Source organism: Poecilia mexicana, unplaced genomic scaffold (genome assembly GCF_051168715.1).
Source record: "Poecilia mexicana isolate PSO_F unplaced genomic scaffold, ASM5116871v1 scaffold_11, whole genome shotgun sequence".
NCBI lineage: Eukaryota > Metazoa > Chordata > Actinopteri > Cyprinodontiformes > Poeciliidae > Poecilia > Poecilia mexicana.
The window spans coordinates 17869571-18010815 of NW_028263380.1; the positions used below are offsets into that span (position 1 = coordinate 17869571).

Sequence of the window (141245 nt, forward strand, 5' to 3'; positions counted from 1 at the left end):
GCTAATTAGAGGTTTTTATGAGGCAACCTTAATGTTTTAGTTTTGACCTAATACAGGTTGTTCTTGCTCGAGAATAAACAGGGCCACATTTATTATTCAAAATGTTCTTTCATTTCTACATAAACAGATGTATGACTTAAAAATAAATACCTTTTGCAATGCAAAAACACAAACTCTTACCAAGTATTTTTGTCTAGTTTCTAGGGCAAATATCTTGAACACTTGAAATAAGACAAAACTAACTTATAAGTAACTTTTCAGCAATATATAGTAGCTTGTTTGAAGTAAATAATTCTATAGTATTGATAAATAAAGTACTAGTTCTACTTGCAGATTATTTCACCTGTTATGTAGGAAAATAGCCTTGTTATAAGTGAAATAAGCTGCTAGTGGAACTAGTGCTTTTTTTTTTTTTAAATCAATATTAAGGAATTTTTAAATACAAGTACATACAGTATTCTTTGAATCACACTTTTTAAAATCTCTTGAACTTATAGTTTTGCCCCATATGATCCAAAACAAAATGCAAAACAAATCCAAACACGTCAGAAATCTATAACTTGTGAATATTGTTTTTATAAAATATAAAATTTCTGCTCTAATATTTTTCCTACACTCAGTCCAGTACATTTGGAGTAAAACTAATTCAAACACAAACCATTTTTTAGAAAAATGTTCCCCAAAACAGACACAAGTCAGTGAATGCAACTAAACAAAACTGTTGATCCCTCCATACAGGGCCGGTCCAAGCCTTTTTGGGGTCCCAAGCAGATTTTCATTTGGGGTCCACCACACCAACATATCAACAACAGATGTTTTATCACTCCAAAGCTACTCTCTGTGTCTAACATGGCTACTGTCGTTAGCATTGTTTGGAATTACACCATACCAGTGTTGCTATGGCTATTGATTTTATCCTTACAGGAGCGGCAAACAAAAATCCTCAAAATATCTGGATTTTGAAATTCAGAGTGGTATTAAGTGTGATATTATTTTAACTAATTGAAAGTAACATCATCTGAAGAACACTACATTTACAGTAAACAAGTTAACGAGTTTGATATTTTATATTTCCCTAAGAGTGGCAGCAGACAACAGGAAGAAGAAATTAGCATATAATTTGTGTAATAATAATAATTGAGGGGTAGGACAGAAGCAACAGCGCCCTCTAAAGGCACAGTATGGGATTTTAGCTGAATTTGGCGTAACAGATAGGGAGGGACTCTTCAGGCGGCACGGATTACCCCTCATACCCGGACGTCACTTTAAATAGCCTGCCTGCCTCTCTTTCATCATCTTGTACAACGAACCATAAAAATCCACTATGTCACTTGAACTCTGTGTCTGATCCGTAACAGCAACCCGCAGTTATCAAGAACCAGGTTGGGGACAAACAAAACAAAAGAAAAACAACTCTGAATTTATCTCCCCCCCCACACATTTATATCGACACGGGAGAAGATTTTGAGAAAGAAAGTGCGACATTTTTTTTTTTTTTTTTGTCACAAGGAGAAAACTAAACGGATTCAGTTGCAGGACGATGTGTAACTTGGAGCTACTTTAATGGCGAAATACCCATGAAATCCTCCCGGCTACGACACACAGGACGAGGAGGAGCAGAAGAAGCAGAAGCCGTGATTCCACCCCCGCCCGATGAGCACATTTTCAGCCCGCATTACCTGTCTGCACACGGCGAAGAGACGAGAGGTAAGTGCGGGGCTACGCAGCACCGTTACATGCTGGAGCATCTGTTCGACAAAATGTGCTCTACTCGGCAGTTTAAAGCTTTAAATCACAGTACACTTAATTTAGAGTGCTAATTTTAGAGTGAAACGCGAGCGTGTAGGTCCTGGAGGGTTTATAGGAAGTTTTAAACTTCGCTGACACCCTCCACCATCTTCTGGAAGTTAACCGCTGGAAAACGTTTGCACGTCAAAGTTTAGCTAGCAGGCCTCGTTTTAGCGGGGTTGTGTTGACGAAAACGGAGGGGAAAGACTGCGAGAACGTTAAAGGCAGATGATTAAAGTTCATCTCGATTCGTTAAAACACGTGAAATCGCTCTGTAATGAAGTTGGAGTCGGGTGCTAACTTTCAGCCCGATTCCTTCTGCATGTTGTACAACTTCTAAAACATTAGCTAGAAGTGTTGCAACGCCTCGTTGTGTGTTTTTGTGCACTCATTGATCAGGAGGATGTGCACAGAGCCTCTTTTGTGTCGAGTTTGCGGCTTATTTTAAGTGTTGGGTAACTTTTTGAAAGCTCCATCCGAGAGTCAGGTAGTCTGTTCCGCTATATATCCCGGATGCGCCCCGCCTGTTGCCGCTCCCTTCCCTGGTTCACGTTAGCAACACTAGAAAAAAAAAAAAATTCGACACAGATACTTTTTTTAGACTGTTTATGTTTGTTTTATTTTATTTTATTAAAGCCCTTTGGGAAAAGTTTTTTTTTAACTTACAATGAGCAGGATCAAGTTACATTTTAAAAAAAATAAATAAGTAAATTTAAACTTTGACTGTGCCCATATAAACAACCTCTGTCCAGTTTTTGTATTTTTGGGTGAAACCTTAATTTTACATTTTTAAAGTTTTAAAAATGTTGTAAACATCGACTCATCAACTACTTTTGTTAGTGTTTTCATGGCCAGATTTACATGGATGTTGGCCCCTGGGATGGACCCGGTTTTGGTGCCCTATGCATTACACAAAAATATTTTTTACTAATGCAAAGTACAGTACATTAATACACAGTCCTTTATATCTTGAAGTAGGAACTGATGCATAGTAGGTTTAAAATATAGTTCCCAAGGAAATAAACTATAATATCATAATTTTCAAATACTTGAATATTGGTTATAGCCATAAAAATCCCCAAATATTAATGCAACTCCACTAATGTTGGGTTGGGATTTTTATATGAAATACAGTGCATGAAAACACACGTGTTTAAAAAGAAAAGCCATTTCTTAAGTCTTTCTCAGACTATTACAATATTTTCATGGCCTGGTCTTCCATATGTCAATATGTCAAGAATCACAACCATCTAAGACCAAATAAATTATTGCATGCATGCCAATTGAGGTATAATATCCTGCCAAATATTGCATCTTAGCAGTTCTTTGTGGTTACAAAATGTATGCAATTTATTTTTAAAAAAATCTAAAATATTTTAATATATATAGCAAATATTTAATTGTAACATAGAGGCAGGTGTGAACCCATTAACTTTTGGCATTGCTGCCAGTTTGTTATGTCGGTTTTTAATATTTTTTTCTCCATTAATAATTAACAGCTTGATTTCAAAACTGCATTTTGTGTTTACTTGTGTTGCTTTTGGTTAATATTTAAACTGGTTTGATCCTCTGAAACACTGAAGTCTGACAAACATGCAAAAAATAAAAAGAGGAAATCAGGAAGTAGACAAACACTTTCACAACACTGTAAGGTCTGGTGCGCCCATCTGCTCTGAGATGTTAATTCAGAGATGATGTGTGTTAGTTCAGGCTCTGTAAATCCAGATTTGTCTCGTCGTGGAGAGTTTTAAATACATTTCTGTGAGACATTTTAAAAAGCATTTATTTTCACCTAAAAAAAAAATAAAAAGGCTAGTGCCTTTTTATTTTTTTTCTACTATCACATAAGATCCCATGAATATATATAAATATTTGGTGTAACGTGACGAAATGTGGAGAGGTTCTAGAGGTGGGAACACGTTTTCATTGCCGTTTATTTTGTAGGAATTAACTTCTGTAAAAAGAAACTAATTCAGCCGAATGTAGCTATTCTTGCACAACAACGAGTAAGGACTAAAGACACACCAGTAGAAACTGGAAGTTTTCACACACTACATAAAGAGACTCATGCATTTTTCTTACACTGTTTAACGTGGAATCAGAATAAAATTTTCCCGTTTTAGGTCAATTAGGATTGCCCTTTTTTTTTTTTTTCTTTTATTTGCTAAATGCCAGAATAATTTTGTAATTTGGTTCAAATCCCCCAAACTCCAAAGGATAAAGCGACCACCGGGAAAACGAAAGGTATGCCAAGCGTGCTTATTGTTGGAGATGAAGCAGTAAATGGAATCGGCCACGTTTGCAATGCCAAGAAAACGAGAGAGATTTCTTTTCCTGGTGACACTGTGTCTGATTTAACTCACAAAGTGCTCTCCCTAACCACTGATCAGCCAAATATTGAGACTTTAGTTGTGCACGTTGGAGCCAACGATCTGGCAAAGCAAAAATTGGAGATTCTGAAAAAGGACTTTAATAATCTTCTGAACACTATGGGGAACATTAAAAATGAAGTTATTTCCCAGCGGTCCAATTCCATCACCTCAATGGGGAGATGAAAAACATTCCAGGCTGCTCATGATAAACAAATGGCTGATTAAAACCTGCCCTGCCAGCTCAGTGACCTTCATCGATAACCTCTGGATCTATTGGCAGCGCTTTCACCTCTTTGGAAGAGGCGGACGCAATCTTAACAAACATGGGATAAAGCTGCTCACTGCAAACGTTTTTCATTTTATCAACAAGGACAACAATGTGACCATCGCTTCAGAGGAACAGGTTCAAGGACTACGATGGAACCCTCCACGTATCAAGAACAAACTATCCCAAAACAAACTGATAGAACATCAACTGGGGACAGAACGACTGGTTCCCCTCCTCCCTCCACTCATTTGCTGCATTCACAAGATGCCTATGAAGAAATGTCTTCTGGACCAGAGTTTCTCAGATTTACAGATGGTACGGATCAACAGGTTCGCCTCGGCACATCTCTCCTTAGCGCTAACAGCAGACCTCATTTCATCTAAGCCTGACTTCCCAGAGGACCCAGCACTCTGCGTTTCTGAGGTCTGAGACGGGGGTCCAGATGTTATCTTTACACCCGACTTCCTCCAGAATGTGTCTGGTCCCCCGGCACTGCAAAGCAGGACATGACCTGTCCGGATCACTACAAGAAAAGTTACAAAAAACAGAAATGTAAAAAACAGCGGTCTCAATTCAAACCTCAGACTGATCCGCCGCCTAAAGGAACCTCAGACTGAAGAACTTTCAGCCTCCAAGTCACTTAAACTGGCTCTTTTAAATACCAGATCTCTATTAACTAATGATTTCATCACCGAGCATAATATTGATGTTTTATTTCTGACAGAAACATGGCTGAATGACAATAATGAACCAACCATACTAATTGAATCAGCCCCTCCTAACTACAATTTTTTAAGTAAGAATATAAAACATAAAAAAGGAGGAGGCGTGGCTTAAATTTTTAAGAATACCATGAACTGTAGTAAAATCTCTTTGGGTCATTTCACGTCTTTTGAGTATCTGGGAATTGAGGTAAAAGGCCACAAACGAACTTTGACACTAACTTTATACAAAACTGCAACATGCGTGGAAAATTTATTTACGGACTTGAATGAGCTTCTATCTCTCGTATGCATTGATTGTGATTGTTTAAAAATTGTCTGTGATTTCAACATTCATGTTGACAACCCCCAAAACAGAGGGGCAAAAATAAAGCTCTTTAACATATTAGAGAGTTTTGGTTTAACACAATGTGTCAAACAAGCAACACACACTCAAGGACTCACACTGGACCTGGTTATCAGTAAGGGTGTGAATATTTCCAATGTCTCTGTAACTGATGTCGCCTTGTCGGATCACTTTGCTGTTATCTTTGACAGTTCTTACCCCTTGACCCACTTGGACAAATGGCTACTGTCACAAAACGTTCTTTTCACAGAAAACACAGCAGAAACATTTAATCAGATCTACTCTTCTTCCTTGCCCTTGAGCAGTAATGATGCAGATAAGTTGGTAGATGTTTTTCAGTCTAAAGTTTCAGATGTCACTGATCACATTGCTCCCATTAAAGTGAAGGTTGTGTCTGGTAGGAAGAAATCTCCGTGGAGAAATGCACAAACAGTTCAATCTGCAAGACGACTCTGATTTAAAGATCGGTAATCGTCCAGAAAACTGCAATCGGTGCAGTTTTGGCGACAGCTAAAGCTAGTGGTTTTAGCTGTCGCCATTTCTGTGGTTAAAAATGGAGGATGATTTTCAACGTGCATAATCTTTATAGCATGTTTACATTTTTTGCTTTCGCTTTCCTCATTTCACAATTGCCTTTTTCTGTATGTTGAAGTAAGCGCATTTTGCATTTGAGAACATGGAAACACGTCTTGACAACTAAACGGCCTCGAGGAATGTTTGCAGTTCTCCCATTGGACAGAAAGTGTCTCTGCAGGTTCATTCAAATCCCAGAATAAACTCTCGAGGGCCGACTGCAAACCCGAAACCATTGACCTAATTTAGCACAATCAGCCAAGAGGCCATTCATTGTTCTTTTTGATGCAGGTGAAAGACTCATTCTGACCAGCAGGTTGCAAATTGATGAGCTCTTTGAGAACAGGGCAGCTCATTCCAGTTCCTCGTTTTATTATGCAGGAAGCGGGTGGAATAACCGCAGAGCTTAACTTTAAGAGACTCCAACGTTGGGACAAAGGTTGTTGCATAATCACCCTTGCACTAAAAACCTGCTGATCTGGCGTTTGAAAGCTTTTCTCTGATGACCGAGCAAGTCGCTGAGGTGTTGTCAGCAAACTCCGCTGATATCCTCCCGGTTTAACGAGCGACCCTTCGGCTGTTTATACGCTCCCATCAGAAGGCTGGTGACTCGGAGGCATAAAAAAAGCGAATCGTACGGGATCACTCAAATTCAAGCGACGGTTTGACACAGTGCAAAAATGAAAGCCTGCCCTCCAATCTGCTTATGGCTCATTTTTCATGTGACCGGTTTTAATTTACCACATTACAGGCGCGATTGTTATGGGGATTTTTGTGATTAATTCACACCCCAGAAATGCTTTGAGTCTCTTGTTTATTCGGTACAAAGCGCAAAACGTTTGGTGTACTTTGCTAATGACTAAGAAGAAGTTTAAGATGACTTATTCTGAAATAAATGCACTTTCTAAATGGATTTGAATTGCTTTACTGATTGGACTTGTTTTGTGAAAGACCAACAAAAAACAGTGAAAAAAATTCAAAATGTTTTACATGAAAAATATCTAATATTTGAATCAATTTTCTTGTCTGTAAATCTATAAAATGGTGTAGGTATGTCACATAAAACCTATTAAAATTCAGTGTTGTGCTTGAAACATTAGAAATTCGAAGGGAAATAAATACCTCTCCACCCACTGATGGTGTGAATTAAATGATCAGATTACTTTATGAATCTGAATGGATGGAGCTTTGTGCACAAAGTTGGCACAATTGATTAAACCTTCTGGAAATATTTTATATTCAGTTATTCTGTCTTATACAAATCAGTTTCTATTTATCATGCAACTTTAAGCAGTTTACTGTACTGGAATCATGTTGGCATTTGAAAAACCTTTTTTATTTTCTTTTTCTTTTTTACAAATGAAAGAATAGAAATAAAACTGGAGACATTTCTTGGATATGTTGCTCAACAGACTATAACCACATCCTCTGCTAGTTGTGTAATTTCCTTCTCTAGATTCAGAGAACTACAATATTAAGAATCTATTGAGCGCTATGAAACTTGAATCCAGATGTTGATCATACTTTCTGTAAAACTAAAACCTTTTCCTCATTCCGTTGCTGCTGATTTGTTATTGAATTCCTGCATCTACGAAACTCCTACGAATCAAGCCTTTCATCCCTTTTTGTTTGATCGCGTTGCTTATTACATTAGAGAAATGATCTATCATTGGTCCCGATCAGCTTCGGGAGGAAGTGGTCAGATATCAAGAAGCCGACTCGCACACTGTCGGTTCCTGGCTGTCTGTTGGACAATCAACGAAGTGACCAAATCCTCCATTTTAACATCTGCCTTAGTTTTGTTTTCTCAGCTCTCCTTTGTGTTTTGCTTTTAGGATGTTATCTTGGTTAAATGAGCTGGTATGGGCTGACTGGATCTGGTTCCCAGAAGGCTACGGCTGGGACGACCTGAAGGATCATGATGGGAAAGTCTTCCCTAAAACTCGGGACCTGTGGGCGGTTCTCCCCGTCTCGCTCTGCTTCCTCATCATCAGACAGATATTTGAGCAGTGAGTCATTTTAATCTCCGTGGCTTTGTTTTGTTTGCTTCTGAGGACTGTTAGATGTGACGCTAACTCTGCTTCTCTGCTCCGTAGGACAATAGCACTTCCTTTAGCGTCTCTGCTGGGAGTGAGAGACAAGCATCGTGTCTGTGCGTCGCCTAATCCCGTCCTGGAGTCTCACTTCTGTAGCACATCAAAACATCCCACACAGGTACTCCCACTGCAAACATCAGCGCTGAATTTATTCCCTGTTCTGAATGTTGGTTTAGTTCATTTATTCATCCAGAGGCTTTTCCACAATAATCATCCACCCATTTGTCTGTCTGTGCATCCGTCTTTTCACCCATCCGTCAATTTGTTTGTCCATCCTTCTAGCTGTCCACCTATCTGTTTGTCCATCTGTCCTTCTGTCCAGTTGTCATCAGTCTGTCCTTCTGTCCAGTTGTCATCTGTTTGTCCTTCTGTCCAATTGTCATCAGTCTGTCCTTCTGTCCAGTTGTCATCAGTCTGTCCATCTGTCCAGTTGTCATCAGTCTGTCCTTCTGTCCAGTTGTCATCAGTCTGTCCATCTGTCCAGTTGTCATCAGTCTGTCCTTCTGTCCAGTTGTCATCAGTCTGTCCATCTGTCCAGTTGTCATCAGTCTGTCCATCTGTCCAGTTGTCATCAGTCTGTCCATCTGTCCAGTTGTCATCAGTCTGTCCATCTGTCCAGTTGTCATCAGTCTGTCCATCTGGCCAGTTGTCATCTGTCTGTCCATCTGTCCAGTTGTCATCAGTCTGTCCATCTGTCCAGTTGTCATCAGTCTGTCCATCTGTCCAGTTGTCATCAGTCTGTCCTTCTGTCCAGTTGTCATCAGTCTGTCCATCTGTCCAGTTGTCATCAGTCTGTCCTTCTGTCCAGTTGTCATCAGTCTGTCCATCTGTCCAGTTGTCATCAGTCTGTCCATCTGTCCAGTTGTCATCAGTCTGTCCATCTGGCCAGTTGTCATCTGTCTGTCCATCTGTCCTTCTGTCCAGTTGTCATCTATTTGTCCATCTGTCCTTCTGTCCAGTTGTCATCAGTCTGTCCTTCTGTCCAGTTGTCATCTGTTTGTCCTTCTGTCCAATTGTCATCAGTCTGTCCTTCTGTCCAGTTGTCATCTGTTTGTCCTTCTGTCCAATTGTCATCTGTTTGTCCTTCTGTCCAGTTGTCATCAGTCTGTCCATCTGTCCAGTTGTCATTAGTCTGTCCATCTGTCCAGTTGTCATCAGTCTGTCCATCTGTCCAGTTGTCATCTGTCTGTCCATCTGTCCTTCTGTCCAGTTGTCATCAGTCTGTCCATCTGTCCAGTTGTCATCTGTCTGTCCATTTGTCCATCTGTCCTTCTGTCCAGTTGTCATCTGTTTGTCCATCTGTCCTTCTGTCCAGTTGTCATCTGTTTGTCCATCTGTCCTTCTGTCCAGTTGTCATCTGTTTGTCCATCTGTCCTTCTGTCCAGTTGTCATCTGTTTGTCCTTCTGTCCAGTTGTCATCTGTTTGTCCATCTGTCCTTCTGTCCAGTTGTCATCTGTTTGTCCATCTGTCTATCTGTCCAGTTCTCGTCTGTCTGTCCATCCATTGATCCGTTTGTCTTTCTGTTTGTCCGTTTGTTTTTCTACTCCCACCAAATGTTTGTCTCCAGTCATCCAGCCAACCATCCGTTTGTCCGTCCGTCCATTCAGTCCGTCCACAGGGTAAAAATGCCTCCAGACTTTCAAAATCAGAGCCTGGACAAAAATACAAATATGACATGAAAAACTGCCAAGAACGGATAAAAGTTTTGCTTGTAGATTCTGATGTGGGGCGTTCGGTGCGGTCCAACCCGAATGCAGCACCGGGTTCAGTTTCCTCCCTGCTGTCTTGTCTCCTTCCAGAGATCCATAGAGAGTTTAAGTAAACAGACGGGATGCTCGGTGCGACAGGTGCAGCGGTGGTTCAGGCGACGGAGAAATCAAGACCGACCCAGCAAGCTCAAGAAGTTTCAGGAAGCGAGGTTGGTTTACGTCCGCGCTTCTAAATCCTCCCATTTCCCTCCGAACAGAACCACATTTCCTTTGAGTCCCAATGCTCACATAGTTTCATTTTTCTGGAGGTCATGATGTTCTCTCGCAAATGAAACATTTCTTGCGAGCGTGTCGACGTGAAAGCATGCAAACCCTGCAGCAGCACTTCGTGGGGAAGTCGTCTCTCGCAGAAACCGCAGAGCAGCGCCGGCTCTGAGCTCCCACCGGCAGCCGCCGTTGTAAAACAGTAACAGTGATTTATTGAGGTTGTTGTTGTAAAGCCGCCGTGAGAGACATTCCTGCCGCACATTAAAGCTTTTAATTGCGTCGTATTCGACTGTTTTCACGCGGCACAGATGACCTCTTCATCACGAGTGGCTCCTTTTCTAGCTGCAAGCCGCACCACAAAGTGGGAGGAAGCATTTCACAAAACATGTTGCAGAAGGAGGAAAAAAACTGACATCTGGTGAGCGGCAAAACCAACGCAGGCCATCTGTTTCCCAGCTGCCGTTTGTCCGTCTCTGTAGATAATGGATTGTGAATTTTATCATGATATTTCGTAGCGCTTTTGGGATAATGATAAACGATAAAAGAAAACTATTTATTACTTCACTTCACCACAAATATGCTGCGTTTGAAGAGTATTCTTATTTCACATAAGCTTTTTCAGGAAGCCACATGTGATTTCTATTACTAACGCTACAAGTAAAGACTTAATTTAATCACATTTTCAAATTTATTCATATTTATTGATGCTCTCCAGGAACAAAAATAGTAGAGAGAAAACAGTAAAAATTAGATTTTTAGTTACTTTTTTAACATTAATTGAAATTTATCACGAGAACCATAAATCAAAAATTCTTATCGTGACACGAAATTTTTCACAATAAATGATAAACGATACGATATGTGGCTAAACTATCATTTTTCCTTCTCGTAAATCTCGTAATCACAACAGCTTTCTACCCTAGTTTGAACACCTTTTAGTCAAGTTTTTTATGTTTTGCTACATAAAGCACTACACTATTAAACACTATTCCTGTTTTCTGAGATCATTGCTTTATTCTTTTGCAGCTGGAGGTTTACATTTTACCTTCTTGCTTTCTTTGCTGGCCTGGCAGTCCTTGTTGATGTAAGTAGTGCGCCCAAAGCTTGTCATGCAGAGGAACTGGAAAATCATCAACATTTAAGTTACTAATCTTTCATTAATGATTTTTTTTTCTCATCTCTTTTTTTTTCCCAACTTGTTTTTGTTTTGTTTTTTTTTTGTTTTTTTTTGACAGTGGGCTGTTTATTTTATTTTACAGAATCTTCAGTGTTCATTTCTTATTTCGGTTGTTTTTGAAAAACGACAAATTATTGAGTGTCTTTTAATTTTTCATGCGATTAATTGAGTTATTGTTTGTTTGTGGCGGGTCTAGCAGTTGTAGATTTGTGGACATTTAAAAACGTCCTCGTCCTGCTTCTCACATCATTCTTTTCCTGCTTCTTCGTAGAAACCGTGGTTCCATGATGTAAAACTGGTGTGGGAAAACTTCCCCAAAATGGTGATTATTGTTTATTCAAATGTTTCTCCTGAAGTTGTGAGTGTTTTCCTGTGTTTTTACTGAACGAGATTTGAACGTTTCCTCGTTTTCCAGCCGCTGTTGACCTCCCAGTACTGGTACTACATGATCGAGCTCGGCTTCTACGTCTCCCTGGTTTTCAGCGTGGCATCGGATGTCAAGCGGAAGGCAAGTGAAGCCGCATTGTGTCTAAATAGTTTGACGTTACACACCTTCGCCCTCGGAAACCGTCCGTCGAGAGTGATAATTTCCTAAGTGCCTGAAAATGATCTCTTGTGTTTGTGCCGCGTTTTGAGGTTTGGGTATTGATTTGCTCGTGAAATCCTGACGCGTCGCATCGACTGCAGCTCGTCGGCTTTTCGAGCTCTCCGTAAAGACGATCTCCTGAGCTGCTCATGTGTGTCATGTCGGGTTAATGTGTGCAGGAGGTTTACATGTTGTTCAGAAAGCGCTAAAGCTGCAAACCTCAAACCAGTGGAGGCTGATAATCTGTCAAACCAAAACAGGGTTTTAGCTAGAAAGCAGGTTAAAGTTCAGCAGAATGCCACCGTGTTGAAGTCTCCCTTTTAATCTGAGAATTAGTTTTGTCGTTTCCAGCTAAACGTCTTGACGTGAATGTTTTTAAACGTAGCGTAGCTTCTCTAACTGTGCGCTCTGCTTTATGCAGAGAGTAAATCATAAAAATAAAAAAAAAAAGAAAACTGGATCCTGGAGCATTGCTTTATTGAGGAATGTTTACAGCTCGATCAATAAGTCACCAATCCTTGGGTGCATTTGGGTTTTTAACATCACCTATTTCTTCCCGTCAAGGATTTCAAAGAGCAAATCGTTCACCATGTGGCTACCATCCTCCTCATCAGCTTCTCCTGGCTGGTCAACTACATCCGAGCCGGGACTTTGATCATGTTGGTGCACGACGCCTCTGACTATCTTATGGAGGTATGATGCGTCCAAAAGGCCAAAAATTGTTGTTTTTTTATGCTTCTTCACAAATGTATGCATTATAAAATCCAAAGGGTTGAACCAAAATGACATTAAAAAGGGTTAGATGGTGGATTTTGTGTGTGGCGAACCATTTTTAAGTTGGTTTTAATTATGTTTTGGGTCGTCAACCCAGTTTTACTTTACTAAAAGAAGTTATCAGATTTCTCATTAAAATTTCCTGATTTTTCAAGGTGAATTAAGCCATGCCACGCTGAGAGGGATCTGTGTTTTGTTAAAACACGCCCACAGCATTACACCTCCTCTACCGTACCTGTGCTTTCCCACATATTCAGCCTTTGTTTCGCCTAAATAATTTGTTGCAGAAAACCTCAAAGTTGATCTCACTTGTGGAGGATGGACCAAAAACACAAAATCTAACAAAGTATTTTTACTCTATTTTCTAATACCTTAGTGCACTAAAAAAAAAGAAAACGCACTAGTTCGACTGGCAAATTATTTCACTTGTAACATTGGAAGAATATGTTTTTATAAGTAGAACTACTACTTTAAAAAAACAAAAAAACATTAGGGAATTATTAAAAAACAATCTCTTATATCTAGCTGAAAAGTTACTTGTTTTATTTCATTTGTACTAAGATCTTTGCACTGGAAACTAGACAAAAACTACTCAGCATTATTTTGTGTTTTTGCAGCGTACAAACTGGATTTGTATGCAACTGAAATTTAATCTGGTTGTGTGATTTTTGGGAATAGACTAATAGATCATTACTTTTTTTTTTTGTCCTGTTATTGGGTAAATTTCAGCCACAAAGTATCAGGCGAGTGGAAACAAACAGGTGTGGACACCACAGAAATAACACTAAAAATAGAAGCTGTACAGTTACATGAAGTGAGAACGTTACAGTTATTGATAGATGTAAACGGTACAAACACACAGTATTAATAAGCTTATATGTGTAAAGCGATATGTTTGTGCAAAAAAAAAAAAAAAGCCTTTTAAGAGAAACTATAAAGGTAATTCTAACTGATTATTTTTAGAGCTGCGTTAAATAGTCTAGCTGAGCATCTCCTGGTAGGAACAACCTGCAGCAATGTTGCTTTGTGTGTTTGGGATGCAGCAGCTTGTCACTGATGGAGCAATCCATGCTGTATAATTTATCACTGAGTGTAGATTACAAGTGTGAGAATGATTTATTAACTGTTTGACAGAAGAGCAACAATTCGTTCTGCCATTTTTCCCCCCCCAGATATCTTCTCTTGGTTAAAATAATTGAACAGTTTTACATCTGCAGAAATGAATATTTCTTCGATATTTGTAGAGAGTTTCTGTCCTGTAGAGGTAAAAAAAAAAAAAAAAAAACTACAAATAAAAATAAAAAAATCTCCTTTTCTCTTCTGCTTTCTTTCTAGTCGGCCAAAATGTTTAACTACGCAGGCTGGAAAAAAACCTGCAACTTCATCTTCACTGTGTTCGCTGCAGTTTTCATCATCACCCGCCTCATCATCTTCCCCTTCTGGTAAAACGGAAAAACATCGCGCATGATGCGTCACACGCATGTTTATTCGATGCAGTGTTTAATAGGATTGTGTGAGTGGTGGCTGCGGAGCTGAATTTCTATATTTTTGTTCTTTGCATCTTTTATTTACACATTTGGTACCATCGTCATATTTGTCCCAGGTTAATTGAATTCATTTGTTTTCTGCACCGTCAGCCAAGTTTAGTTTTAAAAATGGAAATGACTAACCAAATGCCTTGAGTTACTTTTGTTTTTCATGCTTAAATTAAAAAAAATTAATATTTTCCTGCCATCAGGAAGTTTGGAAACATTTAGGAGAATGACAGATTGGCGTTTCGATCATTTTAGTGTTTTTGATTTAGCGATAATGCTCCTTCACTGTACCACCTCTTCAGCATTCAGTCTCCCATAAACAAGTCGGCGTGAGTTTTCTCATTCTTTGGATGTCACTTCCTACTCTGTGTGGGAGGAATCATTGAGACGCCATTTTATACTTATTATCAATGTTTTATCATTGGTTACGCTTACGTTCTTCACACTCAAGAAGCAGCAAATCCATACTAGAAATTGTTGACGTTTTCACAACTTTTTAGTGTTTTTTTTTTTCCCCCGCTCTTCAAACAATGTTTCTTTGTCTGAGCTCCCGGCCCGTTCTCAACGGGCTCCAGAGGATAACTGACGCCGGTTCTGAATGGACCCCTTTGTTCGCCTCTTTCTCCAGGATCATATATGCAACAGGCGTGTACCCGCTGGCCCTCTACTCCACCTTCTTCGGCTTCTACTTCTTCAACGGGCTGCTGGTGGTGCTGCTGATTCTGCACGTCTTCTGGACGGGACTCATCCTACGCATGGTCATCAAATTCCTGCCAGGAAATGTAAGAAAAAGCAACAGAAATCAGTGTCTTATTGGGATTTTTAATTTTTTTAGGTGCAATAAAGTGCATGCGTGGTCTCAAACTCATTTCTTTGCACATAAAAATCAAAATGTAACACCTTTCACTCCGACGCTCCAAAATAAAACTCCAAGCTGTCCTGTGAGGCTGTCAGAGGTTTGTTAGAGACGACAGAGGAAGCATCTTGTGAGAGAGAAAGGGAAGAGCACGGCAACTTTGGAGGATCTGCAGAGATCCTCGGCTCAGGTGGAAGAATCTGTTGCTGCTGTTTGAAAATCCAGAACTTTGGCGTAATCGAAATGAAATAGACGGAGGGCTGTTGCTGAAATGAAGCTGTAAGAGGAACTCTTTGCAGTTTGTTACAAGCCGTGCAAGGAACTAAAAGTCTGAAATATACAAAGCATTGAGAGCCAGTTAGTCGCACGACAAATTAAAATGAGTAATTTTTACTTGCAAGCCCGTTTGTGTTGCTTTGCCTCATTTTTAAAGAGACCGCAGCCCTTTATTAAAAAGGACAAATTAGTTTTACATTTTTCATATATTTTACAAAATTCATAAGTTTTGACCGTTTTCCTTGTCTGGGCTTAATGATTAATATGTTTAGAAGGGAGAGGTTTCATAATGTACTTTATTTATGGTTTCGGTTTTATTTGTTTTAGTTTTTGATATTTAAAATGTGTTGCAGTTTAAATCTTCTTTTGAAATTAAAGATTGTTGATCTTTTAGAGGGTGAACTTGCATTAATATGTTAGTTTGGTGTTAGTTGATATCATAGTTTAACAAAGGAAAATTGGCTATTGTGACAGGCCTACCTCCATATCACTCTTAAAACTCCGTCCTCATGATAAAATTCGGTGGTGGCAGCATCATGCTGTGGGAAGCTGGCAGATCCTGCCAGAACTGATGGTGAAAATGGTTGCAGAAGAAAAAAAAAGTCTGTTGGCAAGCTACTAAAGATCCAAAGTTTAGGTTCACTTTGCAGCAGTCTGTTGTCAAATTGGACAAAAACACGCCACACTTTTCAGATTTTTAGCTGTAAAACTATGGCCTTGAAAACTGAATAAATTAATCAAAGTCTTCAAATAAGGGGACAAGATGTGGACGAGTTGATGACAGCATTGCAACAAAGTCGCATCAGCCGACCGAAATTCAATACGTTTTCCGTTCCGCTTTGTGTTTTTGCGACAGGACATCGTGGAGGACGAGCGCAGCGATAAAGAGGAGACGGAGTCAGACGACGAAGACGACTGCGGCAAGCCGAAGAACGGCCATGTGCAGAACGGTCACTCTGTCTTCAACAACCACAGGAAAAGAGACTGACTGGGCAGAAAGAGAGAGACTGGGTGATTTCAAAACGACAAAAAAGAAAAGGTGACAGTGGCGCCCTCATCTGGAAGCTGAAGAACATGCAGCAGGCATCACGCTCAGATTTACTCTCGTTTGTATTCTACGTTTTAGGAAACGCAGTCGGCTCCGAGGAGATGGCCCGGCCTCTCTGTGGATTACACTAAGATAGAAAAGGAGCCGTTACGATCCCGTTTGCCTCCAAGCAGCAGAACAAATTTCCACTTCTATGTTTTTCCTCTTTGCCAGCCCGCCTGCTCGCAGCTTTGTTTCCTTGGTGGGAATATTTCCTGGAAACTCGGCTCTTCAGATGGTTTCTCCCGTCCCCCGCAGCTCATTAACGCTCTTCCGAGAGTCGATCTAAAAACTTGACTTATTTTTGCTCTAAATAAACGCACTGACGCCAGAGATGACGTGATGAGCACTACTGTAAATGTGGCAGTGATTTCTTTTTTTTATTTTATTTTTTTTCTCCTATGGACCATAAATTGCCTTAAGTCCAAAGTTTTATTCAATTACAAAAACAAATAAATAAATAAAGGTTTCTGCTGCGTTTCTGCCGCTCTGGCTATTTTCGGTTAAACGTTGCACCTCCAGCCAGGTTTAAGACGAAACAGTTGCTAAATAATAATAATATTTTTGTAATAGTGCGAGTGAAGGTGGCTAGCTTGCCATATGAGCTGAAATGTGCCTTTGGAGAAATGTGTCTTTAAATACTCACTTTTCTGAGAGATGGCTTGTTTTAAATGTTTGTTTTGTTTAAAAATCTTAAAGTTTTCTCACTTTTCTTTTCATCGTTTAATTCTCTTAGTGCGGCCAAAAAGTTAAAATTTGGGAGCAAAGTGTTTGATTAAGTCGATCAGTAAATGTTGATTCTTTTCTGGCCGGAGTAATCCAAAGCATATCCATTTAGTATACTTGTTTTTATTTTATTTTTTTTATCTTATTATTATTTATGTCTCGGTCATCTTGAGATGCACTTTACGGTTCTTTAGACGATCAGTATTGTCTGAAAAAAAAAAAACTGGTGAATCATTTTAGTTACATTGTTTGATTCAGATTTCAAATCATTTGTTTGGAGGTTCAAAAAAATAATTTCAGCCGTTTATTTTTATATTTATTCACGTGAATATTCATTTGTTTTGATAGAATTTTTTTGGTTTAGCCAGGAACAAAGAAAGATGGTAGTGAGTAAACAAAACGTTAACGCCAAATTGTTTACATTTTCTAAGACGCTGTTATTTGCAAGTGCCTTCATCATTTCAACTGTTAAATTGTTAGAAAAAATAAATCTTCTTCTCGAATGCCTTCTTGACCAATCACACGCAGCTCTCGTTTTGACAACTTTGCTTCTGCTGACGTGTTTTTATCCTCCCTGAGTTGTACATTTCTAACATGGATGACATAAATTTGTGTGGAAAACGTCTGTTTTTGTTGCATTTATTTCTGAAGATGATGTTGAAACGTTTTTATGGATTTTATTTGTGAACATTTTTTTTCACTGAGGTTTGCTTTGTGTTTTCTTTGCATTTTGTATAGTTGGGTAAATACAAAATGTGATTAAGTTTTTTTTTTTTTTTTTTTTTTTTTTTTTTTTTTTTTTTACCGGAAATAACTATTTTTAGTATACCTGCTCTGATAATATGTTCAAAGTAGCTGAGGTGCAAAAAAACCAAAAAACAACAAAAAAAAAATGGATCATATTGCCATATAGTAAGATTTTTGTGCTTTGTTTTGTAGTTTTAAAGTATGAAAGCAGGTTGATTAGCTTTTTTTTAAATAAATCCTGACCTAAGTTACTAATGAGGTAAAAAGGATCAGTCAGAATTTGGTTAACGCTGTAATTTTGGACTCTTTGCATAAATCTGAGGAATCTGGGGTAATAAAAAAAGCACATTATTTATTAGAATCAAAAGAATACTGCTCAAAATGTTGAAGATTTGGCCATGATTGCATTTTTTATGATTCTCTGTGGATTACTGGTGGAAAGTTTTAGCTTTTTTTTATTTTTATTTTTTAAAAGAAAACTAGTTTTTTTTTCCTCCCACCCTCCTCTACTGTATTTTGGCTGCAGGCTTGAAGTCCTCCTCATCTAATTGCATATGGAGCGGGATCACTTTACCATCCTGTGCTCCACTTTATCCTCCACACTGTTCCTGCCACCAGGCCGCCTCAATGCAACAATCTCCATTTTAAAGCAGCGGGGTCAATTTCCACCCGGCTGCAGCATCTGGCTCTGCAATTTAATTGCCAATGCGGCTCCAGTTTCTCTGGATTTTCTGTGTCCAGTTTTCCTGCTTTCTCCTGACTTTGCCTCTTTTTTTCCCTCATTTCCTCTTCCTGTCTTTTTTTTTCTTCTTCTTACATTTGTGAAATGAAACCTCCTGGTTGCGTGAGCCAGGACGGTGTGAAGTCCAACCAAAGGTCTCCCGACAGGAGAACAAAAGCAGGGGGGTGTTTGATCCACTTGTGAACTGTGTAGACCGTTATTCAATTCCTGCTTAAGTATTAATAAAGGCTTTACACCCGGGGGGAGGTCGCGAGGTGTGAGTGCATGCTTGTGTATCTTGCATCCATGTATCTCCTGAGTGCAGGAGCTAATTTGTGGGCTGCTCATTTTCCCTGTAATGATATTGCAAGAGGAGGGACAGTAAAGGCTTTGGTAGCAGATCGCTGTCTAGTGTCGCCTCGTTAATAAGGAAACCTTGCAGCAACACAGAGTTTTGACGCTATAAACTTCAAACTATGACGGCTTTTGGGAGGTTTGGGCTTTTGGCTCTTCGGCAAACAAAACCCAGATGACGATGCTTCCAGCATGGTGAGTTACCGGCTTTGAAACTTTGCAGAGTTGATGCTGGAACTAAAAGAAATGGCGTTTTTGTTATTTATAGGTTTTGTTTCTGTTTAAGTCAAACTCGAATGGCTTTTCAAAACTTTTAAAGATAGTTAAAGTTGGGGGGTTGTAAAGAACCAGTCACCAGACCAATGAGGTTTTTATGCCTTCCTTTGCAAAGGGACAGATCCACAACCTCTAACCCGGTCGGGATCAAAGATTGGTGAGCTCTGCTTGAATTGGCTTTTATCATGATGACCTTCTTCAGTGGAACAGTGCAGAGATAACAGAACAGATGGATGAGTGGGAAATTACATCATAGATAAAGAAAACCTTAAAGAATAACTGGTCAGAGCCAGTTGGGTAACTGAACACATAAAGCACTCAAATAAAATGATTAGTTTTACCCAACAGTTGATCTCGCATAACAAAGCATAGCTGCATCAGGAAACCTATTATCTGGCCGAATTAATATATTTTTTTAGTAAACGATGCTAGCTTTAGTTTTATCAGTTAGTTTGGCTGTCGTAAAATTATTTTCACATGATTAAAGCTGTATGTTTGAATTAGGAAAGTTAAAAAGCAACATTGTCTAACATGAAGATTGGAAATATAAACACATACTCCCTTTAAAGAGACAAAAATGGACAAAAATCTTGAAGGGGCCTCATTGATCCGTTATACAATGTCTTGGAAATGATAAATGAGTCTTGTATTGAAACGTTTTTCTGTCTTTTTTGCAAAAAATATCATTTGTATCTGATTTCCCAGTCAAATGCCTTCATAGGTCACTAAATAAGTAAACGGCGTCCACCTGTGCGACACTTCAAACCTGCCAAAACTTTTAATTCAGGCTGGATACGGAGAGAAGCAAGCAGAAAAGGTGATTTTAAAAAAATATATTAGGTGTAAGCCTCTGCGTAAATAAAAACGAAAAATTGAAGATTTTATTTGATTGATGTAAATGTAGTTTGCCTGGTGTTTTATTTTTGTACTTTTTTCCTCAGTGAAACAGTGATAAGGTGGTATTTTTTAACAAATGACGGCTCTGAACTCAGCTCTGAAGATGATCTCTCATCACTCTGCTTGAATTTCATGGATTTATATCAGCAGATAGATGCAGTTGCAGAGATAAGATATTCACACAGTAATCTGATCTGTTTTAGACGAGCTTATTGATCACGTAGATTAGATGAGGGGCTAAATTAGAAACTGGAAAAAAAAATACTTCAGCGTAGCGATTTAGGATGACAGAAAAAGACATTTTGTGCTTTTACTAAGAAGAATTTTATTCCTCTGTTTGTTTGTTTTTGTTTTTTAAAGTCTTCTCGATCATCTCGGCTGCACATAACCCCAGACTTGAGGTGATAGAGGCGAGCTCCTCTGACAAGACTCGCCCACATGGACCAGCCTGCGTACCAGGCGCCACCCTTTGAGGTGGATGTGGACCTCGGGTTTGCCCTCTTCTTCCTCTTCCTGCTCTGTTTCTTCCTCCTGGTGACGGTGGTGCGCTGCGCCCAGACGGTGGTGGATCCCTACGGCTCGATCTCCACCTCCACCTACCAGGAGGAGCAGATCACCTGAGGCAGTCAGGAAGTCACGTTTCAACTCTGACGGGAGATTTTGTGTGGGGGTGGAAAAAACTTTGCATCATGAACTGTACTTTCAAACTCCACCAGCTGGAGTATTTTTATTTTTTCTTTTAGTTTTGCGAGAATAATAATCCACAGAGCACCAACTGAAGAACAGAGAGACACAACTTAACTTGGAGATGTTGTAAAACATCAGATATCCTGTTGTGTTTGTGAGTTTATTGTCCAAGTTTTTATTAATGACTCATGAATGGCTTTATAATATCGGTTGCATCGAAGTTTCTGAGGATTGTGTGAGTGAATGCCCCAAATGGTTAGTTTCCATGTGGCGTTTTCTGAGAAGGTTAAAGAAATTCTCTCATGCCTATACATTTTTAAAGCCATTAATTGTAAGAGAGCCAGGATTAAATTACACACTAATAAGGCATTACATTAATTACTTTTACTATTTGGACTTGATTGCCATCCTACTTAAAGATTCCACAAGTAATTGTTTTATTAGACAATAAATTACGTTTTGTCTAATATATCCAGCCCTCTAATGGGAAACCAGTGCAACTGAATGTGGTCATGCCATATATCTTGCTAAAAGCAAGTTGACTATTGTTCTCTAGTTTCTTAGGGTTTCAAATATCAAATTAAAATGGAAAATTCTCTAGCACAGTAAATTTTCTCAGCTGTAGTTTTATCTCAAGTTGCTAATTGGAAATATAACTTTTTCCAGCTTCTAGGTCATTTGGCCCTGATCAGCAAACGGAGCATTTTAAGAACATTTTAAATTGCGTTTTAATGTACATTCATGTCCATTAAACTCAAGTTTTGTCCAAAGAATTAAAGAAAATTGGGTTGAATAATTAATCTTCACTGTGTACAATCCCTGAAATCTGACAGTGCACAGTTTCAGTATTTAAAAGAAGGAATTTAAAGTTTTTTAGTCACATAATTAATCTGGAATGCCCCTTAAAGTTGAAATATTTGACTTAGCTGATAGATGATGTCTCTACAACCTTGTTTAAAAATCTAATGTATATAGTGGAGGTTGCTGCAATAAATTGATGTCTTGTGTACTGTTTTTAGTCAGATGTATATTTTTTATTTTCCCTAAAGTTTATAGTTTGTTCTTATGTCTGCACGCTGTTAACTCTTCAAAACCAAAGTTTTAAGGGTCATATGTTTTTCTTTTATAGCATAGAAAAAAAACATATTCACTTAGGAGCTGGCTGAGTTTTATTTCATGTTTTCACATCCTTTTTAATGCAGATGATACCATCAATTTGTTATCCAAATTCTCTTGTGCAAACTTGCAAATCTTTTCAGTTTGTTTTCAATCTAATTCAGTTACATTTGACTCAGCTCAGACAGGTTTTATGTGAAAACAAAAAACAACAAGCTCAAGTTTTTTTTCTGGAAGTAAATCCTTACCCTTAGTTACTGCTATGATAAAAATGTTGATTGAGATGATCAACTCTTTTAAGGTGTGATCATAGACGATGAACTTTCTTTCAATGAGATTGTGTGTAAACTAAAAATCTAAACGAGTTTATTTCCCTGAAACAAGTCAGATATTTCTTTCTTTATCTCTATAAGATTCTTTATATGTGGCACTAATGGAGCTCCATACAGAAAGACAGTTAGGAAAAGAGTTATGCTTTTGTCAGTCAGTCATGTTCAAATCGCTTGTTTTATTACATTACTGTATGCTTTTGAAACTAAACAAACGTATATTATTGATTGGAAGTAAACACTAAATCTGCTTTTACACCAGCTGATGGCGGTGTGGCACAGTTGTGTTCTTTATCACACCCATAACCGACCGAAACAAGGAAGAAGAGCAACAACAACGGAGGTATCCAAAGTGAGGCTTTGTTAAATTCTTGTGTAAAATCTGCACAGCCGATTGCTTCTCCTCAGCCCTTTGATTTTTAAGGGTTACTGTCGATTGCGTTAGCTTCATTGCTAGCATCAACGGTTGAAAGTACCTTCAACGACCAAAAAAAAAAAAAAAAAAAAAAAAAAAAAACAATAACCGTATTTGCTCGTGTGTGTGTTTTTTAAAGACCTTTGTCTTTCGAGGTGGATTGCTTGAACACATGAAAGGTAAGTGTGGTGTTACGTCTTACCTATTGCACGTTTAGTCACTTTGTAATAGTTTAAGTTGTAAATAGAAACGCTTTGCTTTGCAAGTAAGCTAAAGCTAACAATGAAGCAACTCCTGAGCTCACGGTGAACATTTCACTAAATCCTCTTCATGTGAATGTGAAGCACTACCCAACTTATCGATTATTTTTTGTTCACATCAACCGACTCCAAACTTTATTATTTTGAATGTTTAATGGTATTGCCCGAGTGATGTGTACGGGTTTACTAAACAGGAACGTTGGTTGACAAAATACTGGGTATTATTTGTGAAAACAAAGCACATTCTCCATAACTTACTTCTAAGAGACAGACCACAACGAAGGCCTGTTTTTACCATTTAAATGTGCCATTTAGTGTGAAAATGCCCAGAACATATTACATTGTTAGGATTTATACACAGATGAAGCCAATACTGAGAATCCATGTGCTGCTTTTATAGGATTTTAGTGTAAAAGTAGCAACCAGGTACAACTAATCAGATGCATTTTATTAATTTGACAATTTTACAGGGGTGTGGAAAATGATTAATTTTACACAAATCTGTAAAATGTGTCAATTTTCTGATCTGGAACATACAGATTTTTTTAACACAGCAAAGGAGAGAAGACTTCATCTGTGAGTTGCTTCACATTAAGGTTATAAAGCTGTCAAACCAGATTAAAGTCAAATGGAAAAACGTTTGAGGCAGACTTTATTGGAACGAACAACCCAGGAAAACCACACAAGGCCAGACTGCTCTAGTTGCACTATCGAATGTTGTTTGTTTTGGAAAGATTCACAGGGGAGAGATTCTCTCAGAAACCACAGAAGGACAATTTAGGTTTGCAAAGTTGCTTATTTACTCTGAAGCATCTGAAGCGACGTCCACAGGACAAATATCTTTTTGTAAAGCACAGACAAGCACGGTAGTGGAGGAGTGATGATGTTTTTAGTCACCGAATCAACAGTAAACATTTAAAAACAAGCACCAAGTATGGTAAAGTTTTTAGCATTTCTACTGGCTCCTAATTTTTTATATTAATTTTTGGAAATAACAGAAAGAGAGGATTTAAGTTTTGTTGGATCTTCTTCACAGGAGAGTATCATCCAGGCTCTGGCAGTAGCAGACTAATTACCACAACCAAAATCCAACCTAAACTTCCTGCATTTATTATACACATGTCCAGAATGATATGTCTAAAATCTCAGTTTATTCAAAACCGAATCATTGAACTGTTAGACATTTTTTGACCAACACTGCCTATGCCTCTTAAGGTCCATCTCAGAGATATCTTGTGTGAGTTCAGGAGAAGAAATGTGGGTAAAAAAAAAAAAGCTTGAGAATAAGTTAAAAACACATTTATTTTTTTTTGCCTATTATTATTATTATTATTATTATTACATCCCTTCCCTTGTTTTATTTGCTATGTTTGCAGTAGCAATGGAGGTGGATAAGCCCAAGACGAAAACAAAGAAGCTTTCAAGGTCGAGGAGGAGGAGGAAACAAAACAAGAGAAAAACGAATCCTGACAAAGAAAGAGGTAATCGCCGTTAATGCACATTAGCATGCAAGAATGAGTTGGGTTGGAAATGACTGAACTGAGAATGTTTTTGTGATTTATGTTGGTCGAAGCTTTTAACCTGAACTTGCTTTCTTGGTAGAAAATAAGCCTGATTCTCCGTGGGACTCTGTTCCCTCCACACACGAGACTCCCAGCAAGGCAACAAAGTTTGAAAATGGCTGCGACTCCCTCACTCTCATAAAAGACGCAGTTGTGGTTTTGACTAAGCTGCCCGAATATAAAATCGGCGCGCTGAGACCCCCGACGCCTCCGCAGTTCTACAGCGAAGACGAGTCCTTCAGCAGCTCGGATTCGGACACGCAGTGGGAGTCGGAGGAGGACTCCAGCGATTCGGATTTCTGGGTCATAAACAGCAAACTCAAATATTCAAACTCCTCCAATTGTGACCTGATAAGGATGCCTACAACCAGTCACAACTGCAACGGTAAGATCAACGAGAAAACTGCGAGGACGTTACGTCTCTCCCAAGTTAAAGTAAATGCTGTAGGACTTCAACATGTGGTACGTTGTATTTTCCTGTGGTAAAAATAACCTCTGTGTGTCAGCAGGTATCTCCCTTTGCTCGCGTGACAAGATCCGCCCCGACTTACCCGAAGAAGAAATTAACGTTGACATGATGGTTATTGCTCGTAGAAGACCTATGAGGTGGCAGCGTGGTAAAATAGTTGAAATAATTACAAAAGGTAAGATGCAAAAAAAAAAATAAAAATCCTGATTGATACTCTGAGGGTAAACATGCAAAAAAGGGTTTGCATAGTTTTAATATTTACTGGTAAATTTTAGACCTTCTTCATAAACGTGGGAAAAAATTAAATAAATAAATCTTACATCACAGTAGCCTAATCCCACTGAAAAAAATTTACAATATGGTGCATCCACTTATTTTTGAGTGCTGTGGAGTTATTCCTAATTATCTCTAATTTCACTAATTTGCCTACAAAATATACAAGTTTGTATCCATTGTGTGTAGTATAGCCAATCTCTACTTAATTTAACATCTACTTGACATCAAAATCACAAGTAATAAGTTTTTTTGAAGTATAATTATAACTTATTAAAGCAGTTAGGGTTTTAATTAAACTATTTTTCTCAGAGTATCATCTGTTTTACATTTATCTGCAAACTTCAGTAAAAACCACAAGTTAAAAAAAAAAACTCCCAAAAGCTGTAATTTTCAGCCACGCATATCTGTAAAAACAAAATAAAAATAAAAAACTTTTTTTTTTTTTATGGACGCTGATTTCTTATGTTTTAAAATGGTCTTGCTCAGTCAAGCACAATGACTTGTTGTGTGTGTAAATGTCTATAGCAGATAAACAATATGTGAACAGAAAAAAGTTTTTTTTTTTTATTATAGAGCAGATAAAATAAAATAAAAAACTCAAAAAGTTGATATTAAAAATATAAAACTGTTGTGATTCCATGTTTTTTTCAACTTAGTAATTTTGACCCTCGTGGTAAAAAGGTTTGGACACCAACCGGGTCAGGAGATGTGAAAAGGAGTCGGAAGAAGATGGTCACTCATTACGAGTTTGAGAAACACATGACTCAACCGGTCAACACTCAAATAAAATAATAACGTGGTCGTTTTAGACACGGAGGACAGATGGTTTGAGCCATATGTGTGAAACATGACAACATCTTGACTCGTCTCCTCAGGCAGCTTCACATTGAAGCATGTGACCAAAACAGCTCGTGTGTGTTCAGCATTGTTTTGGGTTTTTAAGGATCGGCGGTGCCAACGACCCTGACAGGGACTTGACTGTAGCATATGGCCAGGGTTTCATGTGACCCTGATGAGCTCAGTAGTGATTTATATTGCCTTATCAGGATGATTGTTCCTGATTAAATTTGTATAAACATGATGCTTTCAGCTTAAGTGTCGCATAAGAAGTTGTTCCCTTATCTCTGGGTCGTGCCTTTGTTTGTAATTCTCTTATCGATCTAGAGCGAAACCAACTACAGTCACATTCAGTAAATTGGAGTATACGTCCCGACGAGTCTCAGCCGTCAGATTAAAAGTACTTATTGAAAGTAACAAGTATTACTTTCATTTAAAATCACTTTTTTTAGTTGTCTGATGTAATATTCTAATTTTAAATGTCATGTTTTTATTAGTCGTTGGTGGAAAAATCACCATAACTAACAGAATTGAAGGCTTCCAATCATCCATCTGTGTGCAGTTAATCTAATTAATGTGTTTTTAAAACAAATGAGCTTTTCAATGATATTTTTAATTTATTGAATAGTCTGGGTTTTCCTGCATTATTACTCATTTATCCAAGGTGATACTTTTTTTTTTAAATCCAAAAAGCTTTCAGTCAGAAAAACAAACTCCAAATCTATAACTTTACAACTTTATCAGACAACAGAATGTAAGAAAAAAAGAAGCAAGCTTTCAGACATTTTTGAAATGCAGTCAAGCAGAAAGATTTATTTATTTTTTTTTTTTAAAAGCGAGTTGATTAATTGATCAGTTTCTTACTTTCCTCTCCTAACAGACGATGGGCGGTTGAAGTACAAGGTCAGCTTTGAAGATAAGGGGACGTGCCTCGTATCCGGACACCACATTGCTTTTGACAGCAGGCCCAAGGTGGAGCAGCTCTACATCGGGGCCCGAGTGGTGGTCCGCTGTCAAAATAATAAGTACCGGTTCCGACCCGGAATACTGGCTGAGCTGCCCAGCAGGAAAAATCAGTTCAGGTGTGTGGTTTTTTTTTTTTAATAAGAGAAAAAATACAAACGGTACGTGGCTTCGCCTTTAAAAATGTGCCGGTGGTTTTTGTTTGTTTGACTCGTTTGTTTGGATTTTTAGGTTTCTGATGTTCATGGATGACCACACACCAGTTTATGTCGGGCTTCCTTTGTTTCACATGGTGTGCAGACCTTGTAAGTTCACAGCAACAAATACTCGGGTTCTCTGGAGAAAACAAAAGCTTCATCGCATTATGCAAAACATTCTCTGTTTTTACGTATTTCATATTTTAGTGTAAGGTACTTGTGTCATCAGATTTCTGTTGTTTTTTTTTAATTCATGAAGAATATATTGCATATTGTAACATTGGTGTGCACAATATTAACATTGCATAAGATGCAATAATCGCATTAGTTTCCTCTTTGCATGCCAAGAACATATTGAACCTCTTCTTTGATTGTAGTATAAGTTCGCTTCCTTACCTACTTCAGACGGATCTGTTCATACAGTAACACACTTTAATCTTTTGCTCTCTTCCCAACAGTGGAAGATGTTTTGGACGACGTCCCCGACGGAGCGCACAAATGCTTTATGAGACAGTACCTGAAGGACTGGCCGTACCCTCACTTAAACAAGTACAGAGCTGGACAGAGCTTTAACGTGGAGCTTAATGGAGTCATGCAGATGTGTGAGGTTGTTGTGATCGACTGCAGCTTAATGCAAGTTGTTTTTCAGGTCAGTGTTTCTTCTTTTGCTTCTTGTTTTTTTTTACCTGTCTTTTAAACAGTTTTGCATGCAAGACGTTTATCTGTGAAGGATTTATTTTTCAGTCTTTTCTTGTAATTTGTAAAGAGAGACTTAATTTTACCTCCCATACCTTACATTTAAATTATTTTAATGAGAAGTATCTGTATTCTTGTTTCTGGTTCCTAACCAATGAGGATCTGATTTTTTTTATATATTTTTTTTAGATGGCATGTTTGCCTGTTTTTCCAATCTTGCAAAATGGCTTAGAAAAATTGACAGGAAGAGAATTGAAGTATTATTAAACCTTCTTAGAAACTCCAATCAACTCAAAATTTTAATATTTACTTTTTATACATCTGTACCTCACCACTAGGTTTTTTATTTATAACACGAGCAAGCGCATAACTATGTTGATATCTTACATCAATGCCTTTAATATTGTGTTCCTAACATTTTTTATTTTTTTTTTATTTTCCAGGAAAACCAGCGAAGGGAGTGGATCTTCAGAGGCTCTGTGCGACTGGAGCACATTGCCAGACTGTGGGAGGAGAGGAACAAGCTAGAGTCCAAGGACGACTCTGACTCTGATTAATCCATAGATGCAGGTATATGTAAAATAGATGTAGAAATGATAAATGCAAATTCCTAAGAGGGATGCGTCATTTTTTGTTTGTTTGTTTTTGTTTTTGTAACAGTTCAGCCTAAATGAAATTTACGTTAAAAGACTGAAAAGAGACCCCCCAGGCAAACCCTTCCCCGTGTTCTTCATGACGATGAATGACTTTAATTTTCCCTGCTCCCTAATTGTACAAATGTACTTACATTAATTAAACTGAAATGCAAAACAGTCCCATAGATTCCAGAGTATGTTTTCGGAGCTGAAACCAGGTTACCTGGAACTTTGACAAAGCAATTTTTGATGATATGGTCGCCTAGAGATCTCGACTGGACACTATTCGTGGCAGCGGGAATTTAAAAAATGCAACGTAAATATTTCCAAAAACAGCCGAATTTTTCCCGTGAGCAAGGGAAAAGCCTTATGGCCCGTCAGAAAGCTGAATGGCAGTGTGCAGCAACGTGTGCAAGCTCTGCATTGCTCTGCTTGATACAGTTGAAAAATCTTTGCTAAATGTTCTTTTTTTGTTTGCTTGTTTTATTTTTAATTTTTAAACATTGTTGTACCTTCTTACTGGAAACCAGGCATTGCCTACTGCTGTGACGCAAATCTGCCAGCTGGCTTGCATAGCAGCGAAACAAGTTTTTTTTTTAATTTATTTTTTTTAATTTTGATTCGATACTCGATGTAGAAACTGGTTTCTCGATGTAGAAATCTTCTTCTCTTCAACAGCTCGTGAAATCTTTTTTTTTTTTTTCCCCCCTGTGGTGTAACAATATGCATCGTTTCAGACTGGCTTTGCTTTCCGTTTATCTACTCTGTTGATGTCTGACCCTTTTTCTTTGTGGCGTTTGAGTCTTAGTTTCTCCAAAAGCTGGAGAATTATTTCATGTTAACCAATCATTTTATTATCCAACTATTAATCAAGAGGACTCAATTCAATATATTAAGCTTTCCTTATTCTAGCGTCTCAAATATGTTTTTGAAATATTAAAGATATATCCTTAAATCTATTACAAATCATTCTAGGTATATCTTGTGTGGCCACAAACAGAATTGCAGTGCTACACTATGTTGTCAAATGTTTTGCTCGTCTGATTTTAAACCTTTATGAACTTGAGTGACATCATATTCTTAATCTGTGCCGTTTAGGATGTTGGCACCTATAGAAATTCTTCTGGGAAGTCTTCCCACAAAGATTAGGAGCGTGTTTATGGGAACAATTTGTGAGGTCAAACACTGATGTTGGGCAAGAAGGTCCAACTTCTACGCTCTAATTCATCCCAAAGGTGTCAGATAAGATGAGGCCACCTCTAAACCCTTTCCAGAAAGTTGGGATTATGAAATTGTCCAAAACGTGTTTATGTCCTGCAGCTTTATTGGAAAACCACACAATCGTCTCTGCACCAAACTTTGCACTAGATACACTGCAGTCAATACATTGGATTGCCACATAAGGAGTCATTGTTCTTCACTCAGAACACGTTTCAGTCGATCTAGAGTTCAGTCACGCTTTACACCACGACAGCCAACTTGGTAACGTAAGGCTTGCATCTGGGTGTTTGGCAGTTGAAACCCGTTTTATGAAGTTTTCTACTGTTCTTGAGCTACTCTGAAGGCCAAATGAAGTTTGTAGTTCTGTAGATTTTCACTAGTTGCTATTGCTACATAAGTGGTGAGAAAACCCCCCCAAAAAGATTTGAGACATGCGTCTGATATCCCCCATTGGATTATTTTGTACATGTTAGATTTCCTTCAGGTTTTGTTCCAAATGCATTTATTTTCTTTACCATTTAAGGTAAAGAACCTGGCCAAAAAAAGGTAATCACCAATAAAAAGGTCGCACACTTTAGTGTTTTGTTGGTCTGCCTTTAGCTTTGATTTTTTTTGCTGTTGCTTTGTTTCGATAAGCTTCTGCGGTGTCACAGGATTTATTTCCATCCAGTGTTGCATTCTCCAAAACATCCCAAAGCTTCCCAATGGTGTTAAGGTCCGGACTCTCTGTGAGAATAATGTCCAACACTCCCTGAACTACTCTTTCACAATTTCAGCTTGACGAATCTTGGCCTTGTCATCTTGTAATATTCCCCGTGTCATCAGGGAAGAGACAAAACATTGGTGGAATAATCTGGTCATTCAGTATATTCAGGTAATCTGCTGACCCCATAATTTTGCTCAACTTTGACCTGACCCCCCCAGTTGCAACTCCAGATCATAGCGTTGCCCCACAGCTTGTATAGGACACACTGGGCACGAAGACCGTATCACTCCGCCTGCCTCTCTTCTTGCCTTGATGTGCCCATCGATCTAGAAGAGGGTAAATCTGAACTCATCAGATTATACGACCTTCTTTCAGAGTCCAGTCTTTTTTGCTTTATTGCAAATTGAAGTCTTTCTCTCCAGTGTTTCTGACTGATTAGTGATTTTCTTATGGTTGTACAGCTTTTCAGTCCCAATCCCTTGAGTTTTTTTGCATGGGAAAATATGCTTACTTTCACTATGAATCATGGCCCATAGTTACACTGTTTTATTTTTTCTTCTTTGATTTGATTTCAGTGATGTTTAAGTGATAACCCCCATCACAATTATTCTTGACATTTCTTCTTAAAGTTGATGCTTCTGGGCTGCACAGTGGTGCAGTTGGTAGAGCTGTTGCCTTGCAGCAAGAAGGTTCTGGGTTCAATTCCCAGCCCTGGTCTTTCTGCAGGGAGTTTGCATGTTCTCCCTGTGCATGCAAGGGTTTTCTCCGGTTTCCACCCACAGTCCAAAAACATGACTGTCAGGTTAATTGGCCTCCCCAAATTGCCCCTAGGTGTGAGTGTGTGTGTGTGTGTCTCTGTGTTGCCCTGCGACAGACTGGCGACCTGTCCAGGGTGACCCCGCCCCTCGCCCAGAACGTTAGCTGGAGATGGGCACCAGCAACCCTCCCGACCTCACTGAGGGACAAGGGTGTAAAGAATATGATGATGCTTCCTCACTCTCCTTCCAATAAGTTCTTGACTTATTGGAAGGAGAGTGACCCAGTAGTTTCTGTAATCTCTTTAGCTGTTTTCTCCACTTAATTCAAATGATTTGACTCTTCTTAAACAGACTGACATGTTTTCCACAGCCAGAGGATACATCTTTCACTATGATGGTTCAAGAAACAAGCTACTCATTAAATCAGCACTCTTAAATGGTGCGTTGCCAGCAGAAAGATGCAGTAATTATCCAACAAGGTATTTGCTTAGTTAAATCCAGTTGACAAAACGCTTTTTGGTCAGGCAGTGTTTGTATTAGACTATATATACCTCTTTGTGAAAGATTACAGAAGAGCAAGCAACTCAAATATTAATATCCTAAGTGTTTTTATTCAAATGTGATTGCATTTATTTTGAAAGTATATTTATTGCATAGTAACAATATGATTTGACAGTCACTTTTCAGATATTGATTGACACTTATTTTATTTGATTTAACTGTATGCTTTTTATTTTAGTCATTTTTGTTGTCTACTCAATCTTCCCTCTAATTGTCCCAAATGAACTATGAATGTTAATTGTTTATGTTGTCATAAATTTTTTTTTGTGTCCATTTGTGACTCTTCTTTTTAAATATTTTGTAATTTTGGTTCTTGGTCATTTTTGTTTACTCATCCTAATTTTCAAAGGCTGGCAATAAAACTAGTTTCTTACACAACTTGCCTCATGTTTTACTTTGTTTGGTATCTTCTGTTTGATGAAAACTACCCCGGTTACTTTAATCTCAGCTTGGTGAAAATTGGGAATAAAGATGTTTTCAGATTTGAATTTCTTTATTTTCAGATCAAACTATTCATGATCGAGCCAGTCTACTTCAGTGTTCAAAAATAAATTTGACAGGACGTCAAATTTCACCTTAAACCCCAGAGTTTTTGTAAACATCAACAAGCTTCTGTCAGCTTCCCAGGTTCTTGTACTTTATTTAAATTTGACACCCAATCACGTCCAGGTGTAGCATCCAACTCAAACAATGATCCACAGATGAAATAAAATTGGTTAATAAGTTACGGAGCAACCCAAAACTTATGTTGTATTTTGGGGGTCTCAAACATGCATCATGACATTCTGGGATATGAATACAACAGGATAAACTTTGGCAATGATCCTGACCCCAAACTCCTTTAAAACATAATGCACTATGCTTAAAAGTCTTATCTAAAATAACAAGGCTGCAACAAATGCCAATAAGGCTAGAAATGAATTAAAAATAAAGGAGATGCAACTAAATATGAGAGGAATTGATGGTTTTGCTAAGTTTAGACTAAAATGAGAAATTAAAAGAAAAAAAACAAATGAAAGTGTAAGTTATTGTAGTGTTTTTACTGACCAAAATTACCAAAAGAAAATGAATATTGTACTCCTTGCAAAATAACTCAAATATAGTTTTAAGGCTTTCATTATTATTACATTACCGTTAAAATTCCATACATACTCATGTACAGTAGGTGGCGGTATGCACCTTAAAGTTGCTTGCGATCCGCCATTATACAAAAGAAGAAGAACATTCCGTACCAGGTGGTGGCGCCACATCATCACTTGCCATCCAAAAGTGCTAGTTTTACTCCCCGAAGAAGAAGAAGCGGGAGAAGAAGAAGAAGAAAGAGCAAGAGAGGAAGTTGCAGTTGACTTGTTGAAAAACATTTTTACTGGTAAGATGTGCACTTTGATGAAACTTATTAACATGACGTAACTGTAGACATATGTTTGTATGGGTAGCGATTTAAATAGTTTCAGGCTAGATGTAAAATTTGGTTCACGAAATGTTAGAAGCTGTACGCTCACGTAAAAAAATATTTTTCTCAATAGAAGGTTTCGATAGAGATATACAGATGGTCAGACAGTTATTTACCATCTGAGCATCTGATAAGGCAATGTTTTCTTTGTTTCGTCGACAACATCCCTCATTTACGATACAACAGCAATCGACTCGCTTTGATTGGTTGGAGAGGTTTGGGGGATTGGCTTTGTGAGATAATATACTTAATTTCAGCCCAAATTACATTTTATTAGATGTTAATTAGAATAGAATAGAAATATCATTCATTGTTAAGAAATCCAGGGGTCGCATCATAAAGTTAAGTGCATATGTACACAAAGGTAAACAGTTTAAAAAGGTAACAGAAATGTGTCTTTTGTCTCCTACTTCTTGCACTGGAGCACTCTTGAGTTGGAGCCGGCCTATGGAAAGCGCTCAGGGTTATACATGCATGTTATTTTTGTGAAAGAAATGACTTTTTTTTTTTTTTTTTTTTTTGCAAAAACGTCATTTCTGACAAACTGGAACTCAACATTAATTTTATACCTTGTAACCCAATGTCAAATACTTTACAACCTCTTCTGTGTTTTCTCCCTGGATTATCCTGTGTTTAGCTTTGTCTGCCTTCCTATCGACTTTTTCCTTTGTGACAATATCCACACAGGATGACTCTGCCACCATCGTGTTTCACTGTGTGGTCGGCACTTTCAGGGAAGTGGAGGTTTACGGTTGTATTTATTCTGAGACTAAATAACATGCCGGTGGATTCTACTTACTAATGAAGTGACTTCAGAAGGTATTTGGGTAGACTTGATTACACGTAAATCAGGATAAATGCAAGTAAATACCGTACTTCTACAACTTTCATTTGTTAAATGATGAGAATAATGAAGAACAATTCAGTTTAACAGTTATGCACAATGTTGCGTTTGAACCCGATAAGATGGACAGGGAGGGAAACAGGAAGCTGTGTGGAACACATGTTTACCTCACTTCTGTTCTGTACTTGTGATCCTTGAGTTGTTGCAGTGCGGATGGAGAGAAAAGAAATAGAGATAAGCAAAGAAGAGCTCCAAAGCTTGATCAGAGATGAGGTTCACAAACCCAGGCTGTCCACCGCTGGCACTATTATGAAATACCGGCTGCTGCAGTCTCTACTAGAAAGAAGGCAAACACTGGCAACCAGATTTTTAAAGCTCTGTCAGTAAGTATTGTCAGTCTATGTCTTACTCATATTGTTGCCATATTCTTGCACTCTTAAAAGACAGGTTCTCGCAGAGACGTCGACGACATTTTTCATCCTGAATAAATTATAAAACGTTTTTGGTTCTTGGCTAATTTGTTGCATCTTGGGAAACAAATTAAAATTTCATTTCATTTTCTGGGGACACAAACTTGGTGACAAAGCTGATTCTGAAGTGATGAGTGCTTCTCTCATCCTCTTCTCCCTTGTTTAGGAATTTTTTTTTTTTTTTTACTTATTGTTAGATTTATATCATAGTTGGACCTTTCTGGTGTGTCTCTGATGCATCCTAATTTAATTTTTTTTAACAATTTTACTTAACCATTATCTTACCTTGCAAGTTGTTTTAGACCAAATTCTCGTTTCCAACGAGGACCTGTTAGGAAAACATCACATAAAACAATGTCATGAGAAGACAAACAAAAAATACAACCATATTCATACTGACTAAATTTACTATGTACACATGATAAATCAACAGTTTTTAAAAACGGGTACATTAATCATGTACTATAAATTTTACTGAACTGATTAAGGTTAACATACTGATGTTTAGTGTTTTTTGCAAGTTGAATTTTGATTGATGAAAGGGGAGGGGAGCTATTTGGAGATAAAAAAACAAGAATCTATAGTAGTGAAAATAAAACTGTAGCTGTTTTGCTCTTCAAGTTTGGTTTCTCCTGAGTGGAGCATTATCTTCCACATGTTTACTGTGATCTGGTTTGTGGCAATTTGGAGTCTGTATTCAGGAAAAAAATGTGAATATAGAAGATATAATCTAATTTAATATGATGGATATTTTATGCTAGAAATGTGATCAACTTTTAAGGGTGTTTAGACATTTTATGCACACTCAATATTCATTAGAAAACATTATCTGAGCCAACTAGAGACTCTTCACTTCTTAAAAACTATATTCAGGGTGTAATTTCCTGCACTCTTTGTTTTGTTCATTTTATTTTCTGTTATATTGTAGGTCTGTTGTGATATTTGAGAACACTGTGAAGGAACTGTACTCTCTGTTGGGATGGGAGTTCACCGACTTGGATTCCGACAGTGAGGACAGTGAAGAACCCACGAGCTGCAGTAAGAGAGAAATCAGTCGCCTCATAAATTGAAACAATTGAGATTGAAACTGGGATTTGAATCCCACTGATTTGCATTTTCTTCTTCTTTTTTTATTTTTTTTATTTTTTAGGGCGTACTTTACCATTTGTGTTTGTTTCTTCGGGGGATCGTATTTGCAGACCTTCAGCTTCCAGGGACTCGACTTCACAGTCACCAGTGTCAGAACTTGAAGAACGTCAGGAGGAAATTGATAGTCAAAAAAGCCTCAGTGTCGCTTTAGAAAAAGAAGCTGTGGTGGTTTTGAGTAAACTTACAGATTCTGAGATTTCTGCTGCTATCCCGCCTCTTTTGTCCGACTCTGACAGCGATAACGAGGATAATTTAAGCTCTTCGGAGTCAGATGCTCAGTGGGAACCAGAGAAAGAGACGAGTGAATCAGACTGTTCACTCTCAGATTTTAGTGTTGGATCCAAAAAGAAAAGAAAAATTAATAAAAACGGACCAAAACATACAAAGCTCAATCCGGCTTCCAAAAGAAGCAGAATGTCTTCACCAGAGACCAGGAGGGGCAAGAGATCAACGACTACTGTCAAAAAACCATCCAAAACATCGCCAATAACAACACAGCCGTCCAAAACATCGACAACAGCAACACAGCCGTCCAAAACATCGACAACAGCAACACAGCCGTCCAAAACATCGACAACAGCAACACAGCCGTCCAAAACATCGACAACAGCAACACAGCCGTCCAAAACATCGACAACAGCAACACAGCCGTCCAAAACATCGACAACAGCAACACAGCCGTCCAAAACATCGACAACAGCAACACAGCCGTCCAAAACATCGACAACAGCAACACAGCCGTCCAAAACGCCGGTGTCAGCAAAAGAGTCGTCCAAAACAATCAGTGCTAAGGCTGTGGTCAAAACACTCACACCACCTGCAGAGACAAAAAGTAAGCCAGGAGCTGATCACTCATATCATTTTATTATATTTTATATTAAATTTATTACTGATTAAAATAGTTTATTTTGCATGCTCAGCATTATTGCATAACACTAAGGAAGAAAATTGTACATGTTATCTTTATAATCTGTTTTCTACATGTAGAAGTCCTTAACCTTTACAGGATTTTCTAAGGTTGCTTCCGACACATTGTTGGTGCAGAAGACGTAACCATTCTCCTACATTCCCATAATCTTCTCATATCTTAGATTTACTAGTAACATTTTGTGCTTTTTTTTTTTTGCATTTACTGCAGACTCCTCTGCCAGCCAGCAGTCCTCTAAAAAGACCGTTGCTCCTCCAAGCGTGCCCAAAGGAGAAATCGAAGTGAACATGAACGTTTTGGCGAGGAAGCAACATTTGTGCTGGCAACGAGGGAAAGTTGCAGAAATAATAACAAAAGGCAAGACTTTATGGCTTTTATGCATGTCCAGCCTCCCCCCCCAAAAAAACGGGTTAAAAAACAGATCTGATGAGTTGGAGCTGAGTTCGCTCACTTGAAAATATAATTTTCTCTGTTGTGGGAAACTTTATGTTTAAATTTAAGACTCCTTGACTTCTTCTTCTGACATATTTTGGACAGAAGAAGAAATTGGCTCTTCTTTCCCAAACAGGTTTGTCCAAAGCAGCTTTAATTTGAGCCTCTTTAAGTGTATTGCTGTGTTTCTTCTCATTTCAGAAGGTGGAAAGGTGAAATACAAGGTCAATTTTGAGGAGAAGGGTAAAATCCTTGTGTCCGGTCACCACCTCGCCTTTGACAACATGCCAAAGTTGGACGAGCTTTCTATAGGCTGTCGCGTGGTGGTCAAGATTTCTAACGAGAAAGTGGTGTACAAGCCCGGCATAATGGCTGAGCTCCCTAGCCGAAAAAATCGCATGAGGTTCGAATCTTTCACTGAACTTAAACCTTTATATAAAGCTAATTTCTTCTACTTTAAAGTGAACATAATTTCCTTCACCCATCTGATGAAAATGTGTGGTCTTTTCTAGGTTCCTGGTGTATATTGATGACCACACTCCCATGTATGTTGGCCTGCCTTTTCTTCATCTGGTGTACAGACCATGTAAGTTTGTGTTAAGCAAGTTAATAACTTATTGGCAAAAGATACTAAATAAAATTTTAGAAGTGTAGGTGCAGAAAAAAAAATCAGCTTTGTAATTCCCACTCCTGAGTATTTTGAATCAATTCAAAACAAATCTATTTTAAAATGCGCTTCAGTTGTGCATGTTTGCGGCTCCTATTTGTGAGTATCCCTCGCATCTTCTCGCCCACTGTGTGTTATTTTGAATTATTCTTTGATATATATATATATATATATATATATATATATATATATATATATATATATATATATATATATATATATATATATATAATTTTTTTTATTTAAGAAAAAGACATGCAACTAACCTAATACTGGTAATTTAAGTTAAATAATTTCATGGACAAACCTCTTTTTTGTTTAAATGTGAACTGAGTGTGGAACCTCATAGAATTGTTTTTAAATAAATGTTCTATTTGTTTTACAGTCTTTTCCTCCTGTTGGTGAACTAAATTAAACTGAATCTCAAGACAGTTGGGATAGAAAAATTGGTTTCTGAATTAGAAATAGTTTCTGGATCAAATCGTTACCAATCGACTCACTATACGGTGAAAGATTCACATTTCTACTTTGAATTGATTTAAAATTTTGATCCAATTATACCTGAACAAAGTACAAAAGCTCCTCATGTCAATGAACTTTAAAATAAAAAAAAGAGAAATCTACTGTTTTCCATATTATAATCCATATTATATATGAGTCCAGAAAAAAAATGAAGTTGTGGCTGCATTTTATTTTCCGAAATCAACATCTTATAATACTGGAAGTTAAAACTTATAATATGGGGAAAATGTGTTGTTCTGCTGGTACATTATTTCACTTATAGCTAGTACTTTTTCATCAATATTAAGGAATTACTGACTTAAAACAAGATCCTATTTCTTGCTGAAAAGTTATTTGTACTAGAAACTAGACCAAAGTGCTTGATAAAGTTTTGTTTTTATAGTGCAAAATGAAATATTGTTACGATACCATTTCCAAATCCAACTGAATATCAAAATCGTGTGCCGATCTTAAAGTATAACTCACATGAGACCCTGAAATTATTCGCTTTCTTGTACACAGCATCATTCGCCTTACCATCACAAAAACTGTGAATCTTTTTTTCCCTTTTTTGACAGTGGACAATCCTTTAGACGACATTCCTGATGAAATTCACAGGAACTTCATGAAGGAGTATCTGCAAGACTGGCCTTACCCACCGCAGACCCAGTACAAAGTTGGACAGGCTATAAAGGCTGACTATAAAGGTGTCATGCAGAAGTGTGAGATCATCGCTGTTGACTGCAGCTTGGTTGAGGTCATTTTTGAGGTTAGTTGACGTTTATTAAGTACTTTTGATCATTTTTTTCCTTTTGAGCGCAAGATGTTTCTGTTCATTTCCATCTTCAGAGTGATAAACACAAGGAGTGGCTCTACAGAGGCTCGCTACGCCTGGAACATATGGTCATTATGAGGCACAGCATGTTCAAGAAGTAGGCTGTGGAATCGGCGCAGAAACCTCGTTAGTCACTGGTAAAATTATTTATTTTAGATCATTCAAACTTAGGAATTGATCGCAATGATATAGTACAATAATCCGGATTCTGTTACTCGTTTTGTTTTGCTCTGTAGGATCATTAAAATCAACACATTAGGTTGTCTGGAAAGGTGGATGGCATACTTCCTGCTGGCGCTCCCGGCTCCTGGTGGAAACGCTGCAGTGGTTTTCCAAAATTCCTCTGGCATTATGTGACTTTGGCTGTTCCACTTGCAGCTTTTCTTGAGTCATCCGAGAGTTTGGACCATTGAGGAAGCTAAATTTACATTAAGCTAATACATTTTTGAAACCACATTGTCAAAGTGACACAACTGCGTCTGTAGATTGGAATAGTATTATCGATTTTCTGAATGTTCTACCTCGTTAAAATGGCCGAGGACTCGTAATTTCTCTCAAAGACAGTTATGTCTATTCAATTGCAAATGCTTTTTTTTTTTTGCATACTTGTGTGGTCTGTATTGTTAAATAAAAACCGTCTTGTTTTTTGTGTAGTACAAGGACTTTCTGTAAAAAGTGTTCAACCCCTTGGATGTTTTATCTGTTATTGTTTTAACAAATCAATCCAAATCTGCCATTTTTCACAAGAAATTATTTCTTTATTGTCAAAGTGAACATTTCTACGAAATGATTATAATAAAAATATTTTACATAGAATGAGTGATTTCATAAATATTCACCCCCCTTAAAGTGACTGACCTAAATCAATAGAGGTCCAGCCAGTTGACACTAACAGTCTCAGTAAGTGGAATGGAGATCAGGGCAGAGCAGTGAATGAATCCCAAGTGACTTGCATAAAAACTGCTAGGTGTGGAAAGTCCATTCAATGGTTATTAAAGGAGTATTCCTGGCTACATGGAGACTAAAGAACACTCCAAATAAATCAGAGAAAAGGTTATTGACGAGTGTAAGTTAAGGGACGGATACAAAACAATCTCTAAAGCACCAAATATACCCTGTAAGTCAGTTAAATTCATCAGTAACTACTGTGAGGAACATGATGCCATTATACACTGACTGCAAGAAGGAGACTTACGACTACAGTTGAAGGAGTTGCAATACTCTGTACAACATCTGTTGCCTGAGTTGTTCACCATTTAAAGCTTTATGGGAGAGTGGCACTGAGAAAGCTACTGTTAAAGAAAACCCATAAGACTTGACTAGAATTTGCCAAATTATTTGAGGGAGACTCCATAGTCAAGTGGAAGATAGTTCTTTGATCCGATGAGATCAAAGGCGAACCACCTAGCCATAATTACAGTTATATTTTAAGAAAAACCATACAAACAGTGAAGTATGGGAGAGGCAGCATCATGGTGTTTGGCTGTGTTGAAGCAAGAGGAACTGGTGCACTTCATAAAATGAATTTCCATGAGGAAAGAACATAATGAGGCAATATCTCAAGACATAAGCCAGAAAACTGAAGCTTGGATGCAAAAGGGTCTTCAAGTTACCCCAGCTCTGTCAGGAGGAATGGGGCAGAATTTCAGCAAAGCAGTGTTAGAAGCGTGTGAAAGGATAAAGACAATGCAACCAAATATTGTGGAACTGTTTGCAAACTTCTGATTTTGAATGCATTAGTAAAGAAATCTCTGGCATATCACCTCTCATTATTGTGGCATTTTGCAAACAAGTATTATTTTTGTTCATTCTGTCCGACCTAAAACTAGATATGTTTTTTTTCAAACCTTATTTGTAGCTTATATTTGAACAGTACTGTGTCTGAGCGCAGGGAGGCGTTACAGCCTTACCAGTTTGAACCAGAACTTGCTTTGCTGTACTGAACGTTGGCAACGCGATAGCAAAGTAGCGCTTAACATCGGGCCAGCAACAAGATAGTGGAGAAACCCAAACGCCACCACGGATTTTTTATGGGACAAACGCACTGGCCTCGCTGCGAAAACGGTTAATACCTATTTTTAATCTTCTTCTAGCCTGTTTCACACCAGTTAAACCGCCGCTAGCATATCCGCTAGCATTAGTTGCTGTGGAGCTAAGATGGCGGTGAAATTATTTACATTAGCTAGTGGCTAGTATAGCACCTAGGCTGCTGCTGCTTCGCTCTATAAACCAGCTTATGTTTTGTGTTTATGTTTTATATTATGGTTCTTGCGTATATTATTAGCAACAAATTGAATTTTTATAAAATTGAAGTGAAATGTCGTGGTTGGAGTGTGGTACGGCAAACACATAGGTTGTAAGCTCTTGTTATTTTTATGAGCCAGGGTTTCGAAAATGAAACCCATTTCATTAAAGATGTCCACATAAATATGTGTTAAAATATCAAATCGACACATTGGGGATATGTTTCCTCCTTACACTTGTATAAAGCTATGAAGTTTTCAAAAAATATATATATATATTTGAAACATGCAGCGGGGTTATATATACATGCATTTTTGCATGTGTCCACATATTTGCGAGTCTAGCTCCAACATGCCTCCCCAGCAGCTGCTATTTTTGCTCCAGGGCTCTCTGCTTCCACTTGGTAGAGGTTGCAGTGCAGACGGGTGCGTGGGTTTGCTGTGAGATGTGATTATGTCCAAGACAAAAATAATATTTAGGGTATTATTCTACACACTAAACTTTCAACATGAGGAACGTTTTTGTATTGTTTTGAGTAATACCTTGGTGTTTCGATCGACGTCTTGTTGACAGTAGAGTCCTATGAACAAAGTGTGTAATGACAGTTTTCCATCCGGTTTAATTTGATAATATAATCTGCAACCTCTCAGGGCCGCATCTAGAAAGTTCTCCAATGGGGGCCCTCAAGCCATCTTGGAAAACGTCACCAACAGTATTTAAGGATTTTTATCCAGCGATCAGTTAGTGGTGCACAATATTAGGAAAAAATGACATTTTGATGTTATTATTATTAAATATTGGTTGTGACAGTGTTGAAGCTCTTACATTGTTTTCTCCACACTTTATAAGCTTTGTGTTCAAGTTTGGGAATAAAACACTTTGAAAGTCCATCCAAGCAGCCAAAAGTCATTGGCAAGCAGATATTTCCTTCCCGGCATCTGAAATATTGTACCAAATATTGGATACAAGCAGTCATTTGCAACTGTGGTATTACAATGACATTGTTACCATACATGAGCGATGAGAGGCCAGGACTGAGTGCCCCTCCATCTAGTTAGAAATGCAGCATGTGCATGTATTGTAAATAAATGAATAGTGATACCCAGTGACTTATCTTCTTCTGTTTTGCATATTCATGAAGGCATTATTGTTTTGGCTGGATTGGTTTTGTCAATAGGAATTGTGGGTCAGTTGATTCCCACCCATGGCCATCTTGTAAACAGTGTACTTAAACTATGGGATACTAGTTTATTTTTCTTGGTTTTACGGTAATTTAATCAATTATAGATGTAATTATAAATCTGTTTTCTGAAGATTTTCTGCTTGAGAATAGAAATAGCTAGAGGTGTGCCGATCGATCGGTCACCGATCATAATCGGGCCGATTTTCGTGAAAAAGTGCATGATCGGTGATCGGCGATCATTGGCTCTTGTTGCCGATACCGATCATCTCATTTCCCAGCCTGCCTGTGCAGCTGGTCTCCTCTTTCCTTCACTCTGCGCAAACGCGCAGCAACAAATCCTAAGCGATGTGGAACTATAACGCACTGAGTGAATGGGGAAGTTTGCGTGTTGCGGCGGAAAATTGAAGCACGTCAAAATGCATCAACACAACGAAGCTAATAAGACATAAAAACAATGATATACTTGACGGAGTTTGGCTACATCGAGGCTCACTGCAGTAAAAAAGACATACGGAGGATCAGACAGCAGGTAAAGCAGCGCACAGCTACAAACACTCACCCGGATTAGCATGACGGTCAGAAAGCTAAACAAATAACCCGCAAAATTATTTAAGTCTTCGAGCTGCGATGTAAGACGCTGGTTCTGCTCTCGCTGTTGAACCGCTGCTACGCTACAGGTAGTAATATTTCACAGACGGAGCGCCGCTTCTGCTCCACCTGGTAGTGACTCTCACACCGAATCTCTGCTTAAAGCTGCAGCATCTAACCTAAAAAAATACATTTTACATATGTATTAAAACTTTCGCTGTCCTAACATGAGACAGATAATCTCTAAAAAAAATAATCGATCTCCTCCTGATCTGCATAATTACTCCGCTCAGTCAGAAACAGCCAATCAGAGCTAGCAGTAATCAGCTAGCCGCCATGCTATCAGGAAGTTTTCATTCAGTAACTCTGGATTGTTTATTGTAATGGAACCTGTTTTTGCCTTTGAATGTTAAGTTTTATACTTGAATTTTTTTGGCAATGTTGAGAGGTTTTATTTTGGCTCTTTGCATTATTTAGCCTTTTCAGAGCCTTCATATGTTATCAGTCTGTTAAAGATAGTAAAGATAATTTGCACAATGCCTGTTTTGTTTAGTTTTCTTCTTGAAAAAAGTTATTAAAAACAAGTTTTTGTCTAAATTAAGGTGAATTCATGGTTCCTTTTTCCACATAATGTAACCGGTAGTGTTTATGATAAAAAAATAAATAAAATAATAATAATAATTATGTGATCGGTATCGGTGTATCGGCCCTCATGGGTGATCGGTATCGGTATCGGCAGGAAAAAACCTAATCGGCACATCCCTAGAAATAGCCCATGTTGTCCCTAAATGGAGAAACTCAAGTTTTAATAATTATGACCTTGTTTCCAGATATCTGCCTAGTTTGAACCAGTTGACTTTTATGAAATTTGACAGATTATGAACCTGAAATTAAAAGTAAAGAACCCCATGTACACATTTACTCGACATCAACAGCTCTCAAAGCAGCACCTAGCGACACGTGTTGTTTTTAATTAAAATGCGAGTATGAATACACCAAAACTGTAAATGTAGGAAAGGGGCGAAAAGTCCAGCAACCCTCAACGATCTAATATTAGATCTCAGATGCTGACATTAAATAATGTATCTCAGTGCAATCTTGGCTTCATATTGTTATCAGTGATTTTTATTTTTATTTTTTTTTACCTTAAAATACTTTTTCTTTCCATCAACTCCATAGATGCCTCACAATAGACGATACACATCTTCAGACAGAGATAGTCGAACCAGCTATCCAGACAGATACAGAGACAGAGGACGAAGACATCGACACAGACGGACACCCACTAACTCCACCAGTAGTGACAGAGATCGAGACAGAAGGGGACGAGGGCACCGACAAGAAGGAAGCTATCTACGCTCAAGGAGGTACGAGCTGCATCGTGGAAAACGTGTTCAGTGTGTTCTGCTGTAAAGGAGGAGTGAGACGGTGACCAGAATCGCTCGGTTTCACCTTCGACCGGCCCTGAGTGCGATCGGAAATCAGAAACGCGATCTTAATTTTGATCAGCAGCGCGTCGGGGTGATAACAAGACTCCTTGTGGGAACAGAACTAAACTACTTTCGGTATCAGTGGGTGATTTAAAAATGCTAGAGGAACTGCACAATGTGCAAAAAGCGGCTGGAGGGGAAGCCATTTTAAAGCCGGCATATCGATTGTTCCTTAAACTGTAACTTTATTTACAGCAAAGTTATTTAATGTTTCTGTAAATAACTTTATGGCAAATTAAAGTCATTTTACAGCAACTTTGCTGGAAATAATTTTACAGCAAAATTATTTTGTTTTGTCCTTTGAAGAGTCCAGATTTATGGGAATATTTTTGAAATCTTAGTTATTTTAAGGTTCTGTTTACTTTACAGGGAATATACAGAGGGAAGTATAGCTTTACTTCTTCTAACTGTGCTAATGCTAATATAAACAGTTAGAAATGCCAAGTTTTAGTAATGTTCTGAGATTTTTGTGAAATCCTACTTAACTGCAGAGCTGTGTAACACAGACTGCTCTCTGTAGACGGGGTTACCTCCTCTGGTTAAAACTAAATAATTAATTATGACAGGCTTTTTTTAAAAGTTAAAAAAACTTACATGAATCTTTTAACAATGTAGCATGTGTAAAGACTTTATTTGTTTATGGAGAAAGTAAAATAATCTAATGTTGGTTCCTGAAGAGAACAGAATTGTAATCTGGAAGTCAGTGTGTTGCTTAATTTGTGATTGGTGAATCTTGTGTTTAACAGCATGAGCTTCTGTTTTTTGTTTTTTTTCCTTCTGTTTTTAGAACACAGCATTTTGTCTGTGTGTCTCTGTGCAGCCGCAGCTATGACAATCGCTCAGCAGAACACCGGCCGTTCGACAGAAGATACTATGAGGGGTACAGACGGTTGGACCAGAGCCGTGAGCGGGACAGGGACAGGGAGCCGCACGGAGCAGCCGAAGGCTATTATCCTCGAGATTTCTCCCCGAACATGTACGACTACCGACACGGCCGCGAGAGAGAGCGTGAGCGGGACGACTCGTACCGGCGGAAGGGCAGCAGGCGTAAGCACAAACGAAGGCGGCGTAGAACCAGGTCCTATAGCCCCTCGTCCTCGGTGAGTACGACTCGCTTTAGCTCCTCTACCTTTCCCTCCAGCTCTAGTTCCTTTCTGCTCTGTCTCTGTCTGTCTTTCTCTAATCATTTTTTCTTGACAGCACATGGACTTGGTAAGTATTACATTCTTTATGATTTGTTTTATTTACTCGGTTTTTGCTACTACAGGTTACTTTGTTAATTTCTTTTCTTTTCTTTTCTCTTTTTTTTGGAAGAGCATTTTCATTTTTGGTTAAATTTCTGTGAGGAATAGTTCAATTTCCCTTTCACATCCATATGCACTTTTGAACTCAGATTTTATTCTCTGATTACTCCATCCTTATTATTTTATTTATGCTAAATATTGAAAACGTATATAAAATGTTAAAACTATGTTTTTTTTTATTCTAGTTGCTTTTGGGAATATTAGAATAACACGTTTTGGCTATTATTAGAATTTAATTAAACAAATCCTGTAAAAAAAAATGAAAATGTTCTGCCAAGGACAATGTGAAATTTAGATTTTAATAGTTTGATTTATTGATATTACTCTTTTTTTTCTGTCTTTTCTTTTGTGGATAAATCAGACCTGATGATAAGAATGTAGTTTGAGTTGGGGGGGGGATAGAATCTGCTCTAGTGAAATGTTAGGATTGTTTTTAAAAATGTTTCCATGCTGTTTAATCTGAAATCTGCCCCAGATGTTATGCATCGGGTTTTTATCACTGTCTTGTCTTGGTGTTTTTGAGTTGATGAATGGATATGCAGGTTGCTTCCTTGTTTTGTAAGCAACTCTGGTTTAAACTTAGAGGGTGGGGAAGAGGAGCAGAGGACAACATGTGATCTTTGACTTGTTCCCTTGCACTATATCCCTATCGTTTTTATATTACTCCTACACGTGGTGTCAAACGTGAATCGCCCCATGACCACGAAACCCACCTACAACCACAACAACTACCACCACCACCTCCACCCTCTTCCTCCCTCTTCATCCACCTGTGCCGCCTGATGCCCCGGCTGCCTCTGAAATGCCCCCTTCGGCCTTGCTCTGACCTGCTGATGGCGGTTCGGGTGTGAAAACAGCGGAGCGGCAGTCGGACACGAGCACTGAGTGTGAGGGACGACGAGGAAGGGCACCTGATCTGTCGGAGTGGGGACGTCCTGCAAGAGAGATGTACTCACTGCCACTACTCTATCGTAACCCTTCTGCATATGAGTATTATCATAGAGCATTTACATGACATGGAAGTGCCTGATGATGATGCCTTGCTAGAATGCTCTCCGCTCTAGCTGAAGCAGCAGGGTGGACTGCTAATTGTCAATGAATTTTTTTTAGGGGGATATATAGAAGGATTTTAAGCTGTGGAGCATCTTTTTGTGTTTCACAGGTTATTTGATTTTGAAGCCAATTTGTAGCTGTTTTGTTTCTGTTTTGATTTAGCTTATAATAAGTTACGGAGTCTAGATCTGTAACCTAAGTTTTTCTTCGCTGCAACTGTTTATTTATTTATTTATTTATAGTGGAGAACTTAAACGGGACATCTGCATTTAGAAATGATACTTTCAAAAAGTTTTGTAGAAGTAATTTTGTTTAGAAGTACTTTCAGAAGAGTATTTTGATCTTATTTTAAATGTTAGCCTTTTTTTTTTCCTAAACAGAAGCCAACACAATCTAAAAAAAAAAAGATGTCCTTTGACCTTCAGTAGCTGCAAATTGGTCACTAAAGCTCCTGTTATATAAAACAGATGTTCCCGTATTTTAATCAGATTCAACAGGCAGCTGTTGTAGGAAGGGGATGGACGCTAGCACAGATTCGCCTGTCTGCACTTTAACGTGACGTTTCCCTCCCTGTGTCCACATGTCTAACACTGTCGCTCTCTCTTTTTCCACTTCCCCGTGTCTTTTCCTTTTCTGTCTTCATTGTGTTGCAGACGAGGTTGTCAGCACTTTGGGGGAAGGCACCTTTGGGAGGGTGATGCGCTGCATTGACCATCGCAGGTGGGTTTTTCCCCTGTAATTAGGAAATAAAACAGCTTTTAGTCTCTGCTACTGAGTTATTTATTCAGTTTTAGTTTTATAAGGCAATTTAGGAAAGAGCGTAGACATAAAAATGTTTCTACATCATGCCTTTCACTTAAAAGTCTTGAAAGTGCCCCCTAAAAGGTTTTCACAAACCTGGATTATTTATTTTGACATTTGTGTTACAACATAAGTTTATTGGACAAGCACATAGCTGCTCTAACCTGACCAGGGAAACTGGTCAGAGTGGTTGGGGAGATGGATGAAGCAATGCTGGAAGAAAACCTGAAATGGGACAATTTAAATTCAAAAACACTTTTATTGATCTCAAAGGGAAATTAAATGTTGTAACTCATAAACACACAGAGTTAAAATGGAGTGGTTACGTGCTAGAATGACCTAGTCAAAGTCTACTCGATTATCTGTAGAAAGGCTTGAAAATCGGTGTTCACAAATACTTTGCATTCTTCATTGAGTTCTTTTTTTTAGATTATTGGTCTAAAAAAATGTGCACATCTTTTTCCCTTCTACTTTACAATGAAGCACTAAAGTACCAACAAAATGAACTGGAGATTTTGACAAGAATCTCACAGAGCCGGTTAAATAAGGCACATTTTGATGATTATTATTAATTGCCGTCTTTTTTTTTTTTCTTGCAGGGGAGGAGCCCATATTGCTCTGAAAATCATCAAGAATGTCGAGAAGTACAAGGAAGCAGCTCGACTTGAGATTAACGTTTTAGAGAAGATAAATGAAAAGGATCCTGATAACAGATTGTAAGTGTTCTTCAAGTAAATATGATTTTTTTTTTAACACAAATTTATCTAAATTCTAACAAAACAGCAAGCACAATAATAAAGAAACGTATCATTTGATTACCGGTAGCTTTAACAAACTTGACAGAAGTCAGCCATCTTTAATGGGAACTGTTTTGATGATGTGTAATTCTCAACCTTTTTAAAACTGCTTTATTTTTGCAGTTGTGTGTTGGGGGTGTAACTGATGCATCTCTGGTTTTGTTCTCTTTGCTTTGCAGCTTGTGTGTACAGATGTACGACTGGTTTGACTACCACGGTCATATGTGCATCTCCTTTGAGCTGCTAGCTCTGAGCACTTTCGACTTCCTAAAGGAAAACAACTACCTACCCTACTCAATTGGTCAAGTCAGACACATGGCCTACCAGCTCTGTCTTGCTGTGAAATGTAAGTCACTTTTTTTTTTTGGTCATGAGAATCTTTGACCAGGATTCACACACAGTTCTGGAAACTATGGGAAAAATCATTTCTAGCATTTTTTACAGACTCGGATCTGTGTTTTTCTTTTTAGATGCCATGTATCTCCCTAAATGATACTTTTCTATTTTTCCATGTTTTAGGATGTCAAAACATTTGCTTTTAAAAGATCTGAGCTTTAGACCGGATGTGTGTATTTTTAAAACTGGATTTAGTTTGAAGTAAACAAAGCACTAAAACGCCAGAAGCCTTCCTCTGTGACGTGGTTCATGATTTAGAGAACATAGCCATAATAAAAACTCAACTAAGCACATTATTTATTAGCTCAAAGATCTGGAAAATCTAAAAATGGAAAATGTGTAGGAACTTTGTTTTAAAAAAGCATTATGAATGTAATCTACTTAAATGAGTGATTTTCAACCACTAGTGTACCGTGAGTGATCGTCAGATCGTCAATTTTTTTGAAGGTAGCCATGCCTTCAAAAAATGTGAAGGTACGGTTTATAGTATGGTGCACTCATAGTCCGGAAAATACGGTAATTGGTCTTAAAAGATTTTTTGAAAACTAATTAATTATCTGCAAATAACGCCAGTTTGAGTGTCTCTGCTGTAGTGGTGACTAGCGGCGTAATCATGTAAATTTATTACCACTAGATGGCAGTAGGTACAGAGCATTTTACATTAAAACAAGAGAACTAGTGATGCGTGAATGTTACTACATTCATGCATCACACCACAGTGCTGTGGCCCTGTTCAGGTGTATTTTAGAAGTGGACATGTTAAGTGCAGTTTGAAATAAGAAATGTAAAATATGATAAATTAAATGTTTGTGTTTATTTGATTCCTATTCAAGACACTTTGATAAGAATGACTATATATGTAGATAGGTGGCTACAGAGTATCTTTGTTTACATTTTTGGTTGGTGGTGTGCCTCGTGATTTTTTTCAATTAAAACAATGTGCTCAAAAAAGGTTGAAAAACACTGGCTTAAATTATCATTATTTTTTTAATTCCAGAAAAGTCAGTGAAAGAATCATTAATGTTTCTGTCTGTATGTAAGTGGATAAATATTGGTGATAATTGGTGGAACAATTTTTCTAAATGCATTATCTAAATGGACCTTAATTATTAACTGATTAAAGGGCAACAGTTTATATTTTAGAGTTTTTTCATGCATGCAAATTGTTTATGCTTTTACTCTATGTATTTTTATCTGAGTGTTTTTTAACATTGGTGTTTAAAAAAAGGTAAATGATTTATTATAAACTATACGAATATATGGATGTCAATTGATGTAAGAAGAAGAGGGACTGTTATACAAAATGATAACATTATAATGCTTTTTAGATTTGAGATACTGAATAAGCCGTCCTCCCCCCCTTTTTTCCTGTAGTTCTTCATGATAATAAACTGACACACACAGATCTGAAGCCAGAAAACATCCTGTTTGTCAACTCTGACTTCACGATGACGTATAACGTCGAGAAGGTAAGAGAACACGGTGAACAAGAGCCTGCATGGCATCACATAAATTTAAAGAAAATGTTATTTTAAATATAAGTAGATGTTTTTGTTTTGTGGGGCTCATGTCTATCTTAAGCTTTGTGGGCATCTACTCATTTATTGATTGTCGTGTTTCGCAGAAACGAGAAGAGCGAACCGTCAAAAGCACAGCAGTGCGAGTCGTGGACTTTGGCAGTGCCACTTTTGACCACGAGCACCACAGCACCATCGTGTCGACGAGGCACTACCGTGCCCCCGAGGTGATCTTAGGTGAGCTGATGTAATAGGCGACTGTGTTTACGTGTTTATACGAGACACATACTCAGTGGGAATGCTTTTGGAAATGCACAGACGTGGTGCGACCGAGTTGTTTCCATGTTTGAAGTGAAAACAGATTTGTTTCTTAATAACATAAGAATCACTTAAAATCCCCTCTACAACCTCGATATAGTTTCTCTGTTGAAAGTGAAGTGAAAACCTTAAATAATGAGGCAACATGATGATTCTATTGAGATATTTTGTGGTGGGTTTTTATAAGTTTACTCCTTTCACGAGTTTTACTGCTTGCAGATAAAATGTTGAGTTATTTATGTATTTACAACAATTACTCATTATAATGACACCTGTCTTTAACTTAAATAGCTTTTATTGTTTACTTTAGAACTAGGCTGGAGCCACCCCTGTGATGTCTGGAGTATCGGCTGCATCCTGTTTGAGTACTACTTGGGCTTCACCTTGTTTCAGGTAAACGTTTCATCTTTCCAGCAAACTGATTAATTTCAATGTCCATGACTTTCAGGCGTTCCTTCAGTTTGTAGAAGCAAACAATCTTGTGGATTGTATGAACTAAATTCCAGTCACCCTTAAAGGAATGCACTCTTTGTTTTATTTTTTATTTTTAAAATCAAACAAAACTAAATTATAGTTAAGCATTTTATAGCTTAACTATTCAAATATTTTCCTGAAATGTCATAATTTGTTTGGCGTCTGTCCTCCAGACTCATGACAACAGAGAGCATTTGGCCATGATGGAAAGAATCCTGGGTCCAGTTCCCTCAAGGATGATTCGTAAGACCAGGTGAGAAAAATGGGACGTTTATTTGAGACGTTAAAGGGGCGGCGTCATGTGAAATCAACATTTATTGAGCTTTTCATCATGTCGTCAAAAACATATCCGGACTGTTGCCTTGATTCTGTCGCGCATATTTGAGAAATCCTTTAATCTCCATGGCAACAGCTCCTGCCTCACAGAGCAGCACTCGGCTCCTTCAGACTAGCCAGCAGCAGTTAGCAAACACCTGGCAGAACTGTGCATCAGCTGAGCTCATTATACGAGCTGGTAAAAACGTTGTTGAAGGATTAATAGAGGAGTGATGTGATGACTTCCTGAAAGCGGAGTTTCAGAAAGAGCAGGAGTTTCTAAAGAGACAGAGGCCCAATTTCAGGGTGCTAAATTACAACGTCAAGTGTTGTATTTGCCGTGTGCAGCATTTTTATAGCAACTAAAAATACACAACGCTGCCCCTTTAACGTTCCTGTTGCATGTAGCGTGTTGTCTGCATTCCTAAAGCTGCCCGCACACATTCATCCCTCAGGAAGCAGAAGTATTTCTATCGTGGACGACTAGATTGGGACGAGAGCTCGTCGGCGGGAAAATATGTCAGAGAAAACTGCAAGCCGTTGCGGGTAGGTGGGAGCATTTGCAAAAAAAAAAAAAAAAAAACCCGGTGCGCAGCGTCGAAGTAACGGGGACGTTTGGCGTCGTGTCTGCCCGCTTTCATTGCTCCCCCGTCTGTTTCTCTGCTTCCTCATCAGCGGTACCTGCTGTCCGAAGCGGAGGAGCACCACCAGTTGTTTGACCTGATTGAAAGCATGCTGGAGTACGAGCCGTCCAAGAGGCTGACGCTGTCGGACTCCCTCAAGCACCCTTTCTTCGAGAACAGTGGCACCGGCGAGGCGGCCGGCAGCAAGAACTGGGAGGGCAACCGTGACATCAGCCGGTGACCTTTGCTCTTCACGGACTGACTGACAGGGGAGATCAGCAGCTGAACTGTTGAGTTAACCTTGGACTGGAGGTTCTGGGACAGGAGATAACAGCATGGACACCTTGACTTCCTGCTCCTCCAGCACGACCTTCCCCTGTTCTTTCCCGTCGGCACAAGTGGCATGTTTTATTTTTTTTTGCAGCAGCAGAGAGACCAAAATAAGCAGTACAAGGCTGGAGAGGAGTCGAATCTTTTCTAGTGATCGGCAGCCCAAGAAACAAGGCTGAATAAAATTGAAGGTGAAAGATGTGTACCCAAACAGCCCTCTATGCAGCTTCTGTCTTCCTGTCGACTGGGGAACACCTCTCTTCCCGCCGTCCGAAGAAAATGACACCATCGACACTCTCCGTCTCTAAAACACGATTCAGTTCGGAAGCAGAAATCTCTCCCTGTGCCGAAGTCCGGGAAAAGGGTAAAAAGGAGATAGATGGATAGATAGTTGTATAATCAGTATATCAGCCACAAACTTTCTAATTCTCTAAAAAGAGCAAATATTATACACAGAATATTCACTTTCTTTGGAATCTGGAGCATAAACATGCGTCCCATGTTTTTGTTAACATTGTCGATGAGCCACTGCTTTGCATTCTTTTAATATTTCATGTCTAAAAAAACAAAAAGAAAAAATGAGATTAACCCCTCTAGGAAAGCTGACCCAGTTGGTGGGTCGTTGGACACTCCTCACATCGGCCTCTCTGTAGCCTCACTTATTTACCCGTTTGTTTTGTTATGCATTGTTTTTCTAAGTGTGAGTGCTTATTTTTGTGTGTGTATGCGTGTGTGTGTGTGTGTGTGTGTGTGTGTGTGAGCGAGCATATTGATGTGAATGGGTGATGCGTTCATGTTCAGCTCTACAGTTAAGTTGAGCGTTATTCATGGGGGTCGTTCTCATATAAAACAAAACTGCCTTTTCCACAGTTCATGTGAGAAGTCTCTACATGAGGGTTAAGCACACAGCTCCGATCGGTGGTATTTATTTTGCAGTTCCTAATATAGGTCGTAGTCCACATTATCCTCCTGAATGTGACTTGTTTTTTTGGGGTTTTTTGTATGAAATGAAAGCGTATAATGCTGTATATATGTATTATTGTGTAGAATTAAAGTCTTCTTTGCCAAAGGTTACCAATGCTCTGAGCAGTTTGAGCCTCTGGCGGTTTGAATGTTCAGTCTTTAAATGCTGTGTCAGAGTCCATCTGCTTATTGACGGCTTTTTAAACGTAAAGGAAAAAAGAAGTCGATAATCCTTAATCACGAAACGGTGCAAGTAATGAGTAATTTCAAATTCAAAATTGATCCAAAGCTCATATTAAGGATTTTTTTATTTTTTTTTTTAAGTCTGAACCTGTAGATATTTTGGTAATTATTACAATCTTATTTCAGTGTTGTCTTGCTGAGTCCTTCTGGAAATAACTTGTGTTTTATTCCTCTCCTAAAATAAACTCAGCAGCCGTGTCATGAGCCAGGGATTAAGAAATGTGGATGATCTGCAGCAGAAGTCGAGGAGGCGGCGCACCTGGTCCATCTGTTGGTAATCTTCCTGTTGCTCTACTAGCCTCTCACATTCTCTTTATTTATAACTCGCTTAATATTTAAAGATGGCGGCTTCCGGCTTTTGTTTACATTGGGCTTTTTTTGGTTTACTTTAAGCTTAGCTTTGCATTAGAAGTACATTGTATTCACAGCTTTTGGAGCCTCTTTACGTAAAGTTTATTGTATGCAAGACACCAAAATGAACTAGAGCATTGTTGTGAAGTAGGAAAATGATCCATGGTTTTAATTTACAGATAAAACTGAAACTTGTGGCATGCCTTTTTATACAGTTCCCCAGGTGTCAATAATTTGTAGATGCAGTCTTTAGGATTATATCTTTACCAACCTTGGTAGTCTGCCCATTATTCCTGGATTTTATTCTAACAGATGTATATCTTCTGATCAAAATCATTTCACAATATAATTTAGTGTCATCGTTTTGTTTTCTCCGTCTTTCTGTTTATTTTGCTCCATCCGTCCTCCAAGATGTATCCCCACAGCCTGACACTGCCACTACCATGTTTCACTTTTAGCTTTTTCTGCCACAGCATTGGGCATTTAGGTTGGTTGTATATAGGTGAAAAAAAAAAATTTCATACCGGAGCAGCTTCTTCCACTGTTGTTCTTGTGCAAACTGTTTTGTTTGAGGGTCTGAATAAAAACACATGCCAGACCTTTCAGGTTTTTATTGCTAAGAAATATCGCAATTTTTGCTCTCCTTTGTGTTTGTGTCCCGTAAAACCCCAGGAAACTTGTAGCGCGACAAAATGTGAGCAGGTTCCACTTTTCACTTCACTTTTGCAGCTCGAGTTTTTGAAGCTTTAATAACGCCAGACTTGTCTCTCCAGCAGAACTGTACGGCTTTTGCCGAGGATTTGTGGAGGTGAGGACGTCATTTCTTTCCAGACTCGAGTTCAACAGATTTCCTTCAGTCAATGAACCTGTGAATGAAATGAGTCACTCAGCGTAACGATGTGGGCGCTTAATGCCTCGAGTCAATGAAAACGCACGTCTTTGGAGTAAAAAGACAATCCCTCCTGCGTCATCAAAGCGTCACCTTCTGTCCTTGAGTGTCTTAAAGTTTTATCTGTCTGGCTTGTAGTGACACAGTTTTGTCAGTTTTTTTTTTTTTTTTTTATATACATATATATTAAATTTGCTCAACTAAATTAATTAAATAAATTACAGTTCCTGAAGTAATGTTTTAAAATAGCATTTAGATACAGAATTGATTTACAGGTTAGTGTTTTTTTTTTTTTTTTACTTGGCAGCTGTAAACACACAGGTCTTTTTCCGGCGCAGATTTGTTTGTGACTCCTGTTAATGAGATGAACGTCTTATGCGTCTTCAGATAATCCTGTCAATCCTTCAAGACCAGCAGAGTCATCAGATGAACCGTCACTAAGTCCAGACAGAGAGGAGGAACGAGCAGAACAACGGGGAACGGCTCATCAACTGGACATGCTGCTTTTCCAGATTTAACACAGAGCTGAACTGAACGGTTCAGGATACATCACAGGTCTGGAGATTTGAGTTTTATTCAAGTAATCTGATGTAAATTATATGTAAATAAAAACAGTTAAGCTAGAACGTCAGGGTGTGTTTTATCGATTCATTACTGAACATTTCCATCTCCCCCCGCAGGTAGACTTTGCTTTGAAGCCGGGCAGAGACCGTCTGAAGCTAAATCTACACGCCGACGACTCTGGGAAATGGATTCCTTCATGTCGCTGGGAGCGCCGCTGAAGCAGTTCACCAGCTGCATGTCCGGCACAAAAAACGCCAAGAAGGGAGGAAGAAGCAACGGGAGCCAGTCCGTCCGCAGGTTCAGCTTCACGCGCAGGAAGAGCGTCAGCCGGAGGAGAAGCCTTCCCTGCAGCAGCCAGAAGGTCCCAGATTCCTGGCTCAGGGTTTACCAGGAGGAACTGAAGAAGGAGAGGTACGGCAAAAAACAAAAAGTTTGGTCTATGTTGAAAGGATGGGAAATGTTTTATCTATGAATATTTATTATTAGAATCTTCTATTTTTATACAACCATACGTTACTGTCTTGTTATCTGGCTAAGACTCTTTGCCAGGCAGACTGAGCTTAATGAGGATAAGGCTGTACGGTACCTGAATAAGCTGCTTGCCCATGTGACGCCTAATGTGGCTCTGTGCTGTTTGCCAAAGGAAACGTCAGCAGGCCATGCTGGCCAAGAAGAACGCTGAGAGAACTGTACGGAAAAATCACTTCAGGAGCCACCACTGCCTTCCGAGGGTAAATAAGTACATTTGTATTTCTTTTTTTGTTTTTAATAGGTTGTGATCCTGATTGTGATGGTTTTCTACCAACAGCACACCCCTGCAGCCAGGAAACAGGCAGCCACAAAGGACGACTCGTTCTTTGGAGCTTTCCAGGGCCTGAGTCTGGACGGGCTGACAGGAGGCGCCGCCGGGTCTCCTGCAGTCTCCGCTTCCGCTGCAGGCGGAGAGCAGTGCAAAGTTATGTGACGTGCATCAACTAAGGACAGTCTGCAGCTCTGGGAAGATTCCTTACCAAGGAGACCTGCTGCAGAGATCTGTTTAAAGTGACTTGATTTTGTTTTGTAATGGCGGGGAAGGAAAACGGCTTGTCGTTTGACATGTTTGTACACTTGAAAAGTCTTTGGACTGCATTCATGCATTTGCCAATCATACGATAAGTTTGTAATTGTAGCTTTTTTATGAGCAAATATTTTTAGGTTTGTAGCTTAAAATCTGAACCAGATCAGATATGTTTGTATTTCTAATTAAATATAAACTGTAAAGACTACACCATGAGTGTTTGGCATCTTTATTTAGACAAATACATTTACGCTCTACACTTTAAAATACTTTAGACTGTGTTTGTTTTTTTCCAGTAGTACATTTAATTGACACACTTGCATCATATCGTTTCAGATATGCAATGTCCAAACTTTGCACTACCAAAACAAACGTTTCCCAACCTTGTAAAGTAGACTGAAGATCGAGCTTTATTAGGGTTCGAAAAACAAGACATTTTTGTTTGAGTTACATTAATGGAAGATGCATTGTCTAACTAATCACAAGTATGTACAATAGAAAATGAAGTACAAAACTACATTTGTCGGGATAAGGAGCCTGTCATGTGATGCATCAGATTGCGGCTGTGCTGACTGCAGACAATAAGGTGGGGATTCACAGAACATGACTTTATTTTGACAGTTTTCCAGCATCATTCCCTCTGCTCCATCTTAACTTTTGGGGGTTTGAGGAAGGACCTGTTCTTTTTCTCTTTGCTTTTTCCTTTGGTTTGGAAGGTCCTCCAGCTGTCCACGCGTCCGTCTCGTGATTCCTGCACAATTTCAAAATGAAATGATTGAAAATATGAAAATCAACTCGATGTTCCCAGTGTGGATAAACACAGCAAAGCTCACCTCAAAATTCTTCTGCCATTCTCTTTCCCGCTTTGCCTTTTCCGCTGCCTCAATTTCTTCTTCTCTTGCCCTTTTCCTGGTTAAACAGGATTTATTAAGAATATTAAAAACTCACTAGAGGAACATTTAATATTTACCTTTATGCAGTCCTACACACGACAACATCCAGGTTCTAATTACATAGCTCTCTACCTTTCATGCATTTCCTTCGCTTCCCTTTCCTTCCTTTTTATTTCAAGCTCAGCAAACAGCTTCATGGTTTGTTTGTACACAGCTTGTCTAAACTGGAAGAAACAAACAAAAAAAAGCATAACAAAATATCTCTGTTATATTTAGAATTGGTCAACCAGGTAATATTCCCCTTAGAGGGACTGACTTACCATGTCAGGGTCGTCCTCCTCCACATCCTGCGGTTTGCCATCTTTCTTTAGTTGCTTCTTTTTCTGCTTTACCTGTTAATGACAGACAATAACTTAAGAACAGATGCAAAAAGGGAACTGCTGAAATGTGTCTGCAGGTAAGCTGACAGATGCCACTCACCATATGCTCCACATATTCTTTTCCTGCTTGGATCACATCAACTGCTCGCTTTTTCTGTTCAGGATCCAGTAAGAGTTTGTATGATTTGTCCACAACTGGGAAACAATAAGTTAAAAGCTGTGTGGGTCAAGCTGCATCACCGACCAAAACTGTTGTTTTTACTACAGACGCATGCTAATAAGACAACAGAGTTTGCTCTAAACCGATTAAAGCAAACAGCAGGATAAAGCTGAATAACGCTACAATCTTTAACAAGCGATACCTGGACAAGAGTATTTGTACCTTCAAAGGCTTTCTGTGCTCTATCTTGGTCATCCTGATTTTTGTCTGGATGGACCAAAATGGATAACTATGCAATAAAAAGAGAGAGGTTAAAACATCCATCCGCAGTCTGTACCTGATCATCCATCTGGTGTCAAGTACTTTGAGTTGCCAGGATGACTGGAAAAGTGCTATACAAGTTCAGACAATTTAAAATTTACAAATAAAAAAACTAATCTTTTCTTACCGCCCTAAATCTTTTCTTCAGCTCTTCGTCTGTTGCTTCTGGATCGATCTGCAATACCTGAAATAAAATCAATAGCTAGTCACATTTACTGTGCAAACAAACAATATAAGTCGTATGCTTTAAAAAATCGGTAAAAACATGAAAACACCTGTTACCTCAAAGGGGTTGAGGTTGAAGTACGATGATCCAGGTCTTAGCAACCTGTCAATCTGCTGCTTAGACGTTAACACAGAGTCCCTCTTCTCAATCTGCTTCACCTATCGAAAAACATATCCACAACACAAACCATCATGATTTATTTAAAAAAAAAAATCACCATGATCGTGTTTATGTTTGTTATGGAGAAAAGTCTTGTAACACAGAACTAAAGTGAAACACTTAATGTTCACCTTAAATGACGGCTCTACTATATTATTTTATTGTATTGGTTTTCTTTTTGTATGTAATTTGGACTTTGAGTCTGTAATAAAATAAATGTATCTATAAGCAAGTACGAAATAATACAAATGTGTAGTAGTTTGCAGATAAAACAACCCATCAGTAAATGTTAGCATTAGTCGTTAGCTGATGCTCACACCTACTAGGCCTAATATGACCTGAACAAACGAGTTATCGACACAGACTTTTGTAGAAATCAAATAAAGCAGCAAGCTTCACAAAAACATTGAAAATGTTTTAATATTTCATACCTCGGTATAAAAGTTTTGAAATAATTCATCAGACACACTCTGAGAGGAAGATTCTCCTCCAGCGGCCGCCATTTTCGCTCAGGTTTACATGTGACGTACTGGGTCACGTGACTCGCAAAACCTTCCAGGGGCAAGGCGTCGAATGTCCGATGACGTCAGATGATACGGGGACAGCGCAGTTCGTAGCTCAGGTTTTTCTTGTGATTCAAGACGAAATACGGGTCTTTTCTGAACTTCTGACAAACGATTCTGTTCATCCCTCTCCAAAACAAAGTTTTCCATTGGTGTAAAAAAATATTTAGGTTTATAACGCCAAAAGTCTCAGTTGGTTTCATAAGACGTTTTAGTTGCCATAACACTTAACGGTGTGTACTGACGACCAGTCTATTTAGCCTTTTTCCCCAATTTACTGAAACGTCCTGTAACATTTGCAAATCTTTAGCTACTCATTGAGAATGCTCATTATGCTTATTTTTACATAGTGCCAACTCAAACAAACAAAATAAATAAAACTATGAAACCCAAAGACACTAAATGTTACTTAAGTTATCAAGGTTTGTTCAGAGATGTGGGAAGGAAGGCTCTCCTGTAGCAGTCAGTCTTGCAGGAAGTAACCTCTGACTGAAGAGGGGATCTTCAGAGTTGTAATGTTTCCACAACAAAAGGTGAATTTCACAACTTTTTAAAGGGCCCAGTTAATGGCTTTATACAAGCCAAAACATCCACACTTGATATTTCCAATACAACCCAATTATCTATTTATATCCACATCAAAATACACTAATTTAAAGACAAATATTGTCAACTGGTCAAAAACAACAAAAAAGAAATCTAAAGACCAGTATCAGGTCACAGTCATGTCTTAAAAAAGATTTTTAATTTATAAACATAAAATATTGAAACAGTAATACAGAAGGCAACATGGATTTACAATTTGATGCACAATTCATTTTTATTTCATTCTCTACAAGGCAACATTTATCAGACCCACCATGTTAAATTTTTATAAAAAAAAAAAAAAGGTGTAACTGATTACTTAAGACTATTTCATGTCTTCATGTATTAAAATTTAGATTGAAGTTGGGAATAGTTATTGTGAAGGGAGTCGTTTCCCCTTTTGTTCTAAAATAAATTTAAAAAATTGTTAAAAAAAAAAAGATCTAGGTTTAAAAGGTAAAAAAAAACAATTTAGATAAATACAGTACAATTAAAAGCATGGATTTTCCTTTTAATAGTAATTTTTGAAGCTGGATAAGGAGCATAGATTTCTTCATGTTGAGGGGTCTGCTTGTCCTCCTTTCTCCCTTAAATATAAAGAAAACTCAAGTTATTATGACTCATTCTCTAAAACTAAAGCTTATATTTTATTTCCATTCTATGTACACATGGATAAAAAGGTAAATCTTGCTCTAAATAAGTGCTTTTAGATTGTTCACCCTTCTCCCTTACCTTAAGGAAATCTGGTTACCCAAAACTCTGGAGCTCTGTTAGATCCATCTTGAGGTGGGTGAAAACCTGCAATGGATCTGGCTTGCACCAGCTGGAAATCGCTTCTCTGACCTGGAACTAAGACATGGCCACACAGACAGAAAGATGCTGATGAATCAGTATGACCATCAATACCAGATCATGTGCAGAAAGAGGAGTTGTCCCTTTTGGATTCCATTTGTTTAAAGAAAACCCTTCATAACAAACATCTAAAATCAGTTTAAATGGCACACGTTTAATTTTTCTGAGAATTAGTTAATAATGAAGCCTTACCAATCACTTCTTTCCAATTCTGTGAACTCATTCACATGGATGTGGGCAGCTCCTTTACTGCCTGGTGACAAGAGGCAACATAAACACACAGTTCTGATATGAAAATGTGCTTTAAGGACACCGCAGCATTAACAACTAGCCTTCTTTTGTTGCATTTCCCCACACATCCCGCACCCCACTTTTACCAGTGAATTAATGCAGCCCCCATGCCGCCATCTGGTGGTGGTGAAAGCTAAAGACGCCTATTTTGTGTGCAGCCATTGTTCTGCAATCAGTCAATCTCGGAAATATTTAAATCCGTTTCTCCAGTGATGACCACAAAAAAACTGATAAGGCTCTCTGCTTCGAACAGACTTGATAATTAACTCAATCTCCAAAGAGCTGCCTCGGACAAAGAAAGGGATCACTAGTCACGTTGCATTCAAGCTGCTGCCCCTAGTGGCCACGAAGGGTAAATATCCAGCTCCTCCTACTTGCAAAATGCCCTTGCAGACAGCTGCAGTGATTTTGGTGCAGTGAGTCAAGATATGCAGCACATGTATGCATGTTTTCAGTGGCATTCTGTTTACCAAACCCAAGACATTATGCGATGTTGGTTTTTATTAGAGTTTGAACCAAGGGCAATTTAATTCCTAAAATTGTCCTCAAACTTGTTTTGTTTTAATGTGAAAACATTAGTAGATTCAAAGGAATACATACTGGTGATATGTCCTATTAATAGCCTAAACATAGAAAACTTGGACTCATCCTCTTTGAAACTTGAGAAAAAGGTACTCTACTGTGCAAAAGATTTTAGTACATAATCTTCAAAAACAAAATTGTTTCAAAGAAGCTAGACTTTCTTGTAGGCCTTTAAATTGGTCTTAGATGGTTCTTCAGACTTTCTCGTGGTCTTATAAAGCTTTTGGCGCTTCGTTTTTCATGTTCAGTCTTGATTCTACCAATCATTTAGACTAAAACAGACACTTATCAAGGTACCAATATCTTGTTTTCTTTGTGTTCTGACAACTCATTTCTGGTTTTGGATATCAGACATGATCAAAGGAAAATTAGCTGATTTTTGATTAATGACCAATGAATCACTAAAAAAAAAGGCTCCTAAACTCAAAGGATGAATGTTTTTCCCCTGCTCCAACTTGGAAAAGAACCCATTTTAAAAAAAGGAACTTTATGCATTCTGTTGCAACTGTCTAGAAGAACCTTTTAGTATCTCTAGCTGTACTTATCTTAAGGTTTTCATACAGACAAAAATTTGACCTAGGTAATCAACCCAAGCACAGCATTCGTCAGGTTTCAGATGTGTGCAGGATCCCCCCCCACCATTTTTAATGACTTTCAGACGCTGTTGATCTGTCTGAGTGCCTGACAATCGTTTTGTTCTTTACTAGTTCATGTGATCCTAAAAGTGAATGGAGGGTAAAAAAAAAACTGCAGCATATTCTCAAATCCAAGGCATCCTTCAGTAGGACAGGAGTACTGTTGATCAAAACGACTTTTAAAAGATGGCAAGAAAGTCTGAGCTGCATTGGAACAAATTATGAATTGGTGTTTAATTTTTTGCACAGTAATATCAATAACTGATTATATAAACAAACAAAAAAACAAAACAAAGAACTAAATTTATGTTCAAGCTTCTGAAGTGATTATAGTCAACTACAGGAGAGGAGGCAGTACTCTGTACAAGGCTGGCTCACCCTCAAGTACCGTTCAGGTGAGTTCCTCACTCTAGTGGTGCCGCTCGCTTTGCTTCTCCACCTAGGCAGGTTGGAATAAGAGGACAGACACATGAAACAAAATACAAAACAATGACACCAACAGGTAAAGGCTAGAGAATTGTTATTCGTCGTGGTAAACACATTCTCTCGGGTGGAGCATTCTGTGAGCGAGATTATGTTTAAACAATGATAAACCTCAAGATGGCCAGATCCTTGGCATCTTTAAGCAGGAGAGAATAGATTCTCTGAAAGCAACAAGATCAAGTCAAATCAACGTCGAAGACCTATTCCAAGTCAGTGTGCGTCACACTGTGAGTTGAAGAGTTTTAAGTGCTCACCATTACTCAAACTTGTTCTCAGCTTTTCGTTTATTTTACGGTGCACGTAATATAAATATGAGTTCATCTGCAACCAACTTCATATTTGAAACAAATGTGTACAACTAGGGAGCTTAAAGAAAATACAAACCTGTTGGAAAAGTCTTTTTTTTTTTTTTTTTTTCCATCAAGTCAGTTAGGAATTGCAGCTGCAAAATGTGATTAAGTCATGTAAACACCTGATAAGCAGCACATATTCTTCAGAGGGATAAATACTGCTTCTTCCTGTGTCTCGAATGGCAGAAGAAAACATTTGGAGAAGGTAGATGACAATAGGTTTAAGAGAACAGTTTGAGAAATGGGAACAATTTTGGGGAATGTTTGTGTGAATTGCTAATTTCACCATCAACAATCGGTGTGTGCAGGAAATGCAGCAGTGTTACTGAACAAACATTTGAAGGATAGAAGTTAAAACCCTGTTTAATCCAGACAAGGTCTCCTGTTCTGTTGGACTCTTGCAATTCAAGTTTATTTGCGGTTCTCCCTAGAGGGGGAAAAACAATTTGACTTGGGGGGGGAAAAAAGAAAATTCTTCTTTTGAATCAAAGAATCGAAGTTATAGATCAAATCACAACACTGAGTTTGAGGTTCTGACAATGGACTGATGCTCATCTGGGTTTTATTGAAACGGAACAAACGTAAAAGTTATAAATACAAATAACATCAGAGAACAAACTGCTATGGCTCTTAAGGTAAGCCAAACCAATTCCTACGGGGCAAGTTGAAAGAAAACATGGAAGTTATGTTATCAGTTTAAAAAAAAGAAAGAAAACACAATTTATCTATCTCTAGAAATGCTAGGCGTACACTTTGGACATTACAAAACTTTTATTCTTTTTTTTCCTTTGGTGGATTCTTTTCTCCACCACTGCAAAAGAAATGAATACGAAGCTCTAACCATATGCATTTATTTACAAGCATGATCCTAAACTACTATAATAAACCACAAATTAAAAGGAGTACAAGAAGGGGAAGGGAAATGGGAGCATGGACAAGAAACTTCCTGCAAGGCCATGTGTTGTATTTAATGTCCAACCAAATTTTTGAGAATGAACGTCCGCTTTTTTGTCAGTGTTCTTTGTTGGCTTTAAAAGGACCAGGAACAAAAATTTCCAATAAAATTGTACTTATTTTTAAAGATGTGTCCCAATGTAACCGCAGGAGTAAGAAATGACCACAACGGTTACGTTCATTTCTTCAGCCAAAAGGATTTCCAGCCAATCGTCTTGAGCCAATTCTGCAGTCTGTCCATTTTTCTGAGATATATGTATATACAGATTTTTTTTTTTTTCATGAGGGATGAAGAATAAGAAGAATAAAAAGTCAATCAAAAAATTGTGGCCAATCTCCTTTTTTTTTTCTTTTGTAGTTTTCCTCTTTTTTTTGTTGTTGCCAAATACCTTTAGGTGCATCTACTTCCACTGTTGCCCATAAGAATCCTGTGAAAACTCCATGGTGTCATTACTGTAACCATAGTTACCGGAATAGTCGGCCCCTTGCTGCAGGGGCTGCTGGGCGATGGGCTGGGACCCCCAGTTCTGTTGGTTGTTGGTCTGACGGCGCTTGGAGTCAGGCTGGTTAAATACGTCGGCCTTCCTCTTTCCGCCGACGTTGCCCCCGCGATTGCCTCTGGCACCGCGAGGACCACGGCCCCTCTGAGGCTGGAAGGGGACTCCCCGTCCTCCTCGAGCGCCGCGCGGGCCACCAAGGGGTGGCCCTCTCTGGGCAAAGCCGCCCCGGCCTCGTGTCGGAGGAGCGCCACGGGCTCTTGGAGGCGGAGGCCCACCCCTGGTGGGGCGAGTACCACGGCTCCTCATGCTGTACATGTCTTCATAGCCGTAGTAAGGGTCTTCATAGCCACCACGGTAGTCATGATAGTCATAGCCATAGTAGTCATCATAGTAGTCCTCATAGCCATAATAATCAGGGGGATAAGCATAGCCCCCTCGGCCACCACGGCCCCTTCCTCGGCCCGGTGGTGGCATGCGAGGAGGGGGGTAGTAGTAGTAGTCATCATACCTGCGGGGGACATAAATATTAGATCTGTCACACAACTGACCGATCATTAGGGCTGAAACAACTAATCGTCAACTAGTTCAGTAATTGATTAATTGCTAACTGGAGCATACAGACTCAAAAAAAAAAAAAAAAAAAAAAAAAGACCATTTGCTGCAAGAAAAATACTCTCAGAGCAGAAATTAAGCCAAAATGATGCAAGGAAGTTTTATGTTGGGCATTAAAGATAAAAACAACAAAAACTGCTTTGTCTGTAAATATGGTTGACTCAGAACTCCTCAAGTGGCAGATTTTGTTTAACCCGGTTAGCATACATGGAAGCAATGCTATGCTATTGCATTTTAGGCAATAAAATGTTTATTTTACTTGAATCATTTATTTTAATGCATTTCTAGTATTATATAAAATAAGTGCAGAATTTGCGAGTTTTTCTATTCCATTAATCATCAGAATAATTGATTACTGAAGTAATCATTAGCTGAAGCCCTATCAATCATGTCACTGACTCACCCGCCACCCCTGGTGGTCTGTCGGGCAGCTTGGCGCTCTTTTCTCTTCTTATCTGGGGGCTTCGCCAGGACGATCTCGATTTCTTCCCCTCCAAGCTCTTTACCATTCATTTCCTCCATAGCCTGAACATCATTAACAACTAATTACCAATTTAAACAGAATCAAATACACAAAAATCCTTCAAACACGAAAAGAATTTCCGACCTTTACAGCAGCATCCCTATCTTCAAAATGGACAAAAGCGTAATCCTTCAGCTTTTTCACTCGTTCTAGTTTCCCGAACTGAGAGAAGGTTTTCTCCAGAAGCTCCTCTGTCACAGATGTAGCCAGTTTTCTCACAAAGAGCACTTTCACCTGTGATTACAGTAAATACAGTAAGTTCCTGGAAAACATAAGGCTGGGAATGGATTTTAAATGTGAACCGCTCACTTTTGCCATGACTTCTGGGTCAGGCTCAGCAACAGGGTCAGCCCACTCCACTGTCACCGGGTTCCCCCAAACTTTGACCTTTCCACTCATTAGGCGGCGGCGCGCCTGAGCTGCAGACTTGTGATCTTCGTACTCGAGGAAACAAAAGCCCCGGTTCTTCTTCTTGTCATCTGGCTGGTGATACAAGATCACATCTTGTAGCCCCTCTGTAACATAATTCAAAAACAGTTTTTGTTACAAACACAAATGCCTATCATAATTACAAACTTATGAGCTTTTAAAAGACAATTGTTTCTTTGCAACTGAACAAACCTGTGACTTTGCCAAAGTCTTCTAATATACTGTCTCTGGTCTTGTTCTTTGGAATCGATCCAACAAACAGGCGATTGTTTGCAACAGATATACACACACCCAAGTACTTCCCAGGGCGGATTTCGTGGTTATCACACTGGAAACAAAACACATTTGCAAAATCTTATCAGAAAATCTCTAGTAGAGGAGATTTCGAGTAAAAGCAGTTTTTTCAAAACATTTAAAGACCAAAACAAAAAGAAATTAAATATTAATGGTCATTACTCGTCCTATTAGAAAAAAAAAATAGCATCAGTTTAGTTACAGCTGAACGACAAAAATCACTATTTGATTGCACAACAACTACTTACAAGCTTCACGGCCTTTTGCGCATCATCTTTGTTACAGTAAGTGATGAAAGCGTAACCCCTGTTCTGACCAGATAGGGGGTCCATCATTAACCTCAGGTCCCAGATGGGACCAGCAGACTCAAACAGTGGCACAAGCTCATCTTCATATAAATCCCTGGGGATCTTTCCAACAAACACCTGAACAAGAACAAAAATACACATTTAAAGTTTTAGTGTTGAAATGCACGATAAGGTCATTTTATCAGGCAGAGGTCAACAGTGTTGGTTTCAGATTTTGTAGTTTCTCTTTATCCGTCTGACAGAAGAGAGAAGTATTTTTAATTATAGAGAATTCAAGTTTGAATTAATGTGAAGTTTTCTTTCAATAATGGCTACAATAAGATGTTATTTCTTTAGACCAACTATTGACCTCAGTTCCGATCCCTGGCTGCGTGCCGGTGAACACGCTCTCAGGAGGAGGACCGCCATACTTCCTCTGCCCTGTCGTCACATCCAGAGTGTAGCCTGTCCGCTCCAACAGAGCCTAAAGGTACATACAAAAGAATAATGAAACTGTGTTTGCAGGGGAATGTGACATCAACATTTACTCTTGGGGTTCTGCACTATAAATCCCACTTAAGTTACTAAATACCTTTATTTTTGCTTCATCTGGACCTTTAGTCGACTCCTGGACCTTGCTTCCTTGTTTTTCTCGCTGCCTGTATGTCTTCATGACTCCACAAAGGAAAGCACTTTTATTCTACCAAGAAAAAAAAAAATCCCCACAAATTAGTACAGACGGCAATAAGTAAAAAAAAAAAAAAAACTGCCACAAAAGCAAAACTCTGAAACTAGGCAGGTACCTGAACATGGGATAAGTCACTTTCTTTAAATTGCTGCAGGACAGTAAGTGCTCCTTCTTCATTGAACTCTCGCAGAGCATCAATAGCCCTTTCATCCAGGTCAGCATATGCCACCAACCCTGCAAAAAAAAAAAAAAAAAGACATGTTAGCTACAATCAAATGAAACACACTTGAAGGTTTGTATTCTTCTTTTGTTCAGTTTTAAATATCCACCTGTCTGGAAGATGTTATCTAGACTTTCAGCCACTTTCTGAGGAAGCCCAGCATCAAGGAGAGTTTGATAATTTTCTGTATGTGTTGTTGTCACATCCATGGGTTCCTCTTCCTCCTTTGTTGGAGCAGAACTGCCATTCACCTCAGTGGCGGCCATTCTTCTGCAAGGAAAATAAAAGACAAACAAGAGATTAAATCTTATTCTGGTCTAAACAATGTAGAATCAGAAATTCCTACAAATAAAAACAAGATGGCAGTAAAAAAAAAAAGATAAATTCTGATTCTTATGATTTTCTTTAAAATAGAGATAATTTATTTTTATAATACAAATTCAGTTTATGGTCATAAGAACCCAATTATCAAAAATCCACATTTTAATCTGAAATTTCTTAATTATAATACAAGTGTGAAATAAGCAAGTTGGAGCAACCTGTAAAGCAAACTCTTCAAATAGTTTTAATAACTGTAAGCAACGTGGTATGGTTTCCGTTTCGAGTTAGAATAGCCCGGGCTCTCACAGAAACCATCGGCACCTACAGTCCCGCCCCCTTCACATGCAAGCCAGCTACTAAACTAAATGAACATGTTTCTTATGCAAGATCTACCCAGCATGCGATAATACTAGATAACCTAGATTACACATACAAACGATCGAATAATTTATTTAGCATATTTCAGCACATTAGCAGCGTTCAAGTATGTTTCCATCCTTCCTCCGAGAGCAGGACCAGTTGCTAGCCTCCTAGCTAGGTATGGAAGCTAACAGGCCTCACCGTGCCGAGAGACACCGTCCACAAGCCAAACACACAAAGGGCGCAAAAACAGATAGTTAGCAAAACTTACGGGCAAAATTCAGGCAGTCAACCGCAACGCGCTTCAGGACGTGAAATTTTTCTAATCCCTTACGGACTAAATCAGCAGAAGGACGAGTGTTTGTGTTGAACCCACGAGACAATTTTCCAGACACCAACGGTCTCGTCGTCGGCTCGCCCGAACAACGCAGCCGCTAACCAACCATCGCGAGACATTGGACGAGACTTGATGAAGGGCAATGAGTGTATGGCGGGTTCGATTTTTATCGAAAGCGACTGTAGGCGCCCTCATGTGGCGAAGAATTGAACAGAACACCTTTAAATGCGACAGCAGCAGCAAAGAAAGTGGCCGTCAAACGGAAAGCACTCGTCTACAAACATTGGCAATTTTTAATGTAAAAATTAAAACAGGTGCATTCTTAGGCTTTTTCTGTGCATTAAACATTTAAACTAAGACAAATATAAGCACATTTTATCAAAATGAAAAATTTGTATTGTGATTTTCTACAAAAATCTAAAACATGGATTCATGTATTCGGCATCCTTTACTCTTGTATCCCTTAAAAAAAACAGCAAATCACCTAATTAGTAAAATCTGTAATTTAATCTCAGTACAAATACAGCTGCTTTATGAACAACTAAACTGAACCATAGTAAACAACTTCAGAAAGACCAAGGAACACAGCAGGTAGGACAGATAAAGTTGTGGAAAAGCTAAAAGCTGGGTTTCATTATAAGACAACATTCTCTGTAATGAAGTGGGGGTTCACCAGCTGCTCGAGTTGAAAAACATGCATGTTAGGTTAATTGGTCTCTCTAAATGGCCTTCAGTGGTGATTATATGTGTGCTCTGTAGTTCATCCTGCATCTCTGATAAGCTGGCCTCAGGGTACCCAGCCTCTCACCGATGACTGATGGAAATGTGCACCAGAGCTTTGATAAGTGGGAATAGACAATGGATGATTAGCAACTTAGCTCTGTTCTATACACACTAGACAAGCTGGAGTTTTCCCTAATACTAAGAACACTAAATAAGCTGACAACTGGACAACTCAGGAAGATGAATCACTTTATTGTTTCAGCCCTTAGAACGAGGTCAGTATAACAACTCATGATCACAAGATCTGCCTTGACCAGCAGAGGAAACAAGTGAAATTCAACAAGTGGTTGCACTCAGGTAATAAATCAGAGTAGGCGTCGCTGCCTCAGTCGTCGTGCGACAGCTTTCTGATTTTGCCCTTATGGCGGTCGATCTCCCTTTGTAGGCGCTCAATCTCCTTTTTATGATGTTCAATCTCCTCTCTGTGGTGCTTCCTCAGAGCCTCCATCTGCTCCTTCTCCCTCTCCCTGCAAGTAACCAAAATTCAGAGGGGTCAAAAGGCTCACCTGGCACACAGGTTAAGCGCAGTTACCACAAGGATAACCAGTGGCTCACCTGAAGTACCGCTCCTCTTCTGCCGCTTCCCGCTTTCCGAATGCGCCTCCTGCCGTCCTCACAGATCCTCCACCTCCTCCGCCTTTCCCTGCTCCTTTGCCCAGCTCACCAAGCTGATGGACACAAAAAGCATTCAGTTGAATCATTTGTTAGATGATTTGAGTCTCACAACACATAGGGGCTTCATTCTATTACCAAAAAATAAAAATGTCCCTTTCAGATGAGTAGTTGATATTACCTTTCAAAGAACAAATCTTTTATGTAGTGCAGTTTTTAAAACTTTGACACTTTGTGTTACGGATACCTTTTTTAAAACTCGAGTATTCTCTATTAAAGGGACATTATTACACATTTTCTAGGGGCATAGTGCCATTTCATAAGCAACTATGTTACCTTAATTTGTTATAAAAATACTGTATACATGAAATATGACTTAAGAAATTTGACTTTGTAGCTTAACGCCCTGAAATCGGGTTTCTGTCTCTTCAAAAGCTCCTGCTTTTTCTGAAACTTCGTCTTCAGGAAGTCATCGCAACATTGCTTCTCTGTTAATCCTTTAACAATGTTTTTTACCAGTGTTGCACTGAGAAGTAATTTGTACAATGAGCTCAGCAGACGCCCAATTCCTCCAGGTGTTTGCAAATCGCTGCTGGCTCTTCTGAAGGAGCTGAGTGGGGAAATTATGGAGAAGGGGAGCCTGGAAACTGCAGCTTAAAGGAGGAGCTGTGTCTCGAAGGCGGAGCAAGGTCCACCCAGGCGTTTTGCACAGCTGAATGGTTGCCACGGGAGATTAAAAGGATTTCTTAAACATACATTAAAGAATCAAAGCAACACTCTAGATATGTTTTTGATTAGAGAATAACATAACAATGTAAATCTTAAAAAGGAGGATTTTTACGCAATACCGCCCCTTTAAAAGTTAGATTAAGACTTAGTTCTGTATTTTTAAATTGTCTTTAGATATTCTGTGACTCTTGTCCAATTTTACATCAAAACATTGATTAAAATAATAGAAATTCTCCTCTCTGGTTTAAAAATAAAAGCTGACCTTCTTTCTCTATTATTAACCAGAAGAAACCTGAAAAAAAAAAAAAAAACGGATTATGGTGAAGAATAGCTCCCACCTGCAGTGGCTTCTTGTGAACTGTGAACACAAAAGCATAACTCACTGACCCAGTTTTTGCTCAACTGCTTCAAGTCCTCGGTTGGCTTGAATTGGTTAGAGCGTTTAACAAATACCACCTTCCCTTACCTTGTGCATATTATGATATTTAATAAATGAAATTTGTAGTTTAATGATTACTGATTATTTAGGGATGGACAGGATTGATTCATTTGGATTCTGATTAATTGAACCCATTTGTTTCTGTGCAGTGCCTTGAAATAACATTTATTGTAATTTGGTATATAAACTTAAGTAAAAAGAATCCAAATGCTTAGGCAAACAAAATGTAGCATGAACAAGAACAAAGTCTGCATCTACAAATTGTTTTAGTAGATCTTATTGTTAAATCTATGATCACAGACACCAATTAATATTCCTTGTTAAACTATCAATCTTTTTTTTGGTCATTTTGCATTTCCATGCACTATTTGAATTGACAACAGCGGACAAAGCATTAAAGGCCTTTCAGACTGAGTACAACATATGTTGGCCTCTCCTGAGGGCCAAAATCATGAAGGTCAAGGAGACAGGTGGACTTTTCACAACCTTTAGCTTGTCACGTCTGCAGACAGGAGGAGCGCTGCTATTTTATATGCAGTGTGCATGCATACAGAACAGTTCTGCACAGTCAGATGTGCTCCAGTCCAGGCTTTTCTGTCTTGGTGGGGATTACCTCCTATGTTGGCTGCGCAAGTGTTCAAAGTGTGACTTATTTGGTCAAAGTCCAACTTGATTCTTAAGTACTTCCCTCTCTCCCCCACTCTAAAGATTAATGTCTGAGTAAACGCAACAGCGTACATTTTATTTCCCTTCCCACATACTCGGATCAATAATCATATTAACTGGATCAAATCAAGTCATTACATATAAAGCGGGTCTGTATTCGGTATGAAAACTCTCCACTCTTGCGTCTAAATCCGCAGTCCAGCATGCACAGGAGGGAATCCAGTTTTTAAACTGCACCCTTTGATTATTTACTTTTCCTTCAAATGCATCATTTTAAATACGTGTAAACAGGACACCTGACTGCAGAAGATTTGAACATGCAATACTGCCCGGCATTAAATCAGACTGTGTACGTTTGCAGGGGGGAGGAGCTGCTGAAATGTCTGTCAGAGGTGGGGAGGCTAAACCAAAGCCGAGCACGCAGCCTTTACTTTTGTTGGTTTTACTATATTTAGTTGCGAGTTGTGATAAGCAAACAGATTTGGGTCGATTGCTGACCAAAGTGGCTGTTTAAACACAGTGTGAGAAAACTTGAATGCACTCCCTCTGCGAAAGGTGCAACGATTGATTGCTGGGCAAACAGGACTGGAGTTATGGATACAAGAACGTTAACAATAAGCAAACATATGAGAGATTTCTCAAATGTTTCAATTTCATTTTTTTTAAAATGCAAAAGTAATTTGTTTTAAAGCACTGGCTAAAAAGTGAAATCCCTGTTAAAAAAAAAAGTTACTTTAAACACCCATAACGCAACTAATATAAGAAGTACAGTGTAAAGTAAGTGTCAAAGCAGAAAACTGACTTTGTTGTGTGCGAGTGACAGATAAACTAGGCGAGCTAATGCTAACCTCATGGAACAAGTCCCCCAACCATTTACCTGGTCAGATGACATCCTGATCTGGGTGGCGATGCACCTCTGCAGGCTTCCCCTCAGAAACAGTCGCGCCATTACCTGTCAGACACAACTAAATTCCGCCTCAAAAGACGCGAAACCTGGGCCACCTCCTAACCCAACAACTTCGGGTGAGAAAAGCGGAAATTTGAAGTAAACGTCTCCAAACTGGGCGTGGAGAAACTCCAGCTGAGAGAGGAGCGTGTGTGCTCAGCGCTGCCACCGCATAGCGAGGGGGAGAACTACAGTGGAGGAATTTATGTTTGAAGATGTTGCAAAGATTTGTGTAGTGGAGAGCAGTTGCCCCACATTTAAATGTGCTTAATTATGTTTTAATGTGAACAAAAAAAAAAAAAAAAAAAAAGAACAGGATTTTTATTTTTTTTTTTGAATAAACAGCATCTTGCAGGAAAATGTGACCATATGGATCATCCAGAAGATAAATACTGCAGAAAAAAAGTAATTATGCCCCTTGAACTTTTCATAAATGTAATTGTATTTCATTGGGTTTATTGCAGGCTGCATGGTGGTATAGCTGGTAGTTACCTGTTGTCTTGTTAATAAACAAGAAGGTCATGGGGTCAAATTCGGACCTGCAAGGAGTTTGCATGTTGTCCCCATGCATGCGTACTGCGTCTTCCTCACACAGTCCGAAAACAGGACTGCTAGGCTAATTGGTCTCTGTAAATTATTCTAACATATAAGTGTGTGCATGCATGGTTGTTTGTTCTGTGTGTCCCTGTGTTGCCCTGCCCTGCCATTGGCTGGCAACCTGTTTTGCAGCTTTTAAAGTTGTTTCTAGTTGTGGCACATTCTTTTTGATTGAACAATGCTCAGAGACATTGTTTTATTAAAGAACCCTACTTGAATTCTACAGTGCAAATGCACTGCACTGTAAAGATTTTTGTTGTTGCAAAAACTTTAAAAAAAAAAATCATTCCTGCCTTTCCTTCTGCTTCAAAAACATGCACCATTTTGCAGTGGGCTATCTCTTTAAGTCCAAACATCATTTAACCAAATGTATGGATTTAATGTGGAAAAATGTAAAACTAGCCACTGACTGTCAATTTTTTTGATAGCTAAAGTCTACCTTCCTCTGCAAAGGAGCAGGGAAGATGGATGATACTGAATACTGGAGGAAAACCGGTTAGAGCCCTCGAGAAAGACAGCAGTAAAGATACAACCAGAAGTACAATGGAATAGTTTAGATCATTTCTAACATCTTAGAATGGCTTAGTCAAAGTCAAGATCTAAATACAATGGATTAAATATGTAAGGCCTTAAAGAAAATTGCTGTCATGCATACAGCAAAAGACATAAAAAAGTGGGAACATGTAAAAAAAACCAACAACCTAGAAGTATGAATACTTTAGCAAGGCACTATCCTTTCCTGATGGACACAATTTCTGAATGTTTTCATTATTGTACATTCCTTCTTAGTTTGCATAGAGATTTAATTTGAGATAATATTTACATCTAAGGCAAAACAAAGAAGTTCTTGCCATTTCATTCTTCTGTCCAAGCTATAGTTCAGCTTCCGGACCACTGTGGAGGTGATTAAACCTTTCCTATTCACACGGTACGAATTACTTCAAATCTAACGCAGATAAGTGGGAAAACAGCCTTCTGTTTCTTTTCACAGATTTGTTCCTCTGTCTGATGTCATTTCACTGACGTTTGAAGCAATACAAATGATATACGGAGGGTGCTCGTCTCTCAAGTGCTGGATGAGACACTCTCAGCACCACAAAGGCAGGCTTCGCACTGCGAGGATAGGAGGTGGGTGTTCAGTACAGATGAGTCATGTTGGAGTTCCATTGATGAAGAGCACCCCAAAGCCCGACAGAGCTCGGCCCGGCACAGAGCCGCATGAGCTCACCATCACCGACGAGCCCGTTTCATCGTCTGAATCCACGGGGGGTGAAGGTCGACGAGCCAGTGCTGGCGTGGGGTTTTGTGCTGATGACGTGCTGCATTGTGTCAATCCATTGAGCCCAGAGATGACCCTGATGATGTGGAAGCGCTTCTGCTGCCCCACCGTTTTTTTTGTGCAGCATCCTTGGTCTGTAAATAAAGAAAGGAAGAACGCAAAAGACGGAAAGGTTGAAGGCCCGCTCGGGTCTTAGAAAAGGAGCGAGCAGCGGAAGAAATGCTTGTGCTGCTAGCTTCTTTTCCGACATTTATTTCCGATTATTGAGTGACATTTTTTCTCTCAGAAGTGACAGGAAGCAGTCCAAATGAGGCAGTAGCAGCTCTGCAACAATTGGTGGCAGTGTGCACTTGTGCAAGCAGAGAACGCCGACTGTGAAACGCGCAGAAAGTAAACTAAAACACTGACTGTGTGTCTATATGTTTAGTCATGCTTTATAAACTCTGCAGCCAATATGTATTTTGCATTGTCACACATCATGCACGTCCATGTTTGCCATTTTAACTTGTGCAGTCATGATGAAAACATCGAGTTCTTATTGCAGAAATCAAATTAAACAATATTGTCCTTCTCTGCCACATATCACAGAGAGTGTTCTCATTTTGTTACAAAAGCAGATTGATTTTTTTTTCACGTTTGCAGAACATTATGTGCAGAGTGAGAGACCAAACATGAAGACATGATGTCTACATATGGAACAAAATGCCAGGTGCATTTGATAAATGCATGAAAGTGAGAGAACAATTTCAATTTCCACACATTTTACTGGGGATGCAACACAAAAATTACAGTAAATGTATAATTTTTGCATAATTTACCTAATGCATGATTGCATATTGTACGTGGGTGCATTAGTTTTACATGTGTTAGAATCTCTGTTGTATATCTGCTAAATAAAGTTTTTTTTAAGCCTTTTTCCATGTTTCTTTGCTCTTCTTTTCTATCCATGACCATATATGGCCTTCCGGTCCACCGGATACACAGCAGCCAGTTACCTACATGCTGTCTGAGCTGCGCGCCTCAGTGGCTCAAGTGTTGCAAGAGGAAATTGTATGCTGCCAGCAGCGCTAACCTGAGCAAAGACAGAGTAAGGTCATGCAGATGAGATAGAGGGGTACAATGCAAAGGTCCTGTTTCATAATTCCTGCCTGCAAGGATGATCATTTAAATCATTTAAAAAGCTTGTTTCTAGCATCTTGAATTTCATTTGCATGATTCCATCAGCAGAGCTTTTTATTGCTGCAGGCTTTATAAATTCACATGTTTGTCGTGGATAAAGCTTGTAGTCTGCTTTCCTTTGCCAGAGCATCAATAATTTCAAAGAACATCTTAGCAGTCCTACCTGCAGGATAAAAGCAGGTCGATGCATTTTGCTCTGTTCAGGATTTTAACACACGTAGAAACAGATTCTACGATTGTGCTGGTGTGGAGATCTTGGAATGGAATGGAATGGATCTTGGAATGCATTGTTCCTTAAAATGCATAATTGTAATAATCTATCAAAATCACACTCTTCACACATGAAAATTTGCCATTTAAAGCATTAGGATCGTCTCAATTAAACATTTTCCACGTTTTAAGTGGAATATTATTTATCCAGCCTGTTTCCTAAAACTATCAGTAGCCACATCTGCATGTTTCCTCTGACGATACGAGACCTACATTCGAGGGACTTAATCCAGCAAACGTAATTGCACCGAGCTGAATAATTCAGTAAGCATTTAAATCTGGAGAACAAACCCTGCTCAGTTCTCAACTTGCTTTGCTTCATGTGCGTTCGCCTTTGTCTTTCTCAGGGTCTGTTGGAGATGAAATACATTGGTGTTAATAGCTCTCATGAGCTGCCTGTTTGCTGCCTCTGTTGCTATGGCAACTACCAGGACCGATAAGGAGGAGGAGGGGGGATCCAGATCCTTTGTGTTCTCTGCATACAGGGTCCTTTCGATGGGGTTGCAGCTCAGATGTTGCGTGCTGAACCTGCTGTCTGTCTGAGAACATTACAAGTTTTCTCCTTCGCTTCGGTGCATTTTTTTCTAATCATCCATGACAGTCACAAAACAGTAAGTGCATTTCTCAAAACAGTTCGTTCAAACCGCAAAACGCCACGGACCATCTACAGAAGCCAGTCTCTTTCTCAGAATCCTTAGTTCATCCCTCAAAAGTAAAAATCTGCGTCAGTGAACATGTCAGCACCTCAGAATGACAAGTCCTTCTTTCTTTGTGTACGGAAAAGACAGTCAAATTGATTAGTCATGTTGTCAATACATCCCTCTGGAGGGAAGTTCTCATGTAAACTATGGCTAAAGTTTTGACTAAAGTCAGTTGTAAGTGTGGGGGATCAATGGCAAGATTCACATTTGAACTGTAACGTGTAGACAGAAAACGTCATCGCGATACAGAAAGGAAAAGACAGCACTGCAGCACAAAATGGGAACATAAGACAACTTCCTTGCAGCGCTGTAGGAATTACAGTCCAGTCGTTCTGTTCTTCCTGGCATCAACATTTTGACCAACATGACATAAGCAATTGGAAACGTAGGAAACGGCAGAGGATTTCACATCATCACTTGCATGGACGTGCCAAATCCGATGCAACATTTTCACCAAAAGCAAAAAAACTTTTTGATATGCACGTGACGCAATGATTTGAAGATTGAACAAGTGGCTTTATTAAACCTCTGAGAGACAGATAAAGCAACTAACTGCTTTTACAAATGCATTTTTAAAGGAATTATTCATATTGGGAATACCAAAATAAAATTCTGTGTTCCTTATTATGCTTTCCTGAAAAAGCCTCCTAAATGGAACATTTTCTCTGAGGTGAATCTAAACCTTTGCAGTTATGCTCAGCTTTATGCAAACTATGTTTCTTATGTTTGTTGTAAATAACTTTGTACTTTGCTTTTGCAGAATGCTGTGAACATATTAAAATTGCAAAGAGCATATGCAGTAAAAGTGTGAAGCAACATCCTCAAAATGATACTCAATTACTTCACTTGTAACAGTAGATTATAAATAGTGTGTAATGCTGTGTTGAGCATTTTCAGTTACATTTGACAGGATCTCACTTTTTTTTGCATTAAAACACTTCCGTAGAGAATTGTCATAATAATAATATATAAAAAAAACATGACAAAACAATTTGACTATGTTGCTCATAAATAAGGTCTCAGGACTCTTCATATAGATGACAGAAACTTCCATAGGTATAAAAACTTGCTTTGGAGGATTGAACTATTTTGATTAAATGACATGCTTTGACAGCTTAGTTTTGCAAGTTGCACTAATTGTTTAGAGAAATCCACCAGCTCTTGTGCAAATGTTAATAGTGACGTGAGAAATGTACCAAGGCACCTGAGGAAAGCTATAATTTCACCCTCTGATGGAGAGTATTATTCTCTGTGCTAAAGCGGTCATTTAAGGGTCAAACAAATCGGAGGTTCTGTGGTCAGATGGTAAGCTGACAAAAGGCCCAGAAAGCGTATGTATGCATATGTCTAAATACAGGAATAACTTAGCTCACTTCCTCTGAAAACAAAACCCTTGTGGGTGCAAGTATCCCACATCATGTAGATTATATGTCTGTTTTCCTTCCTGAATGATTTTTGCTTTATTTCCAGCTTTCATGGCTTAACTATGGGCTGTTCAGGTGATTTCTATGGTGCAAAATATCACTTTAAATTGCATGGCTAATAATACTGAAGATAGTCATTTGATTCTGTAAGTGCAGTCAGCCCATGGGGTTAGCGTACCATGGGAACAAAGTAACGCACCCCAGGATTCCAGCTCTCAAGAGCATGTCGGCATTTCGGTGTGACGCACAAGCACAGCTGTAATCCACCACAGCTGACTTCTTGCCTTTCAGAGAAAGACCCACATAAGAAGGAGGTCCATTTCTAAATGCACACCGGCGCTTTAGTTCTTCTAATCACTAGGGAAACGTACAAGGAAATCAAAAGATGTGTGGGCAAAAGAGAATATGCTGGTGTGAGTATGTATGCATTACTTTGTAAGGTCAGCAAGAGACCACTTATTTTCCTCTGCAAGTTTGCACCTGAGTATTCTCTCACAAGATTATGTGATTGCCTTGTTTTTTTTTGTTTTTTTTGTTACACTTTGACAGTTGAGCTTCGTCTAAAACCTGCTGAGCTGGAGATGATAATTCTCAAGTTCGTGCTGCTTCGTTCTCCGATTATGCACAGTTTTGAAAAAAAAGAAAGAAAAATGTACCAGCAGCTTAGGTATTGCCAGAAATTTTTAGTAAGGAGCTAACATTTTATTATATTTTTTTTTTGAGTGATGAATGCTCCTTTAAGACAGTTTCACAAATGCGCATTAGAAAACTGATGTTACTCAGATTGAAATTACGCGTTTGGTCAGGTGAAATCTTCACCCACAGTAAGTTTGCTTGACTAACTCACAGAGCAGTCAGAATGCAGCAAAAATATAAAATACTGAAACAGCTGAATGTCATCCTTGATTTTGAGACATTTTGATTATTTTTATGAAAGCAACGAAAGTCAAAAATTCAAATCTCCAGAGGTCTCACAGCATCCAACTTGTTTGCAATCTCACACTTCCCATTCTGATAGACAGACATGGTTTGAACTTCCTCTTTACTCCCACTCTGGATTCACATCACGTCCCTTCAAATTATTAGGGATTTGTAGCTGTAGTTAAGGTAGTATTTGAGTTGTTGTGGCATTAACCATTTGCTCCCAGTTGTAAACCACCTTGTTGCTATTGGTTATGCATCTTTAAAAAAAACAAAGAACGCCCAAAAGTAAAAAAATAAATCATCAAACATCCAAAAGAAAAGAAAATAGTCATCCAAAAAACAAATAAACGAAATCCCTGACAAATAGTTAAACATTTTTACTTGTAGGACAGGGTATGTCACTGGGTAGATATGAAGTGAATGAGGAGCAGGTGGTACTTTACCCTGAATAGACATGCATGTGGTGCATATACATTGCAGCACAGCAGGTTGCCAGGTTGCAGAGATGCTAACTGACAGGTTAATCCAGTGTTTCTCAACCCTGGTCCTCAGCGCCCCCCTGTCCTGCATATTTTAGGTGTTTTCCTTCTGCCACACACCTGAATTGCATCTCTGGGTGATTAACAGGGTTCTGCAGCACTTGAAGGTCATGCAATCATTTGAATCAGCTGTTCTGGAATAGAGGCACATCTAAAACATGCAGAGCAGGGGGGCGGTGAGGACCAGGGCTGAGAAACACTGGGTTAATCCGCCTCTCTATTACATTAAACTTAAAGTCACCTCTTTACATCATGCTAACGACATAGTAAGACATCCTTGGCTTTCTGCTTACTTTTTTCTACAATGTATGGTCTGCAGATAAGATGCAACTTTCTTTTTTTTTTTTAGCATGCATTGGTTTTGTTGCAATTAATCGTGTTTTTCCCCCCAGCCTGATGTTTTTTAGGATCTAATGTTGCATTGCTAAAAACGGTTTCAGTCTTGTTGTTTTCCACCAGGGTGCTAATTAAAATTGGAATTCATGTTGTTTGGGTGTTGAATTGGGAATTGTGTGCATCTGTTTCTGTAATGAGGCTTGGGGATGTCATCAGCTTTGGGATTCAGATTTTGATGTAAACGAACACAGAGCCTGTATGAATTTGCTTATAATTACTGTGACTACAATTGAATTAACGCTGGGACTGAAATAAGCAAAATAGCTTGAAATGTGCAAATTTCTTCTATATTTACTGACAGTAATTTCCACATTTATTGCAGATCTGGTAAAACCCAAAACTGTAATTTGAGTTCTCAGGACTTTTGGTATTTTAAGTTTGGTTTTTAGTCTTTTTCTGAAGTTATAGATTGACTAAATTCTCTTGTGATCTACTTAAAAACAAGGAAGCTTCTTTGCTTCCTAGTTTCAGAAACGACTCTTTAATATAGTTTGCCACATGCATGTTCTCCTTATTTATGAGGACGAGAACACTTCAGGGCTGCAGACATAAATTCAAATGCGACCACCGTCGATTTCCTCCTGCTTTTTAATACCTCTTTGTATTTTCAGCCACTCTGTTCTTTTGCTGGCTGACTGTGACGGTCTGCACCTCATGACACCAAAGAAATAAAAACGAGAGGCGACAAAGCAGAAAAGCTGTAGAACTCTCTCCAACATTAGGTCGCTGATTGCCATCATCATTAGCAGCCTGTGCAGAGTTTCGCATTGACGACTTGTGGTGGGGAAATAAATTAGCACCAAATGTTCAAACAGTCTCCAAAGTTATGCAAACAAAGTCAGAGGAAAATGGTGTGTGTCATGTGAAAACAAAACATACGAGGTGAAGCACCATTTGTAATCAGACTGATCTGCTCTCTGATTGACCTCATAAAAATGAGCAGAGCTGCTAAAAGTCATCATGTAAATCTCCTTTCTGCTTATGCCTCACAGCAACATCGTGGCTGAATAAAAAAAACAAAAAACACAAGAAGTGATTAAAGAGAGCAACGAGAGCGGGGTCAGACAATATTGAAGATGAAGCAGGCAAATCTAAGTTTGAGCCAACTCCTAATTTTAGAAACGATTCTGGACCCTGTTAATTCTTTTTTTTCCCCCTCATTACTCAACATCACAAGTTGTTTCTCTCTAGGTAATGATGTGCCGCCTTTCGAAGGATGGAAATAGAACAGAAGAGAATTACACTTTCATCATCTTAAATGATTGCTGTTTTATGCGCCTGAAAATAACACCTATATTTAGGGAGCGTCATGTTCGCCTCGAGCTTTAATGCTGCTGGAGTTCAACATCTTACAGCGGCATTTTTTTTGTGTTACTTGAGCATGAAGTTGTGCTTTTAGGGATTAGTTCTTGTGTTTTTTTTGTCTATGTGGATATCGCATTGCATGGGTTATCTCTAGGTTATCTGGCTTTCTTCTCTTGTAGTTGCACATGCATATTGGGTTAATTAGTCTTTGGAAAGCTACATGGCTTTTCCTTTGGTTGTTACCACTGTCTTTGGTGAAGGAATGTCCCATTTCTCAACAAAATATTGCTATTGAATGGGGAGATAGGGTCAGGGATAACTCTAAGAAATGGGCTTCAGTCATGTGAGACCAAATAATGCACATGTTTTTATGTGCTTCACAATCCTCTCTTGTTTAAGGTTATCTCTGTTGCTTGTGCAATTCTTTGGCACTTTTTCCTTTTACTAAGCTTTTTTTTAAGTTTCTTGGACAGCGCACTCTGCTAACATTCAAATTCTTTAGCAATAACATTTTGTGTCTTACCCTCCTTGTAGAAGGAGTCAGTGAGTATCAGCATTCATCTGAATGATTTTTCTTGGCCACAACACAAGATTTCAACATTAAAAATGCTGAGTTGCAGCGTTAGTTACCATCCTGTTTTCAGTACTTTGATTTTTGTGTTTTCATTGGGATGCAGGTTGAACTTTTTGATTTAAGTTAAATGAATTAGCCATTCTAAATCATTAGAGTCAGTTTGACTCTAAAACACAGGTATTTTTTTTCTCTTAAAAAGGTTTAAAGATGAAGATATAGTAAAAGAGAAAAGGTTTATATTATTTGATATATATGTTTTTTATTAGAAATAATTCACATTCATTTTTGTGCTGTGAAAACTGTACACTGACACAGTTTAAATCTTGACAAGAAAATACTCAATACAGGTAACTGAAATTGGGTTTTAGGCAGGACAAGAAAATTGAAAAAAAAAAAAAAAAAAAAAAAAGAACCAATTCAAAACAAAAAAAGACATTAGGAATTGGCTGGTAGAACATACAGCTGAGTTATAGTAACACACTGTTACAGAAGACATGAGGTTCTATTACCCACTGCTTTACAGCTGAGAGCAATAACAAATATCCTGAAGAACAGTTAGGAGATAATCAGAGGCTCATTCACTCTATATTACCTTTTTTTTTTAAATATAGAAGTATAATCAACTTTCACAGAGAGCTCCAAATATGGAGTCTTGTGCAAACAAATCTCTAGTGAATAAATTCCTAATACAATATTCTCATAAAGCATCTATGTGCTCTGTAAATATATATGGAAGATGGTATAAAAGTTTTGAAATATCGGTAGGAAAAAACTCTGCCTAGATCAATAATATCAATCATTGCTTGAGCATCAAGCGCCCATCATATTGCACTGTTACACACTGATGGCTGAAAACACAAAATGTGTTGAAGTCTCTGCTCAGTCCAAGAGTCCTGCAAGGCTGAGAAACAAAAAAGGGCGATGATGAGAAGGCTTTTTAAAATCCGCATGTACGACATGGAAGAGCCTGCGTCTTTGTGCCAGTTATTCATCCAGCAATCCCCAAGAGAAGCACTGCTCTTTCCGCGTGAGAGTCTGTGTTCATTCCCGTGCTGGTGTTTTGGTATCGAAGCGGAATACTGTGGAAACCAGGAAATTCAACCAACCAGCGCCTCCATCACCACTCAGTATGTTTTTCCCGATGCAGTCCATATGGGCTCACAACACATTATGGATGCACTAAATCCAGTTGTTTTTTGTTTTTTTTTGTATTGTCGGTAACAGAAAACAATAGTAATGACGAAAAGGGGAGATAAATCAAAAATATAGACATCGCACTGGATATAATCAATAATAGTAATGACAAACACAGTGACTAGCACAACCAGTTTGACAGAAATGTTTCAGTCTCAGCAAAGAGTCTCATTTTCTGCTCGAAATTGTTGGATTCGGGTGCTAACAAACTCAATATGAGGAGAAAAAGCCCACTGCACAAAAACAAACAAAAAAAAGTGTGTGCCCATCTATCAAAGTGCACAGTATTGGAGTTTTGAGATCCCTTTTTTTTTTCTTTTGCCTTCGTCTTGTTTAGGAAGAGAGTCCCGGCTGCGCCTCCCGAGAAGCAGGGAGGACACGCGCCGCTTTTAAAATTTTCAATGTTACTTAGTTTTTTTCTCCAAAGTCGATTTGAAGGAAAAAAAAAGAGAAGCACAGACATGTCGAGCACATCTTCTGAAAACCCCAGGCTGCGGGGGTCCAGGAAAATTCCCTGGCGGGGGGAAGCGTCTATGGAGCCACAGACAGTCCAGTCGGTGGACGCCACTGACCGCTCCGCCAACCCCTTCTTCGAGCTTTAGGAGCTCTGATGAGAGTCCGCACTGAGAAGCTACATTAAACATCCCCATCGCCATCAGCCCCCACTCTTATCCACCACTCTTCCTGCCCTTCCCACGCTGGCTGAGGGTTTGAAGACAATGATTCTGGGACCCGTTTCCTCCCTTTTTTGGCTGCGCTACCTTCATCCGCGAAAGGATGCCACTCCCAAAACCAAAAAAGGAGACTGAGGTGAAACAAGGCGGCTTCGCTTGGCCCCCCTACTCCCCCTCAGACCTCTGTTTGCAGGTCAATAATGTCCTGCCCCACCAGTGGGATGGTGGTGCTCGTCTTCTCCCACTCCACAGAGTGAAGCTCCAGAGGCGAGGCGGCGAGAGGCTCCATGTCTTTGCGTACCCACGCGGGGGGCGACTGAGGAATTCCCCGGACTCCTTCCCACGACCTCTCCATGGGAGCCTGCTGTTTGTCCTGTCGGAGCAGAAAGAGAGGAGCGTTTAGGACTGGTGTCGCTTCATCAAGCTGGAGCAAATCCGTTATGTTACTTTAAAAAAAGTGAAATGAGCTTCTGATGATGGGGATCGGAGAAATAACTCCCGCTTTGAGGCATTGAACTATCTGAAGGTGTGTCTCATCTACGGGGAAGACATTTAGGGAATGTGAGGTTGTATATAAACACTCACGCTGTGGTTTGTTTTGTCACTTCCTCCCGAAGACACACTCCATCTCACAGACTGAAAGAAGGAAGAAAATACATCCTTATTCAAATGACCTCTAGGTACCAACAACATTAGTTCAATGCACTATGTTGCTCTTTATTTATCAGGTCATTTTTCTTTCTTAATATCTTCTTTTTTTCTGGGATTATTGCCTCTTTTGTTCAGTATTTGTTCATTATTTCCTGCAAATGACAGTGGAAGCAGATGGAGACAGTATTCTGATGAGGTCTCACCTTGCTGTCAGACGGAGGAGACTCTCTGTCTTTCTCGGTGTGATGCAGCTTCCTGTTCAGGTCCTGGAACATGTTCTGGTGGCGCTTCTTGGTGTGCATGATTTTCTAGAGAAGACAGAGAGCAATATGCAAAACATTAGCACCTCCAGAAATGTGAGTTGTGTGAATTCTGAGGAGGAAATTATTAATTAGCAAGTTCTACTACAATAATAACAATAAAAGGTATATTTACCTCAAAGTCCAGCTCAGCATAACGGGATTTCTGTCGCTGTAGATTAATAACGGAGAGAGAGAGAAAAAAATGGAGTTTAGACTTTGAAACACGTTGGTAATGTTTTAGAAAATGCATAAATGCAGCAGGTTTTTCCTCTTCCTACCTCCAGGGAGCTCATGGACAGAGTGGAAATGGTCTCGCTCTTCGACATCATCGAGTTCATGGACTCGAAGGTGTTCTCCAGGCTGCTGTGGGTGATGTGCGACTCGCTGGACATGTTGTGGATGTTCTGGATGGGCGAGTCCCTCTCCGAGTAGGACACGCTGACCTGGTCGGGCGGGATCGAGCCCATCCCGAAGGCGGCCTGGGGCTCGGCGAAGGGTCCGCCGAGGTGCATGAGCCTGGCCTGCGGCAGCTGGTCCACGCTGATGTTGTACTTTGTGGCGTCGTCTTTGGGCTTGGACCTCAGGGTGGACGTAGTGTTGGGCATTAGGACGTAGCCGCTGCCGTCGGACATGCTGCCCTCGGCCTGAGCCAGAGCAAGGTCCGCGTCCAGCTGCTTGAAGAGCTCCCCCTCACAGACGTAGACGGGGTTCCCGCAGGACGGGTCGACTCCACCGGCCAAGCGGCTTTTCTCTCTCTTCAGGGTGAGCGTGTGGCTGGAGTACTCGGGAACAGCCTGCATGTGGCTGCCCTTGGACGGCAGGGTGTGGAAGTTGGAGCCCATGGGAAGTGGCATCTGAGGGGGAGGCATCTTTTCTTCAGAAGAGCTCTTCATTCCTTTAAGGAAAAACAATAAGAGTTAAAAAAAAACGGAAAAATTCCTTGAACCGATACGTTTCAAGCCGAGACGTTTTGGGCGCTGGGCTTACCTTGTCTGTTTGAGTCCCCATCCTTTTCGTTATCAGACTGCTGATAAAAGAACAAAAATCCTATTAGTGCTTAATGCATGCATATTTTCATTTAGGAATAAATTCTAAAAGCACTCAAGACATTAAAAAGGCAATCGGCCAAGATATTCACCATGTGCTGAGGATGGCCGTTGTGATGAGAACTGCCAGAGTCTCCATTCCCATCGTCTTTGCGGTCAACTACTCTGCACTTCACAGCCTCCTGAACCTAATGGAAACACAGACAATTGTTAACAATATTCCAGCTCATTTAACATGATAAAAAAAACAATAAAATTAACTTTCATTTTTATCTTTATTCCCTTCAATTCATTTGGTTTTATTGGCTTCTTACCTCTCTACGCAGGATGCAGTGGACCATGACGATGATGAAACCCTCCAAAGAGTCGAAAACGGCAAAGAGGATCTGGAAAAGGGCGGAGCGACGGTCGGTGATGGCCAGGACGGCAGACATCCAGGTGAGGGCGAGGAGGGGGAGAACCACGCAAGAGCTCCACAGTGAGGCCCTGGAGGATGAAGAAAAAGACAAAAACAACCCATCAGATTAGTCGTTGAGTCTCATTCCCAGACTGCTGAGTGTAGAAACGGCACGAATGGTGAAGACCGAAAAGACCTACCCAGCTCTCTCCTTCAGTTTCACGTCGGTGATGCCGTCCTTGGAAACGAGCTTGTTAAAGACCAGAATACCAATGACCATATTCACCTGTTTGAATAAAATAATAAGCAAAATGTGTTAATGAAACTGTTCAACGATAGAAAACACATTAAAACTTGGAAATTGAAGTCTTTGACACGAACCAAAACAACAGCAGCGGCGGGACCAACAAAAGAGTAGAGAAGGCCACCCTCAAGAGACAACCAGCAGCTATGAGAGAGAAGGATTGATGATGTTAATTATTGTTTAATCAAATGATGAACAGAAGAAGAAAACTACGACTAGAGAATAGGAACTTACTAGCTGACGGTGCCATATCCCTTAGCTTTAGTGAAACCCACGGACACGGCAACTACCAGAGCAGGAAGTCCTGCAATGCCAAACAAGAAAAGGCATTACAATTACTGCCAGTAGGATGAAGGCTGTAACAGAAAAAGTTACGCAAAGGTGATGAGAAATGAGATGCAATAAGAGACTTGTCCTCGTACCCCAGCCTAAGCACAGGAAGCGCTTGCGGATGATGCGGTTGCGCAGACGACCAGTGACAGCCATGTAGGACTGCCAAGCTTCTGTCAGGACCCAGCAGAAGGAGGAGAGGAAAAAGAAGTGGAGCAGGGCAGCAACAAGAGTGCACATCACCTGCAGGGGACCGGGATGAAGCAGAGAGAGAGAGAGAAGTAACGTTAGAAACCTGTTTCCAAGAGATAATCTAGATTCTGTGGCTTAGATTTGGATTGCGGCTTACCTTGTTGCGAGCCTGTGTTTGTCCGACGAGAATGAGGGCGTTGGAGCAGATAATGGAGAGGCAGAAGTTGATGAGGATAACAGAGCGCTCTGAGCGAATGTACCTGCAAATGAAAAAAAAATATATATATATATGAAAATGGTTTAGGGGTTGGATGATAAATCACTGCGTATCATGTAACATCAGAGGTCGATATGCTCGAAGGCGTGCTTACTTCCAAACCGAGACGTAGATGATGATGAGGAGCAGCAAGGTGAGGGAAGAGACCCCACAGCCGACGATGAGGGTAACGGACGGGAGGTTTGCTCTGTCCATGTTCTGTAGAGGGAAGAAGAACAGGAAAAAAAAAAAAAGCCTCTTAGCGATGATTACAAACCCGCATAGGCAGTCATGCACCAGGCACACCAACTACACTCACACACACAAACACTGGAGTGAATAGGAAGCCTCTGGAAGAGCGCTACCTAGAAGAGCAGACAGCTCCCTGAAGGCAAACAGCTGAATGGCACAATCAGGCCACGGCTCAGGCAAGGTGACCCCAAGGTGAACGTGTCAGAAAGATGGAAGGCCGAACTAACAAACGGTCGGCTTTGGAGGGCGTGAGAAGATGCTGTTTGGCATGTCCTCAATGGACATATTTTGATGTCAACCTGCTTCTCTTCTAGCCCTCAGGGGGTGTGGGGGGGCTGCTGGGGAACAGGTGGACCATTATCACCTGTGCATTAATCCGCCACCAGCACTCCCCCCCCTCCCCCTGTGATCTCTGACAGCAACTTAGCGCCCGCTCCTGCTGCCAGCGGTGCTGACCGCTCTGTGCTTCGACAAGGCTCCTGGCGCCGAGCTTAGTTTGGATTAGACAGAGGCAGGGGTTGTTTTACTGCATCGCTGCGCGTGCCAGCGGGTCACTCCTGGACGCACAAATCTCAGCTCCACAAAGCCCTCTCGGCGACTAATTGCTGGTTACCCGTGCTCGTGCGGCTCGCACTTACTCTCCGGGCTTTTAATGAGGCTTTGAGCTACTCTCACACCTCTGATACAGTTGTCATCACCTCAGCGTGTGAGCAGGATGAGAAATTTTAAGGCTCCATCCTTGGTGTAATTATAGCACCATAACAGGGCGAAAAGATGGAAAACCGGTGATGTGTCCTTAAAAAGAGAATAATGAAATATACTAGAAAAGAGAAGATAGGGAATAAACTAGCAGGGTTATTTTTTAGCTTGTTTAAAATGCAGCAGTCAGTTGGCAAAAGATCAGAATTGAATAATGTATTTTTTTTCATTGGTTCTGGAGTCAAAATTTTTCATATCTATTAAATGCATCAAATTTAAGAACCATTTATGGTTGTTTATCCATCATAACAAAAACAGCAATAATCTACTTTTTTCTATTTTGCTGAAAACTTCGATTCTATCGTTGGAAACGCAACAAAAATTTGTTTCTATTTTTTGTGTTATGGTCCTTAGGAAGAAAATCATAACTGGCAAGTTAAACCTTCAAGAAAAAAACCCACAAATACTGGCCACGAAAAGTCTGGTTGGAGCATCTGGGCTCATGAGCACGATGTGAAGATGCTTCCCGAATATCAAAGCGCAGATGGGGAATTTTGCCTGTGGCAGAATGAGACTTAATTTAGTGTGGTAAATTTGTTTCAAACTCTACATGAGCAGCATCCCCAACCAGATGGCAGTTAGCAGAGGGGCAAGTTGTCGCACCGCCTGGGTTTGCAGGGAATCTGGGGTGTAATACAGTTGATACTGTTTCCTTTCTTTATGTATCTGGGTCGAATCTTGCTCCCTTGGCTAAGTGAGCTCCAGACAGCTAGTTGGACCTAGATATGAAGCACGTCCTTGACCGGATCGTGTGCTCCCATTTTGAATAGTGTGTTAAGTGAGCGCCCCCCTCCCCCTCCCCCCAACCTCCCTCATGCTTTAAAATTATATATCAGGAGCAGTCACGGGTACCTGCTCTTATAAGAATATTGGGATGCTTCTCTGGGACCATTATGTTTCAGGTACATCAAATGAGAGCTAACTAACACTCTGCAACATCTGGTTGTCCCCCCCCCCCTCCAATGCTCGCCCCCCCTCTTTCCTGTTTCTGCCACTCAAATCTCACTGGTGTTCTTCATGGAAGACACTGTTATTGAAAATGTCCACAGTACACATCAAAGGATAGATGAAGAAGAGGCAGGCAATGGTGGGGGGTAGGGGGGGATAAGAAGAAGAAGTAAAAGAAAGGAGTGCATTGCCATCAGTGCATGACCAGACGTCTGTTTCTCATTGGTCTGCCTCTCTGGCATTTTAAATCTTGGCTGCTGCGTCCAAAGAATTAGAAGGAGAAGTCGAAGCAGGAGAAGGAGGAGGGTGGGGTGCATGTAATTGAGAATTCAGAGATATTGGCAGAGGGAATGATTGCCTCAGCTGCCTTTTTTTCTTTTCTACTGTGATGAGAGGAGCAGGGAGGGGGGAGGGAGGTGTTCAGATTGGCAACAGCAAGTCAAGTCAAATCTGGGATGCACGCAAGTGGGAGCATAAAAAACAAAAACACGAAGGCTTTAGGAGTTAAAAGACTGCGGTGCAATGTTATGTGTTGAGCTGCAAATTAATGAGGAAATCAAGGTAACGATACTTGTTGAGAAGATTTTAGCTGAGTATTTTTCCTCTGCTCGGCGGTTTTCATGTCTCAAGATGACAGCGGGTAGAGGCTGCACAGTCTATATCGTTTTTGCGCATGGCATGCAGTCATGCAATATGGCCAAAATTACAGCAATTATTAGCAACTGCCCGTTTTCTTTTTCTTTTGGCAAGATTAAAGTGACTTCTCGCTTCTGCGTGTCTTGTTACTGCACGCATAACGTTATCATTCTTCTGCAAACATGAACCTTTTTAGTAGAAAATATAACGGCAACATGCTGCTCGATTGTGTGTTTTTTTCTTTTTCTTTTCAGTAGTTAAAACACAAGCAGGTTCTCCGATCCGCGGCACCTGCGCGGAGACAAAGGAGCGCTGCTGCAAAGCCCCTCACTGGAAAACAACAAGTCCCTACCAGCTCACCCGCTGCTCCGCATTCACACCGCAGAAGACATTTAGCATGCACATCGTGTCAAGGCAAAAAAAAAAAAAAAAAAAAAGAAGAAGAAAAAAAGCTCTTACAGGGAACAGACAGGAGACTTACCGAGTCGGAGTTGACGCGCGCTAAAATGGCGAAGGTGGAGAGGCTGTCACACACGCATTTGGTTCTGTGTGAATGAACGGGCACCGCTCTGCAGCTCCGAGCAGACCAAGAGCCAAGAAGAGAGGAGCTGCACAGGAGAGAGGAGAGGGGGAGTTAGGAGAGAGGAGAGATCTGACAAATCTCTGATCTGAGCGTTTTCCTCATGGCTTTTTTTAAAACAAACATACGTGATGATAAAATGGGGGTGAATCTACAAAAAGAAATAAGAAGAAATTAATTAGATTTTTTTTTATTTTGTAATCCATTAACATAAAACGGATACTAAAGATTAATTTCGAAGCTAAAAATAATTTTTAATCAGCTTGGGATGCAAAAGTGCATCTAAAGATCCATGTGCATGTGATTAACTGGAATTTTAATAGTGACGGATCTTAACAAATGCCACAATTAGCATAATCCTTATCACTCTCTTTCCTCATTACATTTAAATCAGGCTCATGGTAAGCAAGGAACAAGGTGTCCCCTCAAGGAGAGCGTGGATTATAAATTATGGACTTTTTCCCCCTCATCTGAGAGCTCATAATATGCAACACATGCATTTGTTTTGGTGCATCCTCTATCTGATTGGCATCATACAGCCAGCAGGTTCAGGCTGTTATCCTAGAGCCGCATCTGAGTAAAGCTGCATAGTGCATATCTGTATAATTCCCATGGAAAGTTGCAGAGTTTTGCATATATTAGTAGGATGCAGTTCAGTGGTTCTGGGAATGGAGCTCTTCAGATGAAGAGTCCCCCCCTCCCCCAAACTCTGCTGTTAGCCAGTGCTTCATCCTGTCTCTATTGGTGCATTAATCACATTTGCTGTTTAAACTGAATCTAATTTGACTGAAGGCGTATGGGCCCCCCTCTGAAAGTTTACGAGGTAATTACATTTTCTTCCCTAATCTTGCTTACCTCAGCTCTGGCTGCTGTGTGACAGGGGCTGGTTGTTGTGCTTTTTTTATTATCTCTCATTGTTCTTGCATATATCTTTCAAAGCTCAAGAAGTCTACCCCTGTAAATAGTTTGAAATTGGATGATTTAAAGTGTCGGAAACTGTGAACACTGAAATGAGTTTGAAGCCGCCCTCTGTGGGTGACTGGGGCTTTGATTTCTTGACTATGTCTGGCTGTCTGTAAGTGTGTCAGACAGGTGATTAAGTCTGAGACTGAAGGGTCAGCTTGCACGTGTACTGGTTTTTCTTTGTCTGCCTTGTCAAAAAGGACTGACATGAAAAAGATGGAATGACCACTGCCTTTCCTCTTACAAGTTTGTGTAAATGGTGACAGATGTGAACCAGACAGGCAGCACCATTTTAACCGGAAAGGCCATCGCTTTCACAAGAAAAAAATAGATAAATGTGGTGGTCAGATGCACATTAAAGGAAAAACAGTTAACACTTACGTTTCACTCTCGTCCCATGAGAGGCATGTTTCATTGATGGTGTCCTGCAAAGAAGAGGCAGATGGAGACGGTTAGTGTGAGGAATCTCTCTGTAGAAAAGGAAAGCATGTAGGCTGGGACACCTTACTACAAAACGTGTGAGATGCAACAGCTTGCTGGTAGCCACATGCCCACATTTTTTCACCCCCTTGCTTGGTGATGCATTAATGAAACCAAAAGCAGCCACTTATCAGCTGCAGACTCTAATTATCGCGCATGATTTCTCATCGTCGAGGGGCCGTTTGGTCGCTTATGAGATTTTCTCTGGGCTTCAGCGGCCGCAAGCCGACGCAAAAGTCAAAGTGTCGCAGCAAATGTCAGGGAAATGTCAGTCTCTCCGCATTGTGCTGCACAAACACCCACGGGGAGGCGGATATTTTTCCATTAGGTTGATCATTAGGGACTCACGTTGCGCAGGTGGGGGAACTCGACCTCGACGGGGGTCGACAGGAGAGTCGGGGTGGGGCTGACAATCACGGTCACCACCTTGGAGTTGAACAGGGTGGTGTTACTGTGGAGGAAGAGCACACTTCACTGTCAAAGCTTGATCTTAGACGTGTCAGACTGTGAATCAGACTGCAGGAAGACGGAGTGGTAATGATTAAACAGAGCAATGTTACCTCTGGAAGGGCATAATTGAAGAAAGGTTTCTGTACAAGACAATGCCGGTCACAAAAGCATCATTGGCATCTGGAAAAAAAAAAGAAAACAGTCTCGCTCAGTCTTCAAGTTAAACCCACCGCCGGTTTGTTGTTTGACAAAATGTTACATTTGTATGATCTTACCGGCGGATCTGAGGGACAGAGCGTCGCGGGAAACTGAGATCTTCTCCTCTGAGGTACTGACCCAGTCCGGCCTCCCTCTCCAGCCCTTCACAGGGAAGGTGAAGTTGGAGCTGGTGGCCGTTGGGCGCTTGTGGATGCTCAGCACTGAAAGGCACAAATGACAATATACAAAGGGGACTTTGTTAGCAGAACGCACTTGTAGGTTCTAGCAGTTGATGGACTCGAATAACTAATGCATTCGGGCGTTGATTGAACAACAAAAAGAAGACAAATTAACTGGGCTCACCTAGATTCTCAGTGACTTCGTAAATGTCCTGAAAGCCGCTCATTTGCACTCCGATCATGTTCACAAACTCCTCGACAAGGCGGAGGAACCCCTTGATGTTGGCACCCATCTAAGTGAGAGAAGATGGAGACAAAAAGAAGAACATTAAAATATGGCAGCGTATAAATCTGGTTTATTTGCGCAGTCAAGGACAGCCAGTTTAACGATTATTTATGGATTCACAGGTTCCAGCCAGCACTTATTATTTCAGAGCGCACAGAGGCTGACAGAAAAAAGCAGGGAAAACGCACAACTCTTGCTGCTATGCAACCCCAGAACTTCCGTACGGCCATAAAAGGCCAGGCTGTTGATTCATACTCTATTTTTTTGGTCCTTTCTCTTTTTCTCTCAGTGAAAAGGGAGGGCCACCTGACTTGCGTGTCTCTGACGCAGAGAAGTAGTGATGTGGGCGCGAGCCGTGTGCTTCTGCATGCGATGTTCTCTCTGTGTTTCTATACAGAAGTAGCCATCAGTATGTGGGATGGCACGGAGACGCACAGATTGCAGAGTGGGAGTAGTGATTTTCCCTGATTCAGAGAGGCGGTGGCCTCGGTAACTCGCCCTCCTGCTCTCAGATCAGTTTGTGCATGACAGTGTGTGTTTATTACAACTTTTTTTTTTTTGGAGGCTGGTCTTTCTTGGGAAACTTGCAGGAACATTACAAGCGTCACTGGAGCGCGGAGGTGGTTTGTCGACAGTTGGCCAAACGTGACAAAGTTCTGCTCGGGCTAATCTGAGTTTAGCAAACTGGATGAGTAAATGTCTGCACATCTCATCTAACACTTTTGCTTTGAAACTTCTGCTTAAATTAAAAGGTTTGGATGAATAAATATTTCCACTGCACGTGTAGTCTATGTCCTGATTTTGTTGGTACTTGTACAATCTCTTGTAAGTATTTTCTGAGATTTACTCTCCACCCTGCTCATCCTATTTAGAAAACTTCAATATAATAGACTTATTCCCTTTGTGCACTCTGACAGTCACACCTTGTTATCACATACCAGTTGTGCCTCTTCCCATTTGTCATGATGTTCCTCCTTCAGTAGGTTGCTGATGGTCTGGACGTAGTTCTGCAGATCATCAAATACAAAGGTAGAGGTGTGAGAAGACACCGAGCCCATCTTGTTTAGATGCAATTTGTTCCTTAAAAATTTTGAACTCCAAAATTTATGGATGTCAGTTGGAGCTTACCTCAACATCGGCGTTGCTCAGCCTCAGCCTGGTTGCCTTGTACAACTCTGTGGTGTTCTTCAGGATCTCCATTATGGCCAAAAGGTCACCGCTGTACTTGGCTTTCTCATCAGAGGAAAATCTCACGCGGGAAATCACCTCGGCAACTCCATCAACGCTTTGCCCGATCTGCGCTTTGGAGGTGTAGTCCCTTGACTACAGAGACAGAGTTAAAAGGTTATTTCTAATGTTTTACTTCACATTAAATCCAATTAGCAGCACTTTATTGATGATTTTAGGGGGGCATACCAGCATCTGAATGTTCTCGTAGTTCTTAGAAACACACTGGGTGTAAATGGGGTTCTCCCAAGAAGCAAAACCTCTTTCATCAAGGGTGCAGCGACGCAGAATAAGACCTGTTGATGAGATGGAGAACTCTTAGTTTAGTTTTAAACAGATATTTGAAACTCTAAAGTGTAAAGATAGCTTCCAGGCTGTCAAAGTACCTGAAGCATCAGCAGGGCAGGAAACAGCAGTGACATCTCCAGCGGGGGTTTTCTTCCAAACAATGTCTCCGGTGTTGTGCTCAGGACAGATCTCATGGGGCTCTAAAAAAAATCACAACCAATTGTTGCATGATGAGTTTCCTGTTTGCTTTTGGATTTGTGAAAAGATGGCATGAATCTGTTGTGCTGCAGACACTAACCAGGGCATCTCTTCTCATTGCAGCGCTTCTGCTCTCTGGTGTCACCGGGGCAAGGCTCTCCTCCAAAGAAAGGCCCCTCACAGACTCTCTGTCTCTGCTGGATGCCTCCACCACAGGTCTTGCTGCAGCTTCCCCATGAGCTCCATGGATGCCAGGTTCCATTAACTATAGACAAAAACACCATTAATTCTGACCCTGTTAAATGAAAAGCAAACCTTGGATCTGGGATATGTACTTTATAACTCACCGGGGCAATCCTTCAGGAAGCAGTTTGCTGTCTCTTTCCAGCCTCCGTGGCACTCTGACCCGCCATAAGATGGCCCGTTGCACTCCCTGGTTCTCTGCATGGTGCCGTTGGAGCAAGAGGCAGAGCAGGAACTCCAGGCGGACCACTCATTCCAGGATCCGTCCACTAGAGGGAAGCAGAGGAGCGTGCATAAAGAAGAGTTACGAGGATGGCAAGGACAAAACAGACCCACGGGCCACACCAGACATCTTGACAAACTCACTGATGCTATTAACATCTCTCATCATGACCCAGTTAAGCTGAGCTGAAGCAGAACAGAAAGTTGGATGGATCTCTGTTATGCGCCCTTCAACTATCAAGTTCAAACTCTAATTAGCAATTTGGAAGTTTAAACTGGATCATCATTTCAGACAATTTATGGATGCAATTGCAGTTTTGAGTTTTTAGTTAAACTGAGTGACAGATTAATAAGAAAAAAATAATATTCATTTAATGATAAATAAATTGGTCATTTATATTCGAACCTTGCTAGAAGCTCAGGACATATTAAAATACATGTAAAAACAACTGAATTGCATTTATTACTAAGCCAAAGTGGATATTGACATAACGTTTCTATTACAGCCCAATCTGCTGGTAATCACAAACTTAATTTCCTTTGAGTTTCAACTAAAATACACAATCATCTTGAAGTAATGACTTCCCCCCCTTTTGCCGGTTTCTTTTTTATTGTGTTAAACAGAGACACCTGGTGGTGAAGAGGTGCAACTGCAACAAATCCATACCCATTTTAAAAAGACACACCTACATAAAAACCACGTGTAAATGACGACAATTAGAGGCGGGGAAAAAAAATCAACTCGGCGCTGCAGTAACTTTAGAGGTAAAACTTTTCTGCACATGAGTAGGTGGCTCAATAGGAGAGCGACTTAAACTTGGTCAAGTGACCATGAATGAGCACAGAGTGAGTCACAGGCAGCTGTTAGGAGGCCACTGACTAACATCCACTGATGCTTTTATTCTGGTGAGTCAGATGAAATTGCAACCTGCCTTTGCCGTTGCGATGATGCAGACACAATTAGGTGACTTAATTAGGCTCTCATAAATGAATCACTCAGATGAAGGGTTAAGCATCACATCCTGAGCTTGTTATTGAGAACTTTTAACAGAACAATCCAGGCTCTGGAGAGAATATTTAGATTTTTTTTTAAAAATAATACAGCCAGATATGCAGCTCACCTGGGCAGACAGCGATGTTGCAGAACTTGGTTTGTCTTGTGGGGCCGCGGCAAGGCTGTCCTCCATTCTGGGGCTGCTTGCAGGTGCGGGTACGGTCACGGTAACCGCGGCCGCATGTGGAGGAGCACAGGCTCCAGGGGGTCCACTCATCCCAAGCACCATCCACTGCAAACACGTGATAAATATACTTAATTTATGATTTATGTAATCTTTGAAAACTTGAAAAGTTTCAGACTTCTGTTGGCATCATTCAGCGTCTCTGCTGTGCTCATATAAGACTCAAAGGCTCACCAGGGCAGACAACTGAGTTGTTGCATTGTCGGTTCTCGCGCAGGGGTCCGGTGCACTGGGTGGTGAAGGAAGAAGTGGCACAGAGGCGGGAACGGCTCTGCCAGCCTTCCCCACAGGTGACTGAACATGGGCTCCAAGAGGCCCACTCATCTGTCTTTGCATCTGTTATGAGAACATTAAACACTCTAAAGGTTAGGGGACTGCATTGCTTCACTTTAGTCATCAGTTTGTTGCAGGACCTTGTTGTTATCTCACCTGTTTGAGTTGCTACAGCTCCTGGGTTGGAGTCATCAGCGCTGTCTCTTTTCAGACCAATGATGGCACGCAGACCTTGGCTTCTGTTCCTCTCTTTGCCTGCGAGAGTTAAATGAATTGCATAATTATGGATTGAAAGCCCAGCCACCTGCAGCAGTGTTTTTTGACTTAATGACAAAATTATAGCTTACCAATGCAGGGCTGAGGGTTGCAGGCACGGCCTTCCTCCACTGTTCCCTCACACACTCCATCCTCGGGCTGGCAGGTTCGGCTGCGCACCTGGACTCCGCCGCCACACTCCTGGCTGCATACGGACCAGCGGGCCCAGCCTGCCCAGCTCTCTGCAGGAAGACATAAAAAAAAACAAAAAACGAGAGGATACTTGTTGAGAAGAGTTGGAAACGACAAGAGCTGAGAAAAAATTACAGCACTTGGAAACATTATTACTCCCTTTGTGTAAAGCATGATTCAGTTTTCTAACTTTGGGTTTAAGAACAGGAAGTGAGTAATATTTTCTTTATGTGTAGAAAATGAGCAAGGACGTTTCTTTGTGAGCAGAATGGTGCTATCTAGTGGATAGACGTTTTATTTGAAAATGTTTGCTTTTATCCACTTGGTGCAAAACTCTGTCAGAACGGTGTGTGTGTGTGAGAGAGTGAGTGCCTGTTGCTATGGATACAGCTAGTGCAGTTCTTCGATTTCTGCTGGCAGCCGACTGTGAGGTCTTTGTGTTCCTTTACAGCCTGACACACAAACAGTCTCTCTGTGCATGTCTTGGTGCAAAGCTGAGCAATGTGTGAGGTGCAGCAGGTGATGCTACTTAGCTCTAAAGATGGAACATCAAATATCCCTAACAGCCTTGATTTACTTCTCATTATTTTGTGGGGCTGTAGAGCAAGAACTCTGGCTCTGCAGGCATGGATGATTGCTCTCAGGAGCTGTTTAGACACACCGCCAAAGCAGTGGGAGATTGCAACCTGCAGAGATGCTTAGTTTTGGAGAACTTGACTCCTTTACTAAGCTAATTTAACTGTTTTGATCATGAGACTTGTGTTTTCTGTGTTTTTCTTTTGCACATTTCAAAGTTTATAACCCGAACCATGCTTACTGATAATCTCAGCATCACGTCCGTTGTCTTTGGGAACAGGAGTGCATTTTTCCACGTAGACGCCGCCCCGGTAGCAGCTTCCTGGCTTCCTCTTTGGGGCCTCCCAGCACTGGCAGGGGGTGTTCATGATGCCACAGGGATAATCATGGGTGCTGCTGTTCAGGCACTTCTCCAACCACTGGCACAGCATCTGGCAGGCGGGCATGCTTGGGTTCCTCTTCCCCACAACCAGAAACTCGGCCTTGAACTCGCTGACACCTTGCTCTTGCCCAACAACCTCCAGCGCGTTCCTTGGGGCCACCTTGCGGATCTGCAGGAATTGCTTGCTTGACTCCAGGTAGGTGACGGCAGTGGAAGCGTCGCAAAGCCTGACAACCTCGTCAAAACTCTCCATACCCAGGTAGGTGCGAGAAGTCTCGATGAAAGAGTCGAACTGGAAGGTCTTGATCTGGCGGGGCACGCAGGAGTCGGTGGGCTTGGTGATTTTCATGTAGACGTTGTAGCGGCGTGGATCGGGGTTCTGCAGGGTCCAGGAGCAAGGAGCGGAAGGCAGAGTGGTCGTAGAGGAGAACACGCCAAAGAAGCGACTCTGCTCCAAGGTGGCGCAGGTCGCAGAGGCCGGTCCAGAGGGAGTGCAGGAGGTCAAACCGAAGAAGAGCACGATTAGGGCCACGCAAGGGCCGGTGAGAGCTGACCACGCCATTGGGTCAGCTTTGGTTTGGTGTTGGGTGAAATCTGGGTTTGACTTTGTTGTTTCTTTGATTTCTTTGTTGCAAGTTACTGCACTTGATTCAGATCTCTTGATTATCTTCGCAAACCCTTCTGAAGATTAGCTTTGCTTTAATGCATCAGACTATTTGTTATCTCAGAGAGGGATCTGTTGGAAAAAAAAACACAAAACATGAAAAAGTCTGTTAGACTGCTTTCACGTTGACAGTTATTGGTATGAACTGCAGAATACAATGCATTTTAATTGGAGCCATTGTTAAGCTAATATTTATGCAGCAGAGATTGTTGTCTGATCTGTATCACAGTGTTTCAGGCTACGCTGAATGATCTGAAATGCCTGGTTCTCTGGAAAATAATTGCTGTGGCGGAGCAATTACAGTCCTTCACAGCGAGGTGGTATCTCCGAGCTCTTGCTCTTTCCTCCCACACACCTAACTGTGTGCGTCAGTCTGACGTCCATGCAAGCTTCGCCACTGGCAACTTATTTGTGCAATTCACTCCTCTTATTAAGCAGTAAACAGGCAGAAAAAAAAAATCATCTGCAGCCATGGTGAGGGGTATTTACATACCCTGCACTGGCATTTCAGAAATTGCATGGGGAATATTTCCAGCATTGCTTAGGGGGGAATGAAGCAAAATTATCTTAATTACTATGACTTTTGCACGTTATGTTGAATGCATTCAAAGAAAATATGTTTTATGCATGCATTTTCTACCACTCTGCAGAAGGTTGTTATGCATATGAGTAATTCATCGTTTTTTTTTGTTTTTTGTTTTTGTTTGTTATCTTGTAAACGTGCTTCTTCTAGACATACGGGTCTGCAGAGTCGCCGTCTAAATCCCAGAATTACTCAAGCAAAGCAGGATAAAGGAGACGCTCGCTGGCGCTCAGAAGAGAGTAAAGCTGTTGCTCAGCAACAAGTTTTACTTTCAGACAGAGCTAGTTTTCTGCTTCATCATGTTTTCCATCTTAGTCTTTGTTATACCTCTTACTTCACAGTTTATGGCAGTTTATGCACTTTATGAAACAGGAAATGGATTATTAGAGACAAATTAATTGCTATTTCAGAGTCTGCTGCAGAAACCTGTATTTAAATGTGGGTTCATCGTAAAGACAAAAGCGGCGGCAGCACGCCGAATGCATATGGAGCGACTGTGAGAAGCACCTGCACTTCTCAAGTTAAGTACTCATAATTACAGCCATCTCATCTCTCCCGCCTCCCTGCCTCGCTCTCGCCCCACCCCACCCCTCCTCTCAGCTCATCTCATTTCTATGAGCAATGCAGTAGAGACCTCTGCTTTGTGTCAGTGGCTGTCTTTCTCTCCTCTACCCCCTCCCAGCCCTCTTGGCAACCGGAAGCTCCATGAATGGGCATCTGATGAGAAAGTCTTTGAAAAGAAAAGTCCAGCTGTGGCGGGAGAACTCTCCCTCCCCTAACCGACTGCTCTCACCCTCCCCACACCTATCTACCCCGTCCTCTCGCTTGTCCATTTGCTGTCGTCAATGACACATTTTGTGCATAGCAGGCTGACTAAAGAGCGGGCAGTTTGTTGTTATGGAGACAGAGCTTATTTTCTGCAGAATAGTGTGAAAATCCCCACATTTGCCATCTGTGACATGCTTTCTGTCCTTGCTGACGTGGTGCACACTTTCTAGAAGCTACAGATGAAGGGATGAAGAAGTAAAACAGCAAATCGTTGTAAAAGAATGCAGAAAGTGCTTGGATGTGTCATGACTTGAAGTGACAGGTGAAATCTTACAGACTGAGTTTTGTGAGTCAAACCATGTACTATAAATGCACCCTCAAAGTCAGCATGGGTTGTTCTGTTAGTAAAATCCTGCCTGAATGTTGTACAAGGTGTCATGCTTTCTTTACTGACTGTTCATTTGATAAAATATCAGGTCAGTGCAGCAGAGAAAGACTGAGAATGTCTGGATCAAGCATTCGTCTTGCTCTTGAAAAAGATTTAACAGAAGCTGTTTTTGCACTTAGTAATGTATTTTTACTTTGACGAAAAAGCTCGTATTTCTTTTTTTGTTGCTGCTGCAGCTGTTGCAAAAGAAATCTGCAGATGTGCATGAATGTAAACTCGAAGGCTCTGCAGGAAACAAAACATTTTCAGCAAAGGCAAAACAATTTGTTGCATACTGCAGAAAATACCTGAATGTGTAGGTTTAATGAGATTTTTGCATCAAAGCTGATGTGTTGCATAGCTATGAAATGAAGTGAATAAGTTATGCAAATCCAATCCATGTGATGGAGAGAGATCCCTCTTTATACTTAAAGACATAGCATCAATATTGTTCTATTGTAGCTAATCAGTGTCAGTCTTCTGCAACAACACTTAAATATTTTTGTAATAATTAAAAAAAAATGAAAGGAAAACCAGAAAGTTCAATGAAGCAGCCTGTTGCCTCAGTACAACTTTCTCCTGCCTCATCTGTCTACACAATAGCAAGCACAGCACTACTTTAACAGTAACATTGTGTGAGTGCAAGTTCAAAACAATTTAAAACTGCATTAAAGTAAGAAGCCGTTGTCAGGTTGATGCATACAGGAGCCGAAACATTCAAAGTCAGTGGAGCAGATCTCAATGCGAGGCAGTTCAGAGAGTTTCAGCACCGCGGACAGCGACACAACAACTTTTAAATTCAGAGGAAGCATTCGCATTCGCATCACTCATCCTCACTTCAGAACTTCACCATGAAGACAAAAACACTTTCAGACGATCCATCAAATACTTTCCACTTTCTCCTTACCTCGAAAATTCTTCTTTGAAGTCTTTGTCAGCGGCTCTCTAACCGGTCCGGTCCAGTCGTCTGTCGGTTCGGATCTGGTAGCAGCTGCTGAGTTTCGTCTCTCGAAAAAGAAAAGAAAAAAGTCAGACTAGACCTCAAAGTCTTGAGATCTGCGCTTCTGGCCAAAAACTTTCGCAGCTCTGTGGAGACCGCCGAAAGGATGCGCCAGGTCCAAACACTCGAACCCCAGAGCGGGGATCGATCCCAAGTTTCAGTGCAGTCCACTCTCACAAGCAAAGAAAAATTGAATGCGACTCTAACCAAACTCCAAAGAGTTTACTACCAACTTCGTTTAGCTGCTATAGCCTATCCAAGAAGAAGGAAGCGGCGTATAGCGAAGGGACAAATTGGTTGTTGTCGGAGCTCCAGCAGAAAGTCCGTTCTCGTTTGTCTTTGTTTCTCTCTAAGCTCCAGAATAAAGAAAAATTGTTGGTACTTCTACTCCCGGCTTCGGAGTCTTCTTGCTTGTGGTCTTTGCACTGCAAGTGGGTCCAGTCTCAGTGTAGCTTGTGGCCTCCACTCGGAGCTATATATCCCACCCCGCCCCTCCCATGGCTTGAAGTTGGGAGTCAGTGCGTGGATGGAGTAGCGAAGTGAATGAGACAGCATCATCGGGAGAGGGAAAGGGAGGGCGGGAGGAGAGTGTGTGGCGAGTGTGCGGAGGAGACGCGGCTGTGTGTGCGAGCGCGTGCGCCGGCGTGCGCGTGGAAGTGTGAGAGCGGCGGTGTGTCAGCGCACGGAGGAGGGAGGGAGCAGGACCGAGCGAGGAGGGGAGGGATCTATGCAGGGAGACAAACGATAATGAAGAGCAAACTACGCAGATATGAACGCACAGCCAAAGGTACCGGAAAGAGGATCAACGGAATAGGTGTGCAGCAGGCAGCAGGGAGACGCAATGAAGAGAAATCAATTGTTTTCCTCAGATGAATGGCAATGCGACACTTCTGAATGTCGTCGCAAACATTTGCACAGAGACGTGCGATGTGTTTATTTGTCCGGCGTCCAAAAAACATTGCATTTATGACTTTGTGTGTGCGACCATCCAGGGTGTTAAAAGTACGACTCCCTCTTTAGAGAGTAGAAAATTACATTGCGTGTTTTAGAGATGCTGCAGAACATGCAGAGAGGAGAGTCAAAAGTTTTACAGTTAAATAATAAATAAAAAAATATTAAAATAATTAAATAAGAATATATGCAATAAATATTTATGCATGTGACAATTTAAATAAAATAGGAAATTATTAAATACATACAGAATGATAATTATTTAAATGTATAAAAATATCATGCTGCACATTTATTTAATCTGTTAAACTTACCTAATCAAAGTCATACAGACAAGACGATTGGTCTGCACTTAAACTGCTGTGCAGATCAATCATGCAAAAGTTAGTCTACATCTGATAAACTATAGTGACATTTTAACTTGTTTGAAAATGCACAGAAAAAATAAAATAAGCACCAAAAATATTAGATATTTTGGTGAATACAAGTTTAAATGATACATTTACTTAACTTAATTATTTGTTCTGTATTTAATAAGTTCCAGGCACATTTCTGTAATCATATCTTATTCAACCTATAACATATATACACACGATTAATTAAGTATTTATTGTAATATTGGCACTTTTGGGTCTCGATACCCTGCAGGGAGTGCTATGATCCAAACCTGTCTGTCCCTCACTCACTTGTTTCTCCCTGAAACCCACACTCACATACACAACGAGGCTTGTGCACACAGGAACAGGCGCTCCTCCCTCCATGCCTTTCTGGTTGGTTTCTCTCCCTCTCCGGGGTTTTGTGGGCGGATCTGGGTAGTTCTCGAAGTGTGAAAGGGATAACCTGACGTGGGTGTCTGACTGTTTGTGTAATGCTGGCTCAATTCCTCTAGCTCAAGATCCACGTGTGGAAAAAAAGAAAAGAAGAAAAAAATCTAATTAGAATGAAAAATGACAATCCAAGCCAAGCAGCATGCATGAGTCAGGGAGTGTAGAACATGGACGTTAATAAAGCAATGATCATCAGCCGTGTTCTTTTGTCAACACTGTTTCTCGGTTTACTCAAGCGATGTGGGAGAGAGGAGTCACTCCTATGATCACAAACTTCACAAAACTACACATAAGAATTTGTAATGTCCTATTCCACAATTTGGCACAAAGAGGATTGTGTTTGATACGGGAACTTGTCAATTAGACTCGCAGGTCAGCATGATAAGTTCTGAACATCTGATCTGACTAAATTACCAAATATTGTTGCGCTAAATACGCACTCCGCTGCCTTCAATGCCAATAAATTAACAATGTTATACAAATCAGAGAGTTTGGTTCTCCCCCCTTGGTGGCGCCACTGCTTATTTAGAAAATTGGGCCGCCATTATTAAAACATTTAAATTGAATAATTAACATCCGCTAAAAATTTGCATCGTTTTTTTTTTTAGAGTTTTAAACCTTCTTATCACGTGTCAATGCCTGTTCTCCCCTCGCATCTTTACATTTTCACAAGAAAAAGTTATTTTGCGTCACTTTTCCTTAAAGTTATTTCCTTTTTGCACACACATTGTGTTCTTTCATCGCCAGGAAAGACAAACAGCTCCGCTGAGTTAAACGTAATAACCTCTCAGACCGTAATGGGAGAAACCTGCAGGAAAGTAATGAAAAAGAAGAAAAATGTGTTTGTCGCTCGGACTGAAGTCAGCAAGGGGGCTTATGACGTTGGATACATGAGTAAAAGACAACAGCATTTGTATTTTTCCACACATGCGCAAAAGTGAAAATGTGTCACCACACGAAACAATGTCCTCCCCATAAGGCCCAATAATAAATATTACGCATGTGATCCTACACACTTCTGCTCACTGATAAACTCTACACGTATTATTATTATTATTATTATTATTGAAACGGAAGTTGTTGCTAAACAAATTGCCCCAGTATTTCAAAAGTTATTGCAAAAATAGCTTCTTCATTACTAACTAAAGTGATCAACAAGGGATTAATTTAGATTTTCAAAAAAAAGAGCACATGTACTCTTCAAAATAAAACCTCCAGGATGTCATAGAGTATTTAATAACAAGTAAACATTGTACATTATAAATTGATATTGAGTGATTAAAAAAATGCTGTCAGCCACTCAAAGGTCATGCTGAAATAATAAGTTTACATTTTTGAGGGTTTAATTATTGTGAAGTAGGTTTCGGATTCCAAGAAAAAGCCTTTTGACACCAGCTTTAATACAAATGTCCAAAATGTTCTGTCTGAAATAATGTTAATTGGCTCAGCGTACAGGAATATTGCAAATAACCCTTTAAATTGCTGCATGTTTCTCTTTTTGATATTTTTAGAAGAATCAAAAGGTTTCTAAGAGCATCTGGGCATTCGAGGAGAGATGTTTGTCCTATATGACCAAATTTTCAGTAGGTTTTTGTAGCCACACAGGAACCAGGAGGAATAATGACCTGTAATGATGGATTGTTAACCTAAAGTAATAGAGAGCAAACAGTGGTAGGCCTTTTGGAAAAACACTGCACAGTAGCAGGGTAGCCACCAAAGCACACTGAGGGAGTGCTTGTTTACTGTTTACTGCTGGACCGACCTTACATAAGTTTGTTCAACCTCTAGCTGCTGACCCAGAACTGCTAATCAGCCACAAATACAACCTTACCGACCTGTGCCGCATAGGCACTGGTCGGTAAGGTTGTATTTGCTAATGTGGGACCAATTAATACATGAACACTCTGATGTTCATCTGAGCAAGGCCGAATTGTTGCAGATCTGGACGAGGGCTCTGTGAGGCCACGCAGTTTGTGTCTGTGCTCGTTTGTGTCTGTGCTCGTTTGTGTCTGTGCTCGTTTGCAAGGGAGGCGTGGGCCGCTGTGGGCACAGTTACATAAACAAATGCCCATATAAGACAAAGAGAGGAATGAAAAAAAAAACTAAAGTTTGAGGAATTACCACTGGACCTGCAGGACCTCGTGCCTCCACACTTTTTTTTTTTTTTTTCCAGGACAGCCCTCTTGAAATAGAGGTAGTTTTTTAGGTTGTGTGAACCGCTCTCAGGGGCCAGAAAATCCCCACGTATACGGCCTACTCACAGGATGGAGTTTTCTGCATAAAGTGGGTGTGCTTTCTCTGTACTCCTGCTTTTGATGTTCTGAAAGCTGCAACATGTATAACTCATGACAACCTGTTATTACGGAGGATTAAAAGCCTTTAGCACTTGTTCCCTTATGCTTGCTCTGTTAAATCAAGCCCTACGAAGGTTAAAGTGATGTAACTTTGAGCTCAGCGTGTTTCTTCCTCTCTCGCACTTCAGATCGTAGTTATGTTGTTATCTGAACTCTAGATGGAGCTGTTCTTAGATGAGGCTGCCTCAGGCTGTGCTGGTGCAACACTCAATCAAAAGCCATGTTGGAAGAGAAAAATATTTCTTGATTAAAAAGGCAGAAAAACTCCTTAAGAAAGAAATATTATGTGCTCCCCTTGTTATTGGGAAATGAGGGTGAATTTCCCTTCACTGTTATGCACCGTTTTTGTGTTTGCTTTTAGTGAACAGGGGCTGTAATTTGCATAAATGAAGAGGGCTGCTGATTTTTTGCTTGATTTCGATCCGAACAACTCTCACTCTGATGTGTGCATGTTGATCTTGTTAGTTTTGCTGCAGTTTGTGCAGGAGCTCAAGGCTTTGTGTTCAGTTCTACAGTCATGCAATGTTTTACATCTTCAATCACATCTGCATTCAGTCTATAGAAAAATGATCCCTAGAATTAATTTCTGCAGGTGACTAAATACTGAATTGGAAGAATTAAAAGGTTTTAAAATGCTGCTCACATTGTGCTTCGTTTCAGTATGACTGACAAAAACAAACAAAAATGAGAGAAGAAGAGACATTTTTTTAAAATAAACGTTGCCCTGATCTTAGATGCAATCTTCTGCTACTGAGTATTTTAAGTTTTCTACAATCAGAAGCAGAAGTAGGACATGCACAGGGACAAGGCAAGAAAAGAAAAAGAAAAAAATACGGACCTTCCCCAAAGCCAATTACAAAGTCCCGTGCCTGCAAATCATTTCTCACAAAAGGAGCAATATGTCACTCAATTGAAAAGGGTCTGAGTCTTCCTAACTGCACAGTGCAGATAAAGTGCAGCAGTTTCATCCTTTTTCTAATATGCCGGGAAGAGATAGACCTGCAGGAGGAAAGGTGTTGAACAAAATAGGACTTGTGGCGTTTTCAGATAAAAGCGAAACAAACTATAGTGCAGCTTTGCAGGCAACAAGTAGTTCCTGAAATCACCAAAATGATGATGTTTCTTAGAGGGATCTCAGGAAACTTTGCACTTGTAGAAACTGATAATTTCACACATTCTTCTTTGCGAAATTGCTCAGCTTGTGTAGATTGGATGGAAAGCATCTGTGAAAATCCATTTTGAGCTCATGTTCCAAATTCTCAATTAGATTTAGCCCTAGAATTTGACTGGGCCGTTCTAATACACCACTATACTTTGACATAAACAAAGGGTGCCACACTTGAATGAAATGACTGAACAGAATAGATTTTTTTAAAAATAGGGATGATTTGGGTGCGTTGAAGCATACACACCTGTAAAAGATGCACAAAATTGGCTCTTGAATGACTTTTATGACTGTTCTGTTTTCCCTCAACTCTGACCAACTTTCCTGACCCATCTGAAGATAAGCATCCCACAGCATGATGCTGCCACCACTGTATACCATAGGGGATTGTGTGCTAGTGTGTTCATTCAATAATTTTCACATTTGAAACTAATTTACAATGCACATATTGTTCTCCTTACACACTATCGGTCTATTACACACAGTCAAAGCACTTTTAATGTTTCAAATTGTCGAAATGTTTAGGTTTATATGTAAACAGAGTGAGATTTCACACGTATTAAAGCGTTTCTTGTGTTCTCTGTCGGCTAAGTTAGCATGAAAGAAAAGTCAAAAACAGAAACCACGGTGGGTGTTTGCGAGTGTGGGTAAGGCTCAAGTCTTCCAAGTTCTTTGCATGACATGAATTTAAAATAGAATCAGAATATATTTGATCATGGCTCTTGATGCAGAAAATTCTTCTGAGAATGATTTAGCAAGTTTTATTTTTGAAACTGCGCGTTTGAAACCCCAGAAGTGACGTTCAGGGGTTTCACTAAGAATAATAATGAATAAAAACATATGATAACTGAGGAAAAGGGTCTTTTACAATAAAAGGACTTCCTGCTTTTGCTTCCTGCCTCCGTGTTTTGTATGCTGACCAGCTGCCACCGTACTTCATGTGTGGTTGAAGACACGGTAATAGGTTGAGCTTTGATGGGAGTACAGGCTGCCCTGTCCCTCCACTCCAGAATGAGAGTCCTTCTAAAAATGGAGAACAGAGAAGAGCATCGGGACAGGCTGTAGGCTCTGACATAGACAAATTGGCTGAACAAGAAAGAATAGGGGAGCCACCTGGTTACAAATAGTAAATTTGTCATGCGCTAAAGTGGGGAAAATACTGGAAAGGAGAGAAAGAGGAGACCTATTAAAGACAAGAGCTTCCCTATGACCTGACACACTTTTTTTTTCTTTCCTCTTCGGCCTCACTTGTTGTTTGCTCTCCGAGCTATTTTTCTTGTTAACACCTATAAAATAGGAAGACTTCCTGCTGTGGGTAAATTGAGTCATTTCAAACCAATTCTATCTATTTTACCTAAACTTAATCCACATAATACAAACAGACAGACTGACAAGTAATTTTGAGCAAACACTTGCAGGCTCACTCTCCCATTACTGCACACCATTGTTACTGCTGGACTGACAGAGAGATATTGATGGAAGCACTGCAGGTCTCTTGTTTTTGTTTTCAGGCTGAGTTCAGTTGCATAATGTTTCGTAATTGTTATTTTGACTCAGGTACCTTCACCGTGGGCCATCGAGTCACTGCGGGAAACATATTAAGTAAACAAGCAACTGATTGCCAAATGAATGTGTGATCACATTGTGAAGGAGGATTCAGGTCAGAGAAATGTTGCACGTTTAAATTTCATGTTAAAAAGGTAGATTTATCTCGAACGTAAGGAATTTTTAAAATCAAATTTTAGAGCTAGAAAGTGTCACTATCGTGCGTTGCAGATAGGGACTGTCAATTGTTCTTAAAAGGAAACTGGTTTCCTGACCAAAAAGGACCTTTGTTAACTTTGGTGACTTAATATCAACGCTGAGAAAGGTAGAGTGAGTGCGCTTGCTTTTCTTAAGGATTATTCTATGATGAAAAGAAATGTGAGTTTTGGTGAGTAAGTCAATGAGATGGATTTCTCTTCCCTCTGCAACCAAATATCCCTCCATTAAAAAAAATGTTTCTGGATTATGAAATAATGGAAAACTCTGAAATTTGGCCTCATTTGAAGCAGCAAATGTGTGATTTGCTTGCATGGAAAAATTAAGTCTGATTATGTAATTTGGTAAGTAATATTTTTCATTAAATAAGATAAGGGGTAGGATTCCTACTCCTTTTCAAACAGAAAAGTAGTCAAATATTTTGCTCTTGGTTATGCATGCACATGTTTTCTCTGTCCTACTGATTGCTTGTCTTCTTGCTTTTAAAAACTTTTTGAAATAAATAAATACAAATTAAACTGACGTAGAACAACTCAATCGAGCAAAATCAACAAAGGGAAACAATAATTATAATTCAAGAAAGACTGTGAGACAGAGAAAGCTAAATAAGTCAAAACATAACCAAACCACAGACCTCAGCGACAATAATCTACAACAGATCGTGATGCTCGGCTTCCTTTTATGCATTGTTACATATCTCTCAACTTTAGAAAAGAAAATGAATATAGCTATTGAGCTACAGACAAATATAGTAAAACAAAATGAAATGTAAAAAAAACAAAAACCTTTAGGAAACTTGGGTGAAAGAAGTGAATAGCTTTTGTTTTGAAAGACAGTCTCGACATAAATTAAGTGTTTTATATACATTTTGAAGATACAAAATCTACTTTTTCCACACGATGCACAGTCAGTAGGGCAGTCGGCTTCTTTCCTGGTAATCAATATCCCACTGTGCTCATCAGCCGGTCATAAACCCTGTTGCCCTCTTCAATTTCCGTTTATTGCTGCATTTGCCAAACATCCAGGGCATTTCTGATCAATCTGGACACTGAGAAGAAAAAGGAAAGAAGTTTTGCTACAGGAAATAGATTTTTTTTTATTTTTTATTGAACATCCTGCAGAGCAACAACAAATCCCTTTTTCTCTTCTCTAGCTTCACAGAGGAGCGTGGTTCATGCGTGTGTGTGCCGTTTGCAGAAGTGCACAGCTCTTTTTCATGCTGATCCGCATAAGATAGACTAGTAATTTACCAAGGACAAAACATCCTGTTTAATCCAGCTGAGGCTCCCCTGCTGTTTGTCACTTTCAGCGAAAACAACAACAGCAAACACAGCGCGCAAACGGCGCAAACCAAACTGATCTTAGTCATCGCCATGCCTATGAAAGGACCTAGATTCATTAGGTGTTGATGGGACAGGTGGTGTGAATTTAATAAACACAAGAGAGAAAAAGAGAGAGGCATACAGATAGAGGGATATCTGTGGGCATGTAGCAGAATGAGTCACGGTAGTTTTACAGCTCCGAGTGCCAGAGGAAGGCCTCTCCAGAACAGGGTCTTGTGAAGGAAAATGATTCAGCCGCAGGAAAGACATAAATGGTGTTACCTGTCGGTGAGTGCAGTGGTAAATCCCAAACAACGAGAGAGCGAGCGAGAGAGCAGCAGGAACCTGCAGAAAACAGAGCTGGCCTTGAGGCTGTGACTAACCAAGTCAAATTACTGACAAATTACACAATTTGTGGCAAACTAAGAAAACGGCGCGATAATTTTCCCTGTTGACGCGACGACAACGTGTCTGAACTGGAAAACTAAAATGATCCATGTTTGAAAAAAAGAGCCTGACAGAGAAATGAAACTTGCTACGGGAGTGAGCTGCATATTAATTTATTCATTACAATCAGTGTCAAGAAACAAAATGTTAAACCTAAACTGAATAGTATACAAGTTGAACCAAAAAATAATCTTGTTGATTTTAACTGAATTTGGACAGAATTTGATTAGTGACAAAATCGATTCGTTTACCTGATAACCAACCTGTAGATGCAATGTTTCATGCGGTTTGAGACAAAATGAACTGAAATGAATTGCAATGTCGCTGTTTTGCTTTTAAAACATCATTTTGTTCAACATCCTTGTGCTGCCTTTTCCCTTTCCACATTTGAGAATGTAGATTCTAATTTAAACCTCATATATAATTAAATCCAGATACTGTAAAGTGGTGATTACGGGAAATTCGCTTTTAAAATGCAGTTAACAAAGCAAATTACATTGAATCCTTAGAGTTTCTTGGGTCTTTAACAAATTGTCTCCTTTTCTGATCAATTATGAATCCAAGTAGATTACTAAGAATGTGTGTTAATCAGATAGAGATTTCTTCTGGAGTGTATTTATTCTACTTCTACATCTGAAAGCAGACATAAGAGAGCAAAAGATTATGCTTTTGGATCCTCTTGTCAGTAAGAATATTAAGACAAATATGCAAAATGAAGGCTATAGTTTGGATAAATATTTGGTTTAAAGATTATAGGAAACTTCATAAGGCTTAAAACTAAATTTAGTGGTAAAATAAATTGAGGGATACAAATAAATATTGTTTTAAAAACGACAAATCAGCATGCAAGGAACTCACAAACCATGAGACAAAATCACTGCAGACTTTGATAGTGTTAGTACAATTCCCATATTTATTTCAAATCAATAAATGATCTTAATCCCCTTATATTTTTCTTTATTAATTAATAATCAGACAAAAGAAACATCAAATGAGAAAGAAATCACTCCCAAAGACAATATCTAAATCCGCACGGATTTGACTTTTTGTGTTACATTTCAGAAAATAAATCAGTGACGGAAATAACTGTGGCTCCTTTTTTGAGGTTGGAACAGGCTAAATATAAAGGAACAGATATAAAAGTCAAGGTGTGAAACACGAATGTTATTAGATTCCCCAGCCAGCAGCTAGCACCCTGTCTCCAGGCTGCCTTGGCTGTTCCTGCATGTAGACACGACGAGAAAAGAAGTGATATCACAGCTTCTCATCATCCTCAGGGTGCAGGTACATAAAAGTCACGACAATTATAGCTAAATAGGTGTTGCAAATGTATGAAAATATAATGCATGTGTTGGTAGTTTTTGTTTCTTTTTTCTTTTTGGGAAGCAGTTCTGTGACAGACATACGTCCCAGTATGACCACAGTATTACATTCTGTCCTTTTGTACACAAACAGCAGAGCGTTGAGCTGTTCAGGCTTAGAAAGGGGATTACGTTGGTTCTGTTCCCAACAAGAGTCAGATCGTTGCGCAATTAAACTCGCCAAGAAATGCTGGGACAATTTTTTGATTGTGTAATGCTTTCTTTGGAGTTTTGTGGATACTTGATATCAGGTATCAGTTATAATTACAAGAAATAAGGTTTTGATCGGACTGCACTGTGGAGCAGTGATCAATACTGTTGCCTCTATTCAAGGAGCTCGCAGGTTGGAATCACTTTACATGTTCTTTCCTTGCAGTAATGGGTTCTCTAAAGGTATTCTGTTCTCTTCCTTGACTAATAGGCTCCTCTAAATTGTAATTAGGAGTGTGTGCATGCATGATTTGCCTTGTGTGTTGCCTGGTGATGGACTACCAACATTTCCAGGGTGTTTTCTGCCTCTTTCCTAATAATAACTGGAGGTAGGTAGAAAATGGATGGACAGATTTTAAACTGTATTTCTCCATTTTAGTTAGAGATCTTTGAGAATCCCTCTTTGTACAAACTCTGCAGTTCCGCTTCTCATGAGTTGGTTTTCCACACTTTTTTTTTTTTTTTTTACTTTGTTTGATGTTAAACCCACATGCAGCCGCTGTTGCAGATAAACTCAAACTTCACCTCATCTGACAAAAGCACTAAGATTTATGGTTAATAGTGCAATACAAAATTTTGGTCATAATGTGTGTAGAGTTGGACCCAAACGCAGAGAGGTCAAGATAGCAGGTGAACATTTAATGACAAATGACGAAACAAAAACTTACAACAAAAAAACATGGAGAACACAGGGAGCCAGGAACAACAAGGAGGTGACAAAATTAGGCAGGTTAAATAGGATTAGACTGGAGGAACCAGCAAGAAGGAGCTGACAATGAGGTGCTTTAGTACTGGGAAGGTGAACGCTGAACAAAACACCTGGGTTGATGAGCTAACGGTTTGCAAGTGTGTGGAGGAGCAGACGGGAAACTGAGGAGAGAGAGAGAGAGAGAGAGAGAGAGAAGAGGATGTAACCCAAAGGGGTGAGTGAGAGCATATCTGGAAATTAATCTGAAAACAAAAAACTGGATATAAAAACATAATAAAAATTAGAGTATCTAAGAAAAGGACTAGACACAAGAAATAAACATAACTAGAATCACTAAGAAGGAACTGAAGTAACAACAGAAACAATCCAGAACTAAAAGAAAGAACTATGGAACACAAATAATAACAAAACCCAAAACAAACCTAAACAACTGACTGTTTATTGTATTTTGTCTATTTTTGGGTGCCAATAAAAGTGATGTAGCTGAGTAAAATATATAAGTATATTTGACCAAAAGGCTATCAAACAAAACCATTATTTATCTTTTATGGTTGGTGGTTTGCATTAGAGAGCTGCAGGCAGCAGACACATCACAAAGCAAACCTTAAATGTATTTACTCTGAATAAAATTTTTTTATGACTGCTGACATAATTGTAAGAGAGGCATCCTGTCACTGCGCCTGTTTCCAAATGTTACTCATTTCAAATAATAGTACACTTAGCTACTCTATGTTGCTCCAAGGTGTGTGGGAAACATTTAAATTCTATATTCTGTGGCAATCCTCATCCTGGCAGCATAATATGTCAATATTGATTCATCTGTGGGTAATAGACAGAGCAATTTAAGTATTTTGCTGTCATTTAAAAGCAGAATCAAAGATCAGAAATAGTTTGTTGCATATTATGTTCTCAAATTTTTGTTAAATGAGATTTTCAGAGGAACCACGTTTCTATTTCTTTTACATAGATGTTGCACAGTTTTCGACACGTCTTCTTAATTTTTGACGTTGTTGTGTCGTCACCAGTCTAGAAAACATCAGTTTGCACAAACCTGAGGTACAAGAGCATATTGTTATCCACCTTTTGGATGCTTTATCCACTTATTGTCAAAAATAAAAATGAAGAAAATTATTCATACATATGCTAACTGAATGCATGTGGCCATAACAGTATTATTGTCTTGCTAATGGAAAACTTGCAGGTGCAACAGTTTAACTCTACAGCTGAGGAGCTGAGCTGAATCTGCTGCTTAGGAAGCATGCAGTCAGATTATGAAAAATATCAGACGTGCTTTATGAAAACAGTTGCGATTTTATGGTTTATTTGGGATTCTACAAATCTAAGATCAAATGATATGACCATGTTAAAATCAAACATCTATTGATAAAAGCTCAGTTCCTCCCTCTACATGCATCATCATATATCACAGTTTTGCCCCAGAATGTTCTTCCTTCAATATATTTTAATGCAGAGGGAGAATCAGTCTGTTGGCATGCATTTGTCAAAACAATAACCCTGAAATGTGCATTAGCTACAAACCTGCAATATGCATGTACACAGATAGTCAGACCCTTTTCCACTCTTTGTTTTATTGCATCACACAACGCATACAAACAGGCACACTGAGCAAAGCTTCTGCATAAAGCCAACATTTGCAGGTGCAACAGAGCGAGGGGCTTTTTATGCAGGGGAAAAAGCTTTTATCACAGAAAGCAGAGACTAATGCAATGCTGACACTTCTGCTGGTGTTATTCTGTCTGTGGAAAAGTGGGGAAGTAATAATGTGAGCAGCAGTACTTGGTTTAAATATTTGCTTTACACAATTTTTGCACAGCGTTTATTTCCTTATTCTCTTGTCGTCTCCCGTGTCTCTCGCTCTCCGTTTCTTGCACACATGTAAGGCTGGGGGGAGTGTGGGAGTCTGGTAGGATGACTCATCTGTTGCACACCTCATCATCAGCCGACCATATTTGGGCTTCCCGGAAATCCTTTTTTTTTTTTTTTTGCTCTTGTCTGGTGGAAAGGAACAGGCACTCCAGAAACAACATGATGAGCTCTTTTCCCACTTTCTCTTTTCTTCTGCGTTATTCTCAGATCAAGGCCCTTTGATTAAAGTACAGAGGTTTCTTCATGACCAGAACAGCTATTGTACCACATCTCAGAATGCTCTTCAATGCTTTATCTATTCAGAGAACTTCAAATTTTCTGCACCGTGATTGTGATTCAAGCAGAACCTGGGTTTATATATATATAAAATAATCCACTCTGCTGCACAGTCATGGAAAGAGTACACAAAGTCTTTCTCAGTATACTTCTCTTAAAGCCCATTTCATTATTAATTGGCATCTTGTATCTTCTAATACTACTTTCACTCTAAATATTTATCCAAGTAGATTGATGGCTACCTAAAAATTTAGCAGTTTTAACAAATAAAAAAACAAAAAGATAGCCAAGCCTCCTTCATGAAAGCATTATCTAAGCAAATGCCTGCTCATCAACAAATTATTTTTGTGACTTGACTCATAGTGGAATATTATCTCTAAGGTCATTACATTTTCAGTGCTTTATTTATACTTTTTGTAGAGATATAAGAGCATGACCAATCATACAATTTTCTATATGACCTCAGATTTACTTTCTCAAGACTTCTTATCTGTTCTTTTGCCAGCAGATATTCTGTTTTCATAGAAAACGTGTGTAAGGATGAAAGCACACAAATACCAGACATTGATTAGACTAAGTCAGCCTTCGGTACAAAGTGCGTGTAATATTGGTGCTGGCAATGAGAGCATTCATGGTGGCTAATTCTTCAAAACTGAATTTTCTACCCTAAATAAAAGAAGAAACTCTCAGTCTATTCCTGTGCAAATATTTAATCAAATTTTTTTAAACTATAACTTTATTCTGTTCCCATTTCCTGAACCTAATTCTGATGATCACAATTGGATATGTAACCACAGTGTTTACCTCATTTAACTCAAGCTGCATGCAAAAAAAAAAAAAAAAATACTTATTTGTTCTTGAGCATTATTTAAAAAAACTTTCCCCAGGATGATAAAACATGTAGACTTTACAGAAAAGAATCCAAAACTGAAAGCTGAAGACACAACACATCTGTGGCAAACACTCTGCAGAGATTGCCACAGAGTGTTTGTGAGCATAATGTTTCCCAAACATGAAAATATGTATAACAATTACACATTACTGTGTTAGATTAAAGCAAAGCAACTCTCTCTATATGTCTGAAATATAATGTATGTTCACCGATGATAATAATAATCTTCTTTTCTTCTCAGTGTCTGAGCAAAATTAACAGATTACATATTTGTCTTAACTTCCCTTTCATCCATGGAGCAAAAGGTTAAATAACTTCTTCGGCACCAAGCAAAGTGTTCATGGTTTACCTCTAGAACAAACATGTGGAGAAACTTACATAGTTTGAGTGGTGTGAAAAAACTGTTCTAGGAGTAATATTTTGCTCTCAAAAGTAAAAAAAAAACAATAACAACAACCAAAAAAGAAAGCATAAATTGAAGTCGGAGACTTTGTTTTCACCACCACCTTTTCTGAGGTGTTATCATTTTACGTATTGATTTTGGAGAGTTTGGTTTATATGTGAAGTGATCACTTTTCAACATCTGTTGGCTTCTTGTACCAGACCTTTTTCCACAATTTCTTTCACTCTGTTTTGTATATTTTCTGTCACAGAAATGAAAATGCCTCGTCTGCGAACTCAATTCAGAAAGGAATATTATAAAAATGATGATATATATCCTTTAACCTTTTGAGAAATTACTTTCCCCCACCCCAAGTTATCAGAATGTCTTAGTCAAACAGGAGTACACATAACTGCATGCACAGCATGACTTCCTATTATTTTACGTAACATACACTCTCACAGCAGTCTTTCCTCTTCAAATCGAACATATTCCTCATGCCTGAGGTAATTACTGCATATGTGTGGTGCATTTGTATTTCTTGTGTCCACTGTGAAGGATATTATCTCACAATGAAACTTCTTGCTTTCCATCTGTATGGTGTCTCAGCAGGTTTGCTCGATTTTGTGCAAGTCATTCTCTTCTAGATGTTTCTGTCATACTCACAGGAAAGCTGCTGCTGACAGGAGACAGCTACAAACTCCTGTGATTGGCAGACATGGACACACACACACACACACACACACACACACACACACACACACACACACACACACACACACACACACACATAAAACTGTGAGCAACATTAGATGAAGTGATACTGGTTTCTGGAAGCTTCCATGACCATTGCCCTGCATCAAGACTGAGCTAAATAAATCTGTGTTGGATAAAAGAAAACATCAACAACAACAATAAAAAAAACATGAATAAAATTATTTTATCCGATTCGAATCCAGACTCTTTTACAGTGCACCCTGACGGTTGAGTTAGTTAAAACGTCTCAAAATCCCGTATGTGCTTTAACATGTTGGTACAGACTGAAGCTTTGCCTTCCCTCCCAGATTAACCACAGAGGGAAAAATTAACAAAATTAATTTGCACACAGTGAACTAACTGCCTCCTATTTTAATTTCATTCTTCTGCCAAATTGTGCGGGCTTCTCTCCAACAAACCTTACACCCATAAAATTGTCCTTTTTAACCACCTTACCTCAATTTGACTTGCCTTATTTTCATAATTAATAGACGCTCGATGGTCCACCCATCAAGTTTTAACAGTGGGAAGTTAAAACTGTGTCTGAATCAACCCAGGGTTACGTTCGCACTCAAGTCATTTTTTCCAGTTTTATTTCGCAACATAATTGTAAAATAAGATTTAATCTCACAGAAAGAGAAACCTAATGAAGTTGCTTTGGAGATTCTTCCTGTTTGCATAAAGCATTACAAGCTTTGTAAGAGAGATAACAATTAATCAGAAATGGCCAAAATGGCTGAATTCAGCAAATCTGAGTCTCAGTAGCGTTTAGTTCAGCACATTCAGGTGATTCAGTGAGTTTCGCAATGATTTTAAGATTGCAGGCGTGATTTGTCCACCTGCTTCCTGTGTCAATGGGTCCAAAATGCTTAACTCCTAATAGCAGAAGAGCACTTTGCTGAATGACAGAGCGAAAGAAAGCCACCAAAAAGCGCTCTTTAGAATTGATGTAGACTGAATGGGATGAAGAAAAAACAATTGCAATTAATTTAGTAACTCTTCTTCTTCCTATTGTATTTAACACTGGCAAATATAAAGGTTCACCTCTATAGATTAAAATATAATTTCAAAAGACTCCATTACAATACACTTTTCATCTGAATACAATACAGTTTATTTGAAAAGAGGACTTTGGGGGACAGCTGTGGGATAACAGAAGTAATGTGACAGTTTTAAGCTTATGTCTGCTTGTTCATAAGGCTCCAGATCACACTACAGAGGATTCACTGCAAATTGTCAAATAAGTGTTACTTCACGATACTCTCGAGGCTGCAAATATCCCTGTTTGTTCATTTTTTTTATTTTACCACACCTTTCCCTTTCACTCACCTTTCTGTTTCTTTGATGCATGCTAGCTTTAAACAGCCAGATTACTAAGCATTCATCTTTTGTGGTTTAGGGTGTTAGTGACTATTGGGCAACTGTCAAGCCAGCAGTCTTCCTCATTATACTGAAGAAGTAATTTTCCAGGAAACAGGTCACATGAACAACACAATACAGCTGTATTAAAAAACAACAACAACAACAACAACCTTCTATTGGTCTAATCTAATATTCCCATTTTTGAATTTTGGGCTTTTAATCTCTAATCAATATTCAGGCATGATCAAATTAATAAAAAATAGTTACTTGAAAGCTGTATCTATGAAAAAAAAATCTTTATGCTCACCTTTTCATTAAATTACTGAAATAAATGAACTTTTCAATGATTTTCTAATTTACTAAAATGCATCTACATGTAAGATTAAACAGTTAAAATATAATAACATGCAGAAAGACAAAACAAACTAAAACATCTTACAAACCTGATTCAATCGGTCGGTTTCTACATTTAAAGCGTGTTTGACTTCAGGTTTTGGACTGACCTCAATTCTGTAAACTTGACATTTAACGTGATTGTTCAAACATTGGGATTGTAATCAGCTGATTGGGGTCAGGAAAAAAGTATCACAAAAAACCTGCTAAATTAAAATTTATTTTAATCTTAACAGGCGCTTTTGTTATTGAAAACAACTGCAATTTACTCCCGATAATAAAGCTGACTTTATAAACGAGCTTGCACAATAGGGTCATTTCAATAGAAGGGGCTGCAATGTGAGATGAAGAGCCATGCACAGCAGCAAATTCACTGTAAAATAAAGTATATCACAATTATACGTAGAGGACTTTCCCAATAGATCGGAAATACTCAATCAAGATCTGTAAACTCTGCAACATCTAATTGTTTTTCATTCTTCTGAGTAGAAGCAGTTTATTTGCCTCCATTCAGCAAAACCTATTTTAAAGGTGCTGTTTTTTACTTGATTGATTGCACATCAGAAACCTCCTTCATCTCACAGCTAAAACAATGCCTCAGGTTTTCAGAAGATAATGAATTTACATATATTTGGCTTAATATGGTAAGACAGCTTTGCTTTTAATCCCTAAACCATGGGTTTGTGTTACAAAGTCCTTCCTTTTTGACACTTTGCCATGACGCAAACTTATAAAGTAAGACACATTTACACATGACACAACCCCCTCTACTGAGTCAGAGCAAGTAGCACATGAATAAATGAGCAGAAAAGTGATTTATGCGTCTGGTTACACGTCTAAATACACTTGTTATAGCCATAAATCTAAAATTAAATGTGGCCTTTCAAAGATTGATTTGAAGTCAGTCATTTTTTTTTCTTCCTAGGGGGAATGATTTATATTAGCCGTCTTTATGCTCAGGTTTGAATTAATCTATGGATTTGCATTGATTTGCGCATAAACAAACTTATACATACAGGCCCAAATATATATGAATGCCTGAACTAACATTTTGTTCAAAATGTCACTTTGCAAGTTGGACTTGAACCACTTGTTTCTGCTACCATTAAGAAACCTCTGACATGATTTTCATTTCATATTTTATTATTTCTCTCAGTAGAATTGGTAGAGTTCATTTAAATTGATTGTTGATAATAAATAAAATGACACGATGATGTCCCTGAAAGTCGGAAGTCATTTTGTTGACCAGATTTACAAATTTCTGCCCAAAATGAGACGAAACTTGAGCTGTTCTTGGATCGTCCCAGAACCACTTTTAATCTACAGGTGAGAGTTTTGATCGTTTTTGAGGCATTGGTAAAAATGTTAACTTATCTAAATAACCTGTTCTTTCTTTATACACAAAGATAAAAAAACTTGGGGAGTCTTTACTTCAAGAAGCGTCAGAGATAGATACCCTACTACATCTAAACTTTACTGTAGGCTATGTGTAGCGTCTGCTTGTTTTTTATGGTTGTTAACTCAAAAAGTACCGGTCAGAATTTTGCTGCCAATTTTTCACCTCCATCTTTTGTAAAGATTTTGCTGATTATCAGTTTCAACCAGCTGTGAACCCCCACCTGTCTGTGGCCCAGTATTTGTGGATTCACCCATTTTTAGATATTTGTCAAGAGTGACTAAGTTAGATGTGAAATTTAAAAAATGTAAAAGAAAATGCAGTAATAACTGGAAGCGATGCTACTTAGCACACTATTGGCTGTATTAGGGATATTTATAGCAGAATGTAGATCCTGAGATTTGTCACAACACACAGAAGCTCAAATTACAAGACAAATCAACTTGTCTGTTCTCCATTAAGCCTTCCTGTTATCTGCTATAAGTCCTACTCTCTCTCATGCTTTTGCTGCCTACAGATATTTCTTAATATTTTACAGAAATACTTATTTTTCCATTGAATATCTGATTTTTCCATTGAATATCTTATTTTTCCATTGAATTTCTTTGCGTCCATTGACCTAAATGTTAAGCATAACATTGATGCTGAAAGTAAGTAGGAGTTTCACCCCTTTATTTAATTAACTCTTTCAAATGTCTCTTAATAAAAGTGTCTGTGACCTTCACTGGCATTTCTGCTTGCATCCAGAAGTGGAAACAGTGTCAAGTCCACAAAACCCCTTCATGATCCACGAGCTGCAAGTCTGCATGTTTCCACATCTTCTGTTTCCGATACGTGACTAAAGCTAATAAAAATCACAATAAAACATAGAAAGAACAGTAGGAGGCACCCGGTGAGATCCTCTCCGCTCATATGAGTGCATAGCCACTCATAGTGACCATGTGGGTGGGAAGCCCTGCTGTAGTTTGCCAGAACTGAATGGTGATTCAGCCCCAATGGCACTTTTTGGCAAGAAGGAAGACAAAGTTGAGCTCTGTCCCCCTTCCACAGGAGACCTATCAGCTGTCGCCATTCTGTTCTGGGCAAACGGCCAACACAGCAGTCATTAAAAACGTGTATGGACCCATCTAACGTGGAAGTGATAGTGTGGCATGGATGGACAGCAACAGTTAGGCCTGAGCCTCGGGCCGCGTGGGAAGAGGTGTCAAATAAATCGTCATCAACTCCCTGCTGTTGGTTTCATCACTGTAGAGCCTCTCAGGGCAGACGTCTTCGTCACTGGTTCTTCTGAACAACATCTCCCAGCATGGGCATGTTGTTATTTTAGGCTGTGACAGAAGGATATTCCATTTACATACTGCACAAACAAAAACAAGAGAAAAGAAGAGGAACAAACAGGCAGGACGCTGATACTCCGATACATTAAGGCCGCTGAAATCAGCCGGATGAAGACAATTAGTTCGTTTTTCTGTTTCTGTTAACAGTATCTACTTCTATTTTGCACATATTAACTAAAATAATAACTTAATTATAATCACCAACTTATCAGCAGTCATTGTTATGAGTTTGGCAGATTATAAAATATGGTATTATATCAATAAAGTTCCTTTAAAGGTTTTCAACGCCGTTATTACTTATTAAAAATAAAAGGATATGTGTGTCACAGTTACTACAGCGGTGCTGTGGAGTCTTTTGCTGACCTTTGACCTCGTATTTAGTTGTCAAAACCTGTTTCCTAATGCTTTTAAGTTAAACCTGTTTACTTTTAGACTTTAGCAGCTCACTCAATTATTTTTATTATTTTTATTTTTTTTTGCAAAACCCTTTGATTGCTTTGTAATGACTTATTCCTAAAGGAGTTTTGACTGTCCTGCAAACAATAACAAGTCCATCAGTAGGTAGTAAATTATTCATCATTCATGTAAAAAAAAACAACAAAAAAACAACTGTAATGGACGTATTCGCAAAACCAATGGGTTACTGTCACTGAGGTCCAAAGTGGCAGATGATGAAGACACAAGAAGACCCTGGAGGCTGATGGACGGACTGAAAGTCTTCAGTTATTGTTGCTGAAAAAAAAAACACTACAGGGAGTCTAAGCAGCTTCTATGAATGCAAAACAAATCCAAAACAGGAAGAACGAACAGATGGACTGACAAAGACAGAAGGAAAGTCTCTGAACTCTCAATGCACGCTGGAGCCACAGGCTGAAACAACAAAGATGATTTTATTTGCAGAAAAGCAGGGAAAGTAAATCACACGCAGACAGATGTGTTCAAAAGACTCACAGCACAACGTAAAGAGCAGTCAGAGTCAGCAGTTTTCAGCACTGATGCATTGTAGTCAATCATGTTTATCAGAAGAACAGTACATCAAAAATAAAAATAAGTCAAAGCATTGTGCTGAATCCATTTATGATACAGCTGAAATTATTTGCACTGTGCTGCTGAAAGCACTTTCGTATTTACCGTGAAACACGTGTGAACTTGAGCAACTGCCCAAACTTAATCCATGAGGCTCATCTTTTGCAGCTTATGACATCTTCGACTTTTCCTATAATGTTAGGAGTCTGTTGGGAAATGTTTAATCATTCTTTCAGAAATGCTTAGTGCGCAATCTCCACTCTAATTCATCCCAAAGGTGTTTCATAAAGTTTACCTCAGGATCGTGTGCAGGGCAGTCAGGTTGTTCCATGCCAAACTCGCTCATCATGTGTTTGTGGACCTTGCCAAAGATTTGGAAGAGTACAAGTATTGAAACTATCTTTATTTGATGAAGCAGTAACTGTCCTGTTCTAAACTTCCCACATGGCATTGTTTGGTCAGGTATGTGTTGTCCTGGGAACTGTCAAACCAAATCATGTATCATTTTTCAATTAACCACAACTTAGTGTTGCTCTGTTTTATAAAATCCCAATAAAACACGTGAAGGTTTTGGGTTGTAATGTTCCAAAATGCAGAGAAGTTGTGAATATGTTTGCCAGTCCCTGTATTTATGCACTAAGCTATCTAATTCAAACCATATTTCATTCATGCTAAACAACTTTCTTAGCTTGCACAGATGAACATTAGTGGACTGTGATATAAGACAGTGCTTAGGTCTGCATTCTCTTCCTGATATATTAAAACTACACCATTGCAGGATACCAGGAAGAAACCAGCTTACAAGTACTTTTTCAAGTCAAACTAAATCTGAGAAAAACAGCATGAGTATTTTATGAAATTGAAGGTGATAAAAGTGTTTAAATTTAATTTGCTGCTCCCAGTTTTTCCCCCTCAGAAACCTGACACATCTGTGTCGATTCTGGTCATTTTCAGAAATATACGTGGTTTGCTTTTTGAGGAAACGACTCATCTAAATTTCTTGGAAAAGAGATTTTTAATCTCTTAATCTTTCCACACATACACACACAAAATCTTGCAGGTGATAAAGGTTAATCATTGATAAAGTTCATCAAGATTTTTAAACATTTGCAGTTTCTGTTAAGAGTTGCCGAGAAGAGCTCTTAACTTTACCTTTGTTAATCACGGGCTCAGTCCTTGATGAGATGTGATGGAGTTTCTGACGCACGTTTCTCACATTTAGCTTTGATCTTGCTGAGACACAACTGGGTGCTGAAATTAATCTCCTTCTTAGCTCATCTGAATAGTAGTAATAATTATATTGGGCTATTAAAGGTAACTGTGGCTCTCTTTCTCCAGATGACATTATGAATAATAAAAAGAAGAAAGTAAATAAGTGAGAAAGACGAATCAGTGGAAGGAAAAGCTGCTCATTAATTAGTATTTGTGGTTCAGACTGGTAAGTGTTGAGGTCCTCAGTTCTCTTCAGAACGTGTGAACTAGCAAAGCCCTCTTTTTATACTTTTTCTACATGCAAAAGCTGTTGAGATTTGACATAAACAATTCACAATGAAAAGCTGAAACTTTATGCAACATAAGTCAACCTAAAATACATTAATGTGAATGAGATGAATGTTTTGAAACTTTGTGACGTCAGAAGAAATCTGTCAGATGCTTTTTTTATATTTCTGGAGCAGCTTCCTTCAGCTTTCCCTTTGAGGTGGAAGAAATCTTCCTTTGCTGGAAGAAGTCTATCAGTGCAGAAGAACAAATGAAAGCTTATCAAGTCTTCCAACAGATTCTCAATTGTATCCAGCTCTGGACTTTAACTGGGCCATTCTGACACATGAATATAAATGGATCTAAACCCTTCCATTGTAGCTGTAGTGTACAATTTTAAGGGTTCAAGCTCTGTTTTAAGTTTTCTTTGTTATTTATATACTTTATTTTATATATATATTTTTTATAAGTTTTCTGTACCTTCTAGCAGGATTTCTTCTGGGATTTCCGTATATTTAGCTGCATTCATTTGCACATCAACAACACTTTCCATTATTTAACATCAAGGACCACAGTGGAAACAAATATCTAACATTTTCCCAGCATTTTGCACATTGGCCAAAAAGCTACGTTTTCCCATTTTCTGATCAGAGCTCTTTCTTTCTTTCTTTCTTTCTTTCTTTCTTTCTTTCTTTCTTTCTTTCTTTCTTTCTTTCTTTCTTTCTTTCTTTCTTTCTTTCTTTCTTTCTTTCTTTCTTTCTTTCTTTCTTTCTTTCTTTCTTTCTTTCTTTCTTTCTTTCTTTCTCCTGCTGCGTCTTTCACGTGGTTTGAGTCAAACTGCTCAATGAGCTTCTAATGGCTCTCTTTCAACAGTGACTTTCTTGTTGCAGCTCTTCCAAAAAGCCCAGATTGGTGGAGTTCTCCAATGACAGTCATCCTGTAAACATAAACTCCCACCTAATCTGCAGATCTCCAGTCAACCTGTCCAACGATTCTCTGCAAGATGTTCAACGCGTAGGATATTGTTTTATAACAAAACTATTTAACACCTCTCCGTGACCTCATCACTGACCTTTCAGGTGTTCTTTTGTTTTCCCTAACACACCTGCCAGGCCTACACAGAACGGCTTTCTGTCTATATATAAATTCATCTGCTATATAGGCTTTTATTAAGATTTGCAGAGAAAGACAAACATGCTGTAAGTGACAAATCTAGTGTCTTTAGATCCACAGAGAGCGTATTTGCAGCAGTAGAAGTTTGTTGCCAACAATGACATCCTGAAGAGCTGGCAGAGCGGTTTCTGATAACGCCTGCCGAGCTTGAATTAGGCTGCACCTCTCCGTTATTAAGAGAGGAAAAACACAAAAAGAGTAAGTGACCTGGAGGGCATATAATAGGATGATTATTTTTCCTAAATATTTTAAGATCTTTTTAAACATCTTGCAAGATCCTACAAGAGAGCATCCAATTTTTTTCCATGCTTGAAATGAGTCAAAAGTATCCCAAGCTAACTATTATGTAAATGGGAATGAGCATTATTTCCATTTGAATAAAATGTGATGCCTGGCTAAAAGGGTTGTAAGACAATTTATTCGCTGCATTTTGTCGATGGGAGGTTATATAGCTTACGTGGCGTGACTCTGAACAGAGCTGAACAAGGGTCAGCACCGCAGCATGAGTATCTGCAGGTGGATTTCTACTGATTGTTTTGCTCATTGTGTTAGAGGAGTGCATCATTATCACTTTATTTCTGTATAAAAACACACTGAAGACAGACATGTAGATTTTTTTGTTTTGTTTTTCTGTTGTTAGTGACGCTACTGGCTTGCTGCAACCACAAAATCATTGAATGATTTCTTCCTCCTCAGAAGCATGTCTTAAAAAATGTAGCTAGTTCCATTGAACACAGCACCGCTGGCTGACTGCAGACGACGGGGATGCAGAACAGAGACCTGTGGCTGGAGTCACTCTGGGACAAATTCAAATTGGATGAGAAACTATAATAATAGCTCACTGATTGATTTAATTTCACAAACAAGCCGGTGTTTGAGCTGTGCCATGTGAGCGAGGCCGGGGGCTGCTGATTTGGTTGGGACAATTAAAGTTTCCAGTAGTCAATCTGTGAAGCACTCCAGGTGACCTTCTCCTCCAGAGCACACAGCTAGATGTTCACTCTTGGTTTAAAAATGTAAACTAGGATGACTGTGCTTCGGCAAACGTGTCCTCTATTAAAAGCATTATTAACATTCTTTTTTTTTCTTTTTTTCCTTGAAGTCTGAATGAGGGATGTGTTACAAATTAATATGCAATGTGACTTAATGCGTCTGTCATGGAAGAATGATGAAAGCTCCGTTGAAATAAATGCAATAGTCACTTCAGATGTCTGCAAAGAGGGCTTCAAAGAAAGAAGTGACGTGGGCATTTTACTTAACCTTAAAGTCTTAACAATCGTTTGCATCATTCAGAGTGTGAAGTATTAAGGTGTGAAGTATTGCTTAGTGAAGTGTTTGTACCATTGCTGGGGATCATGCTGTTCCCTTATGTGTTTTTAACACAGAGATGCAATGTTGACGACTTGACGGTCTTATCACTGAGCTCGATTTTGAATATTCACTGGAAACTAAGACAATTTATCTCAAGTAGCACTTTCAAGGAAAATCACCATGTTTGAGAAACAAGCGCACAGAATGATTCAGTTCCTTCCTTCTGCCCTGAACCATCAGAAATGTTTTTTGTTTTTGCCTTTGACTGCAACTGTTTTTTTTCTTCTTCTAAATGACGGCAGAACATTAAAGAGCTTTGACGATTCCAGGTAACTCGGCTCAGTGTAAACAATCTGACCTCAATTTCAGACATAAACAGCTGAATTTGTTCCCTTCTTTTGTGGCACAACATGACAATCAGATAAAAGAGGATTGAAAACTATTTCCTGTTGCAGCCACCAAAGACGAAGGAAGAGATTTCACAAACATTTGAACACATACATGAGAAATAAAGGAGTACATCTTCATATACAGCTCACAAATTATTCATACTCCTTGCAGATTAAGGTTTATTGCAATCTTTTAATTTTAAAAATATGTTCTTTGTCTGCCTCAGATTGTGGCTGAGATGTAGTTTACAGCCATTATGAATGTGTGTATAAATGAGTAGATGAATGGCTAACAGTAGTGTAAGGCACTTTGGAGTCCTCTGACTTGACAAAGCAGACTGTAAGAAATATTAACAAACACATTCCTTATAATTTTGAATCAAAATTTAAACCAGGGTCTTTTAGAAAATCTTCAATAAGTCCTTGATTGAAACTTGCTCTTGTTTTTAGCTCACTTTATTAGTTTATTTAACTTATTCAAATCTCTTAATTACTTGTTTTGTTGCTGTGTTTTGCTTGTTTTATCAAAACAGCTTTATCTTGTAAATCAGATATTGGCTCTCAATGAGACAACGTGCATTCCAATAAATAAAATGTCTAAATAAAATTGTTTCTGTGCTTTAACTTCACTGAAGGTGTTTTTCCTGTAACATAATGAAGAGTAAAGTGTCAGCTGATACCACTTAATCTTTCACATTTTGTCATTTGCAGAATTTGCTGCTTTGGATGAAAGACTTAATAAAATACCAGATTCAGATTATATTTAACCTCATTTTAGATTTTCTGAAAATAAAACAGAATGGCGTGACAAATTTCTGCGCGAACATTCATAAATAATTTAATATGCATATTTTTGCTGCATTTCTAGTCTATAAAAACTAGTTTACAGACTTAAAATACTTACAATCCAATTCTAATGTGGTACCTTTCACTGTAAGAAAACATTCAGTGTTACGACCTGTTCGGGATTGCTGAACAGCAATATTTTTGGCACTTGTCGTGATAAGGTAGGCACTGCACGCTAAGTTGCCCACCTTCACACCCACACCTGAGCACATCTCCAAACTCATTGGTGTTTACACGATTCACCCACTTCGCTCTTCAAACCAGCTGCACGCTGAGTAAACTCAAACAAACGCTGCAGCAGACATTAAAAGGGCATCACTGGACTGACTTAGCTTTGATTCTGTTGTTTTCATTGCGAGAAGAACCAGTTGGACTCATCTTACAGAACATAATCCTCCTAATCCTGCCGGCTTCTTGCATAGCTTGCTACTCTTATTCCCTCTGTCTGCTGTTCTTTCTCCTCTCTGATTTACTGTATTCCCTCCTAATTCAAGCACTTCAAAAAGGATAATTTTATTGGCAGTGGATTGTTGTTGTTCTAATAAAATTCATATTATTGTAAATATTTACAAGCTGCTGGAACTAAATTATGATTATCTCAAGTAGCACTTCCAAGCACTTTTTTTACACAAACTGAATATGAAGCAACTTGCAAAACCGTGTCCTAAATCGTATCCTTTTGAGGTGAAAAGACCCCTACTGCATCAAATCATCTATGTACTAATAATTCTAATAATTATTGTTATTTCTCAGCCGAATAAGAAGCATAAATCTGTGGATTTAGGTCTTGTGCAAGGCGACTGCTAATGCTAATTGTGGCCAGATTGCCTGTAATGATTTCGAGCTTTTGTGTGCTCGAATTACATGTGGTGGGTGCTAATATCAGAACCTGAATTGACATGACACCCAGGTACCTACTGTCCTCGACTCGTGACTTCTTTCTTATTGTGAAGCCCAGATGCTCCTTTTGGGTAATGGACTTGTTTGTTTCTGAGCTGGAATCACGATCCTCTTTTCCTCTGGATCTCTGAAAATGGCTGCATATTCTTTAATGGAAATAAAACATTCTTTATTTTTTCTGGAGAACATACTCCATTGACATTTCTTTTTAAAGATGCACAGTACACACTCTTCCCCAGCAAGCAACGTAAAAATTCAGGACAGTTCGGCCTTTTATAGGACGGGTGTTGGTGCCACCCATTTGGCTTGACTTTTTCATTTTTATCTTTCCAGATCAACGAGCAACCAAACCACCTGTCCAGCCTTAATGTGTGACGTGCAGTCCTGTCATTGTGCTGTGGCGTGATCTGTCCAAGCGACCAAACAAGTCTGTTCTAACATGAGCTAATGAGCGCGCCAAATGCAGGAGCAGCAGATATGATAATGCGCTGAGGAGTGTGACTCATTCACATCTGCTGCCACCTTGACTCACTTTGACTTCTTTTCTGGTTTAAGGGTAATAAATCTGTGCAATCATCTGCTCATATAATTCAATCGATGTGACTCACAGGATGAAATATCAAATTTAACTTTGAAGGTGTTACTTTTTTCCCCTCCCACAGTTTGATCCTATCCATATATTTGACTCCAATGAGTTAGTTATTCGGGTTTTAATTGATAAATTGCACATATCTGATTGGGATCTGACCTGTAAATCAATTAAATCAATTAACATGCTGAAAACTTTCTGGGTTCAAAGTGATGTTGACAAATAATCACAGAAATGCTCATGCATCAGATTGGAAAGATTCAACAAGGTATTGGGAAAAACAACACATGTTGTTGGATTTATCGATACAAAACATTGATAATATCAATAGCAAGTTGGCATCAGTGTTCGATTGATACTTTAGTTTCAGATTCCCTCAAAATTTCCTTTTATTTTTGTATTATAGTTTCTCAACTCTACATCAGAAAAGATTTAGGTTTGATTTGGAAGTGGAGGAGCTTGACTTTTTCAAAGATTACACTGGTCAACAACCAAAAGGTTATCTGAGGGTTTTCAACTGTTTTAGGGTCATTTTGATGAGCTGAATCCAAAAATCATTGGTTTTGCTCAATCAGGTCAACTTTCTGAACTATGGAGCAACATGAGCATCAAAATTCATGACTTGTTCTCACATCTGGATCAGTTTCCTGAGGATCTGGGATCAATGAGTGATGAGACGGAGGAGAGATGAAGACATAATGTTCAGTTTACCCTTGACAGAAATCCAAGTTTGTAACATTTAATTAATACACTCTGTTAGAAAACTATGTTTTTCTCCTACAACCTCTTTTGGATGAGAAATATTAACAGAAATGAACTGATAATATCACAAAAATGTCATCAATTTAGTGAGAAGATCAGATTTCTCTGAATAAAATTTGAAGAAAAACCTGACCTGATTGAGAAAAGTGGATGTTATTTTTGGGATCAGCAGTGCAAAATAGTAGTAATTCATTAGATAAAACATAGAAAACAACTTCCAAAAACTATATGTTTTTTTTTAACGCAGCGTTATCTGGTTTATGTTACTCTCACAACATGGTGGCATTTTTAACAAATATTTAAAAATCACATAATTTGTAAAAGTGGCAGACTACAGCTTTGATGTTCAGAGATAGTATTCTGAATACTTTGCAAGTGCTCAGCTGTTGTTGCACGTCTGTATTTCTCCTCTGACCTTTTCTGGATTGTTTTCTGTAAATCCCAGAGATGCTTGTTGGTGAAAATCCAAGTAGATAAAACTGAAAACAGTCCATCAGGGATCAACAAACTGTGTCACTTTCAATCACTTAAATCTCCTTCCGTTCCACATTCTAGTTTGAATTTCAACGAGTTGCTTTCACCGTGTCTGGATGCCTAAATGTATCAAGTTTTCCCCTAACACTGCAATGTAAAATTATGTGGAGTACTAATTAAAAGTTCTTTGCCACAAACTTTTGATTGAAGTAATAATGCAAAATGTTGTAGTTCTCTATATTAACTGAGAAAAATCAAATTTCCTTTGCCAAAGAGAAATATTTATATTTATTCTGTAAGTTTGTTTTGTACCTATCGATATTAAAACTACACAAAAGAACATGCACATTTTAACGATTGAATTGTGCTGTGTTTCTCCTCGTCCATAACTTACTGAAAAATGGAACTAAAAAGGTCTGAACAAGTGTCTGGAGGACACTTTTATCACTTCACTATGTATAATAAAAGCCCTGTCAGACAAACAGAAAAGCACCTTTACACTCTCATGCAGCCTGTTGAGAACAGTTTCGACAGTAAAAGTTTCCTCGTGTTCTTAACTTCAAAATGTGTCATAACCGTAACACTTATGTGTCACTCATTTAACGAAAGCCTGGAAAAGTAGCACCTGATCCACATGCATTACTCAAAAATGACTGTCTGCTCAGTGCATCACAGTCAAAATATTCATCTAAACATTTGTTAAAAAAGGGTTGCGCAAATGTCAAACATCTGGATCCAAGAGCCAAATAAGCATTTGCATTTAACTCAAGAGTTTAGTTAAGTAAATAAAAATAGTAATGTGCTCTAAAAATACAAAAATTACAATAATTAGTTAATTTATATAACCTTCAAAGACCTAAAACCTCATTTACAACAGTGTCCTAACCAAATTAGCACCAAGTCACCATAGAACAGCTGAATCTTTAACAAAATCATCAATCAAAAGGTGGAAATGTTTCAGTCGAAGCTTTAAGTTAAAATTAAAATCTTAATATCTGCAGAATATCTGAATGATTTTTTCCCATTTTGCGTACCAGCCCCTGGGACAGGCCCTCGCATCAAGCCATGCAAGTGAAAAATGTTTTCTATCCTTACATCCTTCACCAATGAAAGATATTAAAAGTTTAAGTGAAATAAAAACTGCTTTCTGAATCTTTGTTCATTGCATCTGTAACAGTCATGGCACAAAGGTCAACAAATCGATTACATAAAATACCGCCGAATGTGTGTTTTATAACTTCACATGAAACACTCGATGATTTATCCGAAACCCAGAATAATCTCTCAGGAATCCCTCCCCACTCACACGGGCGCACGAGAGCCGTTCCGTTTTCAGAAACAGAATGTGTGTAGGAGACCCGGCCATTCAAAGAGAGATCCGGAAAAATTCTTATCAGATCCAGGATGATGCATCTTTCTCTCCACTCATCTCCTCCGTTCATACATTTCACATGAGTCTTTAGGTATGTTCTGCGATTCGTCATAAACGTGGCCTCCTTCACGAGATGTCCACTGCGCAGTGCGAGGGCGACCAAGAGCCTCTCCGGGTCTGAAGGTGCAGAGGAAAGAAGCAGGGCAAGTGTTGAGGTCAGATGGCGCAGGCTGCAAAATCAGGCATCAACCTAATAGAGGGTCATGAACTGTCTGAACTCTATTCTAATAATAAATGTTTTGGTAATTAAAACAGCAAAACAGATGTGGGCGATTAAATCGCTGCCAACATGCAGACCACGTAGTGATTCTGATCTTATCTAGTGGGGAGGAGGAGGAGAAGAAGAAGCAGTAACACGACACCACTAGTAAAGACAGTGGGAGAGTCAGACGGCTGTCTGCTTCGCCATGGAATCGCCTGGTGACGTTACCTCCTTTAGAAACGTCACAGTGAGCTCCCACAGAAACTGGAACGCTGTGAACAACAACAGAATGGGAGCTTCCTGATGATTCATCCATTCCTAATAACCTTCTTCGCTGATATGACTGTTAGTTCTCAGTGTGAAGCGTCAGAATATTCCAGTGTCCTGCTATGATATTGATTTTTAAACCTCATTAGCAGTGGTGCAACTTCAAAAAGTGGACCATGAGACGAATATTAAAGGACTGGCAGATTTAAGCAGTATGAAAGAATGAAATTCAAAAATACAAATAAAAAACCCAAAATGCTGCAAAACTGGCATTGAACTCAATTGTTTTAAGTAAAGGCAAAGTGAAAAGTTCCTTTAGGTTAAAGATTTGTAAGTTTTGAGTTAAACGAACACAAAAAAGTAAGTTGTCATAGCAAAAGCAAAAATAATTAAATGAAATTAATGTAAATAAGTCCATAAGATGAACTGCAGCCCAAAAACACTTTTTAGAGTGTGTAACCTGAAGAGAAATAATAGGAAAAAAATCCCAAAGTTAATTTTAAAGTTATGATGATCTCCGAATACCAAAAATAATACTACACTAAAATGAAATAAAATCTAATTTGGGTTTATTTCTCTGAAGTACAAGCTTAATTTAGTGTAAAAAGATCATTTTAAAAACATCGGCTCTCTTATGGTCTTTAGTAAGAGTGTGCCCAAGGAGTAATAAGAAAATAATCTGTCACAAAGAGCTTTAGTTTTGACTTTAGCTACTAACAGAAAGAAATCAGAAAAAGTAGATAAAACTTCAACTATTACTGCCTTCTAATAACCTGTAATAACAAAATCAAAATTATCCTCAATGTTCTTGCAGATGAGTTTGTTACCTGCGTACATGTTCCTTTCAGATGAACGTTATGGTAATTATTGTGGCATTTTAAGATTATTTATTAGCATCTCTGAATTGGACTAAGAGAGAAAAGGTTAAACTTTCTTTCAGATGATAAAATACATTATTTTATGCTTTTTTTAAAAATATATAATTTAAGAAATTCAGATATTTATCAAGCATGATATCTAATTTTATTGCTAGTAATTTCAGTTTCTCTTTCTGAATACCAATAAATGAAACTTTAAGAAAATATAAATCCTAAGCTTTCACAGAGAGCTTACAAATTCCTGTCACAACAGATGTACTTTTTTTTTATTTGTGCCACAAGTTTGATATAATTACTATTAATAATTTGTAATATTTGTAATAGCCTGCAGCCACTGCGAAACTAAACCTGCTGGCCTCATGCAATAAAAAAAGCATCTTCACGTCACAATAAGCCTTGGAGCTTTTGACTCAGCCTTCCCTGCTGGGAGGACAGTTTATGAGCCTCCGTCTGACCATTTTGTACCAATATAACTAAATAAACTGCGTAAATTTGGTCTTTGCGTAAATGTTTATTGGACTTAAAAATGGGTCCCCTGAAAAGTACCATTACGAAGAGTTTTCCATTAACAGACACACGGGTTGACACAAAAGATTTATCAATTGGAGACTGGAGACTCTTGAGAGATCTCATCTCGTGTGCGAAATATGATTTCCCTGATCTTTTATAAAAGCTTGCTAGGCAACATGATAATACCATTGGGGTAAGTCCATTAAAAATATCTGCCTGGATGTTATTCATGTTCAGTTGCCAGGCCAACCGGTTCACAAATAATGTAAAAATAAAACTTGATGACGAAGTGAGCCAGCGGGAGAGCTTCTTAGAACAGCAAAGTTAACTTTGGCAAAAAATAGAAAAAAAAAGCCTCATATTGTCGTTACCGTGGGACGTTCGAAAAACACTCGGCAAATAAAATTGAGGCTTACGCATTTTGGTGAAGAGATCTGACGTTTGGTGAAGTAGGCTGCAGCATTAAAAACAAAACCTAATAATACACATCAAATGTGCAAACAGGAAAAAAGATACGAGAAACAGCAAAAGCACTGCTTTGGAAAGTTCAAATTTAATATAACATAGTCAACTATGTCTCTGTAGGGATCGTCTTAAAATTCAAACGTTTACATTTATTTTCTTAGTTTTCAAAACTAAGGAAATATTTCGAAAACCACTGTTTACATAAGTTTTAAACAGTAACTTTCATAAAATATTTTGTGCAGTCCTCCAATAAGCTTCTCATAATAGTTTGCTGGAAATCTGGCCCATTCCTAATGACAGATAGTGAGGATTAAAGCTCCTATATTGGATGTTTTTGCATCTCAACCCACAATATGCCTGCAGGTTGACATCAAGGCTTTGTGATTACAACTTAAAAATATCACCGCTGTGACGTTGAAGCCTCTGGGTAACTAGTAACATTTTGTTTTAATTTTCTTAATTTAAACTAGTTGCAAAAACCAGTATCAGTGTCCACAGTGAGGATCCAACAATTACCTAAAACTACGACACAAGTATGCAATTTTTCTTTTTTTTTTTTAAAAGAAAAAAACAACAATAAAAAACAACCTTCTTTCTGTTGTCTCATACTTAAGAAATTAAAATCATTTTCGGAGCTGTAAATGATCTAAAATGGGAGGAATAGTCTTATTTTCATTCAAGTGCTGAGCAAATTAGAACAAATCAATGCTTGGATGTGCCATAACTTTCCCAGCTGGACAGAAACAAACCTCAAGTCGTAGTTTTTTTGACCTAAAGAGGAAAGACATGGAGATACAGCATTCAGGTTTCATGCTTTAGAAATCTTGAACAAACTTCCAAATGCTGAAATCAAGGCTAAGAGGTCATTTCTTTGAAGTTATTTTTGATTTATAATAAAGGAAACATCATTACTGTAGCCTGTATTCCAACTTTTTCTTACTTTCCCTCATCATACTGCTGTGATGTAATGTTCTTCTATACTAAACTCGCTTGGCCTATTCATAAAAACGAAAAAAAAAAAAAAAACAGATGTTCACATACGCTATATGAAAAAAACTTATGTTTCACGACTTACTATTAAATCAGACAAAACATTTCCTGTTTCAGGTCAGATAGAATGTTAAAAAATTAAACACTTCTGAATGGTTTAGTTATTTGAAACAATCTTCCATTCCAATTAAAATGTAATTGGAACGGTTTTTGAATTTTAAAATAAAATAAGCAACACTCAGAAAGCTAAAGAACGAACACAAACAATCATATAAAGTGGTTTGTGACTGAAAAGCCAATTTTCTGAAAAGGAATTTCTCCTGTCAGTCAAAAATGCTGCAGCAAGGCTTACTTTTCCAGGGAAACAACAAAGGTCTGAAAAACGGTAAAAAAAAAAACCTAGAGGCTTTTTAATGAGCACACCAGGCAGACGGCACATTTTGCTCCTGCCAAGTCATTAGTAGCTCTTGAGTTTGCTGTCGGTGTTAGGATTCCCAGACAAATGTCTGCTGTCACAAGAGTTTTTGTTTTAAAGCAGCTTTTTCTGATGACACTCTGACACCTGCGCCCTGACAGCCACAAAGTAAACATCTTTTTTAATGCCCTCCACAACATCATATAGTCTCTTTATTTGGTTATGCCAAGGAGCCAAGAACCTGCTTCTCCATAGCCTCAAGTGGCTCTTTGGATTTTCCACAATGCCTCTTAATAATTTAGCTAATTTGGCTGCAGAACCAACAAATGCTTAAAAGTATAAGCCAGTTTTAGAAATTTTTTTTTGTATGGAATAAATTGCGCATTAAGTTTCCACAACAGAATCACACAAGTACCTCATTACATTGAAAACAGAGTGTTTTATTTTGTTTAAATCACTTCCTGCAATCAATATCACATTGTAGAAAATGCATTCATCCTCTTTTTGTGAATGTTTAGGCTTTTCTTTGTTTTAAAAGTACAAATAAAATGGTAGTTCTTAAAAATGACCACAGCTTTCCTATTGATGTTTGCTAAAGCAACTTTAAGTCGATTTCTCACAAAATATTATGCAACATTTGCAGCTGTAAACAAGTTTTATTTTGCTGGACTCAGGGAGTAAACATCTTTTTAGTTGATAAAGGTTGCAGACCTCAGAGTTATATAATATCATATCAGAAGAGGCTTTCCCCCCCCAGTGAAATGTAGGAGCAAGTTACAAAATGAAAACAGCAGGGGGCTTAAAAAAAAAGGATGTATGATTAGAAATGGTAATTACAAGGCCTGGTTACCATATGTAACATGATCCAACAGATGGATCTGAATATTCAATTCAGTATTTCCATTTTTAGGATTCACAATGCCTATTAATCAATGAATGGATTTGTGTCTACTGGGAAGATTTAGGCCTCGGAGACAGAGAACCAGAATGAAGGTTTTGTCATCCGTCTGGAATAATGATGATAAGAAACTCTTCCCAGTATAAAAGAATACATCTTAAAAAAAGACGTACTTTGCAATTCTGAGAGAAATGTCTGTTTTATAAACAGACATTATAATAAAATTAGAAATCAACCAGAATACTAAATATTCTCCATCTTTCACACTCTTAAGATAATAGACTCCTCTATTTTATCTTCTTTACCTCCATCAGGGATTTATGGGCAGGTTGCAGACATTACACAGACAACTGTTCTCTATCTTTCTGTAGGGGGCCAAGTTTAATTGGCTGAGCTTAAAAGCAATCATGGATAATTGGTTATTATTTGCTAAGATGTATTTGTGAACAACCCCAACTCAAAGCATCAGATTGCAACTATCTTAACAGAACAATTGAAAAATGAAGATTATAACAAAATAAAACCTGTCAAAATTTTTTTTTAAATCTTTATTTTTTTTCTATGCTGCAAGTATTGGATCAAATTTGTTAGCTTTATCATTCGCAACAAAAAAGCATAAATGTTCTAGATGTATGTTTTGTCTTAATTCATGACTAGGCCTGCAGGCGCAGACGGAGGAATCTTGACAGGAATCTTAAAACGTCCATCTAAAGAAAACAAACTCCCTCTGCAGTCTGATCTTACAGCTTTCAGACCAACAACAGAAGAAAAGGTAAATTAGGATTGTGGTAAACAGCCAAAAACGATCTATAATGACATAATAACGCAGCAGCAAGTCATATCAAGAGGCTCAAATCTTTATAGAAGCAAGAAAGTAATGAAATAATTTGTCAATGACTCCCAATAACACATGATTCATAAAACACAGAATGCATGCAGCGACAGTTGTTTTCAGCTTGCATGTAGCAACCACTAAAGAACAGTAGCAAGAGCTGCAATGTACAGGTGATCATTCCTGACAGAATGATGAGAAAGTAAAGAACTTGAGCATAAATACTGAGCATGAAGGGTAAAAACACAACAGAGGGAGAACTTCACTGCATCCACAGCTGTGAAGACCAGGTAGACTGACATGGAGGAGTGGTGAGGGAAGTGCAATCAGTCACAAGTAAATCAGACACAAGAGGGCTTATGAGGCAATCAGTGGGGATGCACAATTAGAGAGAAAGCTGGATGAAAATGGTTGAGACATTTTTTTAAACAACTTTTTTTGCCAAACAAAAACCTGCTGATTACCTGAAATAGGCTCCACTTTATTAATACACCAATAAACTGATTGTTTCTTGCTTCTCACTTCATCTTGGGAGAGTGATCCAGAAAAAGATGAGATACAACTGTGGAAAAAATTAAGTCCACTGCACTGAACCCCATTGAAAACCTCCTGGTTATTCCTACCAAATACTGATTTCTGATCTCTTCCTCAGTTAAAACTTGCATGAACTTGTTTTCTTTGCGCTACTTGAGGTCTGGAAGCACTGCATCTTTTTTGTTATTTTGACCATTTTTCCTTTTCTGCAAGTAAATACTAAAATTTTGCTTGGAATTTCAGAGACACTAGTTCATAGAATAAAATAACAATGTTCATTTTACTGAAAACATAAACCCATAAAGACTAAAATCAGAGAAACTGATCATTTTAAGTGGCCTCTTAACTTTTTCCAGAGTTGGGCAGCTAAGATGCGGTGGTGATTTCAGAGCTTATACTGGGTATACTGGTTTGAGACACGACAGAACCTTGAACCTTTCTGAGATGACAGAAAGGTTCAAACCTCATATGGTAATATTGTAAAAACAATAAAACTGATAATAAAAACACATTCATTCATTATTTTCAATTGTTTTAGGTACCTATACGACTGTGACTGGATGTCACAGCGATCACAACCCACAACCATACTGGTCTTGAAAAACGTACCTACTTTTGCAGGTACAGTTACATAAAGAAATGTGGTTTTTATCACTACACTGCACAGTAACAGAATTTAATCATAGTTTTTGTATTTCTCAATATTCAAAATCATAAAAAATTTAGAATTTTTAAACATGCTCAATTGAAATGTTTCTTTATCATAACAAAATAAAAAATGATGTGAACATAATAAATGACCACACCAATGTAGACTATCAATATTGAACCCATATAATATGCCAAACCCGGTAGGAGATTGCTTCAGCCATAATCGGTGACACTTTAGTTAAGTAAGAAATGCAAGCTGAGGCCACCAGCACAGATAAATGAACAATAAGTGACTGCTTTGTAATAACTGATTACACATATCTGCAAGAAAAACACTGATTATACGGTATTTACATTTAAAATGTTGTAGTTGAGAACAAAGTGGAACTGAAGTCAAATAAATTTTTTTAGTGCAAAAATTGGTGAACGATTTTGATCCAAGTTGTTTCCCACAACTCGCTCTCAAGAGAAGTTGAGACAAAGCAACTTGAACAACACTTCCTGTGAGCGTTTCTACAAACATCTGCTGCCCCGAACACCTGACACCGTTTCTTAAAATAACGTTGCGCTTTTTAAGCTCTCTTATCAGGCATTTTTGGTTTCACAATTGCTGTTAATTTTGTGGCGATCTTCGCAACTGTGAGAATAAAAGATGATATCGTACGAGCAACACGGAAAGCAGAGTGGTTTATAATGTGCATTTTGTTTCTTTTAAAGCACAAAAAGTAGAGTAGCATTGATGCAGTCCACAAAGGGGAGGGTGAGAGCTCCTGCACCCTGACAAATTTGTATTATAAGAGTCGCGTCATTTGCAACAAACCATGAATTTTCCACACTTTCTAAGTGTTATTTCCTGTATGAAAGTGACTTTTTGGGGATCACCTGTGGTAACGCGGCGGTCATCAGTTGGCCGAGCTCTCAGTAGAGCACAGGAAATCCCTTAATCACCATGACAACGCCATGCACCTTCGTATGAATGGCGTCAGCCAAGTCCCTGAGCCTCATAGCAATACTCGCTCCCTGCTTTTCAGAGAAAAGCTTGCCCTTCAGCTTGAGTCATATTATGTTCTTGCTATTAGAAACCGGAAACAACAGAGGCTGAGTTTTGTGGCTTTGAATGATCACATATTGATATATGGGAGATTAGTGTGACACATCAGGTTGCACGTGTGGTTAAGATCAATAGCAAATAACTCTGGTCTTCAAAAAAGCTTAATTTTTGGCTTCATCCTCATTAAAATGAGCCACATTTTTTTCTTAATCTCTTTATCTGGATTCAATAGTCATTACATTTTATTGGATTCAAGGGCAGACAGTGCTAAAAGGAAGCAGAACTTTAATAAACATTTCTTTTAAATACTGCCTCACAGATAAGAGGCTGCCGGTCTTCCAACCTGCTTTCTCACTACTTTGTGTCCGATAACTGCCAGTTCTCTGCAGCACTTTGGTGGAAATGGAGTTTGCGTCTTCCATCCTTTTTGGTTTCTTGCACATAATTTTTAATATGGTTATATTCCAGGAATTTTGGCGTTCGTTCCCGAGAAATCTCCATTGGAGATATCGATGGTAATGTACGATCCTGTTCCTGGAAAATGTCAAACGCAATGGGAGGCGTCATGTGTCTTTTCTGGTAACATCTGTAAACTCCCACAAGAACTTCACACCAATGACTCGTACTGTGCCGCATATTCAGCCTACTCACCCTTCACAGTGACTTGTGGAACCAACACCCTTCCACCCTCAGATTAACAGGTTCAGGTTCCCCTCATTCTCGTCTGTGGATGATTTAAAATGCCATTCTCTAATTTGCAGCCCATCATGTTTCTCTTCATTTCCACACCTCGTCTGTGACTCAGCAGACCTCTGTGTTTCTCTGCTCTCTGTCAGGCACGTATGTGCTCATTGGTCTGAGTGCAGATTATTGTGGTTTTTCACATCACAACTTGTTTACCATTTAAAATGTTAATCGCTGCAAAGCTGGTTCAGACCATGAAACAGAGACAAAGACAAGAGCTCAGGGCTGAAGCAGAACATAAGGATCTCTAGGTGTAAAAGATGTACTGGAGGACGGGAGTGAAGGCCTGGTTAGAAGAGAAAAATTGCAATAGCAAAACATTTAATTTATTCAGACCTAGTGTCCAGAGGATTTTCTGTAACGCACATGTGTCAAACTCAAGGCCCGCGGGCCACATGTGGCCCGCCATGTCATTTTATGTGGCCCCCACAGCATTTTATAGGCCGACATTGACTTACAATAGGTTTTGAGCAAGAATTGACTACAAACTACATCTCCCACAATGCATTCCGATTGTTACCAGCTAACATTACGGCTTCTTGCCACTAGAGAGCAGCAGAGTCACCTCAAGCTGCTTATTGATTTTCCCAGCGAATAAAACTGAGACATCGACAAGCTAACATCAAAACGTCCAAGAAAAGAAACATCGATTTACAAGTAAGACTGTGAATGAAGATGTGTGTGAGTTGGTGTCAGGGCGGCAGGTCGCGCTAGATGTTATCTTGACCGACAACATAAAAAAAAAAATCGGTCCTGTATGGTCCGTGAAATTACAATCATATTAACATCGACTATTTAGTCGCATTTAATGCTTTTAGTTAATATTCACCGTGAATCCAGATCCCATCACAAATGAAGCAGATAAATGTGTCTACATTTTTCTCGTAGTGACAAAAACCACCCCAATAACTTTTAATAAATTATATTAAGCGACTTTATTTAAATTAGCATCACTTCACCCGCTGGGTTCTGAATGTATTCCTCCTGGTTCCCATCTGCAGAAAAATCTGCACTAATTCATCAGTCAGTTGGATCTG

At 39.2% G+C, this 141245-nt stretch overlaps 10 protein-coding genes across 15 annotated transcripts; 6 read left to right on the top strand and 4 right to left on the bottom strand.

Moving 5' to 3' along the window:
* Nucleotides 1-1253: 1253 nt before the first annotated feature.
* cers2a (ceramide synthase 2a) lies at nt 1254-17784 on the top strand. Of its 2 annotated transcripts, XR_015764637.1 has the most exons (12): nt 1254-1707; nt 7905-8078; nt 8166-8283; nt 9966-10084; nt 11169-11226; nt 11591-11641; nt 11735-11827; nt 12470-12598; nt 14015-14121; nt 14843-14996; nt 16203-16385; nt 16473-17784. XR_015764637.1 is itself a non-coding variant. In XM_014998973.2 (11 exons), the coding sequence occupies exons 2-11, from the start codon at nt 7906-7908 to the stop codon at nt 16332-16334; spliced, it is 1134 nt and encodes a 377-aa protein (XP_014854459.2). In that variant the 5' UTR covers nt 1254-1707; nt 7905; the 3' UTR covers nt 16335-17784. The 2 variants fall into 2 exon arrangements, 1 of the variants encoding a protein (XP_014854459.2); XM_014998973.2 differs by having other exon boundaries at nt 16203-17784.
* Nucleotides 17785-20519: 2735 nt separating this feature from the next.
* LOC148156446 (cortexin domain-containing 1 protein-like) lies at nt 20520-21844 on the top strand. Its single transcript, XM_088009911.1, has one exon. It carries the CDS (start codon nt 20593-20595, stop codon nt 20773-20775), a length of 183 nt encoding a protein of 60 aa, XP_087866037.1. The 5' UTR covers nt 20520-20592; the 3' UTR covers nt 20776-21844.
* A 638-nt stretch (nt 21845-22482) lies between these two features.
* Nucleotides 22483-32220, top strand: LOC106924977 (histone-lysine N-methyltransferase SETDB1-B-like). 3 transcript variants are annotated; one of them, XM_014998969.2, is made up of 9 exons: nt 22488-22880; nt 24338-24442; nt 24564-24908; nt 25033-25167; nt 26986-27187; nt 27300-27373; nt 27724-27914; nt 28405-28531; nt 28622-32220. In XM_014998969.2, the coding sequence occupies exons 1-8, from the start codon at nt 22874-22876 to the stop codon at nt 28516-28518; spliced, it is 1173 nt and encodes a 390-aa protein (XP_014854455.1). In that variant the 5' UTR covers nt 22488-22873; the 3' UTR covers nt 28519-28531; nt 28622-32220. The 3 variants fall into 3 exon arrangements, with proteins under 3 accessions (XP_014854456.1, XP_014854455.1, XP_014854454.1); XM_014998970.2 differs by having other exon boundaries at nt 22483-22880; nt 24341-24442; nt 28405-32220; XM_014998968.2 differs by having other exon boundaries at nt 22489-22880; nt 28405-32220.
* Nucleotides 32221-33100: 880 nt separating this feature from the next.
* Nucleotides 33101-39937, top strand: LOC106924975 (uncharacterized). Its single transcript, XM_014998964.2, has 10 exons — nt 33101-33211; nt 34339-34522; nt 35538-35647; nt 35760-36590; nt 36897-37043; nt 37320-37521; nt 37631-37704; nt 38865-39055; nt 39136-39258; nt 39358-39937. The coding sequence occupies exons 2-9, from the start codon at nt 34353-34355 to the stop codon at nt 39220-39222; spliced, it is 1812 nt and encodes a 603-aa protein (XP_014854450.2). The 5' UTR covers nt 33101-33211; nt 34339-34352; the 3' UTR covers nt 39223-39258; nt 39358-39937.
* A 1072-nt stretch (nt 39938-41009) lies between these two features.
* On the top strand, nt 41010-53628 carry clk2a (CDC-like kinase 2a). 2 transcript variants are annotated; one of them, XM_014998965.2, is made up of 13 exons: nt 41010-41185; nt 44316-44503; nt 45414-45726; nt 46788-46878; nt 47637-47703; nt 48384-48500; nt 48761-48927; nt 50352-50446; nt 50602-50731; nt 51123-51205; nt 51460-51539; nt 52057-52147; nt 52277-53628. In XM_014998965.2, exons 2-13 carry the CDS (start codon nt 44316-44318, stop codon nt 52463-52465), a joined length of 1611 nt encoding a protein of 536 aa, XP_014854451.1. In that variant the 5' UTR covers nt 41010-41185; the 3' UTR covers nt 52466-53628. The 2 variants fall into 2 exon arrangements, with proteins under 2 accessions (XP_014854451.1, XP_014854452.1); XM_014998966.2 differs by having other exon boundaries at nt 45447-45726.
* A 139-nt stretch (nt 53629-53767) lies between these two features.
* On the top strand, nt 53768-56829 carry LOC148156447 (uncharacterized). Its single transcript, XM_088010339.1, has 4 exons — nt 53768-55555; nt 55681-55975; nt 56208-56295; nt 56373-56829. The coding sequence occupies exons 2-4, from the start codon at nt 55749-55751 to the stop codon at nt 56526-56528; spliced, it is 471 nt and encodes a 156-aa protein (XP_087866465.1). The 5' UTR covers nt 53768-55555; nt 55681-55748; the 3' UTR covers nt 56529-56829.
* Nucleotides 56830-56834: 5 nt separating this feature from the next.
* dnajc8 (DnaJ (Hsp40) homolog, subfamily C, member 8) lies at nt 56835-59319 on the bottom strand. The gene is made up of 9 exons (XM_014998976.2): nt 59192-59319; nt 58658-58759; nt 58503-58559; nt 58277-58343; nt 57995-58089; nt 57835-57906; nt 57647-57738; nt 57455-57530; nt 56835-57372 (listed from the first exon to the last, which is right to left on the bottom strand). The coding sequence occupies exons 1-9, from the start codon at nt 59261-59263 to the stop codon at nt 57253-57255; spliced, it is 753 nt and encodes a 250-aa protein (XP_014854462.2). The 5' UTR covers nt 59264-59319; the 3' UTR covers nt 56835-57252.
* A 727-nt stretch (nt 59320-60046) lies between these two features.
* Nucleotides 60047-68745, bottom strand: hnrnpr (heterogeneous nuclear ribonucleoprotein R). Of its 2 annotated transcripts, XR_015764639.1 has the most exons (15): nt 68561-68745; nt 67718-67878; nt 67504-67622; nt 67293-67400; nt 67071-67184; nt 66662-66838; nt 66312-66447; nt 66000-66205; nt 65775-65924; nt 65571-65692; nt 64525-65063; nt 62647-62707; nt 60953-61013; nt 60641-60757; nt 60047-60495 (listed from the first exon to the last, which is right to left on the bottom strand). XR_015764639.1 is itself a non-coding variant. In XM_014998961.2 (11 exons), the coding sequence occupies exons 2-11, from the start codon at nt 67872-67874 to the stop codon at nt 64457-64459; spliced, it is 1896 nt and encodes a 631-aa protein (XP_014854447.1). In that variant the 5' UTR covers nt 67875-67878; nt 68561-68743; the 3' UTR covers nt 63647-64456. The 2 variants fall into 2 exon arrangements, 1 of the variants encoding a protein (XP_014854447.1); XM_014998961.2 differs by lacking the exons at nt 60047-60495; nt 60641-60757; nt 60953-61013; nt 62647-62707 and having other exon boundaries at nt 63647-65063; nt 68561-68743.
* Nucleotides 68746-69585: 840 nt separating this feature from the next.
* atp5if1 (ATP synthase inhibitory factor subunit 1) lies at nt 69586-72904 on the bottom strand. Its single transcript, XM_014998963.2, has 3 exons — nt 72733-72904; nt 69965-70077; nt 69586-69876 (listed from the first exon to the last, which is right to left on the bottom strand). Exons 1-3 carry the CDS (start codon nt 72802-72804, stop codon nt 69735-69737), a joined length of 327 nt encoding a protein of 108 aa, XP_014854449.1. The 5' UTR covers nt 72805-72904; the 3' UTR covers nt 69586-69734.
* An 8983-nt stretch (nt 72905-81887) lies between these two features.
* Nucleotides 81888-98831, bottom strand: adgrb1b (adhesion G protein-coupled receptor B1b). Its single transcript, XM_088010343.1, is given in 30 exon segments — nt 81888-84230; nt 84443-84493; nt 84712-84816; nt 84944-84979; nt 85089-85705; nt 85798-85837; nt 85949-86044; nt 86171-86539; nt 86635-86701; nt 86792-86861; nt 86980-87130; nt 87237-87339; nt 87451-87554; nt 90412-90538; nt 91855-91898; nt 92302-92404; nt 92514-92583; nt 92679-92822; nt 92965-93073; nt 94005-94073; nt 94195-94389; nt 94483-94589; nt 94680-94781; nt 94880-95044; nt 95127-95291; nt 96366-96539; nt 96651-96818; nt 96912-97010; nt 97103-97252; nt 98020-98831. Coding segments are annotated over 30 exon segments (4701 nt in total). The 5' UTR covers nt 98723-98831; the 3' UTR covers nt 81888-84032.
* Nucleotides 98832-141245: the final 42414 nt, after the last annotated feature.

Coding starts and splice junctions, on each gene's coding strand:
- cers2a (XM_014998973.2), top strand. CDS start 7,906: ATGTTATCTTGGTTAAATGAGCTGGTATGGGCTGACTGGATCTGGTTC. Junction 11,642..11,734: donor GGGAAAACTTCCCCAAAATG/GTGATTATTGTT, acceptor CTCGTTTTCCAG/CCGCTGTTGACCTCCCAGTA. Junction 14,997..16,202: donor TCAAATTCCTGCCAGGAAAT/GTAAGAAAAAGC, acceptor TTTTTGCGACAG/GACATCGTGGAGGACGAGCG.
- LOC148156446 (XM_088009911.1), top strand. CDS start 20,593: ATGGACCAGCCTGCGTACCAGGCGCCACCCTTTGAGGTGGATGTGGAC.
- LOC106924977 (XM_014998969.2), top strand. Junction 24,443..24,563: donor GAATCCTGACAAAGAAAGAG/GTAATCGCCGTT, acceptor CTTTCTTGGTAG/AAAATAAGCCTGATTCTCCG. Junction 27,374..27,723: donor TCACATGGTGTGCAGACCTT/GTAAGTTCACAG, acceptor TCTTCCCAACAG/TGGAAGATGTTTTGGACGAC.
- LOC106924975 (XM_014998964.2), top strand. CDS start 34,353: ATGGAGAGAAAAGAAATAGAGATAAGCAAAGAAGAGCTCCAAAGCTTG. Junction 34,523..35,537: donor AGATTTTTAAAGCTCTGTCA/GTAAGTATTGTC, acceptor GTTATATTGTAG/GTCTGTTGTGATATTTGAGA. Junction 35,648..35,759: donor TGAAGAACCCACGAGCTGCA/GTAAGAGAGAAA, acceptor TTTATTTTTTAG/GGCGTACTTTACCATTTGTG.
- clk2a (XM_014998965.2), top strand. CDS start 44,316: ATGCCTCACAATAGACGATACACATCTTCAGACAGAGATAGTCGAACC. Junction 50,732..51,122: donor TGCCCCCGAGGTGATCTTAG/GTGAGCTGATGT, acceptor TGTTTACTTTAG/AACTAGGCTGGAGCCACCCC. Junction 51,540..52,056: donor AGGATGATTCGTAAGACCAG/GTGAGAAAAATG, acceptor TTCATCCCTCAG/GAAGCAGAAGTATTTCTATC.
- LOC148156447 (XM_088010339.1), top strand. CDS start 55,749: ATGGATTCCTTCATGTCGCTGGGAGCGCCGCTGAAGCAGTTCACCAGC. Junction 55,976..56,207: donor GAGGAACTGAAGAAGGAGAG/GTACGGCAAAAA, acceptor TGTTTGCCAAAG/GAAACGTCAGCAGGCCATGC. Junction 56,296..56,372: donor GCCACCACTGCCTTCCGAGG/GTAAATAAGTAC, acceptor TTCTACCAACAG/CACACCCCTGCAGCCAGGAA.
- dnajc8 (XM_014998976.2), bottom strand. CDS start 59,263: ATGGCGGCCGCTGGAGGAGAATCTTCCTCTCAGAGTGTGTCTGATGAA. Junction 58,344..58,502: donor TGAAGAAAAGATTTAGGGCG/GTAAGAAAAGAT, acceptor TTTATTGCATAG/TTATCCATTTTGGTCCATCC. Junction 57,907..57,994: donor AAGAATATGTGGAGCATATG/GTGAGTGGCATC, acceptor TGTCATTAACAG/GTAAAGCAGAAAAAGAAGCA.
- hnrnpr (XM_014998961.2), bottom strand. CDS start 67,874: ATGGCCGCCACTGAGGTGAATGGCAGTTCTGCTCCAACAAAGGAGGAA. Junction 67,401..67,503: donor GTGACTTATCCCATGTTCAG/GTACCTGCCTAG, acceptor TTTTCTTGGTAG/AATAAAAGTGCTTTCCTTTG. Junction 65,693..65,774: donor ATAGGGATGCTGCTGTAAAG/GTCGGAAATTCT, acceptor AATGATGTTCAG/GCTATGGAGGAAATGAATGG.
- atp5if1 (XM_014998963.2), bottom strand. CDS start 72,804: ATGGCGCGACTGTTTCTGAGGGGAAGCCTGCAGAGGTGCATCGCCACC. Junction 70,078..72,732: donor TCAGGATGTCATCTGACCAG/GTAAATGGTTGG, acceptor TGTGTCCATCAG/CTTGGTGAGCTGGGCAAAGG. Junction 69,877..69,964: donor GAAGAGGAGCGGTACTTCAG/GTGAGCCACTGG, acceptor GGTTACTTGCAG/GGAGAGGGAGAAGGAGCAGA.